This window comes from Rattus norvegicus, chromosome 2 (assembly GCF_021556685.1).
Source record: "Rattus norvegicus strain SHRSP/BbbUtx chromosome 2, alternate assembly SHRSP_T2T, whole genome shotgun sequence".
NCBI classification, from domain to species: domain Eukaryota; kingdom Metazoa; phylum Chordata; class Mammalia; order Rodentia; family Muridae; genus Rattus; species Rattus norvegicus.
This window is the reverse complement of record NC_141535.1, coordinates 167,059,410-167,203,588: the sequence shown is the minus strand read 5'-3', so window position 1 is coordinate 167,203,588 and position 144,179 is coordinate 167,059,410. Positions and strand designations below refer to the sequence as shown.

Here is a 144,179-nt window from a genome sequence, read left to right as displayed (position 1 = left end):
GAAGAAAAAAGCCAACAAGTATTGCTGCGGGCGATGCTCTTGATACCTTTACTGAACCACTGTAAGCAGGTTCCAGAAGCTCTTCCTATAACATTTTACCGACAGTGACTACGTGTCCCTGGGTTCCAGTAAAAACAAAACTGCAAAGGCAAGATTACTCAAAGGGATGTTAATAGAGAACTGAACCAAGTTATAGGGGAAAAGCACACAGAAATAGTTACAGAACTTCATATTAGATGCTGGAGACTTCTGTGCACAGGAGGCAGCAATGAATTTTGGGAAATGGAACCCTACACACCCAGCAAAGGGAGAGGAGTCATAAAGAAACCCAAAGGCAACTACTGAATGAGGCTGAAATTCAGGACTCCCTTTTCATGATGATGCAGTCACACAGAAAACCATGGCTCATATTCAAGAGGGGTTAGAGCAGTGGTTCTCAACCTTCCCAGTGTGGCAAGGGAAGATTGAGAACACAGTTAACACAGTCCCTCACATTGTGTGACCCCCATACAATTAATCATAAAATTGTTATTGTTGCTACTTCACAACTGTCAGTTTGTGACCATTATGGCTTGTACTATAAATATTTTTAGAGACAGAGCTTTTACCAAAAGGGTCGTGCATGACCCACATTTTGAGAACCACTAGAATTGAGGAAGAATGCTTGGAAGCATAAAATTTTAATTCATACCATCATCTTAATATAGGAATTTTATGACTGCTTCTTCTTCCAGGATTTCTTTTTTCTCATTTAGGAAAACAATTAGGATAATTACACTATATAGCACTAATCCATAGTTATTTAAACCTTAGAATTACATAAAAAGGTCAAAAAATAAAACAACTTGTGATTGATCTCTCAAGGAAACAAATAACATCTTGACTGTCACAGTAAGTTCCATCATTCTGATATGTTGTTGCAATGACAGTTAAAACTGTGTCAACAAAGATGCCTGACTTAACAAAAATTGGTGCCCTTCTTTCCTATCTGGGTGCTGTACCCTTATGCCATTGTGCACTTGTGGTTTGCTGAAATACGGTATGGCATTTGGATTCCAATCTCTGCAATGAGGGGTAGGGACACAGGCTAAAACCAGCAATATTCTTAAATGTCAGGCTGGAAATACTCTTTTCCCTAAAGTCCTAAGGGAGTTATTACCTTGATAGATTATATGTGACTATCAGGCTGAATTCTTCAGATAACTTTGCTTGTCACCACAGTCTATGAGATATTGAGTTGGGAGTGTGGGAGGCTGTTGAAATGGAAAAATACACAGTGCCTTCTCAGCCGTCATGGTCTCCTGCTGCTTCAGCTTAGGTTCTCAAGAGTCACTGCTGTGGCTCATTGGGAGGTAACCCAGATAACCAGGCTGCCTAATTATTGAATTCACACCTGTGTAGGCATGGCTCATGAAGCCAGAACATGTATATATATAAAGAAAGCATAAGAACTTGAAGCCTGTCACAGTGCGACTTTGGCTTCAGAAGAGAACCACCATAAATGGATGAATTTTTTTCTGCCTAAGTTTGTTCTCATCTTTTATTTGATCTTGGCTAAGATAACCGAGGGCCACCCAAAATAATACACACAGGGCTACTCCTTCCCAGATGTCTCTGTTGATGCCACAGGACTAATTCTGACTAACAAATCTCCCTTTTACTGTGTAGCTAAGCCTCTAAAGGAGCTTGTTAATATCTCAATAGCTAGCCAGGACCCTGCCACTAACACATTCAGAATGTTGCCAACTGCCTCGAGAGACTCCTGAAGAATAAGCTATTCCCTCCAAGAGCATTTCTGGCTTAGTCACCACAGAAAATGGAACCTAATTCTTTCTAAATAATTCTACCAATTTGTCCTTCACAGAACATCACCTCAAGCACTACACAAGCCCTCTCTGATGCAGATCAATATCAAACTTTTCCATAGATTCCCCAGGAAGCATTTTTCCACAAGCCTGGGTCATACATCTAAAACAGCCCTTACGGTGGGTCTGAGGAAAGCCTTGAGAGGCTTCGTTACAATGACCACTGCATGAGGTCAAACTCCTAAGCAAATCTTAACACCTAAAGGACACCCCCGTCCTTTTCAAGCTGGGATATTTATTATATAAGTACCCTTGCCAGAAAAACAAGCTTCTCTTTGTGAATCTGGTTTTCCAATGTTTCTACAAAGTACCTGCTTGAAAACTGAAGCATGATCCATTAGCCTGAGAGCTTCCACTGACACTTGTCAGTTTGTGGAAGGCACCACCTTCATACAATAAGTAAAGATAATATTGAGGCAATCTTAGCTCCATACTTTTAAGACAGGAACTAAAAGTACTAGTAGTATTGCCATTTCACTTTCTGATTTTAACTTTTCTGCAGAACAGTGCAGGTTTGTGCTACTTCATCTGTACACATTCCAAATAGGTGAGCACACATTTTACCAAGACATTCTTGGCTCATATAGAAACTGTGTAAGCCTCGGCAGTTTATCTTCTGTACTCTACAAAGCCACCAAGCTGATGTAGTGAGGACACAGAAATCCTGTTTGTGAATTCTGTAGAGTAGCTACAAGTGACTATTCCTATATTCCAAAGATTTACAGCTCCACTACTATTTATCTCCATCAGGCCAAGGTGATATGTCAGCCCACTTGTAATCCAGGCGCTAAAGAAGCAGAGACAAGGAATGCCCAAAGCAAGCTGGCTGGTCAGACTAACCAAAAGAGCAAGTTCCGGCTTCAGCAAGTGACCCTGACACAATATATAGAGAATGACTAACAAAGACATCTGATATCAACCATGGGCCTCTCCACACAGGTCTACATACATTTCAGCACACATATGCTTAGTGCATGAACAACACAAACATATATATGTGCATATGTGTGCAAAAGAAAAACAATCATTAACATATCAATAAAATTAGAGAACTGTTAAGATGCTACAGTTCAATTCGGTATAATATCTGAGTGTATAAAGGTAACTGACCTAGACGTAATAACCATATACCTATCTCCCTCACCAGTCAGGCAGTAATCGCAAAATTAAACATCCCACCTCACTTTTACCATATTCATTTGACATGGGAAATACCGTGATTTTAAATGCCCACATAGCTATGCTTGCAATCTTGAACACTCACAAAACTAATAAGGGACAAGAACTCAAAGTAGAAATAACACTTCCCTGTTTGACTCACTACATGATCCCTGTCTTTGGTTGGCAAACTTTTCACACTGCAGGCTAGATGCATGCAGATGACCTTAGCAATCTGCCTACTTACCAGTAAATCAGTGCTTACAAGAAGGAACCCTGCAATGAGGCCTAGCTCCCCCATCATGCAACTCCCTCATGTCTCCTCTTTTGTCATCTCATTGTCCTTCCAGTTTATATGAGGATCTTTGCTCTTTTATCCTGAAGTGTTCTCTGACACCTTAATTTTTGCTTTGTTAAAGGATTGTAAAAAGAAGCCTTGGCTTGAGGAGAGGGCTCACAGTAAGAGCACTCACTGTTTCTGCAAAGGGCTGGGGTTCTATTCTAGTGCCCATGTGGCTCCTAACCATCTGGCAACCCGAGTCCAGAGGATCCATACCTTCCTTGCTACTCTAGAGGTACCTACATAGACATTTACACACAGAAAGATATACACGCATATAAATACATAGAGACACAATAAATTATTTAAAATTATAAAAGGGAAATCTTGTTGATTTATGTGCAGTGGTAAGACACCTACTCCATCACTATAAAGAATGTTTGTGACAGAGTGGATAACCATATAAAAAGAAGTTGTATTCTAATTAGTGCCTGACAGATTAGCAAGGAGCATGTGTACTCCAGAGGCCACAACTTCACCTCTGCAGTTTAGAGTACCGCTGCCTTCTGTTAAGGCCACTGCACATCTCTGTCTTTCCTGAGGCCTCTGCGGCTTGCATTAGTAAGAACATTAGATGAATTCTGAAATCTTGACATAATTTCCTTCCACTTCAAAATGACTATTTCTCTTAGAAGGCCCTGGGAGAAAAGATTAAATATATTTCAGTCATAAACGCTTTATGTTCGTAGAGATTTCTAAGTAAATATGTGTGTGTTTCTTAACTTGATGGCAATAGTGCTGAGGGAGAGTGATTATGAAAGGACATCTTCCCAGAATCCTTGCAGTGCAGTAAACAATAGAGAAACCTATTCCAGTTCCTTGTTTTAGAATGCAAAGCATGATATGCAACTAGGGTAAAATTGGAATGTTTTGTTAATGTACAATAAAAAAATAAAAACATCCCATTTCTAGCAATGAGGAAGAAAATCACATCCCCCCAGACAGTGATGCATGCCTTTCTGGTGGAATGTACAGTCCCACTCAAACTGATTTCTAGTGAATTTATTATCATCTTACTGTTATCATATTCTATCATATGTTATTATACATCATATCAAAACACTTTCACATTATATTATCAAATAGTGTTGGAAAATGTTGCAACTTCTAATTTTAAACAATGAGTGAAACAAGATAAAAGAAGGTATATAAGTTAAAGTCACGAAAAAGAATTCGAGAGAAACGAACACAAGACAACCAACGATGTTGTGTTGACCCAGGAGTGCTTCAGATGAAAGGTGAGAGGGATTAAAAGCTGTAAACTGAAACTTGGCCTCTGAAAAACAAAATCCTGTTTGTCTGAAGACAAATCACAAACCTCGAACGTCAACCATAAAAGGATGTGCCATCTTAAGTTGAATTTGGGGAGGGTGACTATAGACTAAGGAAATCAGAAGTGATTTGAGCAATCACAGATGTTTGTCAAGCAGCATTCTGGTTAGATCTCATCAACGGAGCATACAGCTCTGAAAGAGCTCTGAAAGAGAGCCAAGCTATCTCCTAAGCATATTCATGTTCCAGGCAGACGACTAAATGGAGTATTCAGTTAACTACACTGACACATAAGACAGCAGTTAGATTGAACTCATTACTGAACCAGAGTTAAATATGGATAGAATGTGTGTCTATTTAGCTCAATGTACTCTCAGAATATTGTTAAATCGATATTAAAGGAATGACCTTCTTTTTAAATGCATGAAGACAAAAGGATAGAATGAGGTAGTTGGTCAGTATCAGTGGATTTTGCAAAGTCCGAGTGTCTGATCCAAAGATTCACCACATACCCAGCTCAGTATGGGGACTTGTGTAAGTACGTTTGTTGTGCTGACAGCTCTACAGCTAGGTAATGTTATATCTGTAGTTGACTGCTTGACTGGGAACAACAGGGAATAAGCAGTTTAAACCAATGCAGTTTATCCCCCAAGGTCTGGATATTAAAATATATGTGGTATGTTGCTCTTTAGGGTAAATTGCTTGGAATCTTAGATTCAAGAACTGAAGACACACTTTTGAAGTTGGTGTAATAGTGGTCTATGAGAACCATAGAGTAAGGAAATTAAAAACATAGTAAAATGATATCTCTATATCCACTCATTAATGCACTCATTAATTCACTATGCATTCTTTATTATTGAGTCCCACAAAATTTCAGGCACCTTTTAGGGTCCTGAGGTCAGAGCAGTAAAATAGATACCAGAAATCTTTGACTTAGAGGTTTACATCCTTAGTCAGGAGAAGATATAGGCTATGTAAGTACATGGTTAAGTGCTGTGGGGAATGTAGAGTAGGGATCAGAGAGCACAAGATAAAGACAAAAGATATAAAAATATTGGCAAGGGAAAGCCTTGCAGGATAATATTCCAGCAAATGTAATTCGGGAGGAGAGAAATTTGAAAAGGATCTTCAGGCAGAAGAAAAAGTAGGTCCAGGTAACCCTGGGACTTGGGCTTGATGAGTACGTGGAAGGACAAAGAAATCTGTGAAATATGAAAAGGAGCCAAGGTGAGGAGGAATATATAACATCTCAATTAAAGGGGAGGGGACAGATCTTATGGGCCTCACTTGGGACTGAAAGAACACAGATTTCCTGATGGAGCATGACCACAAAGGAGACTTTTGTACAGAGAATATAGATGACTTGATGAGGATCTGAGCACTCACTGAGAAGGGAGAATATTGGCATCTAGACACAAAGCAAGAAAGCCAGCTTCTTCAGAGAAACAGCTCAACTCAGCAGGGCCATTGTCTTGAAGTAAATAGGGAACAGTGAAGAAGCCAGACCATGTGTTACTAAAGCAAAAGATTGACCACTGACTGCAAATTAGGTATGGAACACACAAAGAACAGACAGAGACAATAGAAACTATGAAGAAAACATAGGAAGTAGCTCACTTGTTCTGATACAGACTAATCAAATAGGCTTGCAATAGGAGCAATAGCAATACCTGGGGACCATCACATTTTAGCTGCTCATCACATAAGACAAAAAAAGAGATCAAGAAGGCATAAATTGGCAAAGAAGAAATAAAGGTATTACTATTTGCAGACTATATGATAATATACATAAGCAACCCAACAATTCTACCAGAGAACTTCTTCAGCTTATAAAACAGCTTCAGTAAAGTGCCCGGATATAAATTTAACTCAAATAAATCAGAAGCCTTCCTTTATACAAATGATAAATAGGCTGAGAAGAAATTATGGAAGCAACTTCATTCACAATAGCCACAAATAATATAAAATACTTCGGTGTGACTCTAACCAAACAAGTGAAAGATCTTTATAATAACAACTTCAAGTCTCTCAAGAAAGAAATAGAAAATCTCAGAAAATGGAGAGAATGGAGAGATCTCCCATGCTCATGAATTGGCAGAATTAACATAGTACAAAAGGCAATCTACAGATTCAAGGCAATCAACATCAAAATCCCAACACAATTCTTCAAAGACATGGAAAGACTCAAATTCCTCTGGAAAGAAAAAAAAACAGAATAGAGAAAACAATTTTTTCACTTTTGTTTTATTGGATATTTTTTATTTACATTTCAAATGTTATCCTCTTTCCCCAACTCAACCACCCCACCTTCCTGCCTCCCTGCACTGGCATTCCCCTACACTGAGGGGGTCCAACCTTGGCAGGACCAAGAGATTCTCCTCCCTTTGGCGCCCAACAAAGCCATCCTCTACTACGTATGCAGCTGAAGTCATAGGTCAGTCCATGTGTACTCTTTGGATGGTGGTTTAGTCCCTGGGAGCTCTGGTTGTTTTGCATTGATGTACTTATGGGGTTGCAAACCCCTTCAGCTCCTTCAATCCATTCCCTAATTCCTCCAATAGGGACCATGATCTCAGTTCAATGGTTGGCTGTGAACATTTGCCTCTGTGTTTGTCATGCTTTGGCAGAGACCTTCAGAAGACAGCTATATAAAGCTCCTATCAGTACGCACTTCTTGTCATCATCAATGTTATCTAGGTTTGGTAGCTGTATGTATATAGGCTGGATCTCTAGGTGAGGTAGTCTCTGGATGACCTTTCCTTCAGTCTCTGCTCCAAACTTTGTCTCAATATCTTCTCTTATGAATATTTTTCTTCCCCCTTTTGAGAAGGACTGATGCATCCACACTTTGGTTGTCCTTCTTCTTGAGCTTCATGTAGTCTGTGGATTGTATCTTGGGTAATCCGAGCTATTGTGCTAATATCCATGTATCACTGAATGTGTGTTTATTTGTGATTGGGTTATCTCAGTATGATATTTTCTAGTATCATTCATTTGCCTATGAATTTCATGAAGTCATTGTTTTTAATACCTGAGTACTCAATTGTGTAGATGTACCACATTTTCTATATCCATTCCTCCGTTGATAGACATCTGGGTTCTTTCTAGTTTCTGGCTATTATAAATAAGGCTGCTATAAACATAATGGAGCATGTGTCCTTATTATATATTGGTGCATCTTTTGGGTATTTTCCCAGGAGTGGTATAGCTGGGTCCTCTGGTAGTACTTCATGTTAAAAGTCATGGAAAGATCAGGAATTCAAGGCCCATACTTAAACGTAGAAAAGGAATATACAGCAAACCAGTAGCCAACATCAAACTAAATGGAGAGAAACTTGAAGCAATCCTACTAAAATCAGGCACTAGATAAGGCTGCCAATTCTCTCCCTCCTTATTCAATATAGTACTCGAAGTTCTAGTCAGATCAATCAAATAACAAAAGGAGGTCAAGGAGATACAAATTAGAAAAAAGAAATCAAAATATCACTTTTTGCAGATGATATGATACTATATTTAAGTGACCCCAAAAGTTCCACCAGAGAACTACTAAGCCTGATAAACAATTTCAGCAAAGTGACTGGGTATAAAATTAACTCAAACAAATCAGTAGCCTTCCTCTACTCAAAGGACAAATAGGCTGAGAAAAAAATAGGGAAATGACACTCTTCACAATAGTCACAAATAACATAAAATAACTCTGTGTGATTCTAACCAAGCAAAGGAAAGATCTGTATGACAAGAACTTCAAGTCTCTGAAGAAATAAATTGAAGAAGATCTCTGAAGATGGAAAGATCTCCCATGCTCATGGATTGGCAGGATTAATATAGTAAAAATGGTCATCTTGCTGAAAGCAATATACCGATTCAGTGTGATCCCCATCAACATTCCAACTCAATTCTTCATTGAATTAGAAAGAACAATTTGCAAATTCATTTGGAATCACAAAAAAAAAAAAAAAAAAAACCCAAGACAGTGAGAACTCTCCTCAACAATAAAAGAACTTCTGGGGAAATCACCATCCCTGACCTCAAGCTGTATTACAGAACAATAGTGATAAAAACTGTATGGTATTGGTACAGAGACAGACAGGTTTATCAATGGAATAGAACCACACACTTAAGCACACTTGATCTTTGACAAAGAAGCCAAAATACACAATAGAGAAAAGCAAGCATCTTCAATAAATGGCGCTGTTCTAACTTGATGTCTGTATGTAGAGAAATCAAAACAGACTCATTTTTGTCACCATACACAAAGCTCAAGTCCAAGTGCATCAAGGACCTCAACATAAAAACAGATACACAGAATCTAATAGAAGAGAAAATGAGAAAGAGCCTTGAACTCATTGGCACAGGCAGAGATTTACTAAACAATATTCCAATGGCTCATGCTCTAAAGTCAGGAATTGACAAATGGGACCTCATGAAACTAGAAAGCATTTGTAAGGCAAACGACAAAGTCAATAAGACAAATTGGCATCCTACCGTTTTGGAAAAACTTTTCACTAAACCCCATATCTGATAGAAGCCTAATATTCAAAATACATAAAGCACCCAAGAAGATAACCACCAAAAAACTAAACAACCCAATCAAAAACGGGGTATAGAAGTAAACCAGGAATTCACAACAGAGGAATCTCAAATGGCTGAGAAGTTCCTAAAGAAATGTTCAAAGTCCTTAGTGATCAGGGAAATGCAAATCAAAACGACCCTGAGATTCCACCTTACACCGGTCAGAATGGCTAAGATCAAACCCTCAGGTGACAACACATGTTGTCAAGGATGTGGAGAAAGGAACACTCCTCCATTTCTGGTGGGATTGCAAACTGGCTCAACCATTCCAGATATCAATTTGGAGGTTCCTCAGAAAATTAGAAATAGACCTACCTACAGACCCAGCAATACCACTCTTGGGAATACACCCAAAAGGTGCCCCACCATCAACAGGGGCACATGTTCCACAGTATTCATAGGGAACTTATTTGTGATAGCCAGAAGCTGGAAACAACCCAGATGTCGCTCAACAAAAGAATTGACACAGAAAATGTGGTTCATTTACACAATGGAATACTACTATAAAGAACGAGGACATCCTGAGTTTTGCAGGCAAATGGATGGAACTAAAAAATATCATCCTGAGTGAGGTAACTCAGACCCAAAAGGACATGCATGGTATGTTCTCACTAATAAGTGGATATTAGCCAAAAATAAACAAACAAAAAACCCAGAATACCCAAGATATAGTTCATAGAACTCAAAAAGTTCAACAAGCTAAAGGGCCCAAGTGAGGACACCTCAGTCCCACTTGGGAGGAAGAAGAATGTAACCACAAGGGGGAAGGGAGGAAGGGACAGAGGAGAAAAAGGGGATGGGGTAGGGGAGAAGGGAACATGACCTGGTATTGGATGGGGGAAATGGACTGAAGCCCTGAGGGCCAGCAGAAAGAATAGAAACAGGCAACCTCAGGAGGAAGGAGGTTGGGAGGACCCTCTAGAATATACCAGAGACCTGGGAAGTGAAGGACTCTAAGGACTCAAAGGGGGGGACCCTAGATGGAAGGCCCTACAGTGTGGAGAGGGAACTTGTTGAACTCACCTCCAGCAGAAAGACAGGGCATCAAGTGCGGGATGGGGTTCTTATCTCAAATCTCTGGCTCATAATTCTTCCTGTCTGAAAGAAATGCAGGGATGGAAATGGAGAAGAGCCTGAGGAAAAGAAGGTCCAGAGACAGGCCCAAAGGGGGATCCAGCTCAAGGTGAGGCCCCAAGACCTAACACCATTACTGAGGCTATGGGGCATTCACAAAAAGGGGCCTATCATGACTGCCTTCCAAAAGACCCAACAAGCAGTTGAAAGAGTCAGATGCAGATATGTGTACCCAACCAATGAACAGAAGCTGCTGACCCCTCTGGCTGAATTAGGGAAAAGCTGGAGGAAGCTAAGGAGGAGGGCAACCCTGCAGGAGGACCAGCAGTCTCAATTAACCTGGCTCCCCGAGATCTCTCAGTCACTGGATCATCAATCAGGCAGTATATAGCTGAGATAAGGCCTACAACAGCAGAGCACTCCCGGATCTGGGTTTGGTCAGAGAAGATGCACCTAACCCTCAAGAGCCTGGAGGACCCAGGAAGTTTAAAAGTCTGGTAGAGTGGGCGGGGTGGCAACCTCCTTGTAGAGATACAGGAGAGGGGCAGAGGAGGTATGGGATATGGAACTGTTGAGGAGGTGAACCCGGAAGGGAACAAAATCTGGAGTATAAAAATAAATAAATAAAAATTAAAAAAAAAACTAATCTAAGCCATAGATCAAATGGGCAGCTGGCTAAGTGGGTCTGGAGTTCAGGGTGGTGATTTGGCTAGAAATGCAAATTGGAAGTTACCATGACGTGCATAGAATTTATACCTGTAAGAATAGATGAGAGCATTGAGGAAATGAAGGTGGGGAGTGAGGATCAAAGAATCCTGACCCTGACCGTGTTACCCTTTACAAAGTTAAAGTTAGTGGAGACCAATCACAGTCAGAATAACTTGCAGATCTCTGGCACAGTAGCTGTACAGAGAAAACCTAGTTCAATGTATTGCCTGCATTGAATGGGTAATTGGCAATATTCAAAAAGTAGACAATTAGTAATATTCAATCAGCAAATGGTTCCAATGTACCAGGAAGGAAATCAGATTGATAAAGAGAGATGCAATTTTCTGGATCCAGACTCCCCAGAGAATGGTTATTTCATGCTTCGTGTTTTTATGTCTCTCATGGATCCTTAGTTAGTATCTCAGACACTTTTATTGGCCTTTTCTTTTCTATTTAAAACATTACCCTGACGACAAATTACTTTGCTTGCTCTATGCAAAATCCCTTTTATTTTCTGCTATCCTGCCTAAATCTTTCATGCAGATACAAGCCCAAGACTATACTGTCTCTTTTCCCACCCAGGCTGCAGTAAGGATTCAATCAGAGAAAATTCATGAACAGACTAAGCAAAATTTCTGGAAAATTTAAAGCAATGTCATGTAAACTTTAGTTGTGGGTCAGAGTTCATGTCACCGAAAATTCATATGGAGCTAGGACAGACCAAATCAGAGTAAACTCTGGGTTTACGCAATTGTAAATTCCTTCATGAGCAGACAAACCGAGACAAAAGAGAGTGCAGACACTCAGACAGAACCAGGGGGACAGACAACAGATCTGTAGTGAGGCGAAGGCTACACATAACCTTTACTTTCTGCCTCAGCACCACAGGGCCAACTGCACTTTGTAGGTATTTACATTTCTTTTTTCATTCTTTCTATGGTCTCTGAAGCTGTTGCTGCTGGTTTCAATTATAGCCTTCATTAGCCCAAGAGTCGGTAAGGAGCTTGGTGAGTTGGCACTTAGGTTTCTGCATTTGGAAAGGTACAGTAATGTCCCACAGTAACACTTAAAGTTATTGTCTTTGGAGTATCTGCAATGCGTGTCAAGCGCATACAAGCGTTCCCTCATTTAATCTCACCACATCCCCACGGAGCAGGTATTATTAGCTTCATTTTCCTACGATGACTAGAGAGGTTTAATGAATCCCCAGGTCACCAGCCAATAACCAGCGGGGCCCACGAGGCCCTTCCGCTCTGTCATCCACCTAAGTTCTCTCCAACTTTCTGCACTAATGTTTCCAGCCTGAGAACAGAACAACAGCAAGGCATATTGGAGTGAGGAATTCCTAAAGTTTATGGGATACCCAGGGAGGGGGGCTGTGTTCAACTGCAGACCAGTGATCTGCATACTGGAAAATGAAAGACTAGGAAGATGGCAAGCTATCACACCACAGGGTGCCATGAAAGCCAAATAGGTAAGCTTTTGCCTTAGAATGAGTGATATTTCACCCAGCGACTTCAAGTTATTAAAAAGAAAATTGGCGCTATTAAAGCAAAATTGTCAAGTAGCAAATTGTTACAGTGAACAAAATATCTTCCCAGCAGGACCTGGTTTCTTTGAGTCAATGTTGATATCTTTATCCTTTACTTTGTCCTAAGATTTTAAAATGGATGGAACTTGAAATATATATTAAATTCTTAATGGTATTTTCAAATACAAACTAAGCAAAAAAAGTATTAATTTTCTGACTAAACATGAACCCAAACCCCATACTTGGTATTTACACCACCCACCCAGCTTTTCCACCCGAGCCTACTAATTATATTTGATTCTTGCTTCCTCTTTCTATCTTTCTTATACAGACAAAAATCAAAATTAACCCCACCTCCGAAAAGTAATATAAGCCGCCCTATCTGCTGTCTTTATGTGCCCCATACATGCTTGTTCCTTCTTTAGGGATTGTACCCTGTCTCTACATCCTGGATGATTGCTTTTGTGTGGTGTTTTGTTGTGTTTTGTTTTGTCTGTACCCACTCTTTCATATCCAGTAGGTGTTTGTTCAGATAATACCTCAGCAAACAATGCCCTGTAAACTAGCCAACCCCATGAAACCCCAGAAACTGTCTTGGCTTTCTTGTCTGTTCTAAGCATCATGATAAGCGCTTGACCTTTTATCAATTGATGGTGCATGCTGTCCTTGTCAACACTGAAAAAGGTGTCCAGTGTGGGTAAAAAATAAACACAAAAGAAATTTTTGAGATCAAAAGAAAAGCACTAACAAATTTTAGACTCAAAAAAAAAAAAAGTCTAGTCCTTTCTCCCTACAAGGGAAGAAGCAGGTACATAATGCAAATATTTCTATAGTGTATGACACAGAAGAGTTTGCATAATGCTGCCATCACTTTTACATATTTTGAAGGCTAAAGATACCCAAACATGAGCACCATGATTTGGAGTTTTATTTGGACATGGACCCTGCCAGCATTTGTGGCATCCATTAGAGAAAGTCACAGGGAAAAATTGATGAGAGGTTTTAGAAGTTCATCCAAAATGAAGAGGTTCACACTGTTAGTGGCAAACTCAGGAGTTCGCCCTTTACAAAGGGGGAATTCTAGAAGTAGTTCTACATGTTGACCCAGCTCCCCTGGAGAATCTTGCAATGAGGCAAAGAGGGAAGTCATGCAGCGGCCAAGGAAGTGTTCCCATTACTCATGCAAATCAACACTTTTGAAATGAACAGATTTACTTATGCATGAGTGCTGAGTCACCCATAAAACTCAATTAAAGAAAAGTGCTTAAAGGGGGTGAGGGAGGAGGAACAGAGAACAGAGTTGCTTTTGTGGGTCCAAGTTATCAAATCCTAGCATCACAGCTTCTTGTACCTGCATCCTGTTCACTCTCTCTACTTCAATTCTCTCACCTCTGTAGTACTCCTTTAAGTACTTGGCCCAGTTACCTTCCCAAGCCTGAGAGGATGGGGCCACTTCTATGCACATATGACCAATGTTAATTGATTCACGGAGTTATTAAAAACAATTAAAAAGGAAGACATAAATTTGGGAGAAAGACTGTGAGGGATAATGGGGAGTTGGAAGAAAACCATGGTGGTACATTTATGATGAAAATACAATGCAAAATGTGGGAAATTTTCAGTGGATAAAAATATTACTTGAAAAAATTTTAGATGCAATTGTTGGCTCATCAGTTCTCATTTCTTGTCAACATGAAGACATTGCCTAGACTACAAGAGCATGAAGATTCATTTCAAACTAACGGGAAAACCGTAAAGCACTATTTTACTTATAGAGGCAGTCTACTTAATAAACTTGAAATCCTGCCTGCCTGGGCTGCAGATGTGCATCCAGTACTGCAGAGATGCCATATGTCAGCTTCTATTCTGGGTTCTTGGATAACCCAATACAGAGTCAAATAGCGAAAGCTAGCATAAAGCCAATACGGCTAGCATCTCATTTCCCAAGAGACACTACAGACCGTATCCTAATCATTCAGCATTAGCAATGGGAGTGAAGAAAGAAAGCTTCCAGGATATTTCACGACAAAACTGTACACATCCAGATTGGTAAAACAGATTCCTCTGATCCCTTATGTATGCAGCATACACAAGATGCATGAAGGAATTAAGTGTCAGGGATGATGTGGAGATAAATCTAAGCTGCTTTACAAGTACTATCTGCCTGTAGCCAGGAGACTACAATAAGCTTCATACAATAGTGTTAAAACAGATCCATCCAGCATGGGCAACCTACTGACAACAAATCGATGTGTTTTTAGATTCGAGTCCGACAAAGCTTCAAACCAAACAGAGGATAATATTTCTCTGAAACAATTCTATGCAGCAGGGCAAAAGATCTCTATCAAGCTTTTATTTCTAAATACTATTCATATTCTGCCTCTTTGCCAAGCGCTGACACTCTGCAGATGCCTTCTGATACAATCTCAATAGGCTCGAAATAGCTTGCATTTACTTATGGTATTGCCCCAAATCAATACTGCACAGCTTGTGAAAAGCACTTCATGCAACTGCAGAAGCTAACACAGGTTTTAAAGATCCTTGATCTAGTTTTCATTTATTTATTCCTTATGTGAAAAAATGGTATTCAAAAACTCATGCACATAATTATATTAAAGATGGGGCTTGGTTGTATTCAGTTTTGCTAACAGGAAGAACTTTATGCTAAACATAAGCATTTGCAGTTCAGTCACGTATATTCCCATAGTGTCTGGAAATGGGTTATTGTAACTAACATTCTGTTTCATTTTCTGACAATGAATTTGAGCAGGATCTTACGAAAAAAAATGCCCTTGCTAAGAATGAGGGACAAGGAACCTGGCACTATTTGTTAAGTTTGAAAGGCTTTCACTGTGTAGAAGAAAATATCAAGTATATTATTAGTAGCAATATATGTAGAAGTTCACAGAAAATCAATATTTTTCTGCAATGCACCCTCTAAAATACAAATAACTAATTTTCACTGCTACTTTTTAAGGTCTGGGGACTTAACCCAGTACTTCTTTTTTTTGTGATTCTATCTATCTATCTATCTATCTATCTATCTATCTATCTATCTATCTATCTATCTATCTATCTATCATCTCTGGATGTCCTGGAAATCACTCTGTAGTCCAGGCAGCCTTGATCCACCTGTCTCTATCTTCTGAGTTCTGGCACTAAAGGTTCAAGTCACTACTGTCTAGCTGCCTTGGTGATTTTTTTTTAATTATTTTTTTATTAACTTGAGTATTTCTTTTTTTTCTTTTTTGTTCTTTTTTTTTCCCTTCCCCCCTCCCCTTCCTTATGGGTGTTCCCCTCCCAAACCTCCCCCCATTGCCGCCCTCCCCCCAAAAGTCTAGTTCACTGGGGGTTCAGTCTTAGCAGGACCCAGGGCTTCCCCTTCCACCGGTGATCTTACTAGGATAATCATTGCTACCTATGAGGTCAGAGTCCAGGGTCAGTCCATGTATAGTCTTTAGGTAGTGGCTTAGTCCCTGGAAGCTCTGGTTGCTTGGCATTGTTGTACATATGGGGTCTCGAGCCCCTTCAAGCTCTTCCAGTTCTTTCTCTGATTCCTTCAACGGGGGACCTATTCTCAGTTCAGTGGTTTGCTGCTGGCATTCGCCTCTGTATTTGCTGTATTCTGGCTGTGTCTCTTCGGGAGAGATCTACATCCGGCTCCTGTCGGTCTGCACTTCTTTGCTTCATCCATCTTGTCTAATTGGGTGGCTGTATATGTATGGGCCACATATGGGGCAGGCTGTGAATGGGAGTTCCTTCTGTCTCTGTTTTAATCTTTGCCTCTCTCTTCCCTGCCAAGGGTATTCTTGTTCCCCTTTTAGAGAAGGAGTGAAGCATTCACATTTTGATCATCCGTCTTGAGTTTCATTTGTTCTAGGCATCTAGGGTAATTCAAGCATTTGGGCTAATAGCCACTTATCAATGAGTGCATACCATGTATGTCTTTCTGTGATTGGGTTAGCTCACTCAGGATGATATTTTCCACTTCCAACCATTTGCCTACGAATTTCATAAAGCCGTTGTTTTTGATAGCTGAGTAATATTCCATTGTGTAGATGTACCACATTTTCTGTATCCATTACTCTGTTGAAGGGCATCTGGGTTCTTTCCAGCTTCTGGCTATTATAAATAAGGCTGCGATGAACATAGTGTCTTTTTTATATGTTGGGGCATCTTTTGGGTATATGCCCAAGAGAGGTATAGCTGGATCCTCAGGCAGTTCAATGTCCAATTTTCTGAGGAACCTCCAGACTGATTTCCAGAATGGTTGTACCAGTCTGCAATCCCACCAACAATGGAGGAGTGTTCCTCTTTCTCCGCATCCTCGCCAGCGTCTGCTGTCACCTGAGTTTTTGATCTTAGCCATTCTCACTGGTGTGAGGTGAAATCTCAGGGTTGTTTTGATTTGCATTTCCCTTATGACTAAAGATGTTGAACATTTCTTTAGGTGTTTCTCAGCCATTCGGCATTCCTCAGCTGTGAATTCTTTGTTTAGCTCTGAACCCCATTTTTTAATAGGGTTATTTGTCTCCCTGCGGTCTAACTTCTTGAGTTTTTTATATATTTTGGATATAAGGCCTCTATCTGTTGTAGGATTGGTAAAGATCTTTTCGCAATCTGTTGGTTGCCGATTTGTCCTAACCACAGTGTCCTTTGCCTTACAGAATCTTTGCAGTTTTATGAGATCCCATTTGTCAATTCTTGATCTTAGAGCATAAGCCATTGGTGTTTTGTTCAGGAAATTTTTCCCAGTGCCCATGTGTTCCAGATGCTTCCCTAGTTTTTCTTCTATTAGTTTGAGTGTATCAGGTTTGATGTGGAGGTCCTTGATCCACTTGGACTTAAGCTTTGTACAGGGTGATAAGCATGGATCAATCTGCATTCTTCTACATGTTGACCTCCAGTTGAACCAGCACCATTTGCTGAAAATGCTATCTTTTTTCCATTGGATGGTTTTGGCTCCTTTGTCAAAAATCAAGTGACTATAGGTATGTGGGTTCATTTCTGGGTCTTCAAATTCTATTCCATTGGTCTATCTGTCTGTCTCTGTACCAATACCATGCAGTTTTTATCACTATTGCTCTGTAATACTGCTTGAGTTCAGGGATAGTGATTCCCCCTAAAGTCCTTTTATTGTTGAGGATAGTTTTAGCTATCCTGGGTTTTTTGTTATTCCAGATGAATTTGCAAATTGTACTGTCTAACTCTTTGAAGAATTGGATTGGTATTTTGATGGGGATTGCATTGAATCTGTAGATCGCTTTTGGTAAAATGGCCATTTTTACTATATTAATCCTGCCAATCCATGAGCATGGGAGATCTTTCCATCTTCTGAGGTCTTCTTCAATTTCTTTCCTCAGTGTCTTGAAGTTCTTATTGTACAGATCTTTTACTTGCTTGGTTAAAGTCACACCGAGGTACTTTATATTATTTGGGTCTATTATGAAGGGTGTCGTTTCGCTAATTTCTTTCTCGGCTTGTTTCTCTTTTGTGTAGAGGAAGGCTACTGATTTGTTTGAGTTAATTTTATACCCAGCCACTTTGCTGAAGTTGTTTATCAGCTTTAGTAGTTCTCTAGTGGAACTTTTGGGATCACTTAAATAAACTATCATATCATCTGCAAATAGTGATATTTTGACTTCTTCTTTTCCGATCTGTATCCCCTTGACCTCCTTTTGTTGTCTGATTGCTCTGGCTACAACTTCAAGAACTATATTGAATAAGTAGGGAGAGAGTGGGCAGCCTTGTCTAGTCCCTGATTTTAGTGGGATTGCTTCAAGTTTCTCTCCATTTAGTTTAATGTTAGCAACTGGTTTGCTGTATATGGCTTTTACTATGTTTAGGTATGGGCCTTGAATTCCTATTCTTTCCAGGACTTTTATCATGAAGGGGTGTTGAATTTTGTCAAATGCTTTCTCAGCATCTAATGAAATGATCATGTGGTTTTGTTCTTTCAGTTTGTTTATATAAAGGATCACATTGATGGTTTTCCGTATATTAAACCATCCCTGCATGCCTGGGATGAAGCCTACTTGATCATGGTGGATGATTGTTTTGATGTGCTCTTGGATTCGGTTTGCCAGAATTTTATTAAGTATTTTTGCATCGATATTCATAAGGGAAATTGGTCTGAAGTTCTCTTTCTTTGTTGGGTCTTTGTGTGGTTTAGGTATAAGAGTAATTGTGGCTTCATAGAAGGAATTCGGTAGTGCTCCATCTGTTTCAATTTTGTGGAATAGTTTGGATAATATTGGTATGAGGTCTTCTATGAAGGTTTGATAGAATTCTGCACTAAACCCGTCTGGACCTGGGCTCTTTTTGGTTGGGAGACCTTTAATGACTGCTTCTATTTCCTTAGGAGTTATGTGGTTGTTTAACTGGTTTATCTGTTACTGATTTAACTTCGGTACCTGGTATTTGTCTAGGAAATTGTCCATTTCATGTAGATTTTCAAGTTTTGTTGAATATAGGCTTTTATAGTAAGATCTGATGATTTTTTGAATTTCCTCTGAATCTGTAGTTATGTCTCCCTTTTCATTTCTGATTTTGTTAATTTGGACACACTCTCTGGGTCCTCTCTTTAGTCTGGTTAAGGGTTTATCTATCTTGTTGATTTTCTCAAAGAACCAACTTTTGGTTCTGTTGATTCTTTCTATGGTCCTTTTTGTTTCTACTTGGTTGATTTCAGCTCTGAGTTTGATTATTTCCTGCCTTCTACTCCTCCTGGGTGTATTTGCTTCTTTTTGCTCTAGAACTTTTAGGTGTGCTGTCAAGCTGCTGACATATGCTCTTTCCTGTTTCTTTCTGCAGGCACACAGCGCTATGAGTTTTCCTCTTAGCACAGCTTTCATTGTGTCCCATAAGTTTGGGTATGTTGTACCTTCATTTTCATTAAATTCTAAAAAGTTTTTAATTTCTTTCTTTATTTCTTCCTTGACTAGGTTATCATTGAGTAGAGTATTGTTCAATTTCCACGTATATGTGGGCATTCTTCCCTTATTGTTATTGAAGACCAGTTTTAGGCCGTGGTGGTCTGATAGCACGCATGGGATTATTTCTATCTTTCTGTACCTGTTGAGGCCCGTTTTTTGACCAATTATATGGTCAATTTTGGAGAAAGTACCATGAGGAGCTGAGAAGAAGGTATATCCTTTGGCTTTAGGATTGAATGTTCTATAAATATCTGTTAAGTCCATTTGGCTCATGACTTCTCTTAGTCTGTCTACGTCTCTGTTTAATTTCTGTTTCCATGATCTGTCCATTGATGAGAGTGGGGTGTTGAAATCTCCCACTATCATTGTGTGAGGTGCAATGTGTGTTTTGAGCTTTAGTAAGGTTTCTTTTACGTATGTAGGTGCCCTTGTATTTGGGGCATAGATATTTAGGATTGAGAGTTCATCTTGGTGGATTTTTTCTTTGATGAATATGAAGTGTCCTTCCTTATCTTTTTTGATGACTTTTAATTGAAAATTGATTTTATTTGATATTAGAATGGCTACTCCAGCTTACTTCTTCTGACCATTTGCTTGGAAAGTTGTTTTCCAGCCTTTCACTCTGAGGTAGTGTCTGTCTTTGTCTCTGAGGTGTGTTTCCTGTAGGCAACAGAATGCAGGGTCCTCGTTGCGTATCCAGTTTGTTAATCTATGTCTTTTTATTGGGGAGTTGAGGCCATTGATGTTGAGAGATATTAAGGAATAGTGATTATTGCTTCCTGTTATATTCATATTTGCATGTGAGGTTATGTTTGTGTGCTTTTCTTCTCTTTGTTTTGTTGCCAAGACGATTAGTTTCTTGCTTCTTCTAGGGTATAGCTTGCCTCCTTATGTTGGGCTTTACCCTTTATTATTCTTTGTAGTGCTGGATTTTTAGAAAGATATTGTGTAAATTTGGTTTTGTCATGGAATATCTTGGTTTCTCCATCTGTGTTAATTGAGAGTTTTGCAGGATACAGTAACCTGGGCTGGCATTTGTGTTCTCTTAGGGTCTGCATGACATCTGTCCAGGATCTTCTGGCCTTCATAGTTTCTGGCGAAAAGTCTGGTGTGATGCTGATAGGTCTGCCTTTATATGTTACTTGACCTTTTTCCCTGACTGCTTTTAATATTCTTTCTTTATTTTGTTCGTTTGGTGTTTTGACTATTATGTGACAGGAGGTGTTTCTTTTCTGGTCCAATCTATTTGGAGTTCTGTAGGCTTCTTGTATGCCTATGGGTATCTCTTTTTTTAGGTTAGGGAAGTTTTCTTCTATGATTTTGTTGAAGATATTTACTGGTCCTTTGAGCTGGGAGTCTTCACTCTCTTCTATACCTATTATCCTTAGGTTTGATCTTCTCATTGAGTCCTGGATTTCCTTTATGTTTTGGACCAGTAGCTTTTTCTGCTTTACATTATCTTTGACAGTTGAGTCAATGATTTCTATGGAATCTTCTGCTCCCGAGATTCTCTGTTTCATCTCTTGTATTCTGTTGGTGAAGCTTGTATCTACAGCTCCTTGTCTCTTCTTTGATTTTCTATATCCAGGGTTGTTTCCATGTGTTCTTTCTTGATTGCTTCTATTTCCATTTTTAATTCCTTCAACTGTTTGATTGTGTTTTCCTGGAATTCTTTCAGGGATTTTTGTGTCTCCTTTCTATGGGTTTCTACTTGTTTATTTATGTTTTCCTGGAATTCTTTCAGGCATTTTTGCGATTCCTCTCTGTAGGCTTCTACTTGTTCTCTAAGGTCACTTGCAGCAGAAAAGTTGGTCCTACCTGTGGTTCCAAGGCTCAAGTTTGCTTGTGGGGTACTGCCTAAGTCCTCTCCGCGGAGGCAGCAACTGGGAAGATCTGCGCTGCTCTTTCTGGGAGCTTCAGTGCACCGGGGTTCCAGATGGCGTTTGGTGTTTTCCTCTGGCGTCTGGATGTGCGCAGAGTGCAGTCTCTTCTGGTTTCCCAGGCGTGTCTGCCTCTCTGAAGGTTTAGCTCTCCCTCCCACGGGATTTGGGTGCAGAGAACTGTTTATCCGGTCTGTTTCTTTCAGGTTCTGGTGGTGTCTCAGGCGCAGGGGTCCCGCCGCTCCTGGGCCCTCCCCCACGGGAGCCCAGAGGCCTTATACAGTTTCCTCTTGGGCCAGGGATGTGGGCAGGGGTGAGCAGTGTTGGTGGTCTCTTCCGCTGTGCAGCCTCAGGAGTGCCCAACTGATCAGGCGGTTGGGTCTCTCTCCCACGGGGTTTTGGAGCAGAGCAACCCAGTACTTCTTATATGCTAAGAAAGTATTTTACTACTGAACAATAACCCAAAGCCAAAAAATGTTGTTTCACGTATCATAGAGAGGGTGTCCTAAGTGTTCAGTCTTATAAATAAATAGAGGTAGGGCTGGATAGGCAGTTCTAGAACTGAGCATATATTCCTGTTTGGTGATACAGTCTACTGATCTTATAAAACCAATTTTATCTAATACTTGAAAGACACTACTTTTGTCAAATCATTATGGTGCAGGTGGAAGTAATTAATACACATGATACAGTTGCATGAAATCTAGGGTTGTAGTATGAAATATGCATTATAACACCAACTACATACACTAGGCATGAAAAGCCAAGACATATACCTTGAGCATAATAGAGAAAGGGTTGCCAATAGAAAGAGAAATAACCCCAACCTGTCCTAAAGTAAATATCCTATGAGTTTTTAAAGGTGTAGGGGTAGAGCTATAAATATAAGGCTGGAGGGAGAAGGGCACACTTCTTTCTCTTGCTAGCCAGTGCCTTTTGGCTATTTTGGTTGCCTTCCTGGGCAGAGGATAAATCTTAGGAAGGAAGCTAAACAAAGAAACTCTAAAGTCATGGATCTCTGTTTCAGCTCCTTCCCTTCCATAGACTTCACTGAGTTATCCTTAAACTTGGTTTCTATTCATCATGCTCCTCTTCTTGGCATATTCTGCCACAAATTTCAAGTTTGATAAACTTGCTGTGGTGTGTTGGCTTTTCTGCATAGATTTATTCTCTCAACACCTTGAATTCTGGCAACTTTCAAACATTCTGTTCCAACTTTTTATGAGCACCAAATTCTACCTGCCTTCAGTAAAGCTACAGATCTCGGAAGGATTTTGACCTTAAGAGAATGTTTATAATAACATCTGTTCCACAGAACTCTTTTCAAGCAAAGGATCCTAAACTAGGTGATTTATGCAAAACAAAGTTTACTAGAAGTTTATTGGGAGCCCACAGGCCAACAGGATATAATTAAGCCTCCATAGAAGTTAAGACCTACACACCACAACTGAAACAAAAACCATGACTTTGTGGCAAAAAGAATCTAATCAATGTAACTTCCTCTATAGGCAAAGACCTTTCTAAGTCCCCTTCTTCCTAGGTTTAACATTAGCTCTCTCTAGTTTCAGGCATTTAACTTCAAGTATACAGTGCCAACGAAACACACCCAAAGGGAGAGAAGTCAGCAAGTCTACAAACAGCTTGGGTGATCCAGAGTAAGCTGAGAGGAACAAGCTAACCATAACCATAGCAATAAACAATTAGGCTTTCCAAAACGAAGGCTGACTGCAGACTGCAGCTAGCACCCACACAGGCTGACCTCAGGCTGTACCTACCACCCACAGAGGCCGACCCTAGGTTGTACTTAGCACCCACAGAGGCTGACCTCAGGCTGTACCTACCACCCACAGAGGCCAACCCTAGGTTGTACTTAGCACCCATAGAGGTTGGCCTCAAACTTCGCCTAGTACTCCTATGTTCTTACATAGTCTTTATGAGCTGCTGCTGCTTGTCAAATACAACTTCTACTGAGGTTCCAGAAGCTTCCATAACTCCCCCAGTTCATACACATGCAAGTGATTCAACTTCTTATGGCACTAAGAACAGATTGTCTTAGAGGTACATTTTTTCAAGATTAAATGTTAATATGTATGACTGAATTAGACATTTGCTTGAAAGAATGGTCGAGGTTAGGCAGTTACATACACCTTTCCTATTAAATCCTTCCAAATTTCATAAGGTTGCCAAACATCTTAGAAAATAAGTGAACCTTTTCATTGATAAGTGGCTATTATCCCAAATGCTTGAATTACCCTAGATGCATAGAACACATGAAACTCAAGACGGATGATCAAAATGTGAATGCTTCACTCCTTCTTTAAAAGGGGAACAAGAATACCCTTGGCAGGGAAAAGAGAGGCAAAGATTAAAACACACACAGAAGGAACACCCATTCAGAGCCTGCCCCACATGTGGCCCATACATATACAGCCACCCAATTAAACAAGATGGATGAAGCAAAAAAGTGCAGGCTGACAGGAACCGGATGTAAATCTCTCCTGAGAGACACAGCCAGAATACAGCAAATACAGAGGCGAATGCCAGCAGCAAACCACTGAACTGAGAACGGGACCCCCGTTGAAGGAATCAGAGAAAGAACTGGAAGAGCTTGAAGGGGCTCGAGACACCATATGAACAACAATGCCAACCAACCAGAGCTTCCAGGGACTAAGCCACTACCTAAAGACTATACATGGACTGACCCTGGACTCTGACCTCATAGGTAGCAATGAATATCCTAGTATGATCACCAGTGGAAGGGGAAGCCCTTGGTCCTGCTACGACTGAACCCCCAGTGAACGTGATTGTTGGGGGGAGGGCGGCAATGGGAGGAGGATGGGGAGGGGAACACCCATAAAGAAGGGGAGGGGGAAGGGTTAGGGGGATGTTGGCCCGGAAACCGGGAAAGGGAATAACACTCGAAATGTAAATAAGAAATACTTAAGTTAATAAAAAAAAGTAATAAAAAAAAGAAAAGAAAAGAAGTGAACCTTAAAGGTTGAAAATACATCTATGATTTTGATGTTAACAGTATTTGAACTGCCTTGTATGTCTCTGGGAAAAACATTTCCTGTATAATAGGGCAAAAGAAATGTATAGGGATAATAGTCAGATGTGGTGTCATATGCCTTTAATCCCAATACTTGGAAGACTGAAATGACAGATTTCTGAGTTGAGGCTATATTGGTCTGCACAGTAAGTTTCTGACCAACCAGGGCTATGCGAAGAGGCCCTGTCTCAAAAATACAAGAGAAATAAAAACTAAATCATAGCTTCTGCTCTTATCTGAAACAAGAACTTACTTGGAAATCCAAATTGAGCGACACAGATCAGGGCAGACAGCCTATATCCATTAATCCAAATACCCATTCAGCCTTTCCTTTTCCATGCCAAGCAGGCATTCTAAACCTAGTATGTCCCACATAAAACTTCATTTCTACTCTCATATCTTTTACTCTAATAACTTTCCCATTTCAGCATAAGAAAGACATGACCCCCATTCAGCCAGTATCACCACTAAATATGTATGACTATTTTCAATTTTGATTTTGCGATTATCTTTTCAAAACAGTTACTTGTGAGTGCCTTGACTTTTTCCTTATACGTTTATTATTTTATTCCAGTTCTTAATGCCTGACACAGGACGCGAGTAATAGGACAGTTCCTCTGCTAATGAAGACCATAGCCGAGTGCTGGGATTGTACAGTTGAGAGGCTGGAAAACAACCTAGGTGAACAAAGGTGTCAAAGGACAGAGCAGAAGCCACGCCCATGCGGTCCGAGCTTGCACCTGCCTGCCAACAACGTGGAAAGGAAACGGGGGAAATGTAAATTGCACAGTCTGAACTTCCTACTGAGGCTCTGAATCTTTCCTCATTCCTACTTGTGTCTGTTGGAACTCGTTCTCTCACAGGCCTAGGACTGGCCAGCCACGGTGGTGGGGCTGTTTCCCAATAGCAGATTAGAAGCATGTGCCATTATATATGGCATTTATGTAGGTTCTGGGGATCAAACTTAGATCTTAATGCTTTCATGGAAAGTGAACTATCTGCCCAGCATTCCCAAGGCCAGAAAGTCACAGAACCCCCAGACAGTGGTGTGGGAGCTCAAGTTCCAAGAGACAAAGAATGAACTTGAATATGCAGAAGGATTACCTGTATAACCCTAAGAACATGTCTCACAGGACAAGCATGCGGACATCTAACAAAAGGCTAATGCATTTGCATTAAACCATGTAGGACTGTAAGTTATAAAGGCTAATCTTGTCACCTCTTTGTGTAAGGAGACATCTCTTTATGCTCACATATTTCACGTGAAAACTTTTCTTGTTGTCATAGTTCGCTTCAAGTGTTAGCATGCCATGCTTGGGAAGACAAAATCTCAGTTGAGGAATTGCCCCCACTAGACTGACCTATGGACACACATGTCTGTGGGACATTTTCTTGATTCCTAATTGGTGAAAAAATGAGCATGGTAAAGAATGCCACTCTTGGCAATTGGGACTGAGACATATAAGAAATATAGCTGAAATTCTGAAGATGCTCAGTTGGAAGAGTATTAGACTTAAAAACTGTAGAAGAGCATGAACCTTCCAGCAAGCCAGTAAGCAGAACCTCTCTGTAGTCTCTGCTTCAGTTCCTGCTTCCAGCTTCCTATCTGGACTTCTTGCCCTAGCTTCCCTGGATGATTAGCTATAGTCTATAACCTGACATAAACCTGTCAACGAGGGGTGCAGAGGGTACCTGAAAGAATGAGGGCCAAGAGACGCAAAGAAGGTGCCAAGACCAATGCGACAATTTTATTTTTTCCCAAGGCTAAATTTATACCATAACAGGGGTAACAGAGGGAGGGGGGAAGTGTGAAACATTTACGCAGGCCAAGGACACAGTATTTGTGTGGTCAGCTGATGTCAGCAGGATGTTGGTTTTACAGAAAGGTTATAGGTCATATAATTGGGCATCTTGACGTCAGATGTATTTCTCAGCAAGATCACAACTTTATCATATCATTATTTGTCCTGACCACCAGATTTGTATTAGTCTTCCGCAGCTGGCTGGGGATTTTCCATGAACCCAGTCATACTTAGCTCTAACCATAATATTAACATCAATAGTGGAAGGTGTCAAGGGCATCGCTCCCAACTGAACCCTTCAAGGCTCTATTGGTACATTTGTATGTGGAAATGAAACCTTTGCTTTACTGGGACAATGGATGCTCATTACCTGGAGCTGAATACTCCGCTGTGATTCAAAAAGAGATTAACAGTGTTTGGAAATATCTATTAGGGTCAGCACACAGAAAATGAAGTTCAACAGAGACCAATGCTAGACTTGCAGCAGAACTTGGACTCCTCTATGTAGTACTGGTTTGAGCAACATGAAAGCAGCAGCATTGAAAGGGGGTCAAGAAAAGAAGCTGAGGCTTTGCATCATCCATCAGAGTCAGAGCCCTTGAAGAAAGGCCAGGAAGTCATTGATGCAGCTCCAGTTTCAGTGAATACTCCAGAATTTTGAAGATGCCAAGACTTTGAGATGATCTCCAAGGACCACAGCAGGTGACGAGCCTACTAGACAAGCTGGATGTGTGCTCCAGACATCTGAGCTGCACAAATGGGCCTTTGGAGCACAGAATATCATGAGTGAATCAGAAATGTAGGGCACTGAGCTGTTGATACTGTTGGATATTGATTTTGATTTGATTGTATTGTAGCATCATCCTTACTCTTCTCTTTTAGAATGAGTAAGTGTATGCCTTGGTATTGATTTTACAGGAGCCCACATTTAAGGGATTGTATTAGTTTAAAGATACACTGGACTTTCAAAGCACTGGACATTTTACAGATGATGGAATTTAAAAACTCTTACTATATGTTGTGTTATTGTATCAACATAATACCTTGGAGACAAGGAAGAAAGGAAAGATTATTCTTTAAAGTGAGGTGTTTGCATGACAGTTGACAAGGGGTGGAGTGTCATTGTTTCAGTTAACTTGGTATGCCTTAAAAGGAATTGTGCAACTTCTTCTATCAGATGGGCCTGCGTGCACACCTTTGAGACATTGTATTGTTCAATAATGCAGGTGTGCACAACTCACCGCACACACCTGGGGCAGATGGGCTGGAACAGTAAAATGAAACAAGCAGTGGGCCCTCCACAGTCTCTGCCTCAGTTCCTGCCTTGAGGCTCCTGCCCTGACTTCCCTCAGTGATAAACAGTTAAATGTAAGCTTAAGTAATGTCCCCCCCCCGAGTTTCTCTTGGTCATAATGCTTATTACAGCAAGAGAAAGCAAAGTAGAATCAAGTAAAATACTAAATGGGAAATGCCCCATTTTATGTCATGTTTGTACTTCCTTGATATCAGTTTCCTTGTGTGGACGTCTCTAAATTTGTCACCCAGTATGTGAGTCTTTTGTGGGGGGATATTTTATTTATTTACATTTCAAATGTTATCCCCTTCCCAGTTTCCCCTCTGGAAACTCCCTATCCCATCCCCCCCTACTGCTTCCATGAGGATTCTCACACACACACCCATTCCTGCCCCCACCCCGGCATTTCCCTGCACTAGAGCATCAAGCCTTCACAGGACCAAGGGCCTCTCCTCCCATTGATGCCCAACAAGGCCATACTCTGGTACATACGTGGCTGGAGCCTTGGGTTGCTCCAATGACCTCTTTGGTTGGTGGTTTAGTCCCTGAGAGCTCTGGGGTGTTTGGTTGGTTGATATTGTTCTTCCTATAGGGTTGCAAACCCCTTCACCTTCTTCAATCCTTTCTCTAATTCCTTCGTTGGGGACCCTGTGATCAGTACAATGGTTGGCTGCCATCATTTGCCTCTGTATTTGTCATGCTCTGGCACCTCTCAGGAGACAGCAATATCAGGCTCCTACCAGCATGCACTTCTTGGCACCTGCAATAGTGTCTGAGTTTGGTATCTGTATATGGGATATATTGGTGCCTTAATAGGCAAACACTCTCAGGGATTTCAGTTGACACAAAAATAGATGCTTTCTGGAGCACCATATCAAAAGTAATCCAGGATTGTTGGGGAAAGGAGATGTAAGGAAGGTGTTGCTTTTCTGAGTATCTGTGGTAAATACACTGTGTGTTCTTCACAGCATTGCTGCATCCCTCAGCTCCTCTTTCATGGGCTTCTTCCAGGTGAACAATGGTACAGGGCTTTCTTATCCTTTCTCATCACTCTCAACTCCTCCTTCACCACTCACCTTCAAAGACCCCAAGGGCACAGCAACACCACTAATCTCTGAAAGATTATCTCTATTTAAACTCATCATCAGCCATCCTTCCATTCGCAGTATTAATTTTCCTTCATCATTTAAAAATTATTTCTCAAGTTCCACAGACTTTAATGCAGGTATCTTTTCCTCTAAAGTCTCTATCACATTGCCCATAACACTTGCAACTGTTTTCTACCTTCTAGGATATTGTTTGCTCTAGAGACATCAGCTTACATCCATTTCTCATAATATCCAACATTTATTAAATGGTGTTAGATGATAATCAAAGTGTCAGACATACATATTATGAATAGTTTTAATATTTATTTTTCACTTTTATGTTTATGATAGTTTGCATGTACACACATACACACACACATATATATACATAAACATATATACATATACATATATGTTATTGGGTATGTGCTGGCTGCCCATGGAACCATAAAGAGTATCCAGAGTTCCTGGAATAGGAATTACATTGGGTTATGAGCTCCCATGTGGGTACTAGGAACCAAACCCAGCACGTGCTCTTATAGCCTTAGCCATCTTTCCAACTCAACATTATGATTTTGGTAACACTACAGAAAAGCATGGAGGGAGTAAAAGAGGAGACTGGAATTTTCTGGTTATTTTTCTGTATTTAATCCTTCCTCTTTCCTACTCCGTCTAAGAGTTCATTTACTCTTCTTCTCAGGCTTCAGGATTTGGTGCCAATAGAAAACATAAGTTCTTCTTGGAAGGAATTTATGTAATACAATATCCCACTCCACAAAATCCATACTGTATCTGCTGTTAACTGCTCTCTGGAATCCAGTGTTAAGAGAATAGATTTTTACTCCTATATCTTAATAGAGAAATTTCCAGTTTTCTAGTATTCTTCATCCAGAGCAAGGAGGAGAGCTGTGCATTTCTATGGGATTCTCTGTTTCTGTTTTTATTCTGGGTTTTTACTGATGTTTTGAAAGAGGTAGAAGGCTAATACCAAGACATAAATATAAATATATATCTTTTTGTTGAGCTTGCCACCAATTCCTCTTTCCCAAGGCTCTATCCTGCCTTCCTTTCTGTCTTTTCCTTTTTTCTTCTCTGCATTTTGGTTTCTCTTACCTGATTCTATCCCTCCATCATCAATGGAAAATTTATCAAAGACATCCATATATTCAAAAAAACGTCATGTACTCTACATATTTGTTTACTAAAACCATATGGAGATTAACATGCTTTGCTTAGAAATAGTTTTAATAGTCACTAGACAGGAAAGGAAAGAAATATTTTTATACATCTACAGTAGTAAGGTTGTTTTAAATTAGAACTTGTATACATAACTACTGTTCCAGTTAAAAGGACATGGAAGAATACATATTTTATGTAGTAAAAGTTTAAATTTAAAAATGTATATTTATGATATATTATAATCCACATTGAATGAAAGAATTGAAAGCAAGATATAAATCACTTGTCATTTTATTTTCTGGTAACGCAATGTAATTGTCACAAAGGAACCACGGACCATCTTTAACTCCTTTCTACTGAGATCAAACACACATTTCAGAGCATATTTTTCAGCTACTAATGATAATTATTATCAGTGATGGATATTATCTACAGTTATCAGAGATGTGCATTGGCAAAGTTGCTAAGAGTTTACATCAACAGAACTTTGAAGACCAAGCAGGTGACAATGGTTTCACATTTATTTATTTACTTATTGAACACAAGTTTGAGTTGTTGTTATAGAACAAAAAGTAATCTTTTGGAAAGTTATAAAACTATATATAATATGTGACTCCTATACTTTAAACCAATGAATGATTATAAAAGATGTAAAGGCTGATTTTGTAGCCACTTTTTGTACAGAGAAATCCTCTGGCAGGTTGAACAGCATTGTCAGGTTCTTTAAGAACTAGTCATCATGGAGGAGGCTTCTAGGTCAATTCTAACCTGAATCCACCAAGTCCTATGACCAACAATCATTACAATGTCTTTTTAATTTAATATGTAGGTGTTATCTCATTCCAATGTACAGTTGATTGCAAAGGTATTTAATTATAGAGTCACCCTCTGCCCATCTACCCACTCTGGTGAGGGAGTCCAAAACTTGCCTAGAGCCCCAGGACTCCCCTGAGGCCCACTTTTACAATGATTTGTCCTGACTCCTCCTAACGTCCCACTTTCTGTGACTTTTCTCCATCCCATTATGTCTTTGGAACAGCATTTAACATTTCTTATTTTTCTGTGCCACATCAGGAATATATACTGAGGGAGGGTTCAAATGTAAATGTGCTGTACAAAGTTCTGTTCCATTCTCACACCAGAGTTCAGTCAAATGGACAGAGAAACACATGACGGAAGAGCTTGCTGTTCGGCATTCAAGCTTTTGGAATACACTGCAGGATTTTTAAAAGCGATATTATAATCTAGCAAACCCACAGTCCATGAACCAAAGTTAAGAATTTTCTTGATGGTCCTAATTTATAATCTGAACTAATGTGGATCAATAAATCTGTTGTCTGTCCTCGGATATATTGGAATTTAACAAATACAATTCATCAGCTACCACTTAGTTCAAATAATGACCATCCTTGTCTGAATAATGCATTCGTCCTTTAACTGATCTTTCTCCTCGCATTTGTTTGTCTTTTTGTGTTTGTTTGTTGTTTGGGGTTTTTTGCAAGTGACAAAAACAAATACAAATCAAATTGTCCAGAGAACTCTCTTAGAAGGATGAATTTTCTTGTTTTATTCTTTACATTAGCTTCTCACTGCACTTATAAGAAATGAAAATAACCAACAGTTTGTCAGTGGAGTCCAGGAGTCTCTCCAACAACATAAGCTATTACCATTGGAATTGACTGCATTCCAGTACTTGGAGCTAAGATCCTATTGCTGACAAAGCCAGCACTAGTCAAATGCAGAGAACAAGTGACTTTGGGCTGCTTGGCCCCATTGGATATATACACAAACCCTACCTATACAGGTAAAGGAATATCCTGGGAGAGGTAGCTTGGGCCAAGGCTCTAGGCAAGCCTGGGGAAAAAGACTATAAGAACCAGAAGTCCAGGAAATCTGCTGTGAGATAATGTCTTTCATAAATGTTAAGAAACCTACACCCATGAAATATCAACATTATGGTTGTCTAAAAAGACCTGAAAAAAAATGATATCACCATTTTACATGCCAGTGAGAAATGAGAACAATTACAAGATCCTAGTCCTAGATGGAGAACCATGGGTAATTAATGGCTACTGAAAGAAAAATCACTCTTCTCCATGAATGAGCCCCTGAAAGGTTATCCAAACCCAGGTGGCTAACCAAAACATATACAGACTTATGAGGAGCACTAATTGAATTCAGCAGATGGTAATTATAAATAAATATGAAAACCAATAATTAATAAGAAAGCATAAATTTGAAAAATAATGAAGGACTTGGAGGAGTTGGAAGGATAGAGGGTGAAATGATATGAATACAGTACTTACATATAAAATTCTCAAAAAAGTTTTATTTTTATTAAAAAATAGTACCTTTGCAGGGAGTTATTGTTAAAACCATATGAATTAATGTTTGCTTGAAACAGTGGCACATTGTGTATATATTATCACCACTGATATTGTTCTTCTTGGTAACAGACTAGTTGTCCTCCCCTACATCAAATGTTTCTACCTATGTTCAACTGTGCCCCATCCACTTTCATCTTTCTTCTTTTGGGAGGGTCTTACTGGGGAAATGTGAGTGGGTACAGGTGATCATGTGTGCATTCATTAACACATACACACAAGTCAACACTAGGTGTCTTCCATGATTAACATCCACCATATTTGAAAACAGGCTCTCCCACCACACCTGAAGCTTGACAGTTACTTAGGCAGTAAACCCCAGGAACCTGCCTGTGTCTGCCTTGCCAGCACTGGCCTTAAAACTGTGACTGCTACACCCAAATTTCATGTTTATGCTGGAGAATGAATTCAGGTCTTCAGGTTTGTACGGCAAGCACTTTACCACCTGATCTTCTCAGCTCTTTACTCTTGACCTGGGGCTGGTGAGGATGAAGTTTTTTATTTGATAATTTTGTCTTGTTTGTTGTTGTGTTAAGGTCAATGTTCATTCCACAAGGAGAATTCGTTTGCTCTTTCTTCGCCACTACCTTCCTTGTAGAAGACAGCATGTTGCTTGGTTAGTACTACTCATTATTTTTCAACATAACCCTACACTCCTGTTTTTTTTTATTTTTATTTGGTGTTTTAGAATTCTTTTAGTTGACATCTATGAGTGCTCTGCTTCCTTGAATGTATGTACATAATATGTTTGGCTCATACCTGCAGAGGTCAAAAGTATGAGATTCAATTAAACTGTAGTTCCAAACAATGGTGAGCCACCATGCTGAGACTGGAAATCAGTTCCAGGTCCTCTGCAAGAGATGCTAGTTCATCTCTCCAGTGCCCCTCCCATTTTTCTTGGTGTGCTTTAGGTACAGCATCTGCAGTAATAGCAGAGGTCACCATCTGGTCTTGTAAAATGATACTGTTTGTTGGTGTGTACTCATATCTTTATATTTATATAAATTAATATAAATATATAACTATAAGTACATGCTCCACTCATATACATGTACATGTGTGTGTACAACATATATATTTAATGACAATAACAACATATATACATATGTGTAATATGTGTATATGCATATATATTTATATGTGTACACACTAAAGGAATAGGTCTGCCTACTTATGTTTTCACAAATTGAATGAAGATAATATATGTTATATGTACACATATGAGTATATATAAATATTTGTGTACAGATATACATATATACACATATGCATATATAAATATGTACATATATAAACATATGTGCAGGTGTGTTTGTATATGCATATATACTATAAACACATTTGTACAAAACATATTATACTCTCTGAATTTTTACAAACTTATATAAGTATGCCTATTCTTTTGAGAAATATTATATAAAACATATATTATCATCATTCAGTTTGAATTATGAGAGTGGCAAGAATCAGGACGCAACAGGTTTTCATGGCTTTCAAAATCAATTGTTTTATTCTTCAAGTCTAAGGTGCACTGAGGACATTAAAGCACTAAAGTAACCTGATCATATGTCCAAGTTTTAAAGGAAGTCTGACAGCAGGAAAGAGGATGGTTTTAAAAAGGAAAGACTGAAGAATAACTTTAGTCAGAAGCCTTTCAAAAAATCCATTTTGAGATATGAATCTAAAATAGAGTGATGGCTCAAAGTTAGAGTAAGAAATACCTCATGCAATTACGAAGCCCCACTTTTCACTCTCCAGCTTGAATAAATGTGTAGGACTCATGGTAATACCTTCAGGCTTACTGCTTTGTACTCCACAATGAATCTCGGGAAGTAGTATCTCAAAACATGCTGTGCTCAAACCCTGACCCTTAATCAGAATGGGTATGGCAATTAAATGTTATAGTGAAATGTTTGTTGCTCATTTGATTCTTAGAAAGGGACCATTTATATTTTGTTAACTGCAATGTTGAGGGGATCTCACTGACTCCAAAGCTTCTGTCTTTTGCTGTCTCTTCCTTCTGCATTGTCAAGCACAGAGATTTGGCTTGGACCACCTTGTGGCTCCTGTAAGCTGAGATAATGCTAACTGAAAAGGAATTTAAATATCTGATCGTATTATGCAACATTACAAATTACTGTCATCCAAAATAATGTTTCTTTACATGTCCTCTTATTCCTAGTTTAATTCAGCTTCTATTGAGCACCTATCTGTTAAGCAGACCTAAAGTTGGAAGTACATCTTATTCATTCTTTTTGCTGGGATATAAGTCCAAAGTAAATTAATGAAAGACCCATGTCTGAATTTTTATGTCCATTAATAAGATACCAAAAATCTAAGACTTGTTAATCCAGAATACCATGATAGTTTCAAAGATTGACAAGGTTACCCACCTTTACATGCTGGAATAGCAGAACCTCCGTGTATAACCTCTAAAAATATTCCCAAAGAATTACATGGGGTTTCCATAGTTTTTACTTAAAGAACTAGATGGAATGCAGAACCATTCACCAAGGGACAACAAAGGCATACAATTTAGAAAGCTGTCTATAAAATATTTTCTATTTATTCCCTTTGAGATTTCTCTAAAATGTATATTCTGTATTGTAAAGAAGTATTTTTTTCTTTTTTTTTCCGGAGCTGGGGACCGAACCCAGGGCCTTGTGCTTGCTAGGCAAGTGCTCTACCACTTAGCTAAATCCCCAACCCTGAAGAAGTATTTATAAATGGGAATTTATCTTTGCTTTTGTGCTCTTCTGCCCACATACAATGTCACATTTGTAGCTTACACATTTCCCTATGTACTCTCTGTATGATAGGACTTCTTATTTCCTTTATCATGATTTTTGAACAAGAAGACCATGGGTGAAAGGTTGAGAACTGATATGCCTTGAAGAAATGTAGGGTCAGCCCTCACTCTGTAAGAGCTTTAACCCTGACTGTTGGTCTCTGGAAAACAGCCACTAAAACATAGAAGTAATGGTGTGTATGTGTGTGTGTTCTACATGTATGTATATATATATATATATATATATATATATATATATGTATATATGTATATATGTATATATATATGCAGAGAGGGGGAAGGAAGGGAGAGAGAGAGAGAGAGAGAGAGAGAGAGAGAGAGAGAGAGAGAGAGAGAAATGTACCAGAGAACAACTCTAGGTATAATTCCCCAGGATCCATCTGACTTGTTTGTGACTCATTTTGAGCAAGCCAAGTATACTAGAATGCTGACCAATGAGCTCCAGGAATCCACCTGTCTCTACCCATCTCTGCTTCTCAATGTTGGGCTCATAAGGGCCAGTCACCACACACAGATTGTTTTTTCTTTAGTGTGGATTCTCAGAATCAAATTCAGGTCATCTGGCTTACACAGCAAGCATTTTACTGACTGAGCTGTTTCCCCAGCACCATTCATGCTCCTTTATCAGGATTTGACAATACTAGTTGACTTATCTAATTTTCTCATAGTGATTAAAACCTCAATCAGATCTTTTCTGGATGTCAGACAGAGCCAAGGTTTTCTCAGAGCTTCTGATGAAAGGACAAAGGAAACATTAGTTCAGGAGCAGACTGGGTAAGGTCAAGTCAGAAGCTGAAGCCAGGGTACCAAAGGAGTCAAGGTTGCCATTTCTAGGAATCCAACTCTTCCCCCTGGGCTGTGGTTATCTTTACTAATGCAGCTCTGTGTTAGGTATCCTGTGTTCTCTTTACCAATATTGTCTGATTTGGCTTTCTGCTGGTCTTGACCATTTTCCCTCTGCAAATAGTATATAAAAACCTTTGTTTCTTTTTTTTTTTGTCTTTTTTTTGTTCCCCTCCCAACCCTCCCCCCATTGCCGCCCCCCCCTCAACAGTCTAGTTCACTGGGGGTTCAGTCTTAGCAGGACCCAAGGCTTCCCCTTCCACTGGTGCTCTTACTAGGATATTCATTGCTACCTATGAGGTCAGAGTCCAGGGTCAGTCCATGTATAGTCTTTAGGTAGTGGCTTAGTCCCTGGAAGCTCTGGTTGCTTGGCATTGTTGTACATATGGGGTCTCGAGCCCCTTCAAGCTCTTCCAGTTCTTTCTCTGATTCCTTCAACAGGGGTCCTATTCTCAGTTCAGTGGTTTGCTGCTGGCATTCGCCTCTGTATTTGCTGTATTCTGGCTGTGTCTCTCAGGAGCGGTCTACATCCGGCTCCTGTCGGTCTGCACTTCTTTGCTTCATCCATCTTGTCTAATTGGGTGGCTATATATGTATGGGCCACATGTGGGGCAGGCTCTGAATGGGTGTTCCTTCAGTCTCCGTTTTAATCTTTGCCTCTCTCTTCCCTGCCAAGGGTATTGTTCTTCCCCTTTTAGAGAAGGAGTGAAGCATTCACATTTTGATCATCCGTCTTGAGTTTCATTTGTTCTAGGCATCTAGGGTAATTCAAGCATTTGGGCTAATAGCCACTTATCAATGAGTGCATACCATGTATGTCTTTCTGTGATTGGGTTAGCTCACTCAGGATGATATTTTCCAGTTCCAACCATTTGCCTACGAATTTCATAAAGCCGTTGTTTTTGATAGCTGAGTAATATTCCATTGTGTAGATGTACCACATTTTCTGTATCCATTCCTCTGTTGAAGGGCATCTGGGTTCTTTCCAGCTTCTGGCTATTATAAATAAGGCTGCGATGAACATAGTGGAGCATGTGTCTTTTTTATATGTTGGGGCATCTTTTGGGTATATGCCCAAGAGAGGTATAGCTGGATCCTCAGGCAGTTCAATGTCCAATTTTCTGAGGAACCTCCAGACTGATTTCCAGAATGGTTGTACCAGTTTGCAATCCCACCAACAATGGAGGAGTGTTCCTCTTTCTCCGCATCCTCGCCAGCATCTGCTGTCACCTGAGTTTTTGATCTTAGCCATTCTCACTGGTGTGAGGTGAAATCTCAGGGTTGTTTTGATTTGCATTTCCCTTATGACTAAAGATGTTGAACATTTCTTTAGGTGTTTCTCAGCCATTCGGCATTCCTCAGCTGTGAATTCTTTGTTTAGCTCTGAACCCCATTTTTAATAGGGTTATTTGTCTCCCTGTGGTCTAACTTCTTGAGTTCTAAACCTTTGTTTCTTAATAAACTTTCTCGCATATGCATTGAACTTATGCAGGACCTCCTGGTCTGGCTATTTGCCTTCGGTGTCATCTCATCTCCAATTCTACCCCCTTGCCTTTCAGCATCCTTATTACTGCAGATTTGGGTAATACCTTAATTGTCCTATTTTTTTCATTTTGTTTATGTTAAGATAATCATGAATCTTATGAGGATATTAAAAGATATATTACCTTCTCACTAAATGTATGTTTCAAAGTACAATTGTTTCTCCAAAACCCCCAATATAGATAGTTGTAAGGCCACCATATGTCTCTCACCTCCCTTTGGAAGTTTCTTGTCCAGGGATGAGCTCACTCTTCACAGTTCCTGGAAACCATAAAATAGAAAACCTGGCAGAGAAGGAGACAGGGTTCAGTGAACTGAAATAGCACAGGCAATGAATCCTATTCTATCTCAGTGTCTAGACCAGTAATTAGGTTAGGATCCACAAAATTGTGGTTAGGAGGAAGTATTGCCAAAGTATTTGAAAACTTAATTTATATTCTAAAGGCCTTTAACTGCATGTGACCCTTGATACTATGGAAGGATTCCACAGCCTTTCCAAACAGCATATTGGACCAGCAGTTGTCAATGAAACCTGGAAGTTATCAAGAAAGAGCATGTCCCCTTATCAAGAGGTATGCCTCTCCAGTCCTCAGTATCAGTCTGACACTTGCTTCTTCAAGCTCTGGTTAAACTTATCACATTACATACAGCTTGACCAAATTTAAAACATAGCAAAACTGTTTATGTGTTCACAGACATCAAAATAAAGGCATAATAATTATATGCATGTCTTTGTGTAGCAACTTCCCCAACATTCACCTTTTCACTTTAGTGATGTTCAATAAGGTTTTTGACTGTGAATGATTATCAACTCTCAATTTGAATAATAAAAAGTAAATATTAAAATTAATACCAAACTCAATCCCACATTGTAATTCTCTGTTGCCTTTAATGCTAGAATCCAAAAGTTCAGTGAGTCCACATACTGAAATCTATGTTTCTAGTTCTTGTAGCAGTGAATTAGTTAATCTGCTTTAGGCTCCCAGTGTACCCGCCCAAGAACTCCAGATTTGAGAATGAAAGATACACACACGCCAGCCGATTTTGTTATGGCTTGACTAGTTCAATGGTTGGGCACTTCTAAACCTCTCCTCACCTAGCACCAAGCATACACTCCCTTCTGGTATTCCTGAGTTAACGCTTTTAAAATCTATATTTAATCTCTGCTATCCCATACACAGTCTAGAGAGTGACCCCCTAGGGCCATTTTCTGACATGGCTTCAGACCTTTAAGTTTGCTCTCTGTTCTTCCCCATCATGGCGATTCTCTTCTTTTCACCCTCCCCTCAGTCCCCTGCTCATGCAGTCTAAAAGTCCCGCCTCTGTCTCCCTGCCCAGCCATTGGCTGTATGGCAATTCTTTACACCAATCATAGCCAGCTCAGGTCAGAAACCCTCCAGGCTCGAAGCACAGCTTTTGAGAGTTGAATTAAGACAAAGCATTAGAGCAACATATAACAAGGACACGTGCAGCTTTATTTATAATAGCCAGAAACAGGAAAACCCAGATGTCCTTCAACAGATGAATGGATACAAAAAATGTGGTACATTTATACAATGGAGTACTACTCAACTGTTAAAATCAATGACTTTATGAAATTCTTAGGCAAATAGATGGATCTAGAAAATATCATCCTAAGTGATATAACAAAAGAACGCACATGGTATGCACTCACTGATAAGTGGATATTAGTCCAAAAGTTTGGAATACCCAAGATAAAATTCACAGATCATATGAAGGTCAAGAAGAAGGAAGACCAAAATATGGATGTATCAGTCCTTAGAAGGGGGAACAAAATACTCACGGGAGGAAATACAGGAACAAAGAGTGGAACAGAGACTGAAGGAAAGGCCATCCTGAGACTGTCCCATCTTGGGGTCCATCCCAAATGCAGTCACCAAACCCAGTCACTATTGCTGATGCCAAGAAGTACTTGCTGACAGGATCCTGGATATGAATGTCTCCTGAGAGGCTCTACCAGAGCCTTACCGATACAGATTAAGATGCTTGCAGCTAACCATTAGACTGAGAACATGGTTCATGTTGGAGGAGTTAGAGAAAGGATTGAAGGAGCTGAAGAGGTTTGCACCCCATAAGAACAACAATACCAACCAACCAGAACCCCCAGAGCTCCAGGGGACTAAACCACTAACCAAAGAGTACACATGAGGGGACCTATGGCTCCAGCTGCATAAGTAGCAGAGGATGCCATTGTCTGGCATCAATAGGAGGAGAAGCCCTTGGTCCTCTGAAGGTTCATTTCCCCAGTTTAGGGGAATACCAGGGCGTTAAGGTGGGAGTGGGTGGATGGGAGGGAGAGAATCTTCATAGAAGCAAGGGAGAGGGATGGGAGATGGGAGAACTGGGAAAGGGAATAACATTTGAAATGTAAATAAATAAATTATCCAATAAAAAAAGAAAAGAAAGAATATATATAATCCGGAAGTTGTAATTTAAGCTTCCCCAGCTGATAATGAATATTATTAATGTATTAAATAATATCATACGTCCTGCTAGAAAATTCTTCTTTACGTATACCTGTGCATGGGTGTAGTGTATGTGTGTGTGTGTGTGTGTGTGTGTGTTGCTCATATGTGTGTATGTGCACATCTGAAAGCATGGTACAGAGCTAGAGGTGTCCACTGAGTGTCCTGCTGGATCTCTCTTGACCTCTTTCCTTGAGACAGAGTCTTTCAGTGAACCTGGAATTAAACTGGTGGCTATCAGTTTCCATGTAACGTTCTCCTTCTGCTTTCCTCCACCCTAGCATTACATGCATGTGTGACCATATCTAGCTTATATGTGGGTGCCAGGATCTGAACTCAGACCCTTATGTTTACTCAGCAAGTAGTCTTGAACACTGAGCCATCTCTCCAGCACCACAAACATTCTTTTTTACCCTCATTCTACTGATGAGAAATCTCATGCTCATTGCTCCAATTTCCCCCAGGTTATTCTCATAGTAACTGAGAAACAAAATGTATCCCTACTGTCTGTGGGTGCCACCATCTTATGTAACAGAGTCACACAGGGCTGTAGAGTTATCTTGATGTGTTCCTTTATCTCTGCTGGATTAAGACAGAACTTTCAATTTTAGCCATTCCAGTGGGTGTGAAAGTGTCATACAATGTGATTTTAATTTACATTTGTTATTCTCTTTATAGTTATAAATTTTGCTTTTTTTTTGTATTCTGTAACCCCTAAATGCATAGCTACTGTTTTTGTCTTTAACATCTTCTATCCTTGGAAGCGCATGAAACCATGAAATGACTTTCAAGTTCATCTTCATGTTAACTACTTTTAGAAGTCTATATTAATTTCTTTACAGAGCTAAGTTTCCATCTGGGATCAGATTCCTTATGACAAGAATCCATTTCAATGTTTCTAGATAATGGAAATATCCTTTAAAAATTATACTGCAACTCTTTTATCAAAAAAATGTTTCAAAATTCTCCATATTCCCTCTTAATTTGGGGAAGATATTTTCCATGCTTGTATATAAAGATTTTTCCCAAGATTATAATTAGTTGCCGCCCTTATTTTCTGGCTTGCCTGTCTTCTTGCACACAGTCCTCTCTTGGCTTTATGTGTACTCATCTATAGTATTTTTAACTCCTCTCTCTCTCTCTCTCTCTCTCTCTCTCTCTCTCTCTCTCTCTGTCTCTCTCTCTCTCAATAGTTTTCTTTATTACTGCTCAGGAAATTGATACTCTTGCCTTTGTATTGCTTATGCTTGGGACTCACTGAGCCTTCATATCAGTAGATTCATCCCTTTCATCAAATTTAAAAATCATTTGTTAAAGTAACTCCTACCACGTCTTCTCAAGTGCCAAGTGCATCTTTATGAGGCTTATTTTTTTCAGTGTCTCCCCAGAAGGTGATGCATTTCTGGCCATTCATTGTACCATTGTTTTCTCTGTCCTTTTTACTTGAGAGGCAGGGAGGGGCACTGCAGGAGTCTTAGCTCATGGCCCTGGACACACTTTACCTCTGAGTTCCACTCCAACCCTATCCTGATTATTTCTGTCTGTTTCTATGCATGTAAGAAATATTTTCTTCATAGGATAAATCACATTTTCTTCCTTTTTCATAATCCAGGTGTTTGAAGATTGCATATTTGACTGTGAACATTTCATGATATAGAGGGCCAGATTTTTTTATCTTATCTGTGTGAATGAATTTTTTTAGGAGGACAGGGGGTGTATACTTGGGTAAGGAGGTGGTATGTTAACACATATGTACACATACATGCAGAGGTCAAAGCTTAATGTTGAGCATCTTTCTCAATCTCTACCTCATATTTTTAATATTTTTGTTCTTTGAATTCTAGGAAATGTATTCATGGTATATGGTAATTGTCTCCTACCTGGAGTTATTTTGGACCCTATGTATGTACAGATTCACACTCAGCTAAAGAAAGAGTCAAAAGTATTTCATCCACAGGCGTCCAGAATTTTCTCTGTTGGTAGCATCATTTCAATGTTCATAATAGGTTATGGATGAAAAGAAATTATTCATGAGTTTCCATGATTTGGATTACAGAATAGAAATTACCTCCAGCGAGTCAGTTGAAGCAGCCACAGACAAAACTCAGTCTTTTGTTGTTGTTGTTGTTGTTGTTGTTGTTGTTGTTGTTGTAGTTGTTTTTCAAAGATCACTGTCCTAAATTAATGTACAAATGGCCAGCAAGATGTCCAATGGGTAAGGGCACTTACTGTATAAGCCTGATACCCTGAGATGGATTCCTGGAATTTACATGTTGAAAAGAGAACCAGCTACTAACAGTTTCCTCCAATCTCTACATACACCATGCCAAAAGCACATCTCTCTCTCTCTCTCTCTCTCTCTCTCTCTCTCTCTCTCTCTCTCTCTCTCTCTCTCACACACACACACACACACACACACACACACACACACACACACACATACCACATGCACACTGGCACACAATTAGACAGACAGACAGAATAGGGAAATATCCTCTATGGTAAAATCTGGCATCCATTCTGATATCAAGTGTGCATGGTAGGAATTCTGTGAGATAAAACAACATCTTAAATTTTCTATGCCTGAACATTTCACCTACTGGTAGGATGGAAATAACTTCTTCACTATTGTGCTGAAATTACTAGTTAGTATGTGGCACAGTCTTAGAAGATCAGAGTGATGTAGGGACACAGCATCATTGCTGCTGATATTCAGCCTACATACACCCAGCACCCCTTCACCTGCTTTTCAGAGTGATTCCTTTTCTCATGATACGTAGAAAGGACTCTAAAATTGGCCTTCTCATTACAATTCAGAGAAGAAAATGTAGTGACAGTGAATATAATGTTTTTATATTTTTACAAAGAGAATTTGAGTTTTTGATAACTGAACATGTTTGGGAAAAAAAGGAAAAAATAGTATATTTCTTCTAATAGTATATTTCTTCACTGCTTACCAAATCCTTTCACATATGTATATATTTTAAAAACTTTTATATAAGTAGGCTTTCATGGAACTCTTTGTGGGGCTTATTGGCCCTTAGTGTTTATTACCCCCCCCCATTCTCTCTCTTAGCCCCATCTTCCCTCACCAGCTGTATTTAATTTTTTTGTTCCAGTCTGCTCTCTATGTCTGCATAACTACATATTTGATTTCTTCTTTCTTGGGAGATTGCTCCCTCACACCCATCCTTTATTCTATACCTAACCTCCATGGTCATACAGATTATAGCACGCCTATCAAGAGTATAAGGGATAGCATGTCATATTTATCTGTTAGGGTCTCGTTTACTTTACACCCATGATTTTTTTTCTAGTTCCATCTACAAGAGTTAGGGACCTACTCATTCTAACAGTCAGGAGTCTCATAAAAAATTGTACATAGATATTGTTTAAATTTGAGTTTTTCAAGGAATATCTTATTTTCTCCATCTATAGTGATTGAAAGTTTCTTTCTGGGTATAGTAGTCCACAAGACATCTGTCCAGGCCCTTCTGGCTTTTAGAGTCTCCATTGAGAAGTCAGGTATAATGCTAATAGGGTTGCCCTTGGGCATTATTTGGCATTTTTTCATTGGAACTTTTAATATTATTTTCTTTTTTCTTTATGTTTAATGTTGTAATTTTTACATGGTACGTGAACATTGTATTTCAGTCCAAATCTATTTCATGTTCTGTATGTTTATTGTACCTTCATGGGCATTTCCTTCTTTAGGTTAAGTAAATTTTCTTCTATGATATTGTTGAAAGCATTTTCTGAGCCTTGATCAGAGTTTCTTTTTCCTTCTTCTATACCAATTGTTCTTTGGTTTGATCTTTTCATGGTGTCTCAGAATTCCTGGATACTTTGTGTCAGGAACGTTTTATATTTGACATTTTATTTGACTGATATATCTATTTCTTCTATTTTACCTTTAACACCTGAGAGTCTCTATTCCATCCCTTGTAGTCTGCTAAAGCTTGTCACTATAGTTACTGTATGAACTGCTATATTTTTTTACTTCCAGAATTCTCTCAATTTATGTTTTCTTTCTTTTTTTTTTTTTGTTCTTTTTTTCGGAGCTGGGGACCGAACCCAGGGCTTTGCGCTTCCTAGGTAAGCGCTCTACCACTGAGCTAAATCCCCAGCCCCTTATGTTTTCTTTATTGATTCTATTTCCAATTTCAAGTCTTGAATGGATTTCTTAATCTTTTTGTTTGTGTTCCCCTGGATTTTTCAAAGAATTTATTAATTTCCTCTTTCAGCACCTCTATCATATTCATAAAGGTTGTTTTAAGGTCTTTTTCTTCTCCTCCAACTACATACACTGGCAAGAGAAGGCTGACACTGGTGCTCTGCTGCAGCACCAGGAACAAGACTAAGGATTTGGATCTGGGGAAACAGAGACAAAAGAAGGTCTGAAGGCAGCTTACCTGGATTTTTGGCAAGTATTGATATTTTTTTCTCTTTCTAGAACCTGCTTCCACACAGAATCTTCATAGTTTCATGAGGTCTCATTTGTTAATCCTTGTTCTTACTCTCTGTGCTATTAGTATCCTGTTCAGAAAGTCTTTTCCTTAGTTCAAGACTGTTGCCCACTTTCTCTTCTAGTATATTCAGTGTTATCTGGCCTTATAATGAGTTAATTGATCTGCTTGGGGTTGAGTTTTGTTCAATGTGAAAAATATAGATCTATTTTCAGTCTTCTCCATGCAGACATCTGATCTAACCAGCACCATTTATTGAAAACACTATTGTTTGTTTGTTTGGTATATATTTTTCTCTTCTGTTTTTTAATCAAAGTCAGGTATCCATGGAAGTGTCAACCTATGTCTGAGTCTTGAATTAATGTCCATTGATCAGCATATCTGTGGTTTCCAGATACCATGCTTTTTTTATTACCATAGCGCTATAGTGCAGTTTGAGATCACAGATAGGGATGTCTTCAATAGTTCTTTTATTCTTCAAGATTAGTGAAGATATTATAAGACTTGAGAAGCCCCTGAACCCTATGTTTGTGATGTCCCACTCACAAAGACACAGAGACAGGGAGGTCAATGCAATAAGCAAGAGGTTTATTGATCCAGTGCATTGGGGTCATTCCACAATCCAGGCAGAGGCGACCCCAAAGAATAAAGACTTTTTATGCTTTTTCAGGGTATAGGCTTTAGGTTACAACATGAGTTGGTTATTTCTCATTGGCGGGGCTTATTACCTTTTGAATTCATTGACAGCTGCCTATTGTCCTTTGAATTCATTGGATGGCCTTGTTGGGGAGACATCTCTGGTATGCAGGATTGGGGATGGAGGGTCCTGCCCTTACTGTTGTTGGGACATTGCCTGAATAGGGTGTTTACTTAGCAAATTCTTGTGAAACTCCCTGGCCTCAAGCTTATTGGGAAGTCCCAGTCACCTGATGTTTTCTAAGACAGTTTTTCAGCTTGGTTTCCACATTCCACAATATCCTAAAGTGATTGTGTGTGTGTGTGTGTGTGTGTGTGTGTGTGTGTGTGTGTGTGTGTGTGTGCGTGTGTGTGTGTGTGTGTGTGTGTATTTTCATAAAAGGCTGAAAATTGCCTTTAATTTCTGTGAAGAACTGTGTTATAATTTTGATGAGGATTGTATTGACTCTGTAGACTGTTTTGGTGGCGTAGTTATTTTTATAGTAATCTTAACTGATGTGTGAGCAGGGGCATTCTCTCCATCTCCTGACAAAGCCTTCCTTGAAATTCATTTCCCATAGAATAATCATATTTTAAGTTTGTACCATGTAGGATTCTGGAAGATTCAGTATCCTCATATGGGGAGAAAACTCCAGTTCATGGTCCCTGTGCATTTCAAATGAATCATTTGCCTATGGATTCTCTTTATTGCATATGACAAAAAAAGTGTTTTAATTCCTCTGTGTGTGTGTGAGTATGTGTGTGTGTGTGTGTGCATGTGAGTGTGTGTGTGTGTATATATGTGTGTAAGAGAGAGAGAGATAGAGAGAGACAGAGACAGAGAGACAGAGACAGAGAGAAAGACAGAGACAGGGAGACTAAAAAGACCTAAGATGGTGTTTGATGATATAAGGGCCAGAAATTTTGTCTCAAGCTGTGTCTCTGTATTGTAGATTCTGGTAATGAATTCATTTATCAAAAAATTTAGAATTCTCATTATTCCTGAAGTCTGAGTTATACCACTTCCCCAACGAAACTGGTAAAGCTAAAAATCAGAGCAGCATTGGTTCAACATTTTGTTCTCTGGCATTTGGCCAAATGTCAAGGCCATCAAAAGCTCATAACCTATGTGTTGTTTTTCATTTCTCCATACAGTCTTCACTAACAATGAAAAATTTAGAAGATTATTCTTTTCTTGTTCCTATTTATGTTGAAATCTCAGTTCCTTTCAGGCAGCAGGACTCTAAGTCTGCTGCAAATGCTGACTGACTCCAAATTTTGCTTGCATATATTTTTCATTTCCTTGTTTGACAAACATTCAATAATCACAGCATAAGCATATTCTTCAGTATAACCACAAAACAGCACTGTTGGCCAGAAAGGTTTCCTCTGTCATTAAAGATGGGTGGGAAGAGTAGCATATAAATAAAGGAGATTGAAAATTCTGTTAAAAATAAGAATCACTTTTCATTTCCCGAAGGCAAGTAATGCATTTGCCTCTTGGACTATTGCAATCAATTGATTGGCACAACAATAAGAGAAAATATTGATTGTCCAAAAGAAAAGTAATTTGACAAAATTTATGAGCATGGAAAAATAGAGTGAATCAATGGACGGAATGCAGACACATCATGGGAAAGTGAAGAGCAAGGAGGGGAAATGCATTCTCCTTATTTATGTTTTAATATTTGTAAATAGATTTAATTGTCCCTAATATCAATTCTAGTTTTTAAGGTTTATATTTTGAAATTTTCATATGTGAATATTATATTACATTATTCCCACCCCTCCCTGTCCTGCTTCCAACTCCTCTAGCACCTCCCCCTCAAATTCATGATCTTTTCTTGGCTGTAACACAGGGGAAATGACTTTTCAACATGTCAACCATCTCAATAGGTTATACAATCCTAAGTGGTCACCCTAAGCACATACAAGGAACAACGGTAAATGGACTCAGTAGTGTGTGTGTGTGTGTGTGTGTGTGTGTGTGTGTGTGTGTGTGTGTGATATGTGTATACATAAGTAACATTGATAAATCATAAAGGTTAGGAATTTTCAACTTTTACAGCATTTCAATATCCTATCCAAACTCATTTAGAACTTGTTTTGTGGACCTAAAAGGAGAGATTCGATAGGTAAAGAAACACTTGAACCAACAAAACAGAAAAATGCCTAAACCAAGCTGGATAGGAATGTAAGTGATGGGTGTCGCTTCCCTTTCAGAACTTGAAAACAGCGGGGCCTCTTTCTTTGTGGCCTTTCATTTTGCTGCTGGAGGCAAATGACATGGTGGGGGAAAGGAGCAGGACCCAAAATGAAAGGCGACACTCTCTACATTAATAAGGGAAAAGTCAGCTGCTAGCCAGGAAAAACTTCTCAGGGCTGGGAAGGGAGGGGAAATCCTCTCTGGTTTTGACCACTGATATGACCTCATCCTTAACCAAGACGTTTGCTGTAGCAGCTAGATAGGTTTTTTCTTACTGCTTTTGAGATAAACAGGTGACAGGCAGGAAGCATCAACCCCAGCATGAACCTCCAAAGCAACAAAGCAAAATAAATATCTATACAGAATAGGCAGGTCTGCCCTTATACTAGAATTTCAGTTAATTATATACATTAGAAATCCAGAATATGAGGGCCTAGACAAAGACAGCTAGTATTTCCTTACATATAATGACATTTATAGTTAGATATGAAGATAGCACTGCTGCATAAGAAAGTCATCAGAGGCAATGGTACTTTGTTCCTACCACTGTGACATCTTGGCCTGAGATTGCCATAAGATTTCCCACATGCCAACAGCAAGGCATTTCAAACAGAAGGAGGAAGACGTTCAAGATCAAAAGGCACATTTCCTTTAGGTCACTGGTTCTAAACCTTCCTAATGCCATAACACTTTAATACATTTCCTCATGACCCCGACGCATCAAATTGGTTTTGTTGATACTTCATAACTGTAATTTTGCTACTGTTATGAATCATAATGTCAATAGTCTTAGAGACAGAGGTTTGCCAAAGGGGTCATGACCACAGGCTGAGAATTGCTATTTTAATATAACAGAAACAAGATCCTTTCTGAAAGTTGTTCTAATAAACCCACCTACAGAGTATTAGCAAGGAGTTGCATAGCTGTGCTGAGCTATAAATGCCACAAAAGACAAACTCTCAGGACAAGTGTACTTATCATAATTGCCTGTTCTCCTATGTATTACTCTGTCACAAAACTTTTAAAAATTGGAATTATATCGTACATACCTCATTAGGTATGCAAATATTATATGCATGTATGAAACATGATGATAAGAACGTATGTATTATGATGTAAAGTATAATATTTTTAAAATACACATGTATGCATATAGGCATATTCTTATGAAATCAATTACCCTAAATAAATTGAAATATATTTAAATTCATAATATTTATTAAATTTTGTTTGCAAAGTGTTTTAATAATATTAATAACACTAGAAAAGGGCTGTATTTTTAACTCTGCAAAATTAAGAAGTATGAACTAGACCTCCAGCTCACTGCTCCCAAACCCGTGGAAAGAGAGCTCACTGCCCGGACAGGTGGGCACTCCTGAGACTGCAGAGCGGAAGAGACCACCAACACTGCCCACCCCTGCCCACATCCCTGGCCCAAGAGGAAACTGTATATGGCCTCTGGGTTCCCTTGGATAAGGGCACAGGAGTAGCAGGTACGCTGCATCTGAGATACTGCCACAACCTGAAGGGACTGACCAGATAAACAGTTCTCTGCACCCAAATCCTGTGGGAGGGAGAGCTAAACCTTCAGAGAGGCAGACAGGCCTGGGAAACCAGAAGAGACTACACTCAGCCCACATCTCTGACTCCAGAAGAAAGCACCAAACGCCATTTGGGACTCTGGTGCACGGGGGCTCCCGGGGAGGGCAGCGCAGGTCCTCCTGGTTGCTGCCTCCACAGAGAGCTCATAAGCAACACCCCACGAGCAAACTTGAGCCTCGGGACCACAGGTAAGACCAACTTTTCTGCTCCAAGTGACCTGCCTGGTGGACTCAGGATACATGCCCACAGGAATAGCTGAAGACCTGTAGATAGGAAAAACTACATGCCCGAAAGCAGAACACTCTGTTCCCATAACTAGCTGGAAAAAAACCAGGAAAACAGGTCTACAGCACTCCTGACACGCAGGCTTATAGGACAGTCTAGTGACTGTCAGAAATAGCAGAACAAAGTGACACTAGAGATAATCTGATGGCAAGAGGCAAGCGCAGGAACTCAAGCAACAGAAACCAAGACTACATGGCATCATCGGAGCCCAATTCACCTACCAAAGCAAACACGGAATATCCAAACACACCAGAAAAGCAAGACCTAGTTTCAAAATCATGTTTGATCATGATGTTGGAGGACTTCAAGAAAGACATGAAGAACAGAATACAAGAGATAGAAGAGAGAATCTCAGAAGCAGAAGATTCCATAGAAATCATCCACTCAACTGTCAAAGATAATGTAAAGTGGAAAAAGCTACTGGTCCAAAATACAGGAAATTCAGGACTCAATGAGAAGATCAAACCTAAGGATAATAGGTATAGAAGAGAGTGAAGACTCCCAGCTCAAAGGACCAGTAAATATCTTCAACAAAATCATAGAAGAAATCTCCCCTAACCTAAAGAAAGAGATACCCATAAGCATACAAGAAACCTACAGAACTCCAAATAGATTTGACCAGAAAAGAAACTCCTCCTGTCACATAATAGTCAAAACACCAAATGCACAAAATAAAGAAAGAATATAAAAGCAGTAAGGGAAAAAGGTCAAGTAACATATAAAGGCAGACCTATCAGAATCACACCAGACTTTTCGCCAGAGACTATGAAAGCCAGAAGACCCTGGACAGATGTCATACAGACCCTAAGAGAACACAAATGCCAGCCCAGGTTACTGTATCCTGCAAAACTCTCAATTAACATAGATGGAGAAACCAAGATATTCCATGACAAAACCAAATTTACACAATATCTTTCTACAAATCCAGCACTACAAAGGATAATAAATGGTAAAGCCCAACTTAAGGAGGCAAGCTATACCCTAGAAGAAGCAAGAAACTAATCATCTTGACAAAGAGAAGTAAAGCACACAAACATAATCTCACATCCAAATATGAATATAACAGGAAGCAATAATCACTATTCCTTAATATCTCTCAACATCAATGGTCTCAACTCCCCAAAAAAAGACACAGATTAACAAACAAGATGCGCAGTGAGGACCCTGCATTCTGCTGCCTACAGGAAACACACCTCAGAGACAAGGACAGACACTAACTCAAAGTGAAAGTCTGGAAAACAACTTTCCAAGCAAATGGTCAGAAGAAGCAAGCTGGAGTAGCCATTCTAATATCAAATAAAATCAATTTTCAACTAAAACTCATCAAAAAAGATAAGGAAGGACAATTCATATTCATCAAAGGAAAAATCCACCAAGATGAACTCTCAATCCTAAATATCTATGCCCCAAATACAAGGGCACCTACATCCATAAAAGAAACCTTACTTAAGCTCAAAACACACATTGCACCTCACACAATAATAGTAGGAGATTTCAACACCCCACTCTCATCAATGGACAGATCATGGAAACAGAAATTAAACAGAGACGTAGACAGACTAAGAGAAGTCATGAGCCAAATGGACTTAACAGATATTTACAGAACATTCTATCCTAAAGCAAAAAGATATACCTTCTTCTCAGATCCTCATGGTACTTTCTCTAAAATTGACCATATAATTGGTCAAAAAAATGGGCCTCAACAGGTACAGAAAGATAGAAATAATCCCATGCGTGCTATCAGACCACCACGGCCTAAAGCTGGTCTTCAATAACAATAAGGGAAGAATGCCCACATATACCTGGAAATTGAACAATGCTCTACTCAATGAAACCTGGTCAAGGAAGAAATAAAGGAAGAATTAAAGACTTCTTAGAATTTAATGAAAATGAAGGTACAACATACCCAAACTAATGGGACACAATGAAAGCTGTGCTAAGAGGAAAACTCATAGCTCTGAGTGCCTTCAGAAAGAAACAGGAGAGAGCATATGTCACCAGCTTGACAGCACACCTGAAAGCTCTAGAACAAAAATGAAGCAAATACACCCAGGAGGAGTAGAAGGCAGGAAATAATCAAACTCAGAGCTGAAATCAGCCAAGTAGAAACAAAAAGGACCATAGAAAGAATCAACAGAACCAAAAGTTGGTTCTTTGAGAAAATCAACAAGATAGATAAACCCTTAGCCAGACTAACGAGAGGACACAGAGAGTGCGTCCAAATTAACAAACTCAGAAATGAAAAGGGAGACATAACTACAGATTCAGGGGAAATTCAAAAAATCATCAGATCTTACTATAAAAGCCTATATTCAACAAAACTTGAAAATCTCCAGGAAATGGACAATTTCCTAGACAGATACCAGGTACCGAAGTTAAATCAGGAACAGATAAACCAGTTAAACAACCCCATAACTCCTAAGGAAATAGAAGCAGTCATTAAAGGTCTCCCAACCAAAAAGAGCCCAGGTCCAGACGGGTTTAGTGCAGAATTCTATCAGACCTTCATAGAAGACCTCATACCAATACTGTACAAACTATTCCACAAAATTGAAACAGATGGAGCATACCGAATTCCTTCTATGAAGCCACAATTACTCTTATACCTAAACCACAAAAAGACCCAACAAAGAAAGAGAACTTCAGACCAGTTTCCCTTATGAATATCAATGCAAAAATACTCAATAAAATCTGGCAAACCGAATCCAAGAGCACATCAAAACAATCATCCACCATGATCAAGTAGGCTTCATCCCAGGCATGCAGAGATCATTTAATATATGGAAAACCATCAACGTGATCCATTATATAAACAAAATGAAAGAACAAAACCATATGATCATTTCATTAGATGCTGAGAAAGCATTTGACAAACTTCAACACCCCTTCATGATAAAAGTCCTAGAAAGAATAGGAATTCAAGGCCCATACCTAAACATAGTAAAAGCTATATACATCAAAGCAGTTGCTAACATTAAACTAAATGGAGAGAAACTTGAAGCAATCCCACAAAATCAGGGACTAAACAAGGCTGCCCACTCTCTCCCTACTTATTCAATATAGTTCTTGAAGTTCTAGCCAGAGCAATCAGACAACAAAAGGAGGTCAAGGGGATACAGATCGGAAAAGAAGAGGTCAAAATATCACTATTTGCAGATGACATGATAGTATATTTAAGTGATCCCAAAAGTTCCACCAGAGAACAACTAAAGCTGATAAACAACTTCAGCAAAGTGGCTGGGTATAAAATTAACTCAAACAAATCAGTAGCCTTCCTCTACACAAAAGAGAAAGAAGCCGAGAAAGAAATTAGGGAAATGGCACCCTTCATAATAGACCCAAATAATATAGAGTGCCTCGGTGTGACTTTAACCAAGAAAGTAACAGAACTTCAAGACTCTGAAGAAAGAAATTGAAGAAGACCTCAGAAGATGAAAAGATCCCATGCTCATGGATTGGCAGGATTAATATAGTAAAAATGGCCATTTTACCAAAAGCGATCTACAGATTCAATACAATCCGCATCAAAATACCAATCCAATTCTTCAAAGAGTTAGACAGAACAATTTTCAAATTCATCTGGAATAACAAAAAACCCAGGATAGCTAAAACTATTTTCAACAATAAAAGGACTTCAGGGGGAATCACTATCCCTGAACTCAAACAGTATTATAGAGCAATAGTGATAAAAGCTGCATAGTATTGTTAAAGAGAAAGACAGATTGATCAATGGAACAGATTTTAAGATCCAGAAATGAACCCACACACTTATGGTCACTTGATTTTTGACAAAGGAGCCAAAACCATCCAATAGGATAAAGATAGCATTTTCAGCAAATGGTGCTGCTTCAACTGGAGGTCAACATGTAGAAGAATGCAAATCAATCCATGCTTATCACCCTGTACAAAGCTTAAGTCCAATTGGATCAAGGACCTCCACATCAAACCAGATACACTCAAACTAATAGAAGAAAAACTAGGGCAGCATCTGAAACACATGGGCACTGGAAAAAATTTCCTGAACAAAACACCAATGGCTAATACTCTAATATCAAGAATCCACAAATGGGATCTCATAAAACTGCAAAGCTTCTGTAAGGCAAAGGACACTGTGGTTAGGACAAAATGGCAACCAACAGATTGGGAAAAGATCTTTACCAATCCTACAACAGATAGAGGCCTTATATCCAAAATATACAAAAACACAAGAACTTAGACCGCAGGGAGACAAATAACCCTATTAAAAAATGGGGTTCAGAACTAAACAAAGAATTCACATCTGAGGAATGCCGAATGGCTGAGAAACACTTAAAGAAATGTTCAACATCTTTAGTCATAAGGGAAATGCAAATCAAAACAACCCTGAGATTTCACCTAACACTAGTGAGAATGGCTAAGATCAAAAACTCAGGTGACAGCAAATGCTGGTGAGGATTCAGAGAAAGACGAACACTCCTTCATTGTTGGTGGGATTGCAAACTGGTACAACCATTCTGGAAATCAGTCTGGAGGTTCCTCAGAAAATTGGACATTGAACTGCCTGAGGATCCAGCTATACCTCTCTTGGGCATATACCCAAAAGATGCCCCAACATATAAAAGAGACACGTGCTCCACTATGTTCATCGCAGCCTTATTTATAATAGCCAGAAGCTGGAAAGAACCCAGATGCCCTTCAACAGAGGAATGGATACAGAAAATGTGGTACATCTACACAATGGAATATTACTCAGCTACCAAAAACAATGACTTTATGAAATTCGTAGGCAAATGGTTGGAACTGGAAAATATCATCCTGAGTGAGGTAACCCAATCACAGAAAAACACACATGGTATGCACTCATTGATAAGTGGCTATTAGCCCAAATGCTTGAATTACCCTAGATGCCTAGAACAAATGAAACTCAAGATGGATGATCAAAATGTGAATGCTTCACTCCTTCTCTAAAAGGGGAACAAGAATACCCTTGGCAGGGAATAGAGAGGCAAAGATTAAAACAGAGACTGAAGGAACACCCATTCAGAGCCTGCCCCACATGTGGCCCATACATATACAGCCATCCAATTAGACAAGATGGATGAAGCAAAGAAGTGCAGGCCGACAGGAGCCGGATGTAGATCGCTCCTGAGAGACACAGCCAGAATACAGCAAATACAGAGGCGAATGCCAGCAGCAAACCACTGAACTGAGAATAGGACCGTTGAAGGAATCAGAGAAAGAACTGGAAGAGCTTGAAGGGGTTCGAGACTCCATATGTACAACAATGCCAAGCAACCAGAGCTTCCAGGGACTAAGCCACTACCTAAAGACTATACATGGACTGACCCTGAACTCTGACCTCATAGGTAGCAATGAATATCCTAATAAGAGCACCAGTGGAAGGGGAAGCCCTGGGTCCTGCTAAGACTGAACCCCCAGTGAACTAGATTGTTGGGGGGAGGGCGGCAATGGGGGGAGGATGGGGAGGGGAACACCCACAAAGAAGGGGAGGGGGAGGGATTAGGGGGATGTTTGCCCGGAAACCGGGAAAGGGAATAACACTCGAAATGTAAATAAGAAATACTCAAGTTAATAAAAAAATCACTCTCTAGAATCCAGGCCTATAGCTTATAACTAATTCAGTTGTACATGGTGAAAGGAGACTGTCATATCTACATACCAACCCTAGAATTAATAATTAATCCATGAAGTGATCTTAAATTTACTGTATAGAAGCTTATATAATAGTAGCGATATTTTTCTTCGGAAATCATGCATAATTTGTATGACTTCTAATTTAAAAAAAAACAAGCTCATACATACATACATACATACATACATACATACATACATACATACATACATAAATACATACCTACAGGATATCAAGGACTAGCAAGGATATGGAAAAATTGGAGCCTTTGTGTACAGTTGCTGGGGATGTACAATGGTAAATGTTGTTGAAAGCTTTCTTAGAATTGGAAATAGATTCTGCTGTGGTAAAGATATATTTCAAGTATACTACTCCAACAGGTTTTCTACTAATACAACAGTTGTTCAGATCTGATTGCTAGATTCTGATCTCATTCCATGGAATAGAGAAAATTATTTACTTCTATGGGTTTGTATAAGCAGTGGATGCTCTAAGATAATATATTGCTTTTGCAAATAGCTATATTACATGACTTGGATTCATTCTTTCTCAGAGTCAGAAAAGCACTAGTAAGGAAGGACAATTATTTGAACATCATGGATCCTGTCAGAAGTGGATGGGCTTTCTTCAGATGTATCTCAACCAGACTATCCACAGTAGTCACAGCAGGGATCTATTCTTGACTGCTGAGTCTAAAGTGGTGGAGATACAACATGTGCTCTCTTAAAGTGGCAGTGCTTCTGAGGTATATGATCTAACAAACCATATAGCTATGCCTCAAAGAAAATATTATATATTCCAGTAATTCTGTTCCCAATGATAAGCAAAAGAATTGAAATAAGAATTCGACATTTGCCCACATCCCTAGCCCAACAGGAAACTGCATAGCACCTCTGGACACAGGAATATAGGAGCAGTCAAGTTGCAGGAGCCCCGCAGTCCAGATCTGTGCCCAGATCTGAACTGAACTGGTCAAAATATTTGGGAGCTCCAGATACCCAAATCCCATTGTGGGGAGGGGATAGCTAGACCATCAGAGGGGCAGACACTCCTGTGAAACCAGAGGAGACTACTCTCTGCCCACATTCCCAACTCAATAGGAAAACGCCTTGTGACATCTCTACCCTCTGGGCACAGGGACCTAGGAAAAGTAGGGGCAGGACCCTTCTGGTTCTTACCCACACAGAGAGCTGAAAGTCAGCTGACCAGAATGACTACATGCAGAGAGTACATACAATGGATAGCAGAACACTCTGTTCCCAAAACTGGCTGAAAGAAAACAGGTCTACAGCAGTGCTGACACACAGGCCCACAGAAACAGCAAGACAAGCTAACACCAGAGACAAAATGATGGCGAGAGGCAAGCAAAGGAACCCAAGCAACAGAAACCAAGGATATTTAACATCGTCAAAGTCCAATTCTCCCACGAGATATCCAAACACACCAGAAAAGCAAGGTCTAGATTTAAAATCACATTTTATCATGATGATGGAGGACTTTAAGAAGGTCATAAATAATTCCCTTAAGAAAATACAAGACAACACAAGTGAATGGCTAGAAGCCCTTAAAGAGGAAACACAAAAATCCCTTAAAGAACTACTAGAAAAAAAACAACCAAACAGGAGAAGGAAATGAACAAAACAATCTAAAAGTTAAAAATGAAAATAGAAACAATAAAGAAAGTACAAAAGGAGAGGATCCTGGAGATAGAAAACCTAGGGAAGAGATCAGGAGACAAAGATGTGAGCATTACCAACAGAATACCAGAGATAGAAGAGAGAATCTCAAGAGAAGAAGATACCATAGAAAACATCAAAACAACTGTCAAAGATAATGAAAAATGGGAAAAGCTCAAAGCTCAAAACATACAGGAAATCCAGGACAAAATGAGAAGATCAAACCTAAGGATAATAGGTATAGAAGAGAGTGAAGACTCCCAGCTCAAAGGACCAGTAAATATCTTCAACAAAATCATAGAAGAAATCTTCCCTAACCAAAAGAAAGAGATGTCCATAAACTTACAAGAAGCCTACAGAACTCCAAATAGATTGGACCAGAAAAGAAACTCCTCCTGTCACATAATAGTCAAAACAACAAATACACAAAACAAAGAAAGAATATTAAAAGCAGTAAGGGAAAAAGACAAAGTAACTTATAAAGGCAGACCTATGAAAATTACACCAGACTTCTCACCAGAGACTATGAAAGCCAGAAGATCCTGAACAGATGTCATACAGACCCTAAGAGAACACAAATGCTGGCCCGGGATAATGTATCCAGCAAAATTATCAACTAACATTGAGGGAGAAACAAAGATATTCCATGGCAAAACCAAATTTACACAATATCTTTCTACAAATCCAGTCCTACAAAGGATAATAAATGGCAAAGTCCAATATAAGGAGGAAAGCTACACCCTACAAAAAGCAAGACACTAATCTTTTTGCAACAAAACCAAAAGAAGAAAACACACAAATGTATTCACACCTCCAAATACAAAAATAATAGGAAGTAACAGTCACTATCTCTCAACATCAATGGATTCAATTCCCCAATAAAAAGACACAGATTAACAGACAGGATATGAAAAAAGGACCCAACAATTTACTGCCTACAGGAAACACACCTCAGAGACAAAGACAGATACTACCTCAGTGTAAAAGGTTGGAAAAGCACTTTCCAATAAACTGGTCTGAAGAAGCAAGCTGGAGTAGCCATTCTAATATCGAATTAAATCTACTTTCAACCAAAAATCATCAAAAAAGATAAGGAAGGATGTGTCATTTTCCTCAAAGGAAAAATCCAACAAGATGAATTCTCAATTCTAAATATCTATGCTTCAAATACAAGGGCACCTAAATACATAAAAGAAACCTTATTAAAGCTCAAGGCACACATTACACCTCACACAATAATAGTAGGAGATTTCAACACCCCACTCTCATCAATGGACAGATCGTGGAAACAGAAATTAAGCAGAGATATAGACAGACTAATAGAAGTTATGAACCAAATAGACTTAACAGATATTTATAGAATATTCCATCCTAAAGCAAAAGGATATACCTTCTTCTCACCACTTCCTGATACCTTCTCCAAAATTGACCATATAATCAGTCACAAAACAGGGCACAACAGATAAAGAAAAACAGAAATAATCTGATGCATTCCATCAGACCACCATGGACTAAGGCTGGTCTTCAATAACAACAATAAGGAAAGAACGCCCACACATACATGGAAGTTGAACAATGCTCTACTAAATGATAACCTGATTGAGGAAGAAATAAAGAAAGAGATTAAAGACTTCTTAGAATTTAATGAAAATGAAGGTACCACATGCCCAAACTTATGGGACACAATGAAAGCTGTGCTAAGAGGAAAACTCATAGCGCTGAGTGGCTGCAGAAAGAAACAGGAAAGAGCATATGTCAGCAGCTTGACAGCACACCTAAAAGCTCTAGAACAAAAATGAAGCAAATACACCCAGGAAGAGTAGAAGGCAGGAAATAATCAAACTCTGAGCTGAAATCAGCCAAGTAGAAACAAAAAGGACCATAGAAAGAATCAACAGAACCAAAAGTTGGTTCTTTGAGAAAATCAACAAGATAGATAAACCCTTAGCCAGACTAACGAGAGGACACAGAGAGTGTGTCCAAATTAACAAACTCAGAAATGAAAAGGGAGACATAACTACAGATTCAGGGGAAATTCAAAAAATCATCAGATCTTACTATAAAAGCCTATATTCAACAAAACTTGAAAATCTCCAGGAAATGGACAATTTCCTAGACAGATACCAGGTACCGAAGTTAAATCAGGAACAGATAAACCAGTTAAACAACCCCATAACTCCTAAGGAAATAGAAGCAGTCATTAAAGGTCTCCCAACCAAAAAGAGCCCAGGTCCAGACGGGTTTAGTGCAGAATCTATCAGACCTTCATAGAAGACCTCATACCAATACTATCCAAACTATTCCACAAAATTGAAACAGATGGAGCACTACCGAATTCCTTCTATGAAGCCACAATTACTCTTATACCTAAACCACACAAAGACCCAACAAAAAAAAAGAACTTCAGACCAATTTCCCTTATGAATATCGACGCAAAAATACTCAATAAAATTCTGGCAAACCGAATCCAAGAGCACATCAAAACAATCACCCACCATGATCAAGTAGGCTTCATCCCAGGCATGCAGGGATGGTTTAACATACGGAAAACCATTAACGTGATCCATTATATAAACAAACTGAAAGAACAAAACCACATGATCATTTCATTAGATGCTGAGAAAGCATTTGACAAAATTCAACACCCCTTCATGATAAAAGTCCTGGAAAGAACAGAAATTCAAGGCCCATACCTAAACATAGAAAAACCATATACAGCAAACCAGTAGCTAATATTAAACTAAATGGAGAGAAACTTGAAGCAATCCCACTAAAATCAGGGACTAGACAAGGCTGCGCACTCTCTCCCTACTTATTCAATATAGTTCTTGAAGTTCTAGCCAGAGCAATCAGACAACAAAAGGAGATCAAAGGGATACAGATCGGAAAGGAAGAAGTCAAAATATCACTATTTGGAGACGATATGATTGTATACTTAAGTTATCCCAAAAGTTCCACCAGAGAACTACTAAAGCTGATAAACAACTTCAGCAAAGTGGCTGGGTATAAAATTAACTCAAATAAATCAGTAGCCTTCCTCTACACAAAGAGAAACAAGCCGAGAAAGAAATTAGGGAAATGACACCCTTCATAATAGTCCCAAATAATATAAAATACCTCGGTGTGACTTTAACCAAGCAAGTGAAATATCTGTATGATAAGAACTTTAAGTCTCTGAAGAAAGAAATTGAAGAAGATCTCAAAAGATGGAAAGATCTCCCATGCTCATGGTTTGGCAGAATTAATATAGTAAAAATGGCCATTTTACCAAAAGCAATCTACAGATTCAATGCAATCCGCATCAAAATACCAATCCAATTCTTCAAAGAGTTAGACAGAACAATTTGCAAATTCATCTGGAATAACAAAAAACCCAGGATAGCGAAAACTATCCTCAACAATAAAAGGACTTCAGGGGGAATCACTATCCCTGAACCCAAGCAGTATTACAGAGCAATAGTGATGAAAACTACATGGTATTGGTACAGAGACAGGCAAATAGACCAGTGGAATAGAATTGAAGACCCAGAAATGAACCCACACACCTACGATCACTTGATTTTTGACAAAGGAGCCAAAACCACACAATGGAAAAAAGATAGCATTTTCAACAAGTAATGCTGGTTCAATTGGAGGTCAGCATGTAGAAGAATGCAAATTGACCCCTTCTTATTGCCCTGTACAAAGCTTAAGTCCAAGTGGATCAAGGACCTCCACATCAAACCAGATACACTCAAACTAATAGAAAAAAAAAGTGGGGAAGAATCTCGAACACATGGGCACTGGAGAAAATTTCCTGAACAAAACACTAATGGCTTATTCTCTAAGATCAAGAATCGACAAATGGGTTCTCATAAAACAGCAAAGTTTCTGTAAGGCAAAGGACACTGTCATTAGAACAAAATGGCAACCAACAAATTAATAAAAGATCTTTACCAATCCTACAAATGATAGAGGGCTTGTATCCAAAATATACAAAGAACTCATGAAATTACACTGCAGAGAGACAAACAACCCTATTAAAAATGGGGTACAGAGCTAAACAAAGAGTTCAACGCTGAGGAATATCAAATGGATGAGAAGCAACTAAAGAAATGTTTAACATCTTTAGTCATAAGGGAAATGCAAATCAAAACAAGCCTGAGATTTCCACCTCACACCAGTGAGAATGGCTAAGATCAAAAACTCAGGCAATAGCAGATGCTGGTGAGGATGTGGAGAAAGATGAACACTCCCCCATTGTTGGTGGAATTGAAAACTGGTACAACCACTCTGGAAATCAGTCTGGAGGTTCCTCAGAAAATTGGACATTACATTACCTGAGGATCCAGCTATACCTCTCTTGAGCATATACCCAAAAGATGCCCCAACATATAACAAAGACACATGCTCCACTATGTTCATAGCAGTCTTATTTATAATAGCCAGAAGCTGGAAAGAACCCAGATGCCCTTCAACAGAGGAATGGATTCGAAAAATGTGGTACATCTACACAATGGAGTACTACTCAGCTATCAAAAACAATGACTTTATGAAATTCATAGGTCAATGGAATGAACTAGTAAATATCATCCTGAGTGAGGTAACCCAATCACAGAAAAACACAAATGGTATGCACTCATTGATAAGTGTATATTAGCCCAAATGCTCAAATTACCCAAGATGCACAGACCACATGAAACTTAAGAAGGATGACCAAAATGTGGATGCTTCATTCCTTCTTCAAAAAGGGAGCAAAAATACCCATAGGAGGGGATAGGGAGGCAAAGTTTAGAACAGAGGCAGAAGGAACACCCATTCAGAGCCTTCCCCACATGCTGCCCATATATATACAGCCACCAAAACTAGATAAGATGGATGAAGCTAAGAAGTGCAGGCTGACAGGAACCGGATATAGTTCTCTCCTGAGAGACACAGCCAGAATCTGTCAAATATAGAGGCAAATGCCAGCAGCAAACCACTGTACTGAGAATGGGACCCCAGTTGGAGGAATTACAGAAAGGACTGAAAGAGCTGAAGGGGCTTGAGACCCCATAAGAACAACAATGCCAAGCAGAGCTTCTACATGGACTAACCCTGGGATCCAACTGCATAGGTAGCAGTGAATAGCCTAGTAGGGGCATCAGTGGAAGGGGAAGCTCTTGGTCCTGCCAAGGCTGGACCCCCAGTGTACGGGTTATTGGGGGGACAATAATGGGGTGTGGATGGGGAGGGGAACACCCATATAGAAAGGGAGGGTGAAAGCTTAGGGGTCCAATGGACTGGAAACCAGGAAAGGGAATAACATTTGAAATTTAAGTAAGAAATAAACAATTTAATAAAAATGAAAAAAAAAACTAAGAATTCAACTATCCTTGCAAGTCCACCTTCATGCAGCATTATTCAATACTGAAAGTGGATGTATGTCCCAGTGGATGAGAGAGTATTAGATAGAAAATAGATAGATGATAGATAGACAGACAGACAGACAGATAGATAGACAGACATGATGAAAAGATACAAATTTACAGTTAGTGATGTGAGTCATTCAGGTTAAAGCAAAGGGTGGTTATAGAGAGACAACAAAGATATATACATATATATGCGAATATATATACATATGTAAAAATTAGAGGTACAAATATGAGAATCTAAATTTTAGAAAATTTTGTTAGAGATATATCAAAGACAGAACTGAGATTGAACAATTCACATCTAAATGATGACTTACTATTTTTGCACAGAGTTATAAATAAATTTGGCATTGCTATTATTTCAGATCCCTTTTTCAGTACTAAGTCTATGAATGGGTTCTCTGATTCCATCACTAATTCAATGTCCTTTTAAGAACAAATGTTGGTCAATAATTAAAGATATTTATAAGATCACTTCCTTTGGGGGTTATTAATTATCTGATCTTGAAGCACACACTATCAGAGACCAAGCAGTGTCTATTAAAAACTTCTCAAAAGAAAAAATTCTGAAAAATGACCTTGAAAAATTCAAGATTCAGTTACCACTCTATCAAAACTGCTATGAGATCACAGAAATGGCTGAGACCAAGAAAAACAAGTGGCTCTGTTGACGTGGAGTTTCATGATGAGGTAATGAGTTTTGGGGAACCAGGTTAAAATCTTGAATAAATGAATATGAAAAAAGGTATTTTTGAAAAAGCAACAAAACCATAGTACTTTAACACATTAAAAAAGTGCAAAATGTCTTTTTGAAAAAAAAGCTATTATTTTATTACTCAATAGGAGAAAATATTACAATGTTTTAAAAGAGAATTCAAGCCACACACATTTATAATGAGAAGAGGAATGCTACAACATAGTTACAAAATACACAACTGACAGAGTTGGACAATATTCTCAGGTGCATTGCATCAGCTCTAATTTGCATTTCTATGACAGAACTCATTTGCATTGCTCTCATCTTCTGACAAACTCGCACCAATCCTAGTGCAATTATAAGCAGCCTAATTAAAGACAGAGGCAGATAGAACTCAAAGAGAAAAGTTGAGCAGGCCACTCATTATATTTCAAATCCTTCCACAATCTTCCTCCACAATATGTAAATAGAAACAAGTAAATTTAAAAGGGACACAGCTGGACCTTCTGAGAATACACAACAAAATATTTGAATAAAATCTCTGGAACACATAAAAATAGTATAACGAAAATTCAAAGACTAATCAGGGGTTATTAAAAATAGAGAACTGAGTTGATGAATAAATATACAATATATATATATACATCAATCACATGCATCATATGCACATAAACACACACACATATACATACACATACACATTCGTGTTATATAGATGAATGGGAATTGTGGCTGCTTTATTGTGGCTGCAGATATCAGTATATCTATTTTTTAAATCAGAAACCCTCTCAGTTCCTTTCTTTCTTCTAGAAATTAGGTCGCACACCCCACAGCTGATTATCCTCCTCCATGAAAGTTACATTACATATACCTGAAAAAGCATGTCCAACTTCTCCCCCCACACACACACACACATTGTAAGTTCAAAATAAATATATGGTTCTACCCAGTACCTGCTTCCTTTATGTTTCTAGTCACATAGGCTAAGCTGTTGAAATCATTTGATATTAAAAAAAATCATGGGGTTGGGGATTTAGCTCAGTGGTAGAGTGCTTGCCTAGGAAGCGCAAGGCCCTGGGTTCGGTCCCCCAGCTCCGAAAAAAAGAACCAAAAAAAAAATCATGCTATCCCCTGAAAAATCTTTAAAGGTCACAAATTCTGTTTGTTTGGAAGACTTCTCAGGAATCTAAGATAGCTCTTCTCTTCATTCTGCAGATGATGCCACTTTTCTACTCTCTCATTTTTTTTTTCCGTTTTTTCTTTATTAACTTGAGTATTTCTTATTTACATTTCGAATGTTATTTCCTTTCCCGGTTTCCGGGCAAATATCCACCTAACCCCTCCCGCTCCCCTTCTTTATGGGTGTTCCCTTCCCCATCCTCCCCCCATTCTGCCCTCCCCCCAACAATCACGTTCACTGGGGGGTTCAGTCTTAGCAGGACCAAGGGCTTCCCCTTCCACTGGTGCTCTTACTAGGCTATTCATTGCTACCTATGAGGTTAGAGTCCAGGGTCAGTCCATGTATAAGCTTTGGGTAGTAGCTTAGTCCCTGGAAGCTCTGGTTGCTTGGCATTGTTGTTCATATGGGGTATCAACCCCCTTCAAGCTCTTCCAGTTCTTTCTCTGATTCCTTCAATGGGGGTCCTATTCTCAGTTCAGTGGATTGCTGCTGGCATTCACCTCTGTATTTGCTGTATTCTGGCTGTGTCTCTCAGGAGAGATTTACATCCGGTTCCTGTCGGCCTGCACTTTTTTGCTTCATCCATCTTGTCTAATTGGGTGGCTGTATATGTATGGGCCACATGTGGGGCAGGCTCTGAATGGGTGTTCCTTCTGCCTCTGTTCTAAACTTTTCCTCCCTATTCCTTCCCAAGGGTATTTATTCTTGTTCCCCTTTTAAAGAAGAAGTGAAGCATTCCCATTTTGGTCATCCTTCTTGAGTTTCATGTGTTCTGTGCATCTAGGGTAATTCAAGCATTTGGGCTAATAGCCACTTATCAATGAGTGCATACCATATGTGTTTTTCTGTGATTGGGTTACCTCACTCAGGATGATATTTTCCAGTTCCAACCATTTGCCTACGAATTTCATAAAGTCATTGTTTTTGATAGCTGAGTTATATTCCATTGTGTAGATGTATCCATTTTCTGTATCCATTCCTCTATTGAAGGGCATCTGGGTTCTTTCCAGCTTCTGGCTATTATAAATAAGGCTGCTATGAACATAGTGGAGCACATGTCTTTTTTATATGTTGGGGCATCTTTTGGGTATATGCCCAAGAGAGGTATAGCTGAGTCCTCAGGCAGTTCAATGTCCAATTTTCTGAGGAACCTCCAGACTGATTTCCAGAATGGTTTTACCAGTCTGCAATCCCACCAACAATGGGGGAGTCTGAACCCCATTTTTAATAGGGTTATTTGTCTCCCTGCGGTCTAACTTCTTGAGTTCTTTAGATATTTTGGATATAAGCCCTCTATCTGTTGTAGGATTAGTAAAGATCTTTTCCCAATCTGTTGGTTGCCGTTTTGTCCTAACCACAGTGTCCTTTGACTTACAGAAGCTTTGCAGTTTTATGTCTACTCTCTCATTTTAAACTACCTAATGAAGCTCCTCTTCAGTACCTGGAAAGAATCTCTCTCTCTCTCTCTCTCTCTCTCTCTCTCTCTCTCTCTCTCTCTCTCTCTCTCTCTCTCTCTCTCTCTCTGTGTGTGTGTGTGTGTTCTTCCCTCCTCTTCTACCTTCTCCTTTTCCTCTTCCTCCTCTTTTTCCCCTTCCTCTTCCTCTTCTCTCTGCTCTTCTCCTCTCCTTTCTTCTCTTTCTTTCTCCCTCCCTTTAAGGACTCACGCTGCCACAAGTATAATATACTATCCCTCTTTTTTTTTATTAATTGAGTATTTCTTATATACATTTCAAGTGTTATTCCCTTTCCCGGTTTCCGGGCAAACATCCCCCTCCCCCCTCCCCTTCCTTATGGGTGTTACCCTCCAAACCCTCCCCCCATTGCCGCCCTCCCCCCATAGTCTAGTTCACTGGGGGTTCAGTCTTAGCAGGACCCAGGGCTTCCCCTTCCACTGGTGCTCTTACTAGGATATTCATTGCTACCTATGTGGTCAGAGTCCAGGGTCAGTCCATGTATAGTATTTAGGTAGTGGCTTAGTCCCTGGAAGCTCTGGTTGCTTGGCATTGTTGTACTTTTGGGGTCTCGAGCCCCTTCAAGCTCTTCCAGTTCTTTCTCTGGTTCCTTCAACAGGGGTCCTATTCTCAGTTCAGTGGTTTGCTGCTGGCATTCGCCTCTGTATTTGCTGTATTCTGGCTGTGTCTCTCAGGAGCGATCTACATCCGGCTACTGTCGGTCTGCACTTCTTTGCTTCATCCATCTTGTCTAATTGGGTGGCTGTATATGTATGGGCCACATGTGGGGCAGGCTCTGAATGGGTGTTCCTTCAGTCTCTGTTTTAATCTTTGCCTCTCTCTTCCCTGCCAAGGGTATTCTTTTTCCTCATTTAAAGAAGGAGTGAAGCATTCACATTTTGATCATCTGTCTTGAGTTTCGTTTGTTCTAGGGATCTAGGGTAATTCAAGCATTTGGGCTAATAGCCACTTATCAATGAGTGCATACCATGTATGTCTTTCTGTGATTGGGTTACCTCACTCAGGATGATATTTTCCACTTCCAACCATTTGCCTACGAATTTCATAAAGCCGTTGTTTTTGATAGCTGAGTAATATTCCATTGTGTAGATGTACCACATTTTCTGTATCCATTCCTCTATTGAAGGGCATCTGGGTTCTTTCCATTTTCTGGCTATTATAAATAAGGCTGCGATGAACATAGTGGAGCACGTGTCTCTTTTATATGTTGAGGCATCCTTTGGGTATATTCCCAAGAGAGGTATAGCTGGATCCTCAGGCAGTTCAATGTCCAATTTTCTGAGGAACCTCCAGACTGATTTCCAGAATGGTTTTACCAGTCTGCAATCCCACCAACAATGGAGGAGTGTTCCTCTTTCTCCACATCCTCGCCAGCATCTGCTGTCACCTGAGTTTTTGATCTTAGCCATTCTCACTGGTGTGAGGTGAAATCTCAGGGTTGTTTTGATTTGCATTTCCCTTATGACTAAAGATGTTGAACATTTCTTTAGGTGTTTCTCAGCCATTCGGCATTCCTCAGCTGTGAATTCTTTGTTTAGCTCTGAACCCCATTTTTTAATAGGGTTATTTGTCTCCCTGTGGTCTAACTTCTTGAGTTCTTTGTATATTTTGGATATAAGGCCTCTATCTGTTGGAGGATTGGTAAAGATTTTTCCCAATCTGTTTGTTGCCGTTTTGTCCTAACCACAGTGTCCTTTGCCTTACAGAAGCTTTGCAGTTTTATGAGATCCCATTTGTCGATTCTTGATCTTAGAGCATAAGCCATTGGTGTTTTGTTCAGGAAATTTTTTCCAGTGCCCATGTGTTCCAGATGCTTCCCTAGTTTTTCTTCTATTAGTTTGAGTGTGTCTGGTTTGATGTGGAGGTCCTTGATCCACTTGGACTTAAGCTTTGTACAGGGTGATAAGGATGGATCGATCTGCATTCTTCTACATGTTGCCCTCCAGTTGAACCAGCACCATTTGCTGAAAATGCTATCTTTTTTCCATTGGAGGGTTTTGGCTCCTTTGTCAAAAATCAAGTGACCATAGGTGTGTGGGTTCATTTCTGGGTCTTCAATTCTATTCCATTGGTCTATCTGTCTGTCTCTGTACCAATACCATGCAGTTTTTATCACTATTGCTCTGTAATACTGCTTGAGTTCAGGGATAGTGTTTCCCCCTGAAGTCCTTTTATTGTTGAGGATAGATTTAGCTATCCTGGGTTTTTTGTTATTCCAGATGAATTTGCAAATTGTTCTGTCTAACTCTTTGAAGAATTGGATTGGTATTTTGATGGGGATTGCATTGAATCTGTAGAATGCTTTTGGTAAAATGGCCATTTTTACTATATTAATCCTGCCAATCCATGAGCATGGGAGATCTTTCCATCTTCTGAGGTCTTCTTCAATTTCTTTCCTCAGTGTCTTGAAGTTCTTATTGTACAGATCTTTTACTTCCTTGGTTAAAGTCACACCGAGGTACTTTATATTATTTGGGTCTATTATGAAGGGTGTCGTTTCCCTAATTTCTTTCTCGGCTTGTTTCTCTTTTGTGTAGAGGAAGGCAACTGATTTATTTGAGTTAATTTTATACCCAGCCACTTTGCTGAAGTTGTTTATCAGCTTTAGTAGTTCTCTGGTGGAACTTTTGGGATCACTTAAATATACTATCATGTCATCTGCAAATAGTGATATTTTGACCTCTTCTTTTCTGGTCTGTATCCCCTTGATCACCTTTTGTTGTCTGATTGCTCTGGCTAGAACTTCAAGAACTATATTGAATAAGTAGGGAGAGAGTGGGCAGCCTTGTCTAGTCCCTGATTTTAGTGGGATTGCTTCAAGTTTCTCTCCATTTAGTTTAATGTTAGCAACTGGTTTGCTGTATATGGCTTTTACTATGTTTAGGTACGGGCCTTGAATTCCTATTCTTTCCAGGACTTTTATCATGAAGGGGTGTTGAATTTTGTCAAATGCTTTCTCAGCATCTAATGAAATGATCATGTGGTTCTGTTCTTTCAGTTTATTTATATAATGGATCACGTTGATGGTTTTCCGTATATTAAACCATCCCTGCATGCCTGGGATGAAGCCTACTTGATCATGGCGGATGATTGGTTTGATGTGCTCTTGAATTCGGTTTGCCAGAATTTTATTGAGTATTTTTGCGTCGATATTCATAAGGGAAATTGGTCTGAAGTTCTCTTTCTTTGTTGTGTCTTTGTGTGGTTTAGGTATAAGAGTAATTGTGGCTTCGTAGAAGGAATTCGGTAGTGCTCCATCTGTTTCAATTTTGTGGAATAGTTTGGATAATATTGGTATGAGGTCTTCTATGAAGGTTTGATAGAATTCTGCACTAAACCCGTCTGGACCTGGGCTCTTTTTGGTTGGGAGACCTTTAATGACTGCTTCTATTTCCTTAGGAGTTATGGGGTTGTTTAACTGGTTCATCTGTTCCTGATTTAACTTCGATACCTGGTATCTGTCTAGGAAATTGTCCATTTCCTGAAGATTTTCAAATTTTGTTGAATATAGGTTTTTATAGTAAGATCTGATGATTTTTTGAATTTCCTCTGAATCTGTAGTTATGTCTCCCTTTTCATTTCTGATTTTGTTAATTTGGATGCACTCTCTGTGTCCTCTCGTTAGTCTGGCTAAGGGTTTATCTATCTTGTTGATTTTCTCAAAGAACCAACTTTTGGTTCTGTTGATTCTTTCTATGGTCCTTTTTGTTTCTACTTGGTTGATTTCAGCTCTGAGTTTGATTATTTCCTGCCTTCTACTCCTCCTGGGTGTATTTGCTTCATTTTTGTTCTAGAGCTTTTAGGTGTGCTGTCAAGCTGCTGACATATGCTCTTTCCTGTTTCTTTCTGCAGGCACTCAGCGCTATGAGTTTTCCTCTTAGCACAGCTTTCATTGTGTCCCATAAGTTTGGGTATGTTGTATCTTCATTTTCATTAAATTCTAAAAAGTTTTTAATTTCTTTCTTTATTTCTTCCTTGACCAGGTTATCATTGAGTAGAGCATTGTTCAATTTCCAAGTATATGTGGACATTCTTCCTTGATTGTTATTGAAAAACAGTTTTAGGCCGTGGTGGTCCGATAGCACACATGGGATTATTTCTATCTTTCTGTACCTGTTGAGGCCCGTTTTTTGACCAATTATATGCTCAATTTTGGAGAAAGTACCATGAGGAGCTGAGAAGAAGGTATATCCTTTTGCTTTAGGATAGAATGTTCTATAAATATCCGTTAAGTCCATTTGGCTCATGACTTCTCTTAGTCTGTTGACATCACTGTTTAATTTCTGTTTCCATGATCTATCCATTGATGAGAGTGGGGTGTTGAAATCTCCCACTATTATTGTGTGAGGTGCAATGTGTGTTTTGAGCTTTAGTAAGGTTTCTTTTACGTATGTAGGTGCCCTTGTATTTGGGGCATAGATATTTAGGATTGAGAGTTCATCTTGGTGGATTTTTCCTTTGATGAATATGAAGTGTCCTTCCTTATCTTTTTTGATGACTTTTAGTTGGAAATTGATTTTATTTGATATTAGAATGGCTACTCCAGCTTGCTTCTTCTGACCATTTGCTTGGAAAGTTGTTTTCCAGCCTTTCACTCTGAGGTAGTGTCTGTCTTTGTCTCTGAGGTGTGTTTCCTGTAGGCAGCAGAATGCAGGGTCCTCGTTGCGTATCCAGTTTGTTAATCTATGTCTTTTTATTGGGGAGTTGAGGCCATTGATGTTGAGAGATATTAAGGAATAGTGATTATTGCTTCCCGTTATATTCATATTTGGATGTGAGGTTATGTTTGTGTGCTTTCATTCTCTTTGTTTTGTTGCCAAGGCGATTAGTTTCTTGCTTCTTCTAGGGTATAGCTTGCCTCCTTATGTTGGGCTTTACCATTTATTATCCTTTGTAGTGCTGGATTTGTAGAAAGATATTGTGTAAATTTGGTTTTGTCATGGAATATCTTGGTTTCTCCATCAATGTTAATTGAGAGTTTTGCTGGATACAGCAACCTGGGCTGGCAGTTGTGTTCTCTTAGGGTCTGTATGACATCAGTCCAGGATCTTCTGGCCTTCATAGTTTCTGGCGAGAAGTCTGGTGTGATTCTGATAGGTCTCCCTTTATATGTTACTTGACCTTTTTCCCTTACTGCTTTTAATATTCTTTCTTTATTTTGTGCATTTGGTGTTTTGACAATTATGTGACGGGAGGTGTTTCTTTTCTGGTCCAATCTATTTGGAGTTCTGTAGGCTTCTTGTATGCCTATGGGTATCTCTTTTTTTAGGTTAGGGAAGTTTTCTTCTATGATTTTGTTGAAGATATTTACTGGTCCTTTGAGCTGGGAGTCTTCACTCTCTTCTATACCTATTATCCTTATGTTTGATCTTCTCATTGAGTCCTGGATTTCCTGTATGTTTTGGACCAGTAGCTTTTTCTGCTTTACATTATCTTTGACAGTTGAGTCAATGATTTCTATGGAATCTTCTGCTCCTGAGATTCTCTCTTCCATCTCTTGTATTCTGTTGGTGAAGCTTGTATCTACAGCTCCTTGTCTTTTCTTTTGGTTTTCTATATCCAGGGTTGTTTCCATGTGTTCTTTCTTGATTGCTTCTATTTCCATTTTTATTTCCTTCAACTGTTTGATTGTGTTTTCCTGGAATTCTTTCAGGGATTTTTGTGTCTCCTCTCTATGGGCTTCTACTTGTTTATTTATGTTTTCCTGGAATTCTTTCAGGGATTTTTGTGTCTCCTCTCTATGGGCTTCTACTTGTTTATTTATGTTTTCCTGGAATTCTTTCAGGCATTTTTGCGATTCTTTCAGGCATTTTTGCGATTCCTCTCTGTAGGCTTCTACTTGTTCTCTAAGGGAGTTCTTCACGTCTTTCTTGAAGTCCTCCAGCATCATGATCAAATATGATTTTGAAACTAGATCTTGCTTTTCTGGTGTGTTTGGATATTCCATGTTTGTTTTGATGGGAGAATTGGGCTCCGATGGTGCCATGTAGTCTTGGTTTCTGTTGCTTGGGTTCCTGCGCTTGCCTCTCGCCATCAGATTATCTCTAGTGTTACTTTGTTCTGCTATTTCTGACAGTGGCTAGACTGTCCTATAAGCCTATGTGTCAGGAGTGCTGTAGACCTGTTTTCCTCTCTTTCAGTCAGTTATGGGGACAGAGTGTTCTGCTTTCCGGCGTGTAGTTTTTCCTCTCTACAGGTCTTCAGCTGTTCCTGTGGGCCTGTGTCTTGAGTTCACCAGGCAGCTTTCTTGCAGCAGAAAAGTTGGTCTTACCTGTGGTCCCGAGGCTCAAGTTCGCTCATGGGGTGCTGCCCACGGGCTCTCTGCAGCTGCAGCAACCAGGAAGACCTGTGCCGCCGTTTCCGGGAGCTTCAGTGCACCAGGTTTCCAGATGGTCTTTGGCTTTTTCCTCTGGCGTCCAAGATGTGTGTGCAGAGAGCAGTCTCTTCTGGTTTCCCAGGCTTGTCTGCCTCTCTGAAGGTTCAGCTCTCCCTCCCACGGGATTTGGGTGCAGAGAACTGTTTATCCGGTCTGTTTCCCTCAGGTTCTGGTGGTGTCTCAGGCAGGGGTCCTGCCGCTCCTGGGCCCTCCCCCACGGGAGCCCAGAGGCCTTATACAGTTTCCTCTTGGGCCAGGGATGTGGGCAGGGGTGGGCAGTGTTGGTGGTCTCTTCCGCTCTGCAGCCTCAGGAGTGCCCACCTGACCAGGCGGTTGGGTCTCTCTCTCACAGGGTCTGGGGGCAGAGAGCTGCTGAGGGCCGGGATCCGCGGGTGTGGGACTTCCGGTAAACACAGAACGTGTCCGGTCCTAGAGGAATTCTGCTTCCGTGTGTCCCAAGCTCACCAGGCAGCTTTCTTGCAGCAGAAAAGTTGGTCTTACCTGTGGTCCCAGGGCTCAAGTTCGCTCGTGGGGTGCTGCCCACAGGCTCTCTGCAGCGGCAGCAACCAGGAAGCGTACTATCCCTCTTAATGCTCTCTGACTCCCTGGCCCAATCACATCCTTACTATCCTCCTACGCACTAAGATAAAGTTCTTTCTCCTAATAAAGCTTACTTTGGAGAGTAATTGGTTGTCTCAATTAGGGTCTCCATTGATGAGAGGAGACACCAAAATCAAGGCAACTCTTATAAAGGAAAACATTTAATAAAGGACTAACTTATAAGTTCAGAGGTACAGTCCATTATCATTCAGTAAGAAAGCACGGCAGTGTCCAGGAAGGCATGCCACTGGAGAATCTGAGAGTTCTACATCTTCCTCCCAAGGAAGCCAGGAGCAGACTGTCTTCCAGGCAGCTAGGAGGAGGGTCTCAAAGCCCACTCTCACAGTGACACACTTCCTCCAACAAGGATATACCTCTTAATAGTGCCAATCCCTGGGCCAAGCATATTCAAACCACCACATTCCACTCCCTGGTCACCATAGACTTGTTCAAACACATGAGTCTATCTATGGTGGCCATTCCTAGCCATAACATAATGCAAATTGCATTTAGTCCAACTTTGAAAGTCCCATAGTCTATTACAGTCTCAGCAACATTAAAAATCCAAAGTTCAAAGTCTCTCTTGAGATCCATACAATCTCTTAATTTTAATCCTCTAAGAAACCAAAACCACAAAGCAGATCACATACCTTCAACATCAAGCAAGATATACATTACTATTCCAAAATGTTATAGTAAGGAAATATTGGACCAAAGCAAGACCAAAAGCAAGCTAGGCAAACTCCAAACGCTGCATATCCATGTCTGAGGTCAAAACACTCTTCAGATCTTCAAACTCTTTCAGCTTTGTTGACTACAACCCAATTCCTTCTTCTTGGTTGTTCCACTCCTTTAGCAACTTTCATTGGTAGGTATCCCGCAGCTCTGACATCTCTAACATCATGGGGCCTCCAAGGCAACTTCAACTTTACAGCTTCTTTTTCTTGTGTCTGGTATCCACACATGATCTTCTGGGTTCCTCAAAAGGGCTTGAGTCAATTCTACAGCTCTCAACTCTGTAGCACTCTAGGTTCTAGTAGCACTGTTGCTGCTATTCTTGGTGATTATCCCAAGCTACTGACATCTCCAATGTGCTGCAGTCTTACACTGCAACTAGGCTTCACCAATAGCCTCTCATAGGCTCTCTTCATGGTACCAAGTGTCAACTTCTTTGCATGACCCCTTAATCCCAGGTCATCAACTGCAGCCAAGACTATGCCTTTCCTGGCCTCTCACAGTGTCAAGCCTCCAATGTTCTCAATGAACCCTTCATACCTTCAAAACCAGTATCACCTGTGTGATTATTATATGTTATCAAGTCCAGCTACAGCACAAGGTAGAACCTTGGCTTTCTCTGGAATACCACTTCTTTGTGCTCTCGAAAAATACTTCCCAGATTTCTCCTCAGTAGTGCTGGTCTCTTCTTAATCACTGCTAAGTTCTTAGCTCCATCTAAAGAAGCATCAATTGTCCCAGTAGACCTTTCTAGTTTTTATTCTAAAGCCAGAGCCTCTGGGCAAAGCTGTCAAGTTCTGCTGCTTGCTGGAGCTAGAACATGGATCCCTTGTTCTATTACATTATCATCAGCTTTCTGTTTCCACTTTCTCACTGCCTAAACTTGACTATCCTGGAACTTGCTCTTTAGATTGGCCTTGAACTAAGAGATCTGCATGGCTCTGTCTCTTGAATGCTGAAATCAAAGATGTGTACCACCAGACCTATACTTAAGCTTTTCTTCACCTAGAACTTGCTCTGTCTCAGGCTGGCCTTGAACTTAGAGACTGCTTGTCTGTCTCTTTGGATTAAAGAGGTGTACCATCATACCTGGGCCAAAATTTTTCATGGCCACTCTTCCACAAGATCTGGATCAAAAGCCTGTGTCTTCTGGCCTTAAGAGCTGGATCACAAGTGTGCCCTCCATTTCTGGATTGTAGCTCATTCCAGACTAAAAAGTCCAAATGGAAACAATAATCAGGTAATAATGCCTAACATGATATAAGTATTTCTTGTTCAAATGCAAACACATAAACAATAAGCTTAGTTGGGTGGGATCTTGCCCTGAAATCAACACCCTTTTAATTTGTTTATCTCCTTGAATGTAGTATTCAGTGCCGTTGTACTTCCTGGTGTGGTATTATTATTTGAACCACACATTTTGAATTTTTTCTTTCTAAATGTTCTGTACCTCAAAACATTCTTCCTGAGACTAAACCATAGCACAGAGTCTACACTAGATTGTTTTGAGACCTCTTTTGTCAATGCAATTAATTTTACTCTCTTCACCTTAGCCCCAGGCAGACTCTCCAGAGAAGGGCAAAAAGCAGCCACATTCTTCACTAAAAAAATCACAAGAATAGCCTCTTGGTCACAAACTAAAATTCTTCTCCTCTGAAACCTCTAGAGGCAGGTGAATGAAACACATACACACACACACACACACACACACACACACACACCCCAGTTAATTTTAAATATGCCTTGACTAGCTCAAAGGCTGGGAAGTTCTAATCCTCACTGTGGCTAGCACATATTTCCCTCCGGTACTCCTGGCTTAATGCTCTCTAGTTTTATCTTTGTTGCCCTGGCTCCTTCTGGGAGGCCTAGTCTTTGCTGCTCAAGACATTTCTGGGCTGCCCTTCCAGGGACGACATTCCTTCTCACCTATATTTCAGATGATTTTCCTTCTGCATCTCTAAATCTCATCCATCTGCCTCAAAACGGTGACGATTCTGTTCCTCTCCCCCAGTTCCTAGCCCAAGCAAATCTAAAGAACCCGACTCAGTCCATCTGCCCAACTATTAGCTGTTGGTTCTTTATTTATAGATCAAAAACCAATTGAGGATAAGGACCTTCAGCATTTGGACCTGCAGATTCCCAATTTCGGGGGCCAGATTAATTCAAAGCATTATAACCAATCCCCAACAAGCACCAAGTAAATGTTGTCCTTTATAAGAGTTGCCTTCATCATGGTATTTCTTCACAGCAATGAAAACCCTAAGACATTAGCTTCCTTCTCAGTGAATCTGCCTCTTTTTGTTGGTTTTTGTTGTTGTTGTTGTTGTTGTTGTTGTTTTGTTGTGTATAACAAATGATAATGATGATGAATGTACATAGGTAGATTGATAATAGAGAGGAGACTAGATAGATAGATAGATAGATAGATAGATAGATAGATAGATAGATAATAGAAATGGGAAGAAAGGGAGACAGAAAATCATAGTGAATAGATAAATGATGATAGATAATGAAGATAGATAGATAGATAGATAGATAGATAGATAGATAGATAGATAGATGATTGGATGGATGGACAGACAGAGAGTACAAAGAAAACTGAAAGCACTGAATTATGATTATTCTAACTCACTTTTCCTCAATAACTTATTTTGGCTGTTGGAATGAGTATGAGTCTCATACACTGACATATTTAACTAGTTAGTCCCAAGATGGTAGAACTGTTTGGAAAAGGTTGGGAGGTGGAGCTTTGGAAGAGTCTATTACTTAGGGGAGAGTTTTGAGGTTTCAAAAGATTCCCATTATTTCCAGTCTCTCTTTATGCCTCCAAATTGACAATCAAAAACATGAGCTGTTTGTAATACCATGACGTTACACTGCCATCATTGGCTCTAACCCTTAAATTTTAAGCTCCAAATTAAATAGTCTTTTATAAATTGTCTTGGTCATGGTATTTTATCACAGCAGTAGAAAAAATAATTAAGCCACACACTTGAACCAGCATATAGCTATATTGTTACCAATGGCCTTCACTCTATCTTACTGATAAATCAGCAGCACCCATAGTAGATATGTACTACATCTCTCCATATGACCTAAAATATTTGAGACCACTGGGTAAAGCTTTGGGAATGCTTTGTTAAATTAGAAGATGATGGGCGTCTTCCAAACTTAAAAGTAAGAGTGTTGTAAGATTTAAAACTGATAGAAGATATTTCTCCACCCTGCTATAATCTGTCTACCTGACACCCTCACCAATGTATTTGGTAAATGTACTGGCTTATGATATCCTTCTATTTTGTGTCTTCTCCAGTGGGACATGTCACTCAAAACAACCTGAATCTGTATGGCTGTGGACACAGACAACAGTTTTTGTGGTTGGTTTGAGAGCTGTTGGGTTTAATTTGGTTTGGGTTTTTTCCCCAATAGTAAAAATTGTTCCGACATGGAGAAACTGAATAAAGTATGGCTGTCACATCACGTTTCAATGTTGTTTATCTTCTGATTACAGTTCTCTCCCATTGGTCCCCAGGTCTTCTCAGAAGTGACATTTTAGGAAGTGAGACTAATTGGAGACAAGCAGTCCCAGAGAAAAAGACAGGGTGAGCTTGTTCTATGTACCTATGAGAATTAGGAGGAAATCAGCCTGTGAGACACCAGGAATATAAACTGTGGTATTAAGTTTACAGCTAATGGAAACTGGAATAATTTCAATATAGCTTCTGCAGTTTAAAAGATGCCAATATTGAATGTTATGGCATTTAACATCAGGGAAATAAGGCTTGAACACAGATGGGCTTTTAGGCTTCAAGGGAACAAATCCTTATATTTAAAGAGCTGTGAGAATAATTACATAGTTTTGTGGCAAGTTATAATGAATACATCAGTCTTTCAAATAGAGCTTTTTGTCTGCTATAATTACACCTTTTGGAAAATATTGCAAAGAGTACTGAAGCACATCCTTCTCAATCAACATTATCATAAACATTTAAGTATGTTTATTAATGTCCTTGTGTGTGCTCCTGCAAGGGAACTATTCAAAGAAACACAAATAGTAGTCTTCCATGTTTAAAATTTTTCATGTAATTCATATAATTATGAAACTTTGATATTTATATCTCTAAAAAATTGGAATGAAGTAATTCATATATCATATGAATTATATATAATTTTCATGAGATTATCTGTATCAACCCACTTACACGGGCTCTAATGTTGTCGATTACTATATCATGGGGACAGGGTTAGAACAGTAGTTTGACTTCTTTGGGAAAACAAAAGAGTGCTCAGGTTTCTGGACTCAGCAATATATACAAGTCTGGAATACTGCTCTGCCTCTAAGCCAAGAAAAGAGAAACTTCTCAGACCCAAATACTGTAACGAGTTTACAGATGGTTTTTATCTCCCTTTAACTGCACAGAAAATACAATAACTCCTTGCTGTATTAACTTTTCCTGAGAATTCACAACCAACAAACATCTGTTTACCACAGCTTATAAAGTAATGATGTATCTCAAGTCCAATGTGGTAAACCAATGAGTTTATTGGACTATTTACAGAACATGACTGATGGGTTACAGAAATATGCACAGTTATGAAATAGCTGCATCATCCCCAAAATCATGCCCTGTCATGAATGTAAATCTCATGCAAACTATCATGGAGCCCCATTTCCAATTAATCTTCCACTTCCCATGTACTCTATGCACATCCGCTAAGATCTCTTGGATTTAGGAAGTGGGTAATGGCGGAAATCCCTGGCAATGTCGCTGTGATGCTCCCTGTATCTTTCATCTTAACTTCATCATATCCATGCGATCTCCATGTTGGGTTTGCTCAATTTGTTTCCATGGCTACCTGGCAAAGGTAATTATCCCTCCAGGAAGGTAATGCAATAAACATGTTATGCTCTGAAGAATATGCTACATCATACTATTCCTAAGATTTTACTGACTAGAAAAACTCTATATTAAATAAAGTACCTAATCTTATAGACAAGGTTAACACAAATTTGGAGTATTAAGAGTCAATAAAGGGAAGTCCCACACCCGCGGATCCCGGCCCACAGCAGCTCTCTGCTCCCAAACCCCGTGGGAGAGAGACCTCACCGCCTGATCAGGTGGGCACTCCTGAGGCTGCAGAGTGGAGGAGACCACCAACACTGCCCACTCCTGCCCACATCCCTGGCCCAAGAGGCAACTGTATAAGGCCTCTGGGTTCCCGTAGGGGAGGGCCCAGGAGCAGCAGGATACCAGCGCCTGAGACACCGCCAGAACCTGAAGGAAACAGACTGGATAAACAGTTCTCTGCACCCAAATCCCATGGGAGGGAGAGCTAAACCTTCAGAGAGGCAGACGCATGGGAAGCCAGAGGAGACTGCACTCTGTGCACATCCAGACGCCAGAGGAAAACACCGGACGTCATCTGGAGCCCTGGTGCGCGGAGGCTCCCGGGGGGAGCGGCGCAGATCTTCCCGGTTGCTGCCGCCGCAGAGAGGACTTGGGCAGTGCCCCGCGAGCAAACTTGAGCCTTGGAGCCACGGGTGTGACCAGCTTTTCCCCTGCAAGAGACCTGCCTGGTGAACTCAAGACACAGGCCCACAGGAACAGCTGAAGACCTGTAGAGAGGAAAAACTACACGCCCGAAAGCAGAACACTCTGTCCCCATAACTGGCTGAAAGAAAACAGGAAAACAGGTCTACAGCACTCCTGACACACAGGCTCATAGGACAGTCTAGCCATGGTCAGAAATAGCAGAACAAAGTAACACTAGAGATAATCTGATGGCGAGAGGCAAGCGCAGGAACCCAAGCAACAGAAACCAAGACTACATGGCATCATCGGAGCCCAATTCTCCCACCAAAGCAAACACAGAATATCCAAACACACCAGAAAAGCAAGATCTAGTTTCAAAATCATATTTGATCATGATGCTGGAGGACTTCAAGAAAGACATAAAGAACTCCCTTAGAGAAGAAGTAGAAGCCTACAGAGAGAAATCGCAAAAATCCCTGAAAGAATTCCAGGAAAACACAATCAAACAGTTGAAGGAATTAAAAATGGAAATAGAAGCAATCAAGAAAGAACACATGGAAACAACCCTGGACATAGAAAATCAAAAGAAAAGACAAGGAGCTGTAGATACAAGCTTCACCAACAGAATACAAGAGATGGAAGAGAGAATCTCAGGAGCAGAAGATTCCATAGAAATCATTGACTCAACTGTCAAAGATAATGTAAAGCGGAAAAAGCTACTGGTCCAAAACATACAGGAAATCCAGGACTCAATGAGAAGATCAAACCTAAGGATAATAGGTATAGAAGAGAGTGAAGACTCCCAGCTCAAAGGACCAGTAAATATCTTCAACAAAATCATAGAAGAAAACTTCCCTAACCTAAAAAAAGAGATACCCATAGGCATACAAGAAGCCTACAGAACTCCAAATAGATTGGACCAGAAAAGAAACACCTCCCGTCACATAATTGTCAAAACACCAAATGCACAAAATAAAGAAAGAATATTAAAAGCAGTAAGGGAAAAAGGTCAAGTAACATATAAAGGCAGACCTATCAGAATCCCACCAGACTTTTCGCCAGAAACTATGAAGGCCAGAAGATCCTGGACAGATGTCATACAGACCCTAAGAGAACACAAATGCCAGCCCAGGTTACTGTATCCTGCAAAACTCTCAATTAACATAGATGGAGAAACCAAGATATTCCATGACAAAACCAAATTTACACAATATCTTTCTACAAATCCAGCACTACAAAGGATAATAAAGGGTAAAGCCCAACATAAGGAGGCAAGCTATACCCTAGAAGAAGCAAGAAACTAATCGTCTTGGCAACAAAACAAAGAGAATGAAAGCACACAAACATAACCTCACATCCAAATATGAATATAACAGGAAGCAATAATCACTATTCCTTAATATCTCTCAACATCAATGGCCTCAACTCCCCAATAAAAAGACATAGATTAACAAACTGGATACGCAATGAGGACCCTGCATTCTGCTGCCTACAGGAAACACACCTCAGAGACAAAGACAGACACTACCTCAGAGTGAAAGGCTGGAAAACAACTTTCCAAGCAAATGGTCAGAAGAAGCAAGCTGGAGTAGCCATTCTAATATCAAATAAAATCAATTTTCAATTAAAAGTCATCAAAAAAGATAAGGAAGGACACTTCATATTCATCAAAGGAAAAATCCACCAAGATGAACTCTCAATCCTCATCTTCGATTGGTTTATATACAAGTGTGCAATTTCTAGGCTTGAAAGTAAAATGATGCTATCTGGTGCTGGATAGAGGAGCCTTATTTTTTATTATGGCAGCTTGCTATTTTTGTAACATGGTGATTTGGTTGAACACAATAAAGTACAGTAGTAACTGATCTCCCCCTCTTCCTGGATGAGTGAGGAGATGATTAAATGTTGATGTCAGCATCCATGAGCATATTCAGATGAGCTTCTGCTTCTGTTGAAAAGAATGCTGTGTTTGATTGTGGTCCGAAGCTTTGAAGCACTACTTGGCATCTCCTTCCTTGGAGGTCTCACTGTTTAAACATAACAGATTTGATAGCTTGTTGGTAAGGTGAGGTCCAGCTTGTCTCCACTAGGTCATCTTCATGTGAATCCGGTGGTTATACGGTTTTGTTCTAGGGATATTTCATTTTTTTAATAACGGTTTTAGCTGACATTCATGGAGAGAATGAATCCTTAGAACTGTGCCACTAGTGAAAGGAAATCCTGTCTAGAGTATGTTTCTTTACAAAGCTGTGTCACACCATCCTTTGGGCCCTCTGCTGGAAAAGTAGAATCAAGTCTCAAATAATGCCTTTTAAATTGTATCCTCTAGTATTATAGATGTAGGACAGTACTGTATCATACCTCTGTGGATGTAAAATAGCTTGTACCTGCTTTATGATACGTAGTAGTGACCGTGCTTTATCAGAGCTGTTTTTAATGATGTTGCTCAGAATGTTTTCTTTCCAGATGATGATTGAGAAGCTAATTTAAAAAAAAAATGGTGCCAGGTACCACAAGAGTAACAGAACTGTGCTGTTTTCTCGGGTTTTGTTTTTTTACTTTTTTTTTTTAATGGAGTGTGCTGGATGTCTCTACAGTTTTGTTCAGATGACTGCAGAACCTGGAAAAGCTGTTGCTGCTGTTGATGCATAACACACTGCTATTATTGGTCTTTTTATATAAATATAAATATATATATACAGATATATAATTTGAATTTTTTGAAACTTTACCTGTGCTGTCAACTTTCGAAAAAAGTATCCCCGTTTACTGTGTTGAGTTGGCACTGTACAGAAATTAACAGCCATATTGGTCTAGAAATGTTGAACTTAAGTTTTTTCCATTTGTACAGGGGTAACACACTGTATTAAATATGTAAGGTCTTATATACGTGGGTTTGATTACAAAAACTAATAAAGTATTCTCTAAATTAAAAAAAAGAGTCAATAAAGGGTCAGGAAGTATACACTATAATCTTTTTTTTTCTAGAGTCTATGAAGTACAACATCCAGGTACCAGCAGGTTCACTTAGCTGCTCTTCCTGTAGAGTGCATGGGACTTTCTCCAGAGTGGCGTTTATAAAGAAGGCACTGATGATATTTATGAGAGTTATGTCTTCTTGTCTCAATCTCCTCCCAAAAAAACCACTCCACTCCAAATGCTATCACATTGGAGATTATGTTTCAAATTATGAATTTGGATGGGACACAAAAATTCAGTCTAAGACTGAACTGTAGCCAAAGATCTTTTTGATAGATGAAATCACACAACTGTACAAACATGTCTTAGCCCTTATTCAGATCTATGCTCAACGTTCCACAATCATCAATGGAATATCTTTTTTTACTGTTTTCTCTTTTCCTTTTTTATTGGATATCTTCTATTTACATTTTAAATATTATTCACTTTCCCAATTTTCCATCCATAAGCCCCCTACTCCATGCCCCTCCGCTTCTTCTATAAGGGTGTTCCCCTTCCCCAACCACCCCTTTTTCCCACCTCTCCACCCTGTCATTCCCCTACATTGGGGGTTCAACCTTGGCAGGATCAAGGGCTTCTCCTCCCATTGGTGTCCAACAAGACCATCCTCTGCTAGACATGCAGCTGGAGCCATGGATCTGTCCATGTGTAATCTTTGAATAGTAGTTTAGTCCCTGGGAGCTCTGGTTGGTTGGTATTATTCGTATAGGGCTGCAAGTCCCTTCATTTCCTTCAATTCTTTCTCTAGTTCCTCCTACAGAGACCCTGTTCTTAGTTCAGTGGTTTGCTGCTAGAATTCACCTCTGTATTTGTCACTCTCTGACTAAGCCTCTCAGGAGACAGTTATATCAGACTCCTGTCAGCATGCACTTCTTGGCTTCATCAATATTGTCTCATTTTGGTGGCTGTATATATATATGGGCTGGATCCCCAGGTGGGGCAGGCTCTGAATGAACATTCCTTCAGTCTCTGCTCCAAACTTTGTCTCCACATCGCCTCCTATGAGTAGTTTTGTTCCCCCTTTAAGGAGGACTAAAGCATCTGCTCTTTGGTGATCCTTCTTCTTGAGCTTCATGTGCTCTGTGGACTGTATCTTGGGTAATTAAAGCTTTTGAGCCGATATCCACTTATGAATGAGTGCAAACCATGTGTGGATTTTTGAGAATTGGGTTACCTCATTCAGGGTATTTTCTTGTTCCATCCATCTGCCTATGAATGTCATTGTTTTGATAGCTGAGTAGTACTCCATTGCATAGATATACCACATTTTCTGTATCCATTCCTCTGTTGAAGGGCTTCTGGGTTCTTTCCCGCTTCTGGCTATTATAAATAAGACTGCTATGAACATTGTAGAGTATGTGTCTTTGTTATATGTTGGATCATCATTTGCGTATATGCCCAGGAATGGTTAGCTAGGTCCTCAGGTAGCACAATGTCCAATTTTCTGAGGAACCTCCAGACTGATTTCCAGAGCGGTTGTACCAGCTTGCAGTTCCACCAACATGAAGGAGTGTTCCTCTCTCTCCACTTTCTCTCAACCATGTTGTCACCTGAGTTTTTGATCTCAGCCAGTAGATATTTTCAATAAAATTATACTTGAAGTCTTAGCCAGAGCAATCAGACAACAGAAGGTGGTCACAGGGATACAAATGGGAAAGGAAGAAGTTAAAATATCACTATTTACTGATGGTATGATAGTATACTTAAGTGACCTCAATAATTCCACCAGAGAATTACTAAGCCTGATAAACAACTTCAACAAAGTGGCTCGGTATAAAATTAACTCAAACAAATCAGTAGCCTTCCCCTACTCAAAGGATAAACAGGCAGAGAAAGAAATTAGGGAAATGACACCCTTCACAATACTCTCAAATAACATAAAATAGCTCGGTGTGACTCTAACCAAGCAAGTGAAAGATCTGTATGACAAGAACTTCATGTCTCTGAAGAAAGAAATTGAAGATCTCTGAAGAAAAAGAAATTCCCTTTTAGGGACTTTGACTCATTTCCAACCTGCATTTGTGTTTTCATTGCAGAAAAGAATTTTAGACATAATCTGTTTAAATCAGAGTTTGAGTTTTATTAAAGATGCTTCAATAGTGTGGGCATATGTTTCTCCAAGCGGAGAAAACGACAAACCCAAGTGTGGGCATGTGCTTCCCAAGCCAGAGTAGGGGCAAGCAAGACATATTCAAGTGTAGGTATGAGCCCCTAAAGAAGGAGTTGTAACTAACAGTCTTAACATTATCCATATATGTCATTTAGTGGCTCTCAAGTTATGTCTGACTCAAAATATTACTAAGGAACCTTTGAGGTTTTTTTGTTTGTTTGTTTGTTTGTTTTGTTTTTCGTTTTTTCTTCTATCTTTGACTGAGATTATAGGGTGGTCCAAGAGATGTCTTGGATGAAATTATAATTTGATGGCATACCCAAATAAGATCCACAATGGGCTCATATCTTGGTAAGTGCACAGCAAAAATAAACACAGCTAAGACATAAAATAGTAGAGAAATATTTATTATCTGCAACAGACAAAGAGAGCAAGGTCATCATATTCAAAGCCAAATAAAGGGTAAGAAATTTATTAGGGAAGCCTATCTATATTTCCATGTGGGAGATATTCCTATGCATGATTTAATATACATTCTTCTGATCATGCTCAGTTAGTCAAAGTTCAAGAAGAAAACAGTAGTGCCCTAGTGCTTTAGAATGATGTTATAGAATCAGATGGGATATCTGTTTCTTGAGCACATTCAGCACATGTAGAAAAGGCACAACAAGAACTGGAAACTGCTAGTCTCTTCTAGATAACCTCATTAGTCACTGGCATCTATATGTTGGAGCAGGAGCTACAGGGAAGAGACCAGTGACAACCAAAATTTTGGAAAAGGCAATATATGGGCTCTGGCAGATTAAGCCCTTTCCTTGCTCTCCTCCAGCTTTATAGATTGCAGGAACCTGGGCGTTTGTGTTCTTTGTGTACTATAAAGTCATCTTTAAGCTTTAGATACAAAAGAAAGACCATCTTCAAAGAAGAACTAAAGCAGATCTGGCCCCAGGTCCTCCTCTCTTTTTAGTTAGTAATAGGAAGATAAACCCAGAAGTCATTAGTTTACAGAAAGTTTAGTCCATGCATTTTGTAAGTAAACAGATGTTATTGCTTATGTGTGAGATTCTTAGAAAATTGCAAGTTTATATCTGGTAAGGAAGAAAGGTCTTCAGTATCTGTTGACTGTGCTGAAACTGTTTCCCTGTTAGCAAGAGGCTTTCCCTGGATTTCTGGATAAGGTCATCTTTTCCCTTCTCACAGATCCACACTTTTATCCTGCCTCAGAATTACTCACCTTCCCAGTGAAATAGAAGTTGTCAAGTGTTCTGAGACCTAGAGCCTAGACACCTAGTACAGAATAAAGGATAAGTCACTACATACCCAACCTTTACTTTGGGGGGGTGGAGTTCAGAGACCTTGTTCTGTTACACCTGCCTCTTGTTCTGTGCAATACCACTTCACACAGCGCTTCTAGGTACAGTGAGTTTTCTTGCCCTTAGTAAGTTCTTAGACTACTCCAAGTAGTTTATATTTTTAATTTTTATTCCATTCTGTATAGCTCCTCTGATGTCATTTCTCTCTAACTTCAGCCCACCCATCACTATACTATATCACTCCATGGCATTCCTCCATCTGGAACCATAGAACACAACCACTCCACATGGTTGGCCTATATTAGACGAAATAGTTTAGGATACTCCACTATAGCACTTACCTACCAGCCTGGTCTCCAGTCTCTTGAGACATCCCTAAGATACCCAGTCAACATTTCATCTTGTAATCTAACCTGGTGTGCTAAGAACTCACACCCAAAGACCCATGTGATGACTAATCTTGGTTGCCAACTTAAAATATGGGAAGAATATCAAGTAAAGATGCTCCTATCAGATTGACCTGTGGCCATGTCTAAAAGGGAATTTTCTTCACTGCTATTGGGTTCAGGCAAGTCTAGCTCACTGTATGTGAAGCCATCATGGACAGGTAGGCCTATTGCCATATAACAAAAGTAGGCTAATCTGAGTCACAGCTGGCTAGAAACTTTTAAAGCCTGAAAATCCTCTACTGAAAGATTATAACTGACAAACAGACTGTTATACCCAACCAAAAATTAAAATTAAAATGTTATGACAAAAACAGGCTGAAGGGATATTAGTTATAAGGTCTACTGCTTTCAAGTACTCTCAGAGGAGACAATAGCTCTGTAGCCCCACTAGAACATAATGGAAGTTGTTTTGCTACTTAGCCAGAGTACCTGACAGAAGATAGTATTTCAGCTATCTGCAGTGGGAAGTCACCCAGGGAGATTACAGGAAATTCCTGAAGAGATGATCATTATGTAGACATCCCAAGATTCGCTAACAAGAGAAAGCCATCTACAGCAGAGAATTTTCCACCATCTTGAAAGGATAACTCTTGGCCTAACTCTAGACCTTGGTGAAAATGAAAAATGTGACCTTAATGTGTCAAAAGAGTGAGCAGTAGAACTCTCTCCTAAGTGCTTAGCTCTGCCAAACCAATAAAGTAGGAAGAGCATACACAATTCATCAAATAGGGGTTTTAAACCTGGGTCCAGATACAAACCACGAGCCCTCCCCCACACCAAATCAAAGTGAGCAGATAAGATAGTGCACGTACCTTCCATCGGCCACCCATGCCTCTCCCACCATCAGCTCACAGTATGGTCATACTATAGAGTAATCTCTACAATGAACCCAAATGCACGAGCTTGATTAAAGGCTGATTCCCTTGGCATTTAAAGACAAATCTAAACTGGACTGTGCATACTCCTTGGCATCTGGTCTATCCAATGACCCTGACCAACAACAATAACCATGTCTTCATTACCTTCACATCACACTGTAACCTAAAGCTGCTTCGTACGGGACAAATAGTGGGACAGTTGTGCCTTTCTTATTGGGCCATTGCTGTATTTTGTAGCACACCCACTGCCACCATTGGGCATCACATAGTGAATAGTACTGGGTATGAGCAGCAATGCAAAGAAAAGCCAGGTGGTGCCTTGCCAGACAATCTATGCTTCGTCTCATCTGTCTTTAGATAGCTGATAGTTTTCATGGTTGTATAGAGAAAATACAACCAAGTGCAAGCTAAACATTCTGCTTGCTATTCTTTGTCCTCTCTTGTCCTTTTCCCAATACCCACACTCCAGGAGAGAGCCATGGATCCTCCTTTCCAGGGTATCCTGCCAGTAGCTCCTGGTTTTGGTTGGGTTTTAATGAACTTTGCTGCTGGCATTAGTTTTCTGTATTTCTAAGGGTTGGGATTTTTATTCTTTTCTTTCGCTGAGGCTTAGCTTTAGGTTCACAACTTGGAACTGTGTCTTCGCTTAATGAACCCAGGGAATTTAGTGTGAAGTGACAACTCAATGAGCATCTGACAGCTCGGATGCACGCTAGGGAGGAAGCTTCGGGGGTTCCTAGTCAAAGGCTGTAGCTACCGAAGGAGAGCAAAACAACTTGATTTTTCCACCATTTAAGAACATCCACGCAGTTACCTGTGGATCTGTCAGGAGGGGACAGAGAAAGAACCCACACAACTCTGTGAGCAGAGAGAGACTCCACACACTCCTGAGATTAGGGCAGGTGACCTGGCAGAGGAAAAGAATAAAGGAACCAACAATAGAAGGAAGAAACAGAAGGTCAGAGTGGCTGAGTAGAGGAAAGAGAATGTGCAAAGTGAGTAAATTCTGGAAAGCAGATCTAGGTGGCTGCCATGAAAATAGAAACAGAAGCATCTGTTTAAAGAAAACACTGAGAGGGAGAAAAGCCCGAATGCTGCCTGCTCTCTTGATGTGAGCAAAGTGTGTTGTTCAGAACAGTGTTTTCACTTTATATTATGATTTTAAAGTCGATTAATTTATTTAATTTGTGTGAAAAATTCAAACAATATACTCTTGTCAGTAAATTGTCTCTCTCTAAGTTGAAAGGTTTCATAGTTCCGTAAGAGGAACTATGAAAAACTATGTACTCAAGGAAAGAACATACACTCTGATGCTGAAATGAAAAAAAATAAGAAGCTTACATTTTTCTTTTCCTTTATTGACAACCACCAAAAGGTTTAGTTAGGGGGGTTTCTAAAATGTCTCCTCTTCCATGTGGAGTTTATTGGGATTATGTCTGAGGACACATAGCAGCCAATCAGTAAGAAGAAATCACATCTATATAAAGTTGTATTTTATCACATATGATTGATCCAGATATGGTGGTCCTAAATGAGATTTTTAAAATATCTCATTCCATGTCCATGTTCTCTCCAAATCCCTACATTAAAAGGCAAGGCAATGATAAATCATTCTGAGAAGATCAAAGAATACCAAGTGAACTTAACTCCATTCACATTTCCTGCATCCGGTTGATTTATTTTCCTATCCTCAGAGACACCAACTGATTCTTGCATGTAGAGTGCAAAATGTTTTGAAAATCTTCTTAGTTTTCCAATGAGTTCCCATTTGACAGGTCATAAAATAATATTATTTTGTGCAGCCTTTCAAAGCTCTTCGTGGAGGTGCACAGATGGGATAATGCAAGAAAAGCATGTGCTAAGTTCTGTCCTTGTGGATATTGACGCAACCTTTTCAACCCAACTAATAGTTCACTCTTTGTGTAAAGGTTCTGAGAAGTCAGAAACTTAACTATAAATCAAACATACCTCAACTCCTGCTCTGAAGGCACAGTGGGATGTAAAAGAAATTTCCAGAGATTTTAAATATGTTAGAAAACCAGAAATGCGGCTCAACTTTTCCTGTGTCATTATCTTGGTGCCTCTGAGCTATTCTTTTTTTTTTCTTTTTGTTTTCAGAGCTGGGGACCGAACCCAGGGCCTTGCGCTTGCTAGGCTAGTGCTCTACCACTGAGTTAAATCCCCAACCCCTCCTCTGAGCTATTCTTGAAGATGGATTCTTGAGGTCAAACAGAATCACAGAAAATATCTCTCCAGGACAAAGTTTTGTGAAAACTATGGTCCATATTTGACTAGTAGGAAGGCCATAATCTAGGGCCTTCCCCTCTTCCCAGATGCCCACTCATTTCCTCTCACTTCATAAACAGCGCCTTCCTCTATCTCTCCCTGCAATTTGGTTATCTGCTTGCAGCAAAAGTCTTGTAATGATCATTTAAATTACTGAATGACTAATTTCTATTAATACAATGGTGTGATTGACAGCTGGCTACGGCAACCACAATACGAATATTTCAGACCAATCTCGCACCAAGTGTATCCACATCAAGAAAACTATGTACATCTATTCTTGAGAAAGCAAGTTGTGCCTCGAGTTCAAAGCACAAGGAAAATAAGAAAATTCCACATATTATAATCACAAATTAAGTAAAGCTGAAATCAAAATAAATAAGTAACTGAATTAAAATTTTCAAAAATCTAACTGACCTGTGGTTATTAGCTTCAGTCTAGAAATTGAAATATTCCCAACCACACATTTATAAGTTAATTTGCTAATAGGCATGTAGCTTGCTGTTCTGCGGTAGCATGATATTGAAGTTTCTGAACTTCACAGTTAATGCCTTGAATGGAGAGACTTTAATTAATAAAACACAAAGTGTGAGCATCTTCATTTGTTAGTGTCATTGGATGTAACAACCACACTCCAGGCTAGCCTCTTGTTCAGCATGTTGGCCAATACAAACCAGACTCCATGTGCTTTAAGGGATTTTTTCCTTTGGTTTTGTCTGTCTGCCTGTCTGTCTGTTTGTTTAAGAAAGAGAAAGAGCATGAGGTTAGGTGGGTAAGGAGGAGACTCAGATCAAGGAGGAGTTGGGGTGGGAAAATAGAAATATTTGTATGAATGTTTTAAAAAATTAATTAAAAATATAATAAGATGAATAAATTTTATACACAGTTGTTAATAGTAATAGCTGATACAACTATTTCAAACAGGAATTTCTAATAATAAAATCCAGTATGGTGTCTGAAGTACAAGTTACTTTTAGATGTGCTTAAATCAAGAAATTAATCTTCTCTTACTTGCCCCTGCCCCATAATCGCAGGAACCCCCAGACTGATGTGGGTCTGCTTCTCAGCCTCATCTTAACTATAGTTCTTTGTCTGGAAAATACAGAAAATAATGCTACTTGCACCATAGAACAAAATAAGTGAATACATTCAGTATTTATAATATATTTTTATATTTAACTTGAGTTAACTGTTTCAAAAGAAATCTTAGTTTTTTCTCTCCAAACTTATTAAATGCTCCTTTTGTTTTTATTTTATTTCATTGAATTATTTTACTTATTTGCATTCCAAAATTTGCCTCCTCTTCCTGTTCCCCCCTCCCAGAGTTCTTCACCCCATCACTCCTGCCTCTGAGAGGGTACTCCCCAACACATTCACTCACCTCACCAGTATCCCTCTTTCTGGGACATCAAGTTTCCACAGGATTAACTGAATCCTCGCCCACTGAGGCCATATATGGCAGTCCTCTGCCCGGAGTCATGAACCAGCCTATCTATGCTCCTTGGGTTCTGGCTTAGTCTCTGGGAGCTCTAAGGGGTTGGGTTAGTTGACACTTTTTTTCTTCCTGTGGGGTTGCAATCCCCCTAAGCTCCTTCAAATTTTTCTCTAACTCTTCTGTGTTGGTCCCCGACCTCAACTCAGTGGTTGTCAACCCAATGGTTTGCTCTAAGTGTTTGCATTTGTCTCAGTCAGTTGTTGGTAAAGCCTCTCGTAGGACAGTCATGCCAGGCTCCTGTCTGCAAGCACAGCATGGCATCAGTGTTTGGTATGTCAGGGTTTGGTATGCTCTCCTGGGATGGATCCCAAGTTGACCAGTCACTCACTGGGTGGCCTTTCTTTCAGTTACGGCTCTACTCTTGTCCCTGCATTTCCTGTAAACAGGAACAATTCTGGGTTAAAAATTTCGAAGATGGATGGTCCCCAGCCTAACAGGCGGCCATGTCTGTCTACTGGAGGTAGTCTCTTCAGTTGCATCTCCCCATTGTTGGGCTCAAAGCTCCTTTTCTTTACCTTTGTACAATGGACTTTTTTTCCCAAACCACAAATTTTTTAAACAAGTGAGCTCTTATTAAATTGAAATGGCTTCCTAGCCCTTCCCACATACTTTCTTACAAGCATGCTAAACTACTACATCACACTATTACCTCAGAGTTCAGGCAAGCAGCCATGGCTCCCTGGAGAATTGGATTTGCCCACAGGTGAGGATTTCTCAAGTGTCAAGTGTGTTCTAGATTCCCAAGGCTTAATTCCTCTCTGTGGTTAAAATGCTAATAAAAATTTAATCACTCTTTTGTTTCTAGGTGTTTACCAACATGCAAAAATATAAATTCTACATAAATGCCACTTTAAAAGATGTAACATCATATCCTAGTGATTAACCTTAGAGAAAAATATTCTAAGAATTTCTTTTGTTACTTTCATACTAATATGGAAACAATTGTATCTTTTAAAGAATCCTTATAATTATGATAGTCAATAAACTCAAGCCACCTTTCAGAGTTGACAGTTCACAAATTAAAATATGCTGTTTGTTTTAGTGACCCCCCACAAAGAAACTTCTATCCATCCCTCCTTCCCACTCTCCTCCCTCCTTCTCTTCCTTCCTCCCTCCCTTCATTCTTTCCTCCTTTCCTTCTTTCTTATATACACCGGGGCTGAGCCCAGGGCCTGGATGTACTAAGCATTACTCTACCACAACTGAGCTATTTCCTCACTGTGAAACTTTATACTCCTTTCTGAAGCTTCAACTCATGATTTTCACTTCTTGACAGCTACCACTGCAGACCTTTCTAAAGTCTGTTTACACATTCCCAGCAGATCATATCTTATTTGTTTCCTCATGGATTAAACCTGTCATGATTTCCTAATGGGAAGTATAGAATGTGATCTTATCTCCTCAAATACACCTCCCCTCAGAAACGTATCCATTGCACCTACCTCTCACCTCCTTTAGAGACTCACCCACAGCTCTGCGTCACAAGTCTAAGAGTTGACCATCCAGGTGATCTAAATCACAATGCGCTGTGAAGTACAAGTGAGCCTTATTAGCAAAGTTAATGTTATAGAGAATGCATGACTTTGTTTTTCTGTTCATTGTCTAACTGAAGAGAAATGGTTTGATCTAGGAAGGGAAAGAATGATTATAAGATGGCAAAGACATCAGAGGAGAATATTCAATTTGCTATATTTCTTGTCTATTAACTATAAGAGTATTAATGTTGCAAAACCTGTGTATACCTGTGTGCTCGCCTCACAGATTATAGATGTGTAGACAGGTGAAGACTCCATTCTTTGAGCAAGAGGAAGTCATCAAAGTTTATGAATCCTAGATATAACCATGGGATTTTCAATCACAACCGGAATATTTGTTATGGGAAGTGATTGTTGTACATTATTTTAAATTAACGTGTAATATTATGTGCGGTTGTGATGCCTGGTGCCATTAAATATCAGTGGTGTAACAGGAAATTTTTGTATTCCACTCACGTATATATGCCCTTTTTATGAGATCAGGCACACTTCTGCTCATGACTGAGCACTGGGTTTCAGTTCCCTGGAAACCTTAATAAGTATCGAGATGACCTAATCATGTCTTCACTGGTAACAACAACTTTGTCCAATGCCCTTGGTTGTTTGCATTGCCCCCATAGGCAGCACCTTGAGGCCCTGTGCAGTGTGCAGTCAGTTCATGTGATTGACAGTACCTCATCCATACCATTTACCCAGAGCTGCTTGCCACATACTCAGCACACATCTCTTAAACCTATAAGGGCAGGAGACATTGACTTCTCTCAATAGCGGGCTGAACAATTAGTGCTTGAGCAAACTGGGACATAGAGACAACACAGCCAAAACCTTTTCCCTAGATATTGATATCAATAAAAAGAGCTGAAGATATACATACTTATTATGCATACTTCTCAAGTCTCTGAATATACACCCCATTCGCATAAAATTTTTGAATTTCCTTAAAATACTTGCTAGAAACTGAAAACAGAAATGGAAACACAGATCTTGCCTTTGAAGAGTTTTTAACCTTTCCTGAAACAGAAACCGAACCAGATTCTGTTCTGGGGCCCAGAAATCCTAGTTTTTTTCCGTAATACATTTGTGCACGGTGGCTAACTATAAAACAGTTGTTGTGTAGAAATCTACAGAAACTACTCTGTAATGTTACACCTGCAAGAAAGCCACATCATGTAAGGGAAACTGGGCGAGGCCAATTTCAACAACATTTGATCTAAATTAAATAACTTCTAGATAGATTGTTATCACTTCAATAAAAATTATTAGTGAGACATTTTGCATCCTATAATTCATCAAAATATCCAAAAGGTGTGATATTCATTTTACAATGACATCATCTCTCAATGTGGGTACTGAATTTTAATTGAAACATCATGCTCTGTTTTTAAATGTCTTAATTTAGATAGGTAAAAACTTGATTCAGATTGGCAGCACAATAAAAAAGTATATAAAGGTAACAAATTATTTTAATGATTTTCCTATACTTGTGATTGTCCTAATAGTTTTGACTTCTCCAAATAGCTTAATGGAATACAAAGAAGTAATTTTCTCCATAGAATTAGCCTCTGAATGCATAAAATTGGGTCATATCATTTAGAATAACTTGTTTTACCAAAGTTAAAACACATTACTTCAAATTATATATAATATGTACTATAATATAATAGATTGTAGGATATGTATATAGTAAAGTCTTTCCAAGTGAATTAAATAATCAGAGTCAGCTCAGTATTATTAATCATAGGATTGAAAGGAGAATTGTATGAATTGAAAAGCAATCAATCCCTAAAGTACTATTAGAAAGAGGTTTCCTTCAGGAATTTCCTGTAGTACTTGTAAAATTCTATAATACTCTCCCTCCCAATGCAACCTCTGTGCATGCTGATTTATCCTTAGAATGCATGTAGAATGGTTATTATTGAATTATGCCGCAGAAAGTTTCTGTCTTAAGTGGAATTTCATACTTGCTCAGTAAACGTTAAAAATTATTTTTATTCCATTGAAGTTTAAATCGTTTATATGTATGCAGTGTGTGTTGATAAAATTAATTAATTAAGCTCATGTTCATTTTGCCTTTGATTATTAGTCAAAGCATTAGTCAAACTTTCCTTTAATTTAGGAAAATCACAGATTAGATTAATAATAAAGTAATCCTCTATAAAATGCTTCTGTGATTTAACCAATAATAGTTAAGAACAATGTAAGATTGCAATATTTACTGCCTCATATTTCTTCATCCATTATATACGTAGTGACTATTTTAACAGCTCTAAACATTGTGTGTGCAGGAATGTGTGCTGTGTGTATACAGATAGGTGCAGATTTGAGCTCACATTTGAGCATTTGTAGAGGACAGGTCAATGGAAGGTGTCTTTTTCAATTACCTACCATCTTATGTTTTCACAGATGGCAATTCACTGAACCTGGAGATCTGCATTGGTCTATACTGGCTGTTCAGGAAGCCCTAGAAACCTCTTGTGTGCACTTTGTATTACTAGGGTTACAGCATGCCCCTCCAAAGCTAGCTTCATATGCGAGTGCTAGGGAGCTAGTGCTTGTACAACAGACATTTTACCCATTGAGTATATCCTTAGCCTTCGAGGTTCATGTTTGATCCATGCATAAGATATTAAAATAAGTATACCCAAACTTAATATTTTAGGTCAGAAATTAGTAACACGGATGCTTTTTGGAGATAAAATGTGTCCTGGGCATTCATTTTCTCATATTTCAAATCATATAACCAATTGAAAAGTATATGAAAAATATAAAAAATGATACAATTGTCAAGAACACTTCTTCTTGCAGAAGGTTCAGGTTCAGTTCCAAGAAACCATGCAGTGACTATTGTCTGTAACTCTGGATCTAGAGGATACTCTTCTAGCCTCTTCAGGCATCACACTCATGTGATGCGTAGACATAAACACCACCACAACACCCATAACATATAAAATAAATAAATATATAACACCTGAATGTTGAAATAAATGGGTAGTTACTGCCAAACCTATACTAAATATAAGTTTTTTTGAGAAATAAAAAATGTATAAAAGTTTAAACAAATACTTTCAGTTTTTCTACATTGTTTTTTAATAGATTCACCTCTCTGCATAAAAGATATTTATATGCAAGTAAACAGTCTATTTTAAGGCAAACTAAACTTAAGCTTAATTTTTTCTTGTTTTTTTTATTTTTATTGAATATATTATATGGGTGTTCTCCTCCCCATCCTCCCCCCATTACCGCCCTCCCCCCAACAATCACGTTAACTGGGGGTTCACTCTTGGCAGGACCAAGGGCTTCCCCTTCCACTGGTGCTCTTACTAGGCTATTCATTGCTACCTATGACGTTGGAGCCCAGGGTCAGTGCATGTATAGTCTTTAGGTAGTGGCTTAGTCCCTGGAAGCTCTGGTTGCTTGCCATTGTTGTACATATGGGGTCTCGAGCCCCTTCAAGCTCTTTCAGTCCTTTCTCTGATTCCTTCAACGCAGGTCCCGTTCTCAGTTCAGTGGTTTGCTGCTGGCATTTGCCTATGTATTTGCTATATTCTGGCTGTGTCTCTCAGGAGAGAACTACATCCAGTTCCTGTCGGCCTGCACTTCTTTGCTTCATCCATCTTATCTAGTTTGGTGGCTGTATATGTACGGGCCACATGTGGGGCAGGCTCTGAGTGGGTGTCCCTTCTGCCTCTGTTCTAAACTTTGCCTCCCTATTCCCTTCCAAGGGTGTTCTTCTCCCATTTTAAAGAAGGAGTGAAGCATTCACATTTTGGACATCCGTCTTGAGTTTCGTGTGTTCTGTGCATCTAGGGCAATTCAAGCATTTGGGCTAATGGCCACTTATCAATGAGTGCATACCATGTGTGTTTTTATGTGATTGGGTTACTGCACTCAGGATGATATTTTCCAGTTCCAACCATTTGCATATGAATTTCATAAAGTCATTGTTTTTGATAGATCAGTAATACTCCATTGTGTAGATGTACCATATTTTCTGTATCCATTCCTCTGTTGAAGGGCATCTGGGTTCTTTCCAGCTTCTGGCTATTATAAATAAGGCTGCTATGAACATAGTGGAGCACGTGTCTCTTTTATATGTTGGGGCATCTTTTGGGTATATGCCCAAGAGAGGTATAGCTGAGTCCTCAGGTAGTTCAATGTACAATTTTCTGAGGAACCTCCAGACTGATTTCCAGAACGGGTATACCAGTCTGCAATCCCACCAACAATGGAGGAGTGTTCCTCTTTCTCCACATCCTCGTCAGCATTTGCTGTCACCTGAGTTTTTGATCTTAGCCATTCTCACTGCTGTGTGGTGAAATCTCAGGGTTGTTTTGATTTCCATTTCCCTTATGACAAAAGATGTTGAACATTTCTTTAGGTGTTTCTCAGCCATTCGGCATTCCTCAGCTGTGAATTCTTTGTTTAGCTCTAAACCCCATTTTTTAATGGGGTTATTTGTCTCCCTGCAGTCTAATTTCTTGAGTTCTTTGTATATTTTGGATATAAGCCCTATATCTGTTGTAGGATTGGTAAAGATCTTTTTCCAATCTGTTGGTTGCCATTTTGTCCTAACAGTGTCCTTTGCCTTACAGAAGCTTTGCAGTTTTATGAGATCCCATTTGTTGATTCTTGATCTTAGAGCATAAGCCATTGGTGTTTTGTTCAGGAAATTTTCTCCAGTGCCCATGTGTTCGAGATTCTTCCCCACTTTTTCTTCTATTAGTTTGAGTGCATCTGGTTTGATGTGGAGGTCCTTGATCCACTTGGACTTAAGCTTTGTACAGGGTGATAAGCATGGATCGATCTGAATTCTTCTACATGCTGACCTCCAGTTGAAGCAGCACCATTTGCAGAAAATGCTATCTCTTTTCCATTGGACAGTTTTAGCTCCCTTGTCAAAAATCAAGTGACCATAGGTGTGTGGGTTCATTTCTGGGTCTTCAATTCTATTCGACTGGTCTATCTTTCTGTCTCTGTACCAATACAATGCAGCTTTTATCACTATTGCTCTGTAATACTGCTTGAGTTCAGGGATACTGATTCCCCCAGAAGTCTTTTTATTGTTGAGGATAGTTTTAGTTTTACTGGTTTGCTGTTAATACAGATGAATTTGCAAATTGTTCTGTCTAACTCTCTGAAGAATTGGATTGGTATTTTGATGGGGATTGCATTCAATCTGTAGATCGCTTTTGGTACAATGGCCACTTTTACTATATTAATCCTGCCAATCCATGAGCATGGGAGATCTTTCCATCTTCTGAGGTCTTCTTCAATTTCTTTTTTCAGAGGCTTGAAGTTCTTATCATAAAGATCTTTCACTTGCTTGGTTAAATTCACACCAAGGTATTTTATATTATTTGGGACTATTAAGTAGGGTGTCGTTTCCCTAATTTCTTTCTCGGCTTGTTTCTCTTTTGTGTAGAGGAAGTTAATTTTATTTGATTTATTTGAGTTAATTTTATACCCAGCCACTTTGCTGAAGGTGTTTATCAGGTGTAGTATTTCTCTGGTGGAACTTATGGGATCACTTAAATATACTATCATATCAATGCAAACAGTGATATTTTGACTTCTTCTTTTCCAATCTGTATCCCTTTGATCTGCATTTGTTGTCTGATTGCTCTGGCTAGAAATTCAAGAACTATATTGAATAAGTAGGGAGAGAGTAGGCAGCCTTGTCTAGTACATGATTTTAGTGGGATTGCTTCAAGTTTCTCTATAATTAGTTTCATGTTAGCTACTGGTTTGCTGTATATTGCTTTTACTATGTTTGGGTATGGGCTTGAATTCCTTTTCTTTACAGGACTTTTATCATGAAGGGGTGTTGAATTTTGTCAAATGCTTTCTCAGCATCTAATGAAATGATCATGTGGTTTTTATCTTTCAGTTTGTTTATTTAATGAATTACCTTGATGGTTTTCTGTATATTATACCATCCCTGCATGCCTGGGATGAAGCCTACTTGATCATGGTGGATGATTGGTTTGATATGCTCTTGGATTCGGTTTGCCAGAATTTTATTGAGTATTTTTGCGTCAATATTCATAAGGGAAATTGGTCTGAAGTTCTCTTTCTTTGTTGGGTCTTTGTGTGGTTTAGGTATAAGAGTAATTGTGGCTTCAAAGAAGGAATTCGGTAGTGCTCCATCTGTTTCAATTTTGTGGAATATTTTGGATAGTATTGGTATGAGGTCTTCTATGAAGGTCTGATAGAATTCTGCACTGTACCTATCTGAACCTGGGCTCTTTTTGGTTGGGAGAACTTTATGACTGCTTCTATTTCTTTAGGAGTTATGGAGTTTTTGAAATGGTTTATCTGTTACTGATTTAACTTCCATGTATACATGGGTGTTCTTCCCTTATTGTTGCTGAGGACCAGCTTTACCCCGTTGTGGTCTGATAGGACACATGGCATTATTTCTATCTTTCTGTATCTATTGAGGCCTGTTTTATGACCAATTACATGGTCAGTTTTGGAGAAAGTACCATGAGGTGGTGAGAAGAAGGTATATCCTTTTGTTTTAGGATAGAATGTTCTATAAATATCTGTTAATTCCATTTGGTTCATGACTTCTCTTAGTCTGTCTATGTCTCTGTTTAATTTCTGTTTCCATGATCTGTCCATTGCTGAGAGTGGGGTGTTGAAATCTCCCACCATTATTGTGTGCGGTGCAATGTGTGTTTTGAGCTTTAGTAAGGTTTCTTTTACGGATGTAGGTGCCCTTGTATTTAGGGCATAGATATTTAGGATTGAGAGTTCATCTTGGTGGATTTTTCCTTTGATGAATATGAAGTGTCCTTCCTTATCTTTATTTGATGACTTTTGGTTGAAAATCAATTTTATTCTATATTAGAATGGCTACTCCAGCTTGCTTCTTCAGACCATTTGCTTGGAAAGTTGTTTTCCAGTCTTTCACTCTGAGGCAGTCTCTGTCTTTGTCTCTGAGGTGTGTTTCCTGTAGGCAGCAGAATGCAGGGTCCTCTTTGTGTATCCAGATTGTTAATCTGTATCTTTTCATTGGGCAATTGAGTCCATTGATATTGAGAGATATTAAGGAATAGTGATTGTTGCTTCCTGTTACATTCATATTTGGATGTGAGATTATGTTTGTGTGCTTTTCTTCTCTTTGTTTTGTTGTCAAGACGATTAGTTTCTTGCTTTTTCTAGGGTCTAGTTTCCCTCCTTATGTTGGGCTTTGCCATTTATTATCCTTTGTAGGACTGGATTTGTAGAAAGATATTGTGTCAATTTGGTTCTGTCATGGAATATCTTGCTTTACCCATCTATGTTAATTGAGAGTTTTGCTGGAAACAGTAACCCGGGCTGACATTTGTGTTCTCTTAGGGTCTGTAGGACATCTGTCCAGGATCTTCTGGCTTTCATAGTCTCTGGTGAGAAGTCTGGTGTGATTCTGATAGGTCTACCTTTATATATTACTTGACCATTTTCCCTTACTGCTTTTAATATTATTTCTTTGTTTTGTGCATTTGATGTTTTGACTATTATGCAATGGGAGGGTTTTCTTTTCTAGTCCAATCTATTTGGAGTTCTGTACGCTTCTTGTATATTTATGGGCATCTCTTTCTTTAGGTTAGGCAAGTTTTCTTCTATGATTTTGTTGAAGATATTTACTGGTCCTTTGAGCTGGGAGTCTTCACTCTCTTCTATACCTATTATCCTTAGGTTCAATCTTCTCATTGAGTCCTGGATTTCCTGTAGGTTTTAGACCAGTAGCGTTTTCCGTTTTACATTATCTTTGACAGTTGTGTCGATGATTTCTATGGAATCTTCTGCTCCTGAGATTCTCTCTTCTATCTCTTGTATTCTGTTGGTGATGCTTGTATCTACAGCTGCTTGTCTCTTCCTTTGGTTTTCTATATCCAGGGTTGTCTCCCTTTGTGCTTTCTTTATTGCTTCTATTTCCATTTTTTGATTCCTTCACCTGTTTGATTGTGTTTTCCTGGAATTCTGTCAGGGATTTTTTTTTGATTCCTCTCTATAGACTTCTACTTCTTTATTTATGTTTTCCTGAGTTTCTTTAAGTGAGTTCTTTATGTATTTCTTGAAGTCCTCCAGCATCATGATCAAATGTGATTTTAATTCTAGATCTTGCTTTTCTGGTGTGTTTGGATATTCAGTGTTTGCTTTGGTGGGAGAATTGGGCTCCAATGATGCCATGTAGTCTTGGTTTCCTTTGCTTGGATTCCTGCGCTTGCCTCTCGCCATCAGGTTGTCTCTGGTGTTACCTTGTTCTGCTATTTCTGACAGTGGCTAGACCATCCTATAGGCCTGTGTGTCAGGAGTGCTATAGACATGTTTTCCTGTTTTCTTTCAGCCAATTACGTGAAAAGAGTGTTCTGCTTTCAGGCGTGTAGTCTTTCCCGTCTACTGGTCTTCAGCTGTTCCTGTCGACCTGTGTCCTTTGTCCACCAGGCAGGTCGCTTGGAGCAGAAAAGTTGGTCTTACCTGTGGTCCCGCGGCTCAAGTTGCTCGTGGTGGGCTGCTTTTGTGCTCTCTGTGAGGACGGCAATCAGGAGGGCCTGTGCCACCTTTTCAGGAAGCCCCTGTGCACCGGGGTCCCAGATGGCATTAGGTGTTTTCCTCTGGAGTCAGAAAAGGGGCAGAGTGTAGTCTCTTCTGGCTTCCCAGGCATGTCTGCCTCTCTGAAGGTTTAGCTCTTCCTTCCAAGGGATTTGGGTGCAGAGATCTGTTGACCAGGTCCCTTCAGGTCCAGGAAGTGTCTGGACTGTGGGGGACCTGCAGCTTGAGTGCCCCTATCTTCCGGTTCCCAGAGGCCGTATACATTTTCCTCTTGGGCCAGGGATGTGGGCAGGGGTGGGCAGTGTTGGTGGTCTCTCCCACTCCACAGTCTCAGGAGTGCCCACCTGTCCGGGCTGTGAGCTCTCTCTCCCATGGGGTTTGGAAGCAGAGAGCTGCGGGCCAGGATCAGCGAGGTTGGGGCTCCAGCTAAAAACTGGAAGTGTCCTGTCCCGGAGGAATTTTGCCTCTGTGTGTCCTGATTCCACCAGGCAAGTCGCTTGGAGCAGAAAAGTTGGTCTTACCTGTGGTCCTGTGGCTCAAGTTGTTTGTGGGGGGCTTCTTTTGAGCTCTCCGTGAGGGCAGCAACCAGGAGGGCCTGAACCACCTTTTCCGGGAGCCCCCGTGCACCAGGGTCCCAGATGGCATTAGGTGTTTTCCTCTGGAGTCAGAAATGTGGGCACGCCTTCCCAGGCGTGTTTGCCCCTCTGAAGGTTTAGCTCTTCCTCCCACAGGTTTTAGGTGCAGGGAGCTTTTGATCAGCTCCCTTCAGGTCCAGGAGGTGTCTGGACCGCAGGGGACCTGCCGCTTGAGTGCTTCCTGTTATTTTTGTTGTTAGAGGTGGAATTATGTTTGTGTGGCTATATTCTTTTGGGTTTGTTGAAAGAAGATTACTTTCTTGCTTTTTCTATGGTCTAGTTTCCCTCCTTGTGTTAGAGTTTTCCATCTATTATCCTTTGTAGGGCTGGATTTGTGGAAAGATATTGTGTAAATTTAGTTTTGTCATGGAATATCTTGGTTTTTCCATCTATGTTAATTGAGAGTTTTGCTGGATATAGGAGCCTGGGCTAGCATTTGTGTTCTCTTAGGGTCTGTATGACATCTGTCCAGGATCTTCTGGCTTTCATAGTCTCTGGTGAAAAGTCTGGTGTAATTCTTAGGTCTGCCTTTATATGTTACTTGACCTTTTTCTCTTACTGCTTTTAATTGTTGAATGTTGGAAAATATATTAGCAAGCCATTGTATATTTGTAAAAGTACATTGTCCACTTAATTCTTTTGAGCTATTATTTTGACACAGCAAAGATCTTTTCAATTTTACTCTTCCACAATGGATTGCAAATGTTATTCACTATGAAATAATTCAACATGGCCTTTTCCTTTTCTTTCTTTTCTGTCTTTATTTCTTTAAAGCCATAGCATTAATTTATTTCTTGGATTCTGTGTTTTCAGTTTCAATTTAAAATTTGGTTCATACCTACTGTTTTCAGCTAGAAAACTTTTAAAACTATAAAACCTAGATAGTAATTCCAACTTAATTATTAAATCTGGTTAATGTGTCTCAATATCCAAGTGACCGCATGACTTTGTAGCAATAGTAATAAAATAACCATTTGAACTGGCCTGGTATATTGAAACTAACTATGTGTTTATATGTTCTAATGTGTACATAGACTATATCTCATTTTTGAGGCCCCATCCTCATGATGTAATCTAATTATAACACAAAAGACTCCATCTCAAATACTACTGCATTATAATCAGACTTCACCATGCAAATTTGGAGAGTGTAGAGATCACAGCTCAGTCTATAGCATATCAAACTGAGCTAGTGTAGTTTTATTAATTTGTTCTATAAGCATATGCTCTGGTGTAAAATTGACCATGTCTACAGTTGTTTTAATGATAAGGAATAATATGGTTTCATTGCCTCACTTAATTAAAGAGAATATTGCTTCCTGACACCATCCATCCATAAAAGTATTTTATCTGTTTTGATTATTTAGAAATAAGAAAGATTAAATTTTTACTTACATAACTATACTAAAATAATCTGAAGTAGTATGTACATCAAATTTTTTACAACCTAAAACCTCATGCAGTGACAAAAAGCCTAAATGGATTTCTCAGCCTGTAGAAATCTGTAGAAATCACAAGAAGTTCTTAGTTTGCAACCTTATCAAGGTTAGATTCAATCTGAATCATGTTCATCCTGCTTGGAGGAGAACTTTCCTCCCACAATCAAATTATTGTGGGTGAAAAAAGGCACAGCCTGAGTAATAACTGCTATCCTGTCCACAGAAGCTTTTATTCATAATATTGAACTTCACATCACCAATAAACTATCCTGAGCAATAAAGTCTTGAAAGTCTCACTTTTTTTAAAGATTTATTCATTTATTATATATAAGTACACTGTAGCTATCTTCAGACACACCAGAAGAGGGCATCGAATCCCATTACAGATGGTTGTGAGCCACCATGTGGTTGCTGGGAATTGAACTCAGGACCTCTGGAAGAGTAGTCAGGTGCTCTTAACCGCTGAGCCATCTCTCCAGCCCCCAAAAAGTCTCACTTTTTACTTCACATCAATGAGTTTGTCTCAAACTTGTATGTAACCATGTGTTAATACATAATTCCATGATTAAAAGCTGTTCATATTGTTTCTTAGAAATGGTCACCGAAGGAACAACCATTCAGAGCCTGCTTCACATGTGGCCCCTATATATACCAAAACTAGATAAGATTGATGAAGCTAAAAAGTGCATGCTGAAAGGGACCGGATATAGATCTCTCCTAAGAGACTCTCCCAGAACATGTCAAATACAGATGTGAATGCTAGCAGCAAACCATTGAACTGAGAACAGGAACCCCCTTGGGGGGAATTAGAGGAAGGATTGAAAGAGCTGAAGGGGCTTGCAACCCCATAAGAACAACAATGCCAACCAACCAGAGCTTCCAGGGACTAAACCACTACCTAAAGACTGTATACATAGACTGACCCAGGGCTCCAACTGCATATGTAGCAGAGAATAGCCCTGTTGGGGCACCAGTGGAAGGGGAAGCCCTTGGTCCTGCCAAGGTTGGACCCCCTCCCGTTGCAGGGGAATCTCGGGGGAATAAGGGGGTCGATTGGGGGAACACCGTATCGGGGAGAGAATAGGGAGGCTTATGGACAGGAAACCAGGAAAGGGAATATCATTTGAAATGTAAATAAAGAAATATATCTAATAAAAAATTCAAAAAAGAAAAGAAATGGTTACAAAATGTAGAAAAGTAATTTTCAAATATTTTTATGATAATCTATGTTATTTTATTGAATTTTTTATTTACATTTCAAATGTTATCCCCTTTCCCGGTTTCCCCTCCTGAAACCTCCCTACCCCTCCCCTCTCAACCCTTCTTCTATGAGGTTGCTCCCAGACCTACCCACCTGCTCCCTCCCACCTCCCCACCCTGGCATTCGCCTACACTGGGCATCAAGCCTTCACAGGACCAAGGGCCTCTCCTCCCAGAAGGACTGAAGCTTTGGTCTTCCTTCCTCTTGAGCTTTTCATTTCACCTCATACCAATCAGAATGGCTAAGATCAAATACTCAGGTGAGGTGTGCAGAAAGAGGAACACTCCTCCATTGTTGGTGGGATTGCAAGCTGGTACAAGCATTCTGGAAGTCAGTCTGGAGGCTCCTCTGAGAATTGGACATAGTACTACCTGAGAACCCAGCTATACCACTCCTGGGCATATACCCAAAAGATGCTCCAACATATAACAAGGACACATGCTCCACTGTGTTCATAACAGCCTTATTTATAATAGAAGCTGGAAAAGGCCCAGATGTCCTTCACCAAAGGAATGAATACAGAAAATTTGGGACATTTAAACAATGGATTATTACTCAGCTATTAAAAACAATGACTATATGAAATTCTTAGGCAAATGGATAGAACTAGAATATACCATTCTGAGTGAGGTAACCCAATCACAGAAAATACACATGATATGCATAAGTGGCTATTAGCCCAAAAGATTGGAATACTATGTTATTTTTTTATTCCAGAGCAAATCAACTCAATTTTTTTCTTGAATTTCAGTACAAGAGCTCATCGTTCATGTCTAGCCCATTGACTTATATAACTCCTCATTTCTCTTTAAAATTAAATTTTCCATATATCCAAGGGATCCAAGTCAGTCAGGGCTTCACCAAATTCACAATTTAATGCTCTGCGAATTGGCAAAGAAATCAAATAATGTTTTTACATGGAGAGAAAATCTGATGAGGCATTATTTTTAATTTTTATGTGAAGTGATTTCTAAAGTACATAAACTAGGAAATGAAATAAGATATATGGTTGATAAAATTTGAATAATAAAATTTGAAATTTTAAAATAGTAACAAAGAATACATTGCTGTAGGGGTGCATGATTTAGAAACTGATGATGTCTTGTACTCTGAGACACTTTTTGTTACTTTATTTAATGCAATTTAAAGATTGTTGGGAGTGAGAGCTAACAAATGAACCAAATACTAGACATCTGCATAAAAATGCTTCCACCAGAACCCAGACATTCTACTATAGTGGGTCCTGAGAAATGCAATATAGCTGAAATACAAGGCAAGGACTTAAAGTAGCTTGTGCTTGGGAGTTTTATGTCAACTTGACACAAGCAAAAGTCATCTGAGAGGAGGTAACCTCTATTTTAAAAATTCTTACATAAGACTGAGTTGTACACAAGCCTATAAGGCATTTTCTTAATTAACAAATAATAGGGAATGGGCTTGTTCATTATGGATGGTGCCATTTCTGTGCTGGGTCTATCAAAAAACAGGATGTGCAAGCCATGGTTACAAGCAAGTAATTAGTGTCCCTCCAGGATCTCTGCATCTGCTCCTGCTTTCAGGTTTCTGTCCTGTTTGAGTTCCTGTCCTGGCTACCTTTAATGATGGACTATAGTAGAGAAGGATAAGCCCAATAAATCCCTTCCTCCCCAAGTTTCTTTGGTCATGGTGTTTCATCACAGCAATGTAACCCTGACTAAGACAATGTTCAAGGACCTTAAAGAAGATATTAAGAGGTCCATTAACAAAATATGTGAAAACACAAACCCATTAGAATGAAATTATGAAAACAATTCAGAACATAAAAGTAGAAATAGAAGCACTAAAGAAAACCCAAACCAAGAGAAAATCAAAAATGAAAATTTTAGGAAGTCAACCAAAATCTCAGTGGTATGCCTTACCAACAAAGTAAATGATGAGTGTTGTGGTTTAAATGAAGATGGATCCCATAGGCTGGTAGAAATTGGCACTATCAAGAAATATAGCCTTTTTGGAAGAAGTGGGTTTTGAGGGGGTGAGGTTTGAGGTTTCAAATGGTCAAGCCAAACACAGTGTCACTCTCTTTTCCTGCTAACTGTAGAACCAGAAGTAGACCTCTCAGCTACCTCTTGAGTACATGTCTCCCTGCACTCCATCATGCCCCCCATCCCCAGGAGTACAATGCACTATACCACTGAATGCATAAGCAAACCCCATTCAAATGCTTCCCTTTGTAAGGGTTGCCTTACTCTTGGTGTCTCAACACAACAATGAATGCCTAACTGAGAGAAAGAATCTTAGGCATTGAAGACAAGATAGAAGGAAAACTTTAGTCTGAATAACTTAAAATAGTACTCAAGAAAACACAAGAAATAAATAACTTCAGACCAGATAATTAAAAGAGAAAAACCATAACAACAAAGTAACAGGAATTAATAAATACTGCACATTAATACTTCTCAACAGCTTGCTCTCAATTCTCCAATTAAAGGAGCAGACTAACAAATTGGATTTGCGAACAAGATCACATTTCTGCATGTAAAAGAAACACATCTTCCTATCAAAGAAAGACACCAACAGTGGGTAAAAGAATAGAAAAACATTCAGAGCAGGTAGACCTAAGAAACAAGCAAGACTAGTCACTTTCATATTTGACAAAAAATAACCTTCAAACCAAAAGTAATCAGAAGAGATAGGGAAGGACTCCACATGCTCACCAAAAGAAAAATCCATTCTCCTGGCTCTGTGTGTGTGTGTGTGTGTGTGTGTGTGTGTGTGTGTGTGTGTGTGTGTGTGTGTGTGTGTCAACCTGACACAAGCTAGTAATCAGAGAGGAAAGCAGCCTCAGTTGAAGAAATGCCTCCATGAGATGCAGCTTTAAGGCACTTTCTCAATTAGTGATCAGTGGAGTGATGTCTAGCCAACTGTGGGTGGTACTGTCCCTGTGTTCTCATTATCTTCCTAATGTCGGTGGATCCACATGTAGAACTCTCGGCAACCTCTCCAGTACCATGTCTATCTACGTACCACCATGCCAAGTGGATTTAGCAATAAATTCTACCATATTCTCAAAGAAATCTTAATGCCGATACTCCTCAAAATTATTCCACATAATAAAAATGGAAGGAATGTTGCCAAATTCTTTATATGAGATCACATTTACCTTAATACATAAACTAAAGACCTAACAAAGAAAGAGAAGTATAGACCAATTTTCCTTAATAACACAGATGCAAAATTTCTTAGTAAAATACTAGTAAATCAAATACAAGATTACACCAAGTAGGCTTCATTCCAGAGATGTGGAGATAGTTCAGTGTATGTAAATTGAAAATATACTCTTCCATATAAACACAGCAAAGACTACTGTGGTTATGGCACTACCCATATCCCAGTATGACTGGGCTCTCCTACAATGACAAAACAACATGGCCATCTCATTAGATGCAGAAAAGGCCTTTGACAAAATCCAACACCACTTTATAATCTCCTTAGGTAGGGGAATTAGAATAATTATGAATGGATGAAGAATGTTGACTGGAATTAAAGGCTCAAACAGGGAGGGGGAAGGAAGAAAAACATAAGGGAGGGAATTGGAGGAAGGACAGCTAAAACTATGGAACCACTGAGGGGGTCATAGGAAACCTACTTCTGTTGAAGATTGTTAAAATATACACAAATATAAAAGAAATCTAAATAGAACCACCAATTATGGAGGAGAGAAAGTGCCAACTAGACATCTTCCACTACCAAATCAAACCTCCAGTACTAGGAATGGCTCTGATTAAGTTGTTCTCCAAAAGTGTCCCATGAAAACCCCAAAACAATCCAAGCTATTGTCACAGCTTCCATTTCCTCTCCACTAACTGCTGGTAAGGGTCTTCTTTTGAAGGCAACACCTACATAACTCATTAAACATAGAGAAAAGGAGCTGGTATCTATGTAAAACCTTCACAACTACTGACTTGGTTTCAGGATACTGGAAGATGTTCTGCTCATTACCAAAGGAGAAAGATAACACTAACCCATTTATTTACAATCACTTCGATTTACAAAGGTGACCTGCCTCCATACACTGTTACAATGGTAGGGAAGAAATGTGGGAGTAGCCAAGCACTATCTGATTAGATTTAAGACCTACTATATGACATGAGCCTACACCTGACCCTGTTCACATGGTCAAGAATTTGAGACTAGGTATGCCAACAATCTAGGGGGAAAACAAATACTACTTTCTGCTAAAGGAAAGCAAGAATAAAATGATTTTTGACATCAGTCCCTTGTTCAGCCATTATCATAGAAGCTACCTCCTGCAGTTGATGGAAACAAATAGAAAGACCCATGGGATGATGTCTCTATCAAATCCCTCCCCTCGGGGCTCAGGGACCACTGCAGAAGAGAAGGCAGATTGTACGAGAGCCACTGTGCATGGAAGACACCAAGGAAACAAGGCCTAGTAGACACAACACGCTTAGTACACACATGTGATCTCACAGCAACAGCATGGACAGGGCCTGCTTAGGTCTAATGCAGATGGGGTCCCAGCACTGAGAGGAGAACTAGACACAAGCCCCCATCCCTAACCCAGCAGCCATCTCCAACAGATTCTTATTGGGTATACAAACCACACCATGGCTCGTCCCATGGTCATCAATAGATAGCCACACAAAATCAACTCAAATGTATTTTTTCGAGGTTGTGTTGTTATGTTTTGTTTTGTCTTTTCTCAAAGTGCTTTCTTTCTGGAATTTTGTTTTCTCTTTTTACTTTACAGGTATTTTGTTTATGTATCATGATTTTCAATTTTGTGTTTTTATGGGATTTCTGCTGTTTGTAAATTGTGTGCTTTGTGGCTTTTCTGTGACTTTTTTTCCTGCTTGTTTTGGCCTATTCTGGCATTTTTGTTTTGTTTTGTTTTACTTTACTTTATCTTATATTATCAGCATCGTCATCATCAATGCCTTGTTTTCTTATTTTAATTGAATATTTTCTTTACTTACATTTCAAATGTTATCCCCTTTCCTGATTTCCCCTCTGGAATCACCCTATCCTTTCCACCCTCCCCCTGCTTCTACTAGATTGTTCCTCCACTCACCCATCTCCCTCCCATCTCCCTGCCTTGGCTTTCCCCTACATGTGGGCATTGAGCCTTCACAGGGCCAAAGGCCTCTCCTCTCATTGATGCCTGATAAGGCCATTCTCTGCAATATACCTTGTTTTCTAGTGAGAGAGAGAAAGAATTGGTATGGATCTGAGTGAGTAGAGATGTGGGGTGAATCTGAGAAGATCTGAGGGAGGAAAATCTATTTTCATTTTTAAAAAAAACTGGATGAATAAAAAAATAGAATAAATAAAAATGTCAACATACCTAAAAGAGATTGAAACAAAATTAACAAGGAAAATAATCAAATTTAATATATACACCAATTTCATTTTAGATGGTCCCTTCTTTTTCAAATTATGATCATGGTTGTAATTTAAAGTTCGAAACATACTTTAGTACATTTTGTGTGGAAGACCTTTAATCTTAAGTGTCAAACCCCAGTCTCATTTAAAATTTTTGTGTTGGGTTTGAGAAATATAAGATGTTTGATATAACTTAATTTTTTAACATAAAGGAAAAATAGAATTAGCTGTATTTTAAAACAGCCACAACTCTTTTGCCTAATCTCTACAGTTGCTTTTGACTTGCAGGGACAGTATTGCATAGATTTTTAGGCAAAATAATATGTCCTATAAAATCAGGAATATTTGCTATATAGATTTCAACCAAAAAATTTTGGATCTTCAGGTCAAATAATTTTACATTTGCAGATATATTCACTCCCACATTTAGAAAGATCCATTGGTTTTAATGTGAACAACAAAACTGGGTTTTACTGTAGTTCATACTGTAGCTTCTCTGCTCAGTCTGTCTCACCCTGATTGTTTACCTGGATACCTGCCAAAGTTTCAATTAACTTTATTGTCAGCAGGCCCAACAAAATGTATTTAGAACCTCGTGTTGAGGATGATGTCACAACATATCAAACAAACTATTTAATCACACAAATTGGTCATTTAAATAACTAGCAATCAACCAAAACAAACTCAATGTTTCTTTAAAGATACTTGTATATAGATTTATTTGATAGGAACTATGAAATAAATGTAGTCCCATTATAGATAGGCAATATTTTTCTTATTTTTCCTCATTTTTCCAAAGTATAATCACTCTTTTTTTTCTTTCTCTAGATCTATTCTGCTGAATTAATGGTAAATTACATTATAGAGTGGTCTAACTTTTTAAAATTTTTTTAAAGATTTTATTTTTAGTTGTTTTTTTGGTTTTTTTTTGGTTTTTTTTTTGTTTTGTTTTTTTGTTTTGTTTTTTGTCTTTTGAGTTTTTATTTCCCAGTTAAATCTAACACGAGCTGGGCAGAGGGGAGACGTCGTTGTTTGTTTTCTTTTGTTTTGCTTCTTTTTAATTTATTTATTATTATATTGAGAGTACACTGTAGCTGTTTTCAGATACAAGTGTGGTCTAACTTTTAATTTTGTTTTATTATTTTTTTGTTCTGGAAAACAAAAGAATTCTACATTTTAGAAAACTATAATTGATTATCAAAAGCAGTTGTTGTTTAATTTCTTCCTGGGGATTTAAAACCATTGCAATCACATATTGGTATAAAAGCATACCATAAATGTGAAAATTGAGCTCACACAAGCAGAGATTCAGTCCGAGCAACAATGCCACAGTTAACAAAAAGATACCACAGGATAAGGCTCATCTAAGAAACTTGCTTTTCTTATTTTTCTCAAAATTCACTGTTTCTAACAAGAAATACAATAAAGAATATTTTTAAATTTTTAAAATATTTTATCCATGTGCAGATAACTACAGAAGAACTTTGGTGTAATTCTGAATGGTATATAGTGCATACTGACATTCCATCTACTGTCAGTTTTTTAAATTTTTTGGTAGAACTGAGTACTGCTGAATCCTGGGTCTGGAAAAGAAAGAGGCCACTGGAAAATGAAAAACTAGAAGTAGAAAGTACTGAGTCTAGCAGGACAGTCCTCCCACATCTCAGTAGCTCTCTTCCCCTTGAGTTAGTGCCAAAACTAACAGGGTGTTCACTTTTCTCCTTTCCATGGCTACATTTATCATCTTCTAAGGTCAGAAGAAAGAAAGTGTTACTTCTTCAGGCAACAGCTTAACTACTTTGTGTGTGTGTGTGTGTGTGTGTGTGTGTGTGAGAGAGAGAGAGAGAGAGAGAGAGAGAGAGAGAGAGAGAGAGAGACTGTATACCTGTATTGTGTGTCTCTGTGTTGGTATCTGTGTGTTTGTGTGTCGGTATGCATGTGTGTCTCTGTGTGTTATGTGTCTGTGAATGAGTATATATTATATATATGTGTGTGTGTGTGTGTGTGTGTGTGTGTGTGTCTATATATTTGTCTCTGAGTCTGTGTTTCTGTGTGTGTGTGTATGTGTTTGTGCATGTCTGTGTGTGAGTCTGTATGCCTGTGTGTCGATATGTGTGTATCAATGTGTCTATATGTGTCTGTGTCTCTGTGTGTGGGGGACCCAAAAGTACTTATCTTATAATACTAGAAACTTCTTATGAAAACCAAAGCCAGCCTCATTAAGGTCCCTTGTCCCTGAATGACGGTTTCTTGAACAATGAGTTTGTCTTTGCATTGCCTAAAGCCTACTAAGAGACAGCCAGAAGAGAACTTCTGGTGTCCTCTGGTCATGGGATACATATGGTTATGGCATATATGGGAAAGGAGATATCTAGTCATTCTTATTCAACCCTTCCTTACAAAAATAACAACGATGATGAAGCAAGTGTGCCACGTTGATGGGTGTGTGGTATCTTCCTGTTAAAGTAAAAACAGACCAAGAGCATGGACTCAGTTTGTTTTCAAGGGCAAAAACACATTCAAAGGGACAATTTCCCACTTCTTTACTTCGTTCTATTCTTTCTATACATTTTCAAAACAAGATATAACACTAACCAATCACAGAAAAACTACAAATATCATCTATTATGCCAAAATTTTTTTTTATTTTACTCTTTTATTTTTTCCATCTTTATTAAGTTGGGTATTTCTTATTTACATTTCAATTGTTATTCCCTTTCCCAGTTTCCAGGGCAAACATCCCCCTAACCCCTCCCCCTCCACTTCTATATGGATGTTCCCCTCCCCATCCTCCCCCCATTACCGCCCTCCCACCAACAATCCTGTTCACTGGGGGTTCAGTCATGGCAGGACCAAGGGCTTCCCCTTCCACTGGTGCTCTTACTAGGCTATTCATTGCTACCTATGAGGTCAGAGTCCAGGGTCAGTCCATGTATAGTCTTTGGGTAGTGGCTTAGTCCCTGGAAGCTCTGGTTGCTTGGCATTGTTCATATGGGGACTCAAGCCCCTTCAAGCTCTTTCAGCCCTTTCTCTGATTCCTTCAACGGGGGTCCCATTCTCAGTTCAGTGGTTTGCTGCTGGCATTCGCCTCTGTATTTGCTGTATTCTGGCTGTGTCTCTCAGGAGAGAAATACATCCGGTTCCTGTCGGCCTGCACTTCTATGCTTCATCAATCTCATCTAGTTTGGTGGCTGTAAATATATGGGCCACATGTGGGGCAGGCTCTGAGTGGGTGTTCCTTCTGCCTCTATTCTAAACTTAGCTTCCCTATTCCCTGCCAAGGGTATTCTTGTACCATTTTAAAGGAGTGAAGCATTTGCATTTTGGTCATCCTTCTTGAGTTTCATGTGTTCTGTGCATCTAGGGTAATTCAAGCATTTGGGCTAATAGCCACTTGTCAATGAGTGCATACCATGTGTGTTTCTCTGTGATTGGGTAACCTCACTCAGGATGATATTTTCCAGTTCCCTCCATTTGCATATGAATTTCATAAAGTCATTGTTTATGATAACTGAGTAATATTCCATTGTGTAGATGTACCACATTTTCTGTATCCATTCCTCTGTTGAAGGGCATCTGGCTTCTTTCCAGCTTCTGGCTATTATAAATAAGGCTGCTATGAACATAGTGGAGCATGTGTCTTTGTTATATTTTGGGGCATCCTTTGGGTATATGCCCAAGAGAGGTATAGCTGAGTCCTCAGGTAGTTCAATGTCCAATTTTCTGAGGAACCTCCAGACTGATTTCCAGAATGGTTGTACCAGTCTGCAATCCCACCCACAATGGAGGAGTGTTCCTCTTTCTCCGCATCCTCGCCAGCATCTGCTGTCACCTGAGTTTTTGATCTTAGCCATTCTCACTGGTGTGAGGTGAAATCTCAGGGTTGTTTTGATTTGCATTTCCCTTATGACTAAAGATGTTGAACATTTCTTTAGGTGTTTCTCATCCATTCGGCATTCCTCAGCTGTGAATTCTTTGTTTAGCTCTGAACCCCATTTTTTAATAGGATTATTTGTCACCCTGTGGTCTAACTCAGTGAGTTCTTTGTATATTTTGGATATAAGCCCTCTGTCAGTTGTAGGATTGGTAAAGATCTTTTTCCAATCTGTTGGTTGCCATTTTGTCCTAACAACAGTGTCCTTTGCCTTACATAAGCTTTGCAGTTTTATGAGATCCCATTTGTCGATTCTTGATCTTAGAGCATAAGCCATTGGTGTTTTGTTCAGGAAATTTTCTCCAGTGCCCATGTGTACGAGATTCTTCCCCACTTTTTCTGCTATTACTTTGAGTGTATCTGGTTTGATGTGGAGGTCCTTGATCCACTTGGACTTAAGCTTTGTACAGGGTGATAAGCATGGATTGATCTGCATTCTTCTACATGCTTACCTCCAGTTGAAGCAGCACCATTTGCTAAAAATGCTATCTTTTTTCCATTGGACAGTTTTAGCTCCCTTGTCAAAAATCAAGTGACCATAGTTGTGTGGGTTCATTTCTGAGTCTTCAATTCTATTCCACTGGTCTATCTGTCTGTCTCTGTACCAATACCATGCAGTTTTTATCACTATTGCCCTCTAATACTGCTTAAGTTAAGGGATACTGATTCCCCCGGAAGTCCTTTTATCATTGAGGATAGTTTTAGCTATACTGGGTTTTTTGTTAATACAGATGAATTTGGAAATTGTTCTGTCTAACTCTTTGAAGAATTGGATTGGTATTTTGATGAGGATTGCATTCAATCTGTAGATCGCTTTTGGTACAATGGCCATTTTTTCTATATTAATACTGCCAATCCAGGAGCATGGGAGACCTTTCCATCTTCTGAGATCTTCTTCAATTTCTTTCTTCAGAGCCTTGAAGTTCTTATCATACAGATCTTTCACTTGCTTGGTTAGAGTCACACTGAGGTATTTTATATTATTTGGGACTATTATGAAGGGTGTCATTTCCTTAATTTCTTTCTCAGCTTATTTATCTTTTGTGTAGAGGAAGGCTACTGATTTGTTTGAGTTAATTTTATACCCAGCCACTTTGCTGAAGTTATCAGCTTTAGTAGTTCTCTAGTGGAACTTTTGGGATCACTTTAATATACTATCCTATCATCTGCAAATAGTGATATTTTGACTTCTTCTTTTCCAATCTGTATCCCTTCGATCTCCTTTTGTTGTCTGATTGCTCTGGCTAGGACTTCGAGAACTATATTGAATAAGTAGGGAGAGAGTGGGCAGCCTTTTCTAGTACATGATTTTAGTGGAATTCCTTCAAGTTTCTCTCCATTTAGTTTAATATTAGCTACTGGTTTGCTGTATATGGCTTTTACTATATTTAGGTATGGGCTTGAATTCCTTTTCTTTACAGGACTTTTATCATGAAGGGGTGTTGAATTTTGTCAAATGCTTTCTCAGCATCTAATGAAATGATCATGTGGTTTTTATCTTTCAGTTTGTTTATTTAATGAATTACCTTGATGGTTTTCCGTATATTAAACCATCCCTGCATGCCTGGGATGAAACCTACTTGATCATGGTGGATGATTGTTTTGATGTGCTCTTGGATTCGGTTTGCCAGAATTTTATTGAGTATTTTTGCGTCGATATTCATAAGGGAAATTGGTCTGAAGTTCTCTTTCTTTGTTGGGTCTTTGTGTGGTTTAGGTATAAGAGTAGTTGTGGCTTCATAGAAGGAATTCGGTAGTGCTCCATCTGTTTCAATTTTGTGGAATAGTTTGGATAGTGTTGGTATGAGGTCTTCTATGAAGGTCTGATGGAATTCTGCACTGAACTCATCTGGACCTGGGCTCTTTTTGGTTGGGAGACCTTTAATGACTGCTTCTATTACTTTAGAAGTTATAGGGTCATTTAAATAGTTTATCTGTTCCTGATTCAACTTCAGTACCTGGTATCTCTCTAGGAAATTGTCCATTTCCTGAAGATTTTCAAGTTTTGTTGAATATAGGTTTTGTATTAGGATCTCATGTTTTTTTTAATTTCCTCTGATTCTATAGTTATGTCTCCCTTTTCATTTCTGATTTTGTTAATTTGGACACATTCTCTGTGTCCTCTGGTTAGTCTGCTTAAGGGTTTATCTATTTTGTTGATTTTCTCAAAGAATCATCTTTTGGTTCTGTTGATTCTTTGTATGTTCCTTTTTGTTTCTACTTGGTTGATTTCAGCTCTGAGTTTGATTATTTCCTGCCTTCTACCCCTCCTGGGTGTATTTGCTTCTTTTTATTCTAGGGCTTTTAGGTGTGCTGTCAAGCTGCTGACATATGCTCTTTCCTGTTTCTTTCTGCAGGCACTCAGCGCTATGAGTTTTCCTCTCAGCACAGCTTTCATTGTGTCCTATAATTTTGGGTATGTTGTACCTTCATTTTTCATTAAATTCTAAGAAGTCTTTAATTTCTTTCTTTATTTCTTGCTTGTCCAGGCTATCATTGAGTAGAGCATTGTTCAATTTCCACGTATATGTGGGCATTCTTCCCTTATTGTTATTGAAGACCAGCTTTACTCCATGTTGATCTGATAGGACACACGGGATTATTTCTATCTTTTTCAATCTGTTGAGACCTGTTTTATGACTGATTACATGGTCAATTTTGGAGAAAGTACCATGAGGTGGTGAGAAGAAGGTATATCCTTTAGTTTTAGGATAGAATGTTCTATAATATCTGTTAAGTCCATTTCGTTCATGACTTCCCTTAGTCTGTCTATGTCTCTGTTTAATTTCTGTTTCTAATTGATGAGAGCAGGAGGGGTTGAAATCTCCTACTATTATTGTGTGAGGTGCAATGTGTGTTTTGAGCTTTAGTAAGGTTTCTTTTACGTATGTAGGTGCCCTTGTATTTGGGGCATAGATATTTAGGATTGAGAGTTCATCTTGGTGGATTTTTCCTTTGATGAATATGAAGTGTCCTTCCTTATCTTTTTTGATGACTTTTGGTTGAAAATCTATTTTATTTGATATTAGAATGGCTCCTTCAGCTTGCTTCTTCATACCATTTGCTTGGAAAGTTGTTTTCCAGTCTTTCACTCTGAGGGAGTGTCTGTCTTTGTCTCTGAGGTGTGTTTCCTGTAAGCAGCAGAATGCAGGGTCCTCATTGCATATCCAGTATGTTAATCTGTGTCTTTTTATTGGGCAATTGAGTCCATTGATGTTGAGAGATATTAAGGCGTAGTGATTGTTGCTTCCTGTTATATTATTATTTGGATGTGAGATTATGTTTGTGTGCTCTTCTTTTCTTTGCTTTGTTGCCAAGACAATTAGTTTCTTGCTTTTTCTAGGATGTAGCTTGCCTCCTTATGTTGGGCTTTACCATTTATTATCCTTTGTAGCGCTGGATTTGTAGAAAGATATTGTGTAAATTTGGTTTTGTCATGGAATATCTTGGTTCCTCCATCTATGTTAATTGAGAGTTTTGCAGGATATAGTAACCTGGGCTGGCATTTGTGTTCTCTTAGGGTCTGTATGACATCTGTCCAGGATCTTCTGGCTTTCATAGTCTCTGGCGAGAAGTCTGGTGTAATTCTGTTAGGTCTGCCTCTATATGTTACTTAACCTTTTTCCCTTACTGCTTTTAATATTCTTTCTTTGTTTTGTGCATTTGGTGTTTTGACTATTATGTGACGGGAGGAGTTTCTTTTCTGGTCCAATCTATTTGGAGTTCTGTAGGCTTCTTGTATATTTATGGGCATCTCTTTCTTTAGGTTAGGCAAGTTTTCTTCTATGATTTTGTTGAAGATATTTACTGGTCCTTTGAGCTGGGAGTCTTCACAGCTTCTGTACCTGTTATCCTTAGGTTTGATCTTCTCGTTGTGTCCTGGATTTCCTGTATGTTTTGGACCAGTAGCTTTTTCTGTTTTACATTATCTTTAACAGTTGTGTCCATAATTTCTATGGAGTATTCTGCTCCTGAGATTCTCTCTTCTATCTCTTGTATTCTGTTGGTGATGCTTGTATCTACAGCTCCTTGTCTCTTCCTTTGGTTTTTATATCCAGGGTTGTCTCCATTTGTGCTTTCTTTTTAAGATTTATTTATTTATTTTATGTATGTGAGTACACTGTAGCTGTCTTCAGAAGAGGACATTGGATCCCCATTGTGGATGGTTGTGAGCCACCATGTGGTTGCTGGGATTTGAACTCAGGACCTCTGGAAGAGCAGTCATTGCTCTTAACCTCTGAGCCATCTCTCCAACCCTTTTAAATCTTTTTTTTAAGATTTATTTATTTATTCCGTTTGTGCTTTCTTTATTGCTTCTATTTCCATTTTTAATTCCTTCACCTGTTTGATTGTGATTTCCTGGAATTCTTTCAGAAATATTTGTGATTCCTCTCTATTGTCTTCTACTCATTTATTTATGTTTACCTGTGTTTCTCTAAGGGAGTTCTTTATGTCTTTCTTGAAGTCCTCCATCATCATTATCAAATATGATTTAAAATCAAGATCTTGCTTTTTTGGTGTGTTTGGATATTCAGTGTTTGCTTTGGTGGGACAATTGGGCTCCAATGATGCCATGTAGTCTTGGTTTCTGTTGCTTGGGTTCCTGCGCTTCCCTCTCACCATCAGGTTGTCTCTGGTGTTACCTTGTTCTGCTATTTCTAACAGTGGCTAGACCATCCTATAGGCCTGAGTGTCACCAGTGCTGTAGACCTGTTTTCCTGTTTTCTTTCAGCCAGTTATGGGAAAAGAGTGTTCTGCCTTCAGGCATGTAATCTTTCCTGTCTACTGGTCTTCAGCTGTTCCTGTGTGCGTGTATCCTGAGTCCACCAGGCAGGTCATTTGGAGCAGAAAAGTTGGTCTTAGTTGGTCTCATGCCTGAAGTTTCTCCTCGGCGGCTGCGTTTCAGCTCTATGTGAGGGCAGCAACCAGAAGGGCCTGCCCCATCTTTTCTCGGGTCTCTGTGCACAGGGGGTCCAGATGGTGCTAGGTATTTTCCTCTAGAGTCAGAAAAGTGGGCAGAGTGTAGTCTCTTCTGGCTTCCCAGGCATGTCTGCCCCTCTGAAGGTTTAGCTCTCCCTCCCATGGGCTTTGGGTGCAGGGAGCTGTTGACTGGGTCCCTTCAGATCTGGACTGCAGGGGTTCTGCTGCTTGAGTGCCCTGTCTTCCTGTTCCCAGAGGCCTTATAGAGTTTCCTTTTGGGCCAGGGATGTGGCCAAGGGTGGACAGTATTGGCAGTCTCTCCTACCCTGCAGTCTCAGGAGTGCCCACCTGTCTGTGCAATGAGCTGTCTCTCCCACAGGATTTCTAATGTGCCAAAATTAATACTTCTAAGAAATGTTGTGAGAATATGTTTCTGTGGAATCAAATTTACAAAAATATTAGAAATAATATCAAATCAGACACTTATGAAGACATCATAAAGTACACATTATAAAACAGCAAACAGTTTTATCTATGACCAGGAAACACCAGAAATTCCCTTCACTTAGATTAATTGAAGGCTTACTGTCACATATGAAAATAGCAAGCAAAAGACTGTAATCTATGTACTTCTTCAGCTCCTTTGCATTGAAGTAAAACTTGATATTTGCCAAACTGAGCAAGTAAAGTTAAAAAAAACACAAAAAAGCAAAAAACAACAAAAAACAAAAAAACAGTCATGCCTCCCATAATGTGATAAGTATGGCCATAAAAACTGACTAGATTTAGGGAGGTACTGAAAAAAATGGTTAGACCTATACAATAAAATAATTGTTTTCAATTGGTTTCTAGATTGTTCCTGATGTTCTAGAATGAGCCAGTTGTGACCTCTCATACCCATTTTTTTCTGTTTTTGATTTTGTTTGTTTGTTTTTGTTTTGTTGTATCTGTGTGTGTGTGCGTGTGTGTGTGTGTGTGTGTGTGTTTACCATCCAGCATTGTTTTAAGAACAAATTGAATTTGATTTCAAATAAAATTTTATTTTTTATTGTGTGGTCTCATGTGTTCTGTATTGACTGATACTTATAAATTTTGAGAACATGATTTAGAACACAATTAATTTACCCTGAAATTATTTAATTTTTATTTTCTAGATTATAAAACATTACTAACTTGGACCTGCAGAGACCTTGATGCTTCCTGTGTAAATTATTCAGAAAATGTGAGTTCAGTTCCATTTGTTTGTTGAGATATGTGCCAGATCTGCTCATCACTACAAAATCTGTTACACAGAAGCTGAAGAAAGCATAAAGCCTTTCTTTGAGCCCAGGTGATGCTTGTCAACTTCTACCTTCCCTCCTGTGGGTAAAATGCAACATGGTCATTTCTGGCTGGCTCATTTAGCTGACTTAACAATTGTCAAGACGTACAGCAAAGTAACATGATTCCTATATTACCTTAACTACTAAAACTTAAGTGTGTCCCTAAAGCCACACAAGCAGTGGAGTATGTACAAGTTTCAACAATGTATCTCATTAAGGATATTTAGAGGTGTCCCAAGTAGGAATTCTCTTGAGACCCTGACTGGATTGCCCTTGCGTCTGCCACCCATTCCAAACAATCTCTAACCAGATGAAAAGCAAGTTACCTGTGCCAATGGTTTGTAACGATATTCTGCACAGTTGAAAATGCTTTATACAGTGAGCCTCTCACAAATATTAACAGCATGTTAACAATCACATGTGTTCTAAGCAATACTACTCAATCCTTAAAACACCACTGTTACATGATATTTAAAGCCTGATTCCTTATCTGTCTTGGAAATTTTAGTTTGTTTTGGAACGTAGTGGCAAAAATCTTTTGAAATGCATGCTCATACGTTTCTCCAGTTTTAACTGAAAGTGTAAGCACCTTTGTTCCTTTTTACTGGCTTTAGGCATTTTTCTCAGTTTAAGGACTACCAGAAGGATTGTGAATTCCAAGGACAAAACAGACAAAGCTTCCACAAAGTGTAGAAAACAAGACTGGATACACGTACCTCATGTCATGGAGGAAGACACTGGCAGACCTTCTAAGGAAATGAACAACACATGGTTTTGTTTGCCCATTTTATGCTGTTATCATAGAACACAACAGAATGGGCCATTTATGTGCAACTGAAGGTGACATGGTACATGGTTCTAGAGGGTGCAAAGTTCATGATAGAGAGACATATCTGGCAAGGGTCTTCATAAAGCATTTAAATATGATGGAAGGGCAAGTGAGTGCACAGTAGACAGAGAGACCTGAACAACAGAACATGAGCAAGAGAGCTGCCTTTAAGGTTGAACTGCAAGCATGTAATGAGCCTACCTATTCCACCTGTGAGGTAGACTACACATGACTCAACTTCCTCAAAAAGGTCTCACCTAGCCTTCCTCCATCCCCCACCCCCTGATTTTATTGATAATTTGGGAATTTCACAGAATGCACCCTGATCACATTCACTTCTCAGTTCTCCGTGGTCCATCCCCCACAAAGGAAGAAGAAGAAAAAATACCAAGACTGAATAATGTTAGCCGTACACTCAGTGGAGAATGATCAAATTCCCAGTGGCCAGTCCCTTAAGAAAAACTAAGTCCTTCCCCTTCCTGTCGTCCACCAGAAGCCATCTCCTGTGAAGAACTACACTTCACCATCCCTATCACAATGGCTTCCTGTGCAGACTGTTACTTTTTTTCGAGGAAGGAGTTGTTACAGAACCTCCTAAGTCTCGAATTCTCAGCTCTGAGTCTGAGTCATCAATACCCCTGCTAAAGAAGCTTCCTTGCCTGCCCTTCACAGTCAGCAGCAGCATGGCTCGTGGGCTTCCACATGGCATTCTACGGGCTTTAACTCCAGCACTTGAGAGGGTGAGGTAGGTAGATCTCTGAATTCAAGGCCAGCCTTGAATACAAAGCAAGTTCTAGGACAGCCAAGGATAGACAGAGAAACCCCATGTTAAAAAGAAAAAAGGAAGGCTGGGGGAAGCATCACTTCCCCATGTCATCATGGAATCTGTGTCACTGCAATATGCATATTGCAGAAGACACTCAAGTCACATGTCTAAGAAGTTCTTTTTAAACAAAGCAAATGGATCCCAATATTTGCCTGTAAAGCCTCACTATAGAAAGAGGACATTTGTGAGATAATAGAGACAAAAGTGGAACATAAAAGGGGCAGACTAAATATAAATGTCCAACTTAAATAATGACTCATTTCCTACAGTACCATGAGATGTCCTTATCCAATATCTTTAAAAGTGATACCTATTGGTAGAGAAATAAAGTAGTAAGCCAGCCTACTAGTTAAGGTTCACACAAGATATTTAAAACCAAGAAGAATGTTCTTATATAAAGCAGAGAAATTTAAAATTATAAATAAAATTATTATGCCAAATAAAATAGTCAAATGTCAAAATAGATTATGTAAATTGTTATTTCAAGTAATCTTATAAGTATGATTTTCCATTATATATGATTGAGATAAACTATTACACAAGTTTGTTTCTTTTGCATTATATTTAAAAAGCCTGGACCAATGAAATAGAGTCCCAGAGATGAGAGTTTGATCTTCAAAACCCGTGAAAAGATAAAAAAATAGAACTGAATGTAGAAAATTGACCTCTGATTAGGAACATCCATGCTCCCCTACACACACACACACACACACACACACACACACACACACACACACACATGCATGCCATGTATATACTGGCCTACCCACACTACTAATAATATATTGTTTAAAATTTTTAAAAATTTGCCCTTGAAAATACATATATTTTGAGATTACTTGACACTTCTTATCTTTATGGAGGTTCTCAAACTATAATTTTAAACATTCTGAATGTGTGTTTCTTCAGTTCTTGTGGGTCTGAGGCCGAATGATCATGTTTTAAAGACTAGATGAACTACAGAGCAAGATCATATCTCAATAACATACTTATATGTAATATGAGTAATGGAGGTTATATACATGAATGAAAATGTTATATTGGATCATAGGTATGTATGAATATGAAAAGTCACAGTGGACCCTATTGTGTTGTAAATTTAATATATACTAATTCCTGATTAAGTAGAACACACACACACATACACACACGCACACACGCACTCACGCACGCGCGCAAATAAACTTAACTTGTATCCTTATTAACTGTATTTGTTACTTTTCCCAATATTATGACAAAACATCTGGCAATGCAACTTAATGGAGGAGGAGTTATTTAGGGTCATGATTTGAGTATTCTGTCCATCATCGTGGGAAAGGCATAGCAGCAAGAGGGTAAGGCATCTGGTCATATTACATCCACGGACAGAAGCAGAGAGCCATCAGTGCTGAAAAATGTATGCCGTTGCCTGCCTTCATTCTTCCTTTGCTTTCCATCTAGGATGCTAGTCCATGGACTTGAGGGTGATGTTGCACCCCACATGCAGGGTGGGTCTTGCCCTCCTTTTACCTATCGAAAACTAGACCTTTCAGGACAGAGCTGGAGCTTTGGAAGTCTGGAAGCCGGAGTGGACTCTTTCTGAAATCCCTTGTAGACACACCTAAAAGTGTGCTGACGAGTTGATTCTAAATCTATTCAAGCTGACAATGAAGATCAAGGACCAAAATTGTGAATAACAGGATATTCAGATACTATACTTAGAAGCTCGACTTCTGAAAAGTTCCTCATTTCAGGTTAAGCAAGAAACCCTGAAGCATCCACTAGCCCTACAAAGCTTGGAGAAGAGCTCCAACTGGACCTCAGACCAAGGAACCCCTTGAAAAGTTCTTGTTTGTTGCCCTTCTAGCATTAGTACAAAATGTGGATCCAACCATCATATTGAGAAAGGAGAGGTGAAGTGGCAAGAAAAAGTGCACGAATTGTTTCTGAAGGATGTTCTTAGGGGCTTTTCTAGAACAATTCTATTTATGACCTCTTGGCCAGGAAGCAGTCACCTGGCCCCACCTGGCAGCAAGGAGGCTAGGAAAAGTAGCTTTTATTTCTGAAGGCCATCTGCCCTGCCCAATTTCTCTTTCCACAGAGGAAGCAAAACATGAAAGGACAAATGGACTTGGATGCTTGCCCCACATTTCAGTGAACACTTTATCCTTTGATAAGCCCATCATTTCCTAGTTCTGAAATGCAGTCTCATGCAGAAATACAAACTGTGAATTGCTGAGCTGGACAAAGAAGTAGCACGAGGCGGGAAAAAGATAAAATTAGCTCTGGCATCCTGTTTTAAACCAAAACAACTCAATTGGCAGTTCATGCCAGAGGGGAAGTCGGACAGGAGCCAGGGCTGAGTTACCTTTCCTCTACGGGGAGTTGGCTTTCACTCACGATACAGACTTGGCAGTTTCCAGGAGCTTGGAAGTCCCACTGGGCTCTTCTGTCTTTAGGTGGGCTGTCCGATGTCAAGAGCAGAAGCCATCAGGAGATTCTATATGATGATGGCCATGCACAGTAGAGCCACGGGACTAGAGGCTGTTGATTCAATCACAGAGTATTAAGTATTAAGGAGAAGGCATAATGACAGTGTCGGGTGAGAAATACGCTAAAAGTCAGCATAGCACCTTAAGACAAGTATCAGAAGCCAGTCACCCTTTCCCTTCTGGATATGTACATAGCCTCAATAGTCAACAACTGGCAGCCTTGACACTTCAGTGAAACCTAGGTCTAGACGTAGAGGAATAGTAAAGAAAAGGACTCATCATAGCTCCATCCTTAACTGGACCATGTGCCAGTGTGGCTATAACCACTTTCTATTGTCACTATGATCCACAAACCAAGATCTTCAATTTGAATATAAAAGCATTGAATTTCTGTGACACTTGAATAACTCAGTCAGTATAGCATGACACTCTTAACTTCACAGTTGTAGGCTCAATCCTCACCTTGAATAGCTTGGATCTAGGTCTGCAAGACAGTTCAATGGTAAACATGACTGCCACCAAGCCTTGGGAGCTGAGTTCACTCTGTGGGACCAACATGATGGAAAGAGAGTACTGTCCCCCAAAAGTTGCCTTCTGACCTTCACATATATGCACACATACAATAAATAAATATTACAAAGTAAAGTCAGGTGAAATCTGCAATCTCATTTATGGTAGATATGTTTAATAGGAACTTAGGATTCTCAAGCATAAACATAATCTTACCTATTTAGTTTTTTCCTGTTTCTATATAATAGATCACTCTAAAATAATACCAAATAATCATGGAAGATTCAAAATGTAGCTAAAGTACACTTGGGTCAGGGAACTGATTCATGGAGGAACTGATTCATGGGGCCCTACCTCTCTCTGATGAACTACTGGGCAACTGGAGGATTCTTGGAGGGGGGTAGTCATTTTCTTGAATTATGTACCTACTCAGGAGGCACCCAAGCTCCAAAGGACAGTTCCAAAACTCTGGGAACATGGACCAGACAGCCTTGGTTAAATTCATTGTGTCACAATAAGAAACAAAAAGTCATAAATGTAGATAATGAACTTACAGAAAAGCAGAGGATTAAAGATATACAAGGGAAATTTAGATGTTGGAGAGATATTGGGGAAGGGGTAAAAGTAGCCAGAACAAATTATACAGATACATGAAACTGTCAAAAATAAATTTAATAAAATTTGTAATTTCAAACAATGTCTATAGTATCACACTTCTCTTCATTGCTGATGAATAGATTTTATAGATGAAATTATTTTAATTCCTCACGTCAGTATTCCTTGGCCCTCTATGTTGTCAGTGGGAAATTTCAATGTCCTAGATGATATTGTGCCAATTTAACTGTTGTGAAACTTCACACTATTAGCATGAAGGACCAGTATCAGCTCCTGAGTCACTCAAGAACCAAAGTTTTTAATAGTAGTGACTGTGTGACAACATCTTACCAGGTTAATAATACTGAGCTTTTTCCTGAGGCGATTTAAAATGGGAACATTTATTTTTATTCTCCCCGTTGGGCTCAGAATGACATTAAGCAAACAGCTGTAACTTTTTCTTTTTTCTAATACTGACAGGCAATCGACAGAGGTTACTTACATCCCGAGAAATCACATTTGACAAGAAATTAATAAAGCCATGCTCATCAACACCCTTCAGTGGAGGAGCACCAACCTGACATGCCATGGTGGGCCAAAAGTTAGTGGAGATGTAAATTATGCCTTAGTGTACAGTTCAACAAAAATTAATTTCTTTTTTTTTTATTAACTTGAGTATTTCTTATATACACTTCGAGTGTTATTCCCTTTCCCGGTTTCCGGGCAAACATCCTCCTCCCCCCTCCCCTTCCTTATGGGTGTTCCCCTCCCAACCCTCCCCCCATTGCCGCCCTCCCCCCATAGACTAGTTCACTGGGGGTTCAGTCTTAGCAGGACCCAGGGCTTCCCCTTCCACTGGTGCTCTTACTAGGATATTCATTGCTACCTATGGGGTCAGAGTCCAGGGTCAGTCCATGTATAGTCTTTAGGTAGTGGCTTAGTCCCTGGAAGCTCTCCCTACCCTGTTTTTAATTTCTAATCAGTTACAACCACAATGAATTAACAATGAAATCAAATTGTCCTACGCCTAAAACTGTAAGGCAAATAATACAATCTGTCAAAGAAACAAAGATATTTCCAAATAGTATATTCAAATATTCTTCTTTTAAATTTTTAAACATTTAATTTAAATAATTTTTTATTATTCCTATTTTTATTCTGACTGAATTTACCCTGTGCGTGCACTGCCCAAAGAGACAGTAAGAGGAGATGGATCCCTTAAACTGGAGTTACAGACAACTGTGAACCTGCTATACCACGTCCATTATGAGTCACAGGAAGGGGAAAGAATATACCAGTGGGGGCGTGAAACAGCAAAATCTTTTATTATTTTCACCACATAAGTAGAGTCAGTGATAGATCTGGGCCACCAGACAAAGACTCAGGACACTTGTTCCCCTGGAAGCCACTAGTAGGGCCTCAAGCAGGGTTTATAAGCATAAAATCGCAATCCTCTAGGCCGAGTTAGTCATAATTTTACCAATCAGAACTTGGGGATTAGGGACTCTCCCAAGCATTCTATCATTCTCAATTGACACGGAATGTAGTTTTGCCCAACCAGTCAAATTGATTTATTTATTGGCACAGGCATTCTGTTTTGGGAAACATTGTTGTGTAGAGAGGGAAATGGTCAGCTTAGGTAAAATGGAGTCTGAAGTCAAAAGAGCAGTACTAGAAGAGAAGTTCCTTTTATCTGTTCCCAGCAAACCAAGGTCCCCTACCAGAGCAGTCACTACTCCTAACCATGGAGTCAGCTCTCCAAGCCCAGATCTTTTTTTTTAGTTTTATTTTATTTTTAGTTCTGTGTCTCTGTATTTCTCTATGGGTAACCACATGCCCATGAGCTCAGTGTTCAGAAAAGCCAATGGTGTCAAACTCCCTGGAGCTGGAATTACATGACAGTTTCAAGCTGTCTGACAAAAACGCTGAGAACCAACATCAGTTCCCCTGGAACTGAAGCACACATTGCTCATCACTGAGCCATTTCTCCAGCCCTCAAAACTTGAGTTGGTTTTATTTTGATTGATGATGACAATAAATACATACCTACTTCAAAGGATTACTGTGAAAACCAAGGAAGATAAATGGGGAAGGTAGTTATGAAACCTACTGTGCTATGCAAATATGAAGTTAAATCCATTATGTGAAAGATTTAATCGTAAAGCATTTTGTAAACACAGAGCCTAGTAACCAGTCAATGTGTTTTTAATGATTGGGTGGCCAAGGGCCACATTGGGATGCTTGCCTGAGTTTTCCTCTGCTTTGCTTTTGAACAATCAACCTAGTCCTGTGGTATTCATCATAACAAGTTAGGAAGAGTTCCACTTGACTACTCCATTATGTGTAATTTATATGGTTTCTTCTGTCTGTATGTGGGTTTCACAGCCATATAAAAGCCTCTCAAAATGAAGAAATATCATCCCTCTATCATCTTATCGTACAGTAAGCACAAAATCAGTTCACATTTCATGTAGGAGCTGCTGCCCAGCAGACTTCCTTAACCATATATCTTTATTCCAAAAAACAAAGAACACTGCAAAACCAATTAAAACTATAAACAGTCAGTCCTCTACTGAGCCTTTATGTGTACAGTCTTGGTTCATAGAAAAGTAGATGCGTGCTCTTTCTTGGGGTAATATGACTCTTCCGATGGGAAGACAGGCATTTTATTTAGTATTATAAGTGGCTCCTGATAATGGCTGGGTGCATTTTAAACAACATTGTATTATAACACCATTTGTGTCACTAAAATTCTAAGTCCAAATCATATCCGAAAATATTAGGCCTTGGAGAATCAAGCCCAGAGACTAAGCAGATGGAATTTTCTCTTCCATTCATATTTATTTCCCATGCAATTTTAGTGGCTCAGTAATTCTTTTTGTCTAGACAGATTTTTCAACAACTAATGAGACCCCAGGCACGAGCCACACAGTAATCATTCACTTCATTCAGTTCCATCACTACATTCAAAAGCACATATGATGTCATAATTTAGTTTGTATTTATTATTGACTAGGACACACTATGCATATATGTTTGCTGTAATATTTAATGAATATACAGAATATGGTACCAATACATTAATTCACTTCCTAGATTTTCAAATAGAAGTAATCGTGGGTTTCGATTACCTCTGAAGCTCTCTTTCATTTATTTTTTGTGAATGATTTTATCAGTTTGTTCAATTACATTTTTAGTTTATTTCAAGTCAATAGCAAAATATAAAACCTTACATATCAATTTGGTAGTATGATGTTTCAACACATATCTATGTTGTCTAAAGTTCAAATTGGGCTAGCACATATATCTTCTCAAATATTTACAGTTGAGGTGCAACATTTAAAATCTTCTACATTTTTAAGAGACACATCTCTATCTTTTAATTATGTGTATGTGTATGAGTGAGGGATGTGTATATCTGGTGCATGCAGTGACCAGGCCAGAAGAGGGCATCAGAGCCCCTGGAGTTAGAATGACAGGTGTTTTTGAGCTGCCTGATGTGGTTCTTGGGAACCAAATTGCACACTTGACCACTGAGTGATCTCTCCAGCTTGTCTCGGAGCGTGGACATGTACAGTGAACTATTTCAGTCTACAGTCATGCTACTGGGTCATTCCACAGCCAGTCTTCTTGCTCCTATCTAGTTTCACTTAGTTCTCTCCATATAAAATATTCTTGGCAATTCTTTCCTTGGTAAAATTCACAATGTTTACAAGATGTTTTAGAACAAAGAGAAGGTGCAAATCTAGCCAAAGTGAAAGTCACAATAAGAAATAAACTAGTCCACTCCGTACATGTTCCACACAAATTCATACATGGCACAGCTCAACCTTCTGAAATATCCTGTCATTAGTTGTCATTGCTATCCTTTGTTTACTCTCCTAGTTAGTTTTCTGTTGCTGTGATGAACACCATGACCTAAAGCAACTTGGGAGGGGGACTATATTTGACTTACATGTCCCAAGTCATAGTCCAAAAAACTAAGACATAAACTCAAGGTAGGAACTGAAGCAGAGGCCATGGAGGAGCACTGCTTAAGGACTTGCTCCCCTGGTTTGCTCAGCTGCTGTCTTATACACAACAAAATATCTGCCAGGGGATGATACCATTTCAATCATCAATCAAGAAAATTCCCACAGGTTTGCCTATAGGCAAATCTGATAGGAGCTGTTTCACAATTGAGATTTCTTTTCCTCAGATAACTGTCTACCTTGTGTCAAACTGACAACAAAACTAACCAGCATGCTTACTTCCTTTCCTTGGCTCTTATTGAGTTAGGGTTTTTTTTTTTTTTACAAATTCATGGATGTATAATGTGAACTCTGTTTGTTATAATATCCTGCTCACCCTACCTTCTCTATTAGGCTCCCTCCTCATTTTCTCTCTCTCTCTCTCTCTCTCTCTCTCTCTCTCTCTCTCTCTCTCATTCATTCTTTCTTTTGAAACCTACTAAGTTTGACCAGTATTATCTATGAGGTCATGGGTTTGGAACTATATGAAAATTGGTGGAGACCCAATTGAAGACAACTGACCCCTCCCCCAAGAATATAACAACAGCCAATAGTTCAACTGGTAGAGCCTCATAAACTCCTCCCTAATCCATGATTGACGATATTGATAGGCCCAATCTGTTGTAGGCTCTTTGGAGACAGCCATAGATGTCATTCTGTTGTGAATAGAGTACCATACTTTCCTTATCATCTGTTGGTAGACCCTAGGCTGAGTCCCTTTCCTTACTCTTCTTAATAAAGACACATTGAACATGATCGAAAAGTATCTCTGAAATAGGCAATTGAATCATTTGAATACGTGCCTAGGAATGATGTGGTTGGATCAAATGGGAGTTCTATTTCTAGCATTTTAAGGAACCTCCGCACTAATTTCCATAAGGGTTATAGCAGTCTACACTCCCACCAACACTGATCAAATATTCCTCTTTCCCCACATCCTGATCAGCATTTGGTGCCATTTGATTTCCTGGTAATAACCATTCTGAATAGGATGAAATGGAATCTTGATGTACTTTACAATCTATGATTGCTTAGGCTTTTTCTTATTTTTTTTAAATTTATTTATTTATTCATGTTACAACCCAATATCAGTCCTTCCTCTCCTCCCAGTATACCCTGCCACAAGTTCTTCACTCATTCCACCTTCCCCTCTTCTTTTGAGAAGAGAAAGCCCCCCCTCAGGGTGTCACCTCTACTAACCCAAACATCCCCACTCCCACCTTCCCTTACCTCCCCAAACCCCCACACCCTACACCCCACCCCCGCATCATGTTACTGTGGGTCTAGGCACATCTCCCACTGAGGCCAGACAAAGTGATTAATTTAGGGGTACTGGATCCACAGGCAGGCAGGCAACAGGCTTAGGGACGTCCCCTGCTCTGGTTATTGAGATATCTGCATGAAGACCAAATTGCTCATCTGCTCTGAATGTGCAAGAGGCCTAGGTCCAGCCAATGCTCTCTTTGGTTGGTGATCCAGTCTCTGGAAACCTCCAAAGGAGTAGGTTAGTTGACTCTGTTGGTCTTTCTCTGGAGTACTTGTCCTCTTTCTTCGGGTCCCTCAGTGCCTCTCCTAACTCTTCCATAAAACCTTGTACTCCATCTAATGTTTAGGTGTGAGACTCTGCATCACTTTCCATTGGCTGCTGGGGAAAGGCTCTCAGAGGACACTTACACTAGATCCTTGTCTGCAAGCCTAGCAGAGTATCATTAATAGTGTTGTGTCCAAGTCTGCTTATCCTGTAGCCCTGGCTATATGCAGATCTAAGTAAGCCCTGATAATAATGTTTTCCTATTGTTCATTGTCTGTTGTGTGTGAATAAGAAATATCTCCTATAGATGAATATGTTAAAAGCTTGATTACCAGGTGGCTCTGCCATTTTGAGAGGTTCTGGAAATGGGGACCAACCTGGAGAACATACCTCACTGGAGTTATCTTTCCCCCAGCCCCTTACTCCCTTTCTATGCCTCCTGGATCTCTTGGCTTCTTTTCCTGTTGCTGTAATAAAATATTCCAATAAAAGTAAAAAGAGAAAAAAAATAGTGTTGTGTCTGGGATTGGTTCTTGCACCATGGGATGGATTTCAATTTGAGGCAGTCATTGGTTGGCCATTCCCTCAATCTCTGTTCTATCTTTGTCCCTACACTTCTTGTAGGCAGGACACATTTTGGGTTGAGGATTTGGGTTGCCTTACCCTTCCACTAATTGTTCTAACTGGCTCCAGGGAGTGGCCACTTCAGCATCCATATCTCCCACTGCTAAGAATCTCAGCTAGAGTCACCCCATAGACCATTAGGACCCCTCCCCATCTCAGGTCTCTGGTTTGTCTTAGAGATTGCCACCCTGAGCTGATCTCTCCTCTCTCTCCCCTCTTCTCCTTATATATGATCTTCCCCTCCACTACCCCCAGCCTCCCCTTCCACCCAACTCCCTCCTTCCATCGCCCTCCAATATCTATTTTGTTGCCCCTTCTAAGAAAGATTCAAGCATCCTCCCTTGGGCCTTCCTTGTTATTTGACTTCTTTGTGCCTATTGATTATAGCATGGTTATCCCATACTTTATGACTAATACCCACTTATAAGTGAGTACATATATGCATGACATTTGGGTCTGGGTTACCTCACACAGGATGATATTTTCTAGTTCCATTCATTTGCTTGCAATATTCATGATGTCCTTATTTTTAATGGCTGAGTAGTATTCCATTTTGTAAATACACCACATTTTCTTTCTTCGGTTGAGACACATCTAGGTTGTTTTCCAGTTTCTGACTATTCCAGATAAAGCTGCTATGAACATAGTAGAGCAAGTGTCCTTGTAGGATGGTGCAGCATTTTGGGGTATCTGCCCAGGAGTGGTATAGCTGGGTCTTGACATAGAACTATTCTCAATCTTCTGAGAAACCACCACATTGATTTCCACAGTGGTTGAACAAGTTTGCACTCCCATCAGCAGTGGAGAAGTGTTTCCCTTGCACCACAACCTCACTAGTATGTTCTGTTCTTTGAATTTTTGATCTTAGCCATTCTGATGGGTGCAAGGTGGAATCTCAGAGTCATTTTGATTTGCATTTCCCTGATGACTAAGGATGTTGAACATTTCTTTAGGTACTTCTTGGTCATTCAAGAGATTTCTTAGGATCTTAAAAGCCACTTATTCCCCATTTGTATTTTAATTAATAACCCTCTGCTGAGAGAGATGACCCATTATTTAGTCTTGTTTTATATACTTAGTTTTGGAGTTATTTGTATAATCTAGATACTAATTGTCTGTCAGAGGTTGACCTGACAAAGATTTCCTCCCATTTTGTGGGATGCACTTTCATCCCACTGATGGATTCTTTCATTATATGTAAGATTTTTGAGTTTCATGAGACTTCCATTTGCCAGTGGTGCCCTGTGCTATCAGAGGCCCTCACCTGTGCCTATATGTTGAAAGGTGGACTCTACTTTTTCCACTAACAGTTTCAAAGGATCTGGCCTTTTGTTGAAGACCTTGATCCATTTCATCTTGAGTTTTGTGAAGGGTGAGAGATAAAGATCTAGCGTGTTCGTATCGTTTTCTTAGCACCTTTTGTTGAAGATACTGTCTCTTTGTCTGTGTATACTTCTAGTGTCATTGTCCAAAGGTAAGTACCTGTAGTTGGGTGGCCTACCTTAGATTCTTTTTTTAAAGCTACATATCACCATTTTATTTCTGATTTTGTCAGGAGAATACATGTTTATTGATTGCCTTGACATTGATCTAAGTTTTCCATTCCATTCCACTTCTTTCCTCAAAAACCACAAACATAATAGATTTGAAAATAATCCCTTTAGTCAGATAGGCCTCAAGTAGAGATAATGGCCAAAGCTCATGAATGACTTGCACCTGAAAGGCATTCACTTCTCAGTTTCTTCCAGACACACTGACTAAATTTCTGATCTCTAACTGATTAAATTTATTCATTGACTTTCCAGACATTTTCTACTAGGAAAAATAAGCTAAGACATATGTAATTCTTTTTAGCTTTTTTTAAAGAATATCAATGCTACCACCCTTGTGATGATCCCTAAAGCAAAACAGTTCATTATCACACCAGGCTTATGCCAGCGACATACTATCTAACTGCCCACTGATGAAATGTTTTCAAAACACAGCAGAGAAGACTAGCATGCCCTTAGATTCCTTTGAAGGCTTAGAATGTACGTGAACTAAATTGTTTTCAAGGCTCACCAGAGCATTAGGAACTTGCTTAATTAAACTCCATTAATTTGGTCTTTGGAGGATGACAACATACCCCAGTCAGTTGAATATTAATGTAGGCTATGGATGTTATTAAGAGACTATACCAAGCATATCTTGTCAGCCCTAATATCTACATTTGTTGAGATGGCTTCCATATCTTTTTCTTGTAATTCCTAATGGAAAATAGCAATACCAAACAAAACCCTTTATTTCAGTATAAGCATCAGCCCTTTTCTAATCCACATGGTCTGAAAGTAGAATGTGCAAGGTGTTTGAGCATGCTGGCCTGCGTTGAGATCTGTGAAAAAGATTGGGTTGGTGAACTCCATGCCTATCTGCCATCTAGGAGCTTTCTGAACACAATCTTTGTAGCAATTTGGCTTTCATTAATAAGATCCATGGTGTGTGTGTGTGTGTGTGTGTGTGTGTGTGTGTGTGTGTGTGTGTGTGTGTGTGTGTGTTTGTGTGTGTGGCTATGTGTGTGTGGCTGTGTGTGTGGCTATGTGTGTGTGTGGTTGTGTGTGTGGCTTTGTGTATGTGGCTTTGTGTGTGTGTGTGTGTGTGTGTGTGTGTGTGTGTGAAGATAATCAAGAAGATAGAAGAGTGATGATAAACATGGAAGCTGTACCATTGACCCTAGAACAGTAAGAAAGTATCAACTAATAGCATGTGGGGAAAGTTGGTCAATTTTCAAGACAGTCAATATCTCTTTATGAGACTGTAATTGTTAAACAACCACCTCCATGGGCTGACTAAGAATGCTCCTCTAAGATTCTGATATGGATGTCTCCTGAGAGGCTCTGCCAGATCCTTACTGATACAGATGAGGATGCTTGCAGCTAACCATCGGACTGAGCATAGGGACCTCAATGGAGTAGTCAGAGAAAGGACTGAAGGAGCTGAAGGGGTTTGCAACACCATAGGAAGAACAGCAATGTTAACCAACCAAAATCCCCAGAGTTCCCAAGGACTAAAGCACCAACCAATGAGTGCTCATAGAGGGACCCATAGCTCCAGCTGCATATGTAGCAGAAAATGGCATTGTCTGGCATCAATAGTAAGAGAAACGCTTGGTCCTGGGAAGGCTCATTTCCCCTGTGTAGGGGAATGCCAGGGCATTGAAATGGGAGTGGGTGGGTGGGAGTAGGAGCATTTTCACAGAAGCAGGGAGAAGGTGGAGGGGGCATAGGAGAGAGGGAAAGGGGATAACATTTGAAATGTAAATATATAAAATATCCAATGAAAAAAGAATGTTCCTGTAAGATATGCTATGACCTGCAATCTCATTAAAATTGTAACATCTTATGGATCCTTTAACTATCCCAACCAAGGTGAATGAAGTCAGAAAGTAGCTTTCTGACTGGAAGCTCTGACAGAGAACACTCTCTTTTAAGAGTATTGCAGGAGGAATGTGTGGATTATATAAAAAGTGATGCTGTTCCAAACTTTATGGTGGAATCATTCAAAGAAGACAAGGTTTCTCCAACCCAAACCATATGTACCATGCACAATCACTAAAAGACTGAACACACTTCCATTTGACTTCTGCTTCCTTTAAATATAGTCAAGGTTTTAGAAGAACAGCATATTCAAGATCTTTTAACCATTCTGTGGATGATACATTGGTGTGTATCAAGTTTTATCAGAACAATTAAGACTTGCTTGATTCACTTGGCCCGGTTCATGAATAGAATCTGACAAGAATGAGACTGTTATGATAATAGCACTGAAAAATAAACTTGTCTCTTTGGATACAACACAGCAAGAACTACAGAATGGGGATGATTATATCAAAAATGGACATGTGACTCCTAGGACTGTCTACCTCAAAACTGACCAGGTTCAGAGAGAAGCACTTGTCTGCCACAGCAGAGAAGAGATGTTGGAGGGACTGTAATAACAACTACATGACACTTGATGCGTAGAAATCCTTTGAGAGCAGTGAAAATTGTTTTTTCTAATTGTTCTGCTACCTGAATTATATGCATAAATGTTTGTTGTTTAGACAGGAAAGTTGAAATCATAGTTAGAACTACAGTCTTACCAAAAGGCACAAAAATAAGCACAGAAACACACACACACACACACACACACACACACACACACACACACCAGCAGCAAAACCAGAATAAGCTTTGGGAAATATGCTGCATTCCTTAAAGGATGACAGGCATTTAATACAAAGTACATAGCATTTTGTAAGCAGTCATTTTTTTCCTTAGTGCTCTAAAATATGCATAACTAAAGCTAAAATGTCAGAGCAGCACTAACATTTGCTGAAACTTTAGTGTCAGATAATATACATCTATTTTTCTTTTGTGTCACTGTGACAATCCATTCTACTTCATATTTTCCAGTATTGACTATGTATTTTCAATAACTTCATGTTGTCTGTAGAATGAAGGCACATTTTAGAGTAGAAAAATAGTGTTGTTTATTTCTGAGTGGGAATGATATGACCTGTTTCATTTTGTTTCTGATAAGGCTCTGTTGTGAGAATAAACCAAGAAACAGGAGAGTGCAAATCACAGAAAATAAAATTAGAAAACACAGAAAATGGCTCTTATTATGACTCCCAGAACATCCTGTCACCTCATGGCATCCATGCCTTTGAATGCCTCCCACCTCTATTCTATATCATATAGCAATATAGTATTATAAAGATGGCCAACTACCCTGTCTGTGACTCACTGATTTCTGCTTTGGGGTGAACATCCATGTTTGACTAGCCACCTCAGAAAAGGAATATGCAGGGGTCCTCAACGTACAGTTCTCAGCAACATGGATACTAAGTCTTACTGTCCCCTGGAACTACAATATTACCAATAGCCATAAAAGTAATCGTAAAATAAAGTCGCCCTCAGTCAAGCCTTCTCCTTACACTTCTATATTGACCACCACCACTAGATTCAACTTGGAAGATTCCCAGAAGTGGAGGATAGAACTAATCCTGTCCAGCAAGTTCTTAATTCTCAGGCACCAGGCAACTGCTCTTAGTCAGTAAGAGTAAATCAGTACTCCGTATGTGTCAATAATAATTAATATAAAAATAGGCACAGTCAATATACTCATCAATCTTTCTTTACATGGATATCATACCATTAGGGTAGCAAGCCGTTTTTCTTTTTCTTAGCTTTTTTGACCCATCAATCAAGTAAGAGGTATGTTATTTTTCTTCCCATTTCAGCCCATTTCTTGTTTATTTGATTAGTTGCTGGGAGGGGAGGATCGATTGTTGTTTTGTTTTGTTTATATAATGCATGTCTTACATTAGACTGTGACTTTTTAAAGCAACAGGTAGATAAGCTATCTTCCAGATGCTAAAGTCCTTGAATGCTTGAGCTAAAAGGAGAGAAAATATCTAAGGGTCCTTTGTATATTTTGGATATAAGCCCTCTATCTGTTGTAGGATTGGTAAAGATCTTTTCCCAATCTGTTGGTTGCCGTTTTGTCCTAACCACAGTGTCCTTTGCCTTACAGAAGCTTTGCAGTTTTATGAGATCCCATTTGTCGATTCTTGATCTTAGAGCATAAGCCATTGGTGTTTTGCTCAGGAAATTTTTTCCAGTGCCCATGTGTTCTCGAGATGCTGCCCTAGTTTTTCTTCTATTAGTTTGAGTTAGACCGCAGGAAGACAAATAACCCTATTAAAAAATGGGGTTCAGAGCTAAACAAAGAATTCACAACTGAGGAATGCCGAATGGCTGAGAAACACCTAAAGAAATGTTCAACATCTTTAGTCATAAGGAAAATGCAAATCAAAACAACCCTGAGATCTCACCTCACACCAATGAGAATGGCTAAGATCAAAAACTCAGGCGACAACAAATGCTGGCGAGGATGTGGAGAAAGAGGAACACTCCTCCATTGTTGGTGGGATTGCAGACTGGTACAACCATTCTGGAAATCAGTCTGGAGGTTCCTCAGAAAATTGGACATTGAACTACCTGAGGATCCAGCTATACCTCTCTTGGGCATATACCCAAAAGATGCCCCAACATATAACAAAGACACGTGCTCCACTATGTTCATCGCAGCCTTATTTATAATAGCCAGAAGCTGGAAAGAACCCAGATGCCCTTCAACAGAGGAATGGATACAGAAAATGTGGTATATCTACACAATGGGATACTACTAAGCCAACAAAAACAATGCCTTTATGAAATTCATAGACAAATGGTTGGAACTGGAAAATATCATCCTGAGTGAGGTAACCCAATCACAGAAAAACACACATGGTATGCATTCATTGATAAGTGGCTATTAGCCCAAATGCTTGAATTTCCCTAGATGCATAGAACAAATGAAACTCAAGACGGATGATCAAAATGTGAATGCTTCACTCCTTCTTTAAAAGGGGAACAAGAATACCCTTGGCAGGGAATAGAGAGGCAAAGATTGAAACAGACACAGAAGGAACACCCATTCAGAGCCTGCCCCGAATGTGGGCATACATATACAGCCACCCAATTAGACAAGATGGATGAAGCAAAGAAGTGCAGGCAGACAGGAGCCGGATGTAGATCTCTCCTGAGAGACACAGCCAGAATACAGCAAATACAGAGGCGAATGCCAGCAGCAAACCACTGAACTGAGAATAGAACCCCCGTTGAAGGAATCAGAGAAAGAACTGGAAGAGCTTGAAGGGGCTCGAGACCCCTTATGAACAACAATGCCAAGCAACCAGAGCTTCCAGGGACTAAGCCACTACCTAAAGACTATACATGGACTGACCCTGGACTCTGACCTCATAGGTAGCAATGAATAGCCTAGTAAGAGCACCAGTGGAAGGGGAAGCCCTGGGTCCTGCTAAGACTGAACCCCCAGTGAACGTGATTGTTGGGGGGAGGGCAGCAATGGGGGGAGGATGTGGAGGGGAACACCCACAAAGAAGGGAAGGGGAAGGGATTAGGGGGATGTTTGCCCGGAAACCGGGAAAGGGAATAACACTCGAAATGTAAATAAGAAATACTCAAGTTAGTAAAAAAAAATCTAAGGGTCAAGAAATGAAAGAATATGTTGGTTCATGACATGCTTTAGTGGCCCCTGCCTTAACTGGCAAGTCAGAAAGTGTTTGTGGGCATCTCTGGACTCTCCATGGTGCTCTCTGAAAATAAATGTGTTTTCGTAACAATTGATAGATACTTTGAATGGTATTTCACTATAATTTTTATTATGTAACATTCTATGGGTGCATGTTGTTAAATCTATAGGTAGTAAATTGTTCTACTACTCAATAATGCTCATCATGTCTGATGAACTCTTATAAATAGCTCTTACTCCTTCATTATTTTCCCAGAAGCAGGGGAGACATCTTTAATGGTGCACAGCCCACTTAGATCCCAGTGTGCCAAATGATTCCCACTTTAACTAATTCATATCATCTGATGTCTTCAGTCTTTCTATAACAGATTTCAGAAAGTCGTGCAGTTATAATTAATGACTTTGCTAAACGTGAGAGGAGGGCGACTATGTGTTTCTTACTTTCCTATTCAGCCTCTGCCAAAAACTTGCCAACTTCTGTACCCTGAAGACCTCTAATTGAGCATGAAGAAAGCCATAAAACCACTGTGCTACACAAAAGCAATCCAGCGTTTATGCTGCTTGAGTGAATGAAAGTATATTCAACGTCTGACCTTCACCTGAACTGTAGCATTGTCCTATCTGATAGACTATTTCTCTCCTTCAGTGGTGCAAATACAGGCCATATTGGACCAGATTAAAAGTAGATAAAAGCAGGTTTATTAGGAGGCAACTCTCGGGTGGGTTCGCGGATCTCACAGATGGAGGTCAGTGGAGTCATCCAGCTGGGCTAAAGAAAGGGGGTTTTATAGAGCTTAGGTGACAAGTGATGATGTCACCTAGGAGCTGGGATTGTGTTCATACATGGTCAAAACCTGAACCCCAGGGCAGGCACTCTTGGGTGGATTGCCTGAAACTCAGAGACCAGGAGTGACGACATGCTAGCCTGAAGTTTTCTCTGTGCAGATGGAGGAGTAGTCTCGGGGTCAGGGGACAGGGGGGTTGAAGGTGGGCAGATGGATTTCCAACCTTGGCTTGTGCAGGAGCAATCAGGAGTTCCAGCCAAACACTAACATCTATCCTGAAATTTGGAATGAGTTATCATAAATCTTTTTTGCAACTAGCTGTCATTTTCTTCAGGCCTTTTCTATTCGCACAGATCAGCATAATCCTGGTGTTACTATGAGCAAATATTCTAGGTATTAGACCTAGAGTTATTGACCACAACACACCCGAGGCGTTAGAACCGAGACTGTACACACTGAAGAACTACAATGAATGCTTCCTTCCCTGTTCCAAATGCCATGCGTACGTACAGATGTGTCCTAGCAACTTCTGGTATGTATTATTTCTGTCTTGCTACTGTTGCAGACTTTTCTAATTGGCAGTGATGGTGACAGCAGAATGTGATAAAACAGAAGGTACTTTGTGGAGGTTTGGGTGACAAGCGTTCACTGCGTATCTGTACACTCCTCTCTGATTAACACTGTCACCCTAGGTTTTCCATTTTCCTCAATTACTAATTACATGCACTTCCAGCACTCTTCGAAATGGATTATTGACTTAGTTAACTAGTTGCTAAATTTTGTTTCTTCCCTTTATCACATGAAGCATGAGAACAAAGTGTGTGTGTGTGTGTGTGTGTGTGTGTGTGTGTCTAATGTGTGTACTCATGGCTATAATAGAACATTAAAGCAAAGCATTAACTATGGCAATGTCTGGTATGTAATAATAGGAGCTATATAAATATATTATTAAGTATTTAAATTACAAGCAAGAGGTAGAAGGCTGGGCTTTGGATAAATGTCAGTGCCACAATAATGCCCGAAAGCAGCTGACTCCTCAGTAGCTTCCTCTGAGTTAAATCCATGCATTCGGCCTCAGCACTGGGATGGGAAGTCAGGTCAACAAAGTCTAGTAGGATGCCCTGCGGGTGTCACAAACAGTAAGCAGCAGCTAGGAGTCATCAGTAACAGGGCTTCTCTGGATCCCAGCTGCATCTGAAGTAGGAGATGGGCAGTCGGATCTTTTTTTTTTTTAATAAAATAGCATCTGGAGTCTCGAAGGTCAGCAGTGGAAGGTGAGACAGCAGACAAGCGAAGATTGCATTTTCCCAACAGGATCAGGCGCGTGTGCCCTGGGGTTGAGGAAATTTTCTTATGATAGAAACTTGTGAAAACGAACTGGCTCACTGAGGCCCCTCTCTGCCTGCCCTTTCTAATACACCATCTGTTCCCACCACTTCTGCTACCCCAGCTCTCTCTGCCCTTGCTGCGACAAGTGGTGAAAAACTTAAGATATGTGAAAAGAAATTTGATTTCCTATCTGTGACTGCTTTCTGGTCTTCAGAATCAAGGTGCTCTGGAGGCTGGAAAGGGTGAATAAATCCCTCTGTGCCTATTCCTCCTCCCACTTTTAAATTCCAGGGAAAACGTGAATGCTGGAGCCTTAAAAAAAAAAAAAAAACTCAAGAAGTGGGAGTAAAGTGGGATGCACCATCATCTGTTCCCTGCCTGCATCCTTATTGATGAGGTTGTGAAATAGCCCTACGTAGAGGAAAGAATGAGATCAAGAGACATACTACTATGTTAGAAACAGCAGAATCTTGAATAGATGCAAAAGACATGGTGTATATTTACACAATAGAATATTTTTCATCTACAAAAGAGAGCCTGCTATTTGGAGCAACATGGATAGACCTATAGGATAATATGTCAACTGAAATAAGTCAGACCCAGGAGTATAAGAACTATGGATTCTTCCCACATTTGGAAAATATGAATTGTCAAGCTGGAGGTAGAATATTTACAGAGGTTGGAAAGGGTATATGAATGGAGAAAAGGCTGATTTTGATTGTTTCAAATATCACATATATATGTGTGTGTGTGTGTGTGTGTGTGTGTGTGTGTGTGTGTGTGTGTGTGTGTGTGTGTGTGTGTGTAAATAATAGAACAGAGTATTATACCAAAAGAGAGACATACAAAACAAAATAACCACAGTCTGGCCCAGAAAGATGACAGCAATGGTCAATACCTTCACAGTGTCTGTGGCTGTGACACAAACATATCCTGAGCTTCCTGCAGACAAGAACACTGTTTCCTGTGACATTAAAGGACTTGAGAAGTGCAATGTTTCTAAGTACTTAATTGTATGTATTTGTATGTATTTATCATGTCCAGAGGAAGAATTAGCCACTGCTTTCGTTTCACCGCCCTTCAATGGTTTATGTCAATCCTAAGCTTTATCAGATAGTTCCATACAAACAAAAGTACATAGATAATCAGCCCTACCCCAAAACTGACTTAGAGAAAAATCAATGCATGATTAAACAACTACAACTTCCAACTCTTCTTCAGATACCGATACAAAATAAGTGAATCATATAATGCTGAGGGTTGTTGACAGGAGTTTCTGAAATAATGATTTCATCATGTTGACCTTTGAGGGTCACAAAATTTGGTTAAACGATGAAAGGGCTCAAGTCATGTTATCGTATGTCCGTCAGTATCTCGGATAGTCTGAAAGACCCGGCTGCAGCTTCATGCCTGATTAATGGCTGGACTAAAAGAAATGCTTCCTTCTGGTAATTTTCCGTCAGTAAATGCTAAAAGGCTTTCCCTCTTCTTATATTAAAAGTTGTTTTGAACATGTCTCATTAAAAATGCCAAAGCATTTCTCAAAATTGGCAAATGTGAGAAATCTTGAAATATTTTTAATTAGACTCAATGAAAATTACAATTGCAAAATGCAAATTAAATTATGGGCCAGGAGTTGTGGGCGTGAAAGTGAGGCAATATGAATGGTTCAATCAAAATTGATCAGTCGTTCTAACGCCTATCCCTGGTGCCATTTTGCTGAAAGCATACACACTGGGTCAATACCTCTCCTAAAATGGTGCGCAGCTGAGGGTGTGACCTCCGGAACTCACAGAGGTTACACTCCTTGCTTCTCTGCTAATTAGCTGTGTTAACATGGATAATTTAATTAATCTGTCTGTTACTCACTAGCCAGGAAGAAAATTATTATTTGTATTTCCTATTTCCTCTGTTATGAAGTTTCTGCCCAGCTCACTTACCCATTTTAATCGTTATGTGGGTTTAAGTTTGGGAGAGGGGGTTTCCTTATACATGCTGAATACCAATTCTTGCTCAGGTGATCACTAATGTGAATTACAGTATGACTATTATAGAGACTAATTTGGAAGCTCTTTAAAAATAAAACTCAAAATAGGTCTACAATGTGATCCAGCTATCCCACTTTGGAGTGTATCTTCAAAGGAAATGAAGTCAGAGTAAGGGAAGATGCTTACATGTCTGCTCACTACATGTAGTGCCAGTCATAATACCTGGATGTAGAACCATCTGGGTGAATAGACAAAAAATATATTATAGATATGCAATGGGATATTGCATATCTGTATTCCATTGTCTGAATCCTCCTGTGGAACCAGAGAACATTATGTCAAGTGAAATAACAAATATGTTTTACTCATAGAAATAATAACAGAAATAATGATAGTAAAATTAATATAGTAGCCTTTCAAATAAATTTAAACAACATTCTTCTACTTTGGCTGTGTTAATTTATTGGGGAGCTCTGACACAGTCACAAATACCATCTTTGATTTGTCTGTTGTTTTGTTTTGTTTTTCTGTCTTTTGAGACAGAGTTTCACTAGGTAATGCTGTCCGTCCTGGAGCTCACTATGTAGACACAGGCTGATCTTTTACTCACAGAGCTCCATCTGCCTCTACCTCCTTAGCTGGGATGAAAAACTTGTAGCACCATGCTGAGACAGTTGTGTGAAGAAAGAAAGAAGACTGGTGAATCCTAATTGGCTCAGCCTTGGTTCTATGACAACCATAGTCAACATTTGGCCAGTCCAGCCTAGGTGTAGTACACACAAGCTACGTGACAAAATTTTGAATTCATAAAATTTAGATTCACTTAAAAAAAACTTGACATTTATGAACTATCCAAGTTGTGTGTTTAAGTTGATTTTTACCTGCATATAAAGGTGGTGAGAGATATATATTTGTCATTATTTTTTTTTCTACCCAGTGTTAGTATATCCCAAATTCTTTTGGAAGAAAAGTCTCTAGCCACCAAACACTTGGTTTAAATACTTATATTTTACCAAGCAGTTTTGAAATTCTGCCATCCTTTCCTTTTAGGAAATGGGTTATGTTATGAATTTAAAACAAACATAGTAGCCTTGAAGAAGACTCTTCCCAAGCCTTCAATGCCCTGATCCCAGGAAAAAAGCATTCTTGCTCTTTCCTGGCAAAGTCACGATGACATGATCCTCTGCTAATGAGGGAAAGATGGCAGAAGACTGTCTGTCACAGACAGGACAAGCTGTTTTTCTCTTAGACATTTTCCCTACTAAAGAACAGACAGCTGTTGCATAGCACTAAAGACTGGAAGGGAGGGCTAGAAACGGTGGCTTAGGTGTCTTAAATGCGGCCAGAGAGCAGTCTGCATGCTACTATAACCAAGACCTCTGCTTACACAGGGCACGGACTTAGCTTTGCCCAAAAACTCAGTCCCTGCTGAGGAAGGCAGAGAACCTGTTCGCAGACTACCGAAACCGAGGCCTGCATTTTACAAGCATTGGGCTTCTGGGGTGTTTTCCTGTTGTTTACTTGGAAGGAAGAAAAAACCTCAAAGCTAAATGTAGACATCACTGGAAAATAATAAAGATAAAGCACTTCTGAAATTTTCATGAGTCAATAAAAAAAAAAACGTAATTCCATTTAGAAACAAATCGATTGACAGATATGTTTCGGAGGGTACAGCTATTACTTAAAGCAAGAAACACCTACAGTCAAATTCCTTTCTGAAAAGATTTTCTCTCAATCTTAAAACATTCACCAAAAACATTCCCTACACATTTTATCTCTGGGTCCCCAGCAGTGTCTTAATTTTTAAGTAATGATTGACTAGAACACGCACGCAGTTTTTAGATACTGAAGATGGGAGCAGCTATTTTCGCTGAACAGCGGGAGCCTTTTCAGCACATCTCTTACTAAGCCCTAACAGGATGCCATCTTTACGATTCTCTCAAATATGTTGTACTAAAAGCCGCGTGTCTTGTTTCTAAACCTAAACTCGGAGACGTCCGTTTCTGAATTTTAAGATGCCATGCCATGTAGATCAAAGCAGTCATTAAAACAGGGGATAACCTTTTTAAAAAGGAGGGGTCATTGTGACGTACTGCATCTTGCTTTAGTGTGGATTTTAATGGAATCACTTAAAACCATTAGTTGTTATTGTCGATGTGCTCTATGTAAAGAAAAATACCAGGTCTTTGAATTATTTGTCTGGGGAAAAAATAAAAAGGGGAAAAAAGAACATTTCAGTTGTCTGAGTCGGAGACTTAGGGGAAAAAATTCTCCGTAAAACCCAAAAGCCGAAGAAACAGTTCAACAGACAGCAGCATCAAAATCTCAAACTGTAGTCGCAGCCAGCTATTTATACTTCCCATACAATTCTCGGAAAAATCTATTGTTAAGGTTGAGCATTTCTGGGAAGAAGAGGGGGAAATTTTTAAACCAGCAACAAATAGTATTCGTTCAGTCCCTGCCATCCACAGGGCGCATGGGTGACATTTGCTATAAGTCTGTCAAGGTACATGAAAATGATCCTTCCTCTCTTCCTTTTGCTTGAATCTGAAAAGAAACTTGTCTTGCATTCGACTGCACTCCCTTCATTCCTATTTTCCTCCATGCCTTCCCTCTTCCCTTTCTCTTTTTTCAGCCCTAGGTTTCTTTTCAGAGGGGTAGAATGGGAGACTGTAACTCGCTAAAGATGGCGTTTCTACCCAGTGCTGCCCTGCCCTCTAGTGGCCAGGATCCAGAACTCCGTA

The 144,179-nt window shown here is 39.4% G+C and overlaps 1 long non-coding RNA gene across 1 annotated transcript; it reads right to left on the bottom strand.

Moving 5' to 3' along the window:
• Positions 1–26,109: 26,109 nt before the first annotated feature.
• LOC147996312 (uncharacterized) lies at positions 26,110–110,997 on the bottom strand. Its single transcript, XR_015671953.1, has 5 exons — positions 110,818–110,997; positions 91,296–91,379; positions 37,541–37,612; positions 27,976–28,243; positions 26,110–26,952 (listed from the first exon to the last, which is right to left on the bottom strand). It is a non-coding gene; the product is annotated as an uncharacterized LOC147996312 (long non-coding RNA).
• Between the last annotated feature and the right edge of the window lie 33,182 nt (positions 110,998–144,179).